At 40.0% G+C, this 144,179-nt stretch overlaps 2 protein-coding genes across 3 annotated transcripts in view; both read left to right on the top strand.

Annotated features, from left to right (window-relative positions):
• The window catches only part of ROR1 (receptor tyrosine kinase like orphan receptor 1), a 422,204-nt gene extending 383,718 nt beyond the window's left edge, over window positions 1-38,486 (top strand). The window contains exons 7-8 of one of the 2 annotated variants that reach the window (XM_032136853.2): window positions 16,031-16,242; window positions 34,435-38,486. In XM_032136853.2, the coding sequence (XP_031992744.2) occupies window positions 16,031-16,242; window positions 34,435-35,862 (1,640 nt within the window). In that variant the 3' untranslated portion in view covers window positions 35,863-38,486. Of the gene's footprint in view, window positions 403-16,030; window positions 16,243-34,434 lie in introns of those variants that run through there. The other variant, XM_058430733.1, reaches the window with a different exon arrangement.
• A 19,698-nt stretch (window positions 38,487-58,184) lies between these two features.
• Window positions 58,185-121,650, top strand: UBE2U (ubiquitin conjugating enzyme E2 U). The gene is made up of 8 exons (XM_032136801.2): window positions 58,185-58,340; window positions 59,865-59,946; window positions 61,004-61,096; window positions 64,995-65,092; window positions 69,384-69,498; window positions 96,355-96,436; window positions 115,037-115,131; window positions 121,466-121,650. Exons 1-8 carry the CDS (start codon window positions 58,275-58,277, stop codon window positions 121,648-121,650), a joined length of 816 nt encoding a protein of 271 aa, XP_031992692.1. The 5' UTR covers window positions 58,185-58,274.
• The last annotated feature ends 22,529 nt before the right edge of the window (window positions 121,651-144,179 follow it).

The raw sequence follows: 144,179 nt of genomic DNA, 5'->3' as shown, positions 1-144,179 counted from the left end.
AATGGTCTGTGTCCAAGTGGACCTTTTTAGCAAAAAAAAGAATATTGGAAGCAGGAAGAAATTGTTTTCTGTATGCCTTAAGAACACCACAAAGCAGGATGAATCTACAGCCATTACTAGGTCATCCAGGGCAATCTGTGGGTAAACTGTGTCCTTCGTTATGTCTGTTAATACTGCAGAAGAAGTATATAGGTATCTAGTAAGAAAATGGAATTCCTGAGTCAGTTAACTGTTCCTTTTTCTAGAAAATGTTTGGAGAAAATAATGAAAATGGGCCAAGCATGGTGGCTTATACCTGTAATCCCAACACTTTGGGAAGGCCGAGGCAGGAGGATCATTTGAGCCCAGGGGTTCAAGACCAGCCCAGGCAACATAGTGAGACTCCATCTCTACCAAAAAAAAAAAAAAAGAAAGAAAATATTGCTGAAACCTGGAATTAGGAACTATTTTGGAAATGATTCATCTTCCTGATCCTAGTTCTCATAGATATCATAGATAATGCCAAGTTTCCCAGGCATAGTGGGAGAGTCAGGATGTCACTGTTGGAAAAGCAAAAGCTACAGGGTAGGGGGGTGGGCAAACAAAAGCAATAGTCATGGGACCCACAATACAAAGTGAGCTCGGTGTTTAACCAGATGATTATTCAAGCCATTCATTCAGAATATTTGTTGAGTACCTACTACGTGCCAAGTACTTACTCATCCCAGCATGGGGAGATGCCAGGGACCCTAAGGAGGGAGTAGGCATAGCACATCCACAAAGAAGCGAGGAGTCATGGAGGCGAAATAAGCAAGAGGGAGAGTAGCAGATTAGGTCGGGAAAGTAACAGGACCTGATCATGTAAAGCTCTGTAGGCCGTTGGAGGACTTAAGCTTTGACCCGGAATGAGTTGGGAAAGCATGAGAGGGTTTTGAGCAGATGGGTGACATGACCTGACTTACGTGTTTGAAGGCTCACCTCGGCTGCTGGGTTGAGACTAGCCTGTGGGAAGGATGCAAGAGCAAAAGCAAGGAGATCAGTTGAGAAGCTACTGCAGGAATGCAGGGGAGAGATAAAGTGGCCTTGACAGGAGGAGGAGTGGAAGACGGAGGGACACGTGGGCAGATTCTGGGTATGTGTTGAAACTGGAGAAAAGAGGAGTCACTGATGGATCAGATGTGGGATATAAATGATGGAAGGAATCAAGAGTGACTCCGGAGCTTCTCCATGGAATTGCCTTTTGCTGAGATGGAGAAAACTATAGGAGGAGTAAATTTAGTGGGAGCTGGAATCAAGAGTTTTTGTTCATGCTGTTTGAGATGCCGTTTAGAAATCCAAAAAGAGATACTGAGTAGGTAGTTGGATATCACAGACTGAAGTTCAAGTCAGGGTCTGGGATGAGATGGATACGAAGGAAATGTTGGCATACAGATGGCATGTAAGGCCATGACACCTGAAGGAAAGAAGAGCATAACTGAGTGGCTACCATGTGCCAGATCCTATGTGAGACACCTTACCTCTGTCACCTCATTCAATCTTCATATCCAGCTTCTATCATCCTCATGTTATGGATACGAAAACTAACAGTAAGAATTAAGAGGTTTGCTCAAAGACCCTCAGCTATCGGTGACTGAGTCATGATTTTAACTCAGGTCAGCCTGATTCCCAAACCTGTTGGCTCTTTCCACTAAGCATACTCTCTCTAGAGAAAGCAAAATGAATCTGCTTAATGGCAACAATAACAGGTCAACAATAAATATATAGTTTGTAGTAAAAGCAGTTTATTGTAATAGGTAAGGACATGGGTTCTCATGTTTAAGTCCCTGGGTTTGAATCCCAGATCTTCAATGAAATAGCTGTGTGCTCTTAGCCCCTCCTAATCTCATTTTTCTTATCAGTAAAATGAGAAAATAATGATATACACTTAGGATTTATTGTGAGGATAAATTAGTGGTTAACTGAAAAACTCTATGATGTCCAAACATAGTAAGTGTTCAATACATATTATCTATTATTATATAGTCAATATATAAAGATAAATCTATTCGAATTATCACATAGTCAACATATGTAAATAAATGCTTGCTCTCAGCTCAGCAAATATTGTTTGAGAGCCCACCATGGAGTAGGGAGGTTATAAGAGGAATAAAATGATTCATGCATTTGAGGTATGTCAGTTACAATGCAGTATGTATGATACAATAGAAGTTAGCACAAATGTTATGGAACAAAGAAGAGGAAGGGCTTAAAAAAATACTAAAGAAATCCATAAGAAAAAGTATTAAAAATATTGAAAAGAACCCTAATGATGAAAATTTGAGAAACTCTTATTCTATAATTTTTTTCCTACCTGTTACTTGTTATTATAGTGACTTTACTTGCAAAATGGTTTTACGGATAGTTGAACACACCAAATTTTAGAAAGATCACCACACCCCCTTTGTGTTGCTGGGCTTTCATGCACCTTCATATGGGCTTTAATATACTTTCATACGTATTACAAAGTAACCTCTTGCAGAGCCGTTGTTGATCATTTCAAGGAAAATTATTCTGTATTTTGTGATGGTTTGCACTTCATTTATGACATTTTCCACGTTATTTTCAACAGTGATAAGAAAGGAATAAAAACAAAACATAGATTTACTTAGGTACCCATTCCTTCTCCTAAACCAGGTAAGGTATGAGAGTCTGCAAGAGAGTCCAGGATAAAAGCAGTACTTGCTAAGCACCTTCCATGCACCAGGCACAGTGCTAGGGTTTTCATATGCTTTCTTTATCCTCATCTTCATACTCTGACAGGTATTATTAACCCTATTTTTGCTGATATAGAAGCTGAGGCTGAGAAAGCTCCAGGGTCATCCAGCTAGTAAATGGAAGGTCTGTCTGATTCCAAGCTCATCTTCTTGCTACTCTACTGTGCTACTTCGGGTTATTGGTTGATGTACAGAGGAAACCAAATGAATTGATTTGTTTTGTTTCTTTGTGTTTTGAGACGGGATCTTGCTATGTTGCCCAGGCTGGTCTCTAACTCCTGGGCCCAATAAATCTTTCTGCCTCAGCCTCCTGAGTAGCTGGGACTACAGGCATGCACCACCATGCCCGGCTTTAAATGAATTGTTTTAAGAAAGAAATGGGCTGGGCTTGGTGGCTCACGCCTGTAATCTCAGCACTTTGGGAGGCCAAGGCAGGCAGATCACTTGAGGTCAGGAGTTCAAGACCAGCCTGGCCAACATGATGAAACCCCGTCTCTACCAAAAATACAAAAATTAGCCAGGTGTGGTGGCATGCACCTGTAATCCCAGCTACTCAGGAGGCTGAGGCATGAGAATCGGTTGAACTGGGGAGGCAGGGGTTGCAGTGAGCCGAGCTCGCACCACTGCACTCCAGCCTGGGTGATAGAGCGAGACTCAGTCTCAAGAAAAAAAAAAAGGAAGAAAGAAAAGAAAAGAAAAGCATTATTCGTTCCACCCTAGGTAAACACTATTGTTCTTTGGGTGACTTCTGACCCTTTATTTCCAACTAATGCCCATCAGAAGTAGGGAAGTAATTTGCCCAGAAGCTGGAAGACGTATTGATACTCTGATTCAAGGACTCAAGCTCTATTACAATTAGTTTAAGCAAAGACTACAAATTATACCTGGAAAGTACCTGTTTTCATTTCAATGCCCTTCCTGCAGCATCCAGATCAAACACATGCTAGGAGGGATGAAAGAAACCTTCGAAAGGTCTTTCAAACTGAGTAGAAAGAGGGAGATCACTTACATCTACAGAATACCTACTATGTGCCTGCATGGTGCCTGGTGCTTTACATATTCATCTCCATTTAAAACTCACAACCATGCTGTGGGGTAGGTGTGATTAACATATTTCACTGAGGTTCAAAGGGGCTACAGGACTTGTCTAAATCACACAGCCAACCACTGTCTGCATAGAGCTCTGACCAAACTCAAAGCTCATGCTCTTTTACCAGACACTCTGCTATCTCTCATTTAAAGATTTTTCTGAAATAAATACATGCATGATGATAGGTTCCACCTCTGGATTACATCATGCTGATTTGCATCATATGATATGACATCAAAAATCTTCCCATGCTGATGAAGAAATCTATCATAGTATTACCCAGTGTGTTATTATCTTAGTATTAATCAGTATAGCGATGTTGAAAACCCTTGGAATATTTATTTCCTGAATATATGTGCAGAGGACACAGTGAAAATTCTGAGGACTGGTTAATACTAGTCACATGAGAGATGAATTTAGATGAAAGTTAAATGTAGAGATGACAAGGCAGTTTTAAGAACATTTTCATTTTATTTTAAAACAAAGCAGTTCCTCTTGAATTCTTCAAGCCAAGCCACAAATATATCCATTAAAGGAACAGGGAAGCCTTGACATATGATCAATAAGCTGCTGGAGGGCCAGTAGCTCCCAGGTGAGATTCCTGAGAAGACAGCAGGTGAGCATCAGCTGTGCTCAGGGCTGTGCCTGTCTTCTCCCAGTCGCCCTCAGCCCACCTCTAACAAACTGATCATCATGGAATCCTACTTTTATAACTCCTTTGGAGCATTTGGTTTTTTTTTTTTCTCATTTCATTGTCACAAAACCATGAAAGATCAAGTAGGAATTTCCAGCCCTGTTTTACCATATGAGAAAATCAAGGCCCAGAGAAGTGAGAAGACTTACGTAAGATCACAGATGAATTCATGGAAACCAGGTCTCCTGTCTCTAGGACCACTGCTCTTTGTTCTACACCAGTGATTCTCAACCAGGGGTAGTTCTGTCTTCCAGGGAACATTTGGCAATTTCTGGAGAGATTTTGGTTATCACAAGTGGGTGGGGCTGGGGGATGCCACTGACATCTGTTGTGTAGAGGTCAGGGATGTTGCTAAACATCCTGCAATCCCCAGAACAGCCCACACAATGAATCATCTAGCCCAAAATGTCGAATGTTGGGGTTGAGAAACTCTTTTCTACACTGGACAATTGTAAACTATAGAATAACAATAATATTCAATAGTAATTACCATTTATTGTATGCTTACAATGAGCTGAAAACTATGCTGATACTTTTAGGCATTATCTCATGTTTAAATAGTTCTATCCCCCTAGGAGTAGGGTTTTATTATACCCAAGAAAGAAAGCTGAAACTTGGAGAGGTTAAGTAACATGTGTCCGAGGTCACATGGTTAATAAGAAGTGGACCCAGGACTCACATCTGTAGTCAGCCTTTTAAACTGTGGTTTATGCATGTATGTTGTTGTGTGTGTGTTTGTATGAGTGTAAACAGATAAAACTTGAGAATAACTTCATTTTACAGTGAGTTATAAGCTAGTGGGGCAGATTGAAGTGAGCCCTTTTTCTCCTCCATCCTGAATGAGACAGAGTCTCATAGGAAAATTCCTGCATTCTTTAGCTAACTCAGAGTTAAGGAGATTTCAGAATCTCCATGGGGTTTCTCATTTTCCTACTGATAACTTTTGTTTTAGTTTCAACTAAGTAAAGCTAAAAGAAGCATAGGCCTAATTAAATAGAAAATGTGAACGTTTGTTGTACTTTGTCTAATAAAGGCGCTTGAGAACAGTCTGCCGCAGATTGTTTTATCTGTGAACTTTCACTCCAGAGCAGAATATAAAATTAAGTACAACCAAACATGGCTGTTGTAAATTCTGGGAATTGGCTTGGCTAGGATTATATGCATATGCCCAGACAGTGCTTAGAGAAAGTGAAAAAAAAAAAAAAAAAAAAAAAGACGAAAGATGGTTTGGGCAAGACCTGGCTTCTCATCCTCCATGTCTTTTCTTTCGTGTTCCAAGCATCTAACAATTAGAATTACTAATTATTCATTCACTCACAGAAACCAATATATGTTGAGCTTCTACTGTGTCTCAGACCCCGTGAACAAGCTAAATCAGGCCATGCCCTTGTGTAGCCTACAATCTAATGAAGGAATCAGATGGAAAAGAAATACATGAATCACATTAAGTGTTGTCATATAGTTCCCAATTTAATGTCTGCTCTTGTGTGCGTGGCATTTTAATGATGACTACTGCTTGTTGAATACTGTGCTAAGATATCTGTGCCGGCATCTAACCTAGGACTTAGTTGGTGCTCAGTAAAATGTGTTGAGTTAATTGGTTTAATCCACACAGTAAACACAAGATAAAGGTGTCATCTCCATTTTCCTAAAGGAAAAACAGGCAATATTGTTTTTACTGAAGCCAAGATTCAAACCAGTTCCATAGAATTTCATATCCATTCCTCCATCTACCATGCCATAACTGCTTAAACAATAGAGTCCTGATTATTTCAGAGGAACACACATTGCTTTATTATTTTTCCTTTCCCTTTGATCATTATGATCTCTCTGGGTCTTTGGGATGCTGCCCATTGATATTCTTATTTGCAGCTCCAGGGATATAGGAATGGAGCCTACTCTGAGAGACCTTACTGTGCTCCTCTTAGACGCAGCCCTGATATAGATTAGCTCCCCAGCAGCTCCACCCACATCTCACAGGGTGTGCCCTTCTCCCATTAAGTCCCATCTCCTCTCTTTCTGGAAGCCCCATGTCTCCTCCAGTCCTCAAAGTTGGCCATCTTCTCTGCCTGCAAAGCTTCATTCACTGTGCTTTCACCTTTTGTTGCGGTCACCTTCCAAGTCAAATATCTTGGGTTGGGTGTAAACTAAATTGAGAAAGAAGCATTTTGCCTAAGTTCTTTCTAACTGGCATCTAGGCACACTGCCTAGGTTCACCATTTCACAGTAGCCCTTTATCATTGCTTTTCTATGCAGCTCTGGGGGCACAGCTGTGGAAACTGTCAATACCTCTGAGAGCTCCTTTTGCAACCATCTGTCCATTTTACTTTGGTTGTATTTTATTAATACCACAAGACTTATGTTCTCATTCTCTCTCTCTCTCATTTAAATCCCCTATTTGTTTCTTTCTTGATTTGTATGGGAAGGCAGAATCCCAATCGTATTGGTGTTTTTATATTTAAACCATGGCCCTTTATTTTACCCTTGATCAAATCTTGAGGCCACATTTCTTCCCCTAGCCATGGCAACATGTCTGTTTCTCCTCTAAGTAAAGGTTTCTCCCTCTACCAAATAAAAGTTCCAAGCAGCAGTATTGTTTTTACTCCTCAACCAGCTTCACCAAAGAGTACCCATGATAAGAAAAGTGGTGAACCATTTGGCTCCATTTGGAGTTTTCATACCTGGCCTATTGCTTTTGTATTTCCTTTTAAGTCATTGGCTTGCAACAATTTGCCAAAGGGCGCATTGCCCAGTTTTGTGCCTGAATAGCCTTGACTTGTCCCATAACTTACAAACACCCACCCTGGGCTCCACTTTGTCACAAACCATATTCTGCAACGTGGTGGTTTACAGTTCGGGGCAAGGCAGATGTTTTCCAGATTGTGAACACTGCCATTTTTAACGTGCTCTGTCAGCAGCCTTCTCCCGTATTTCATAGGAGACCTGTTGTAAGGCAATTTGTCTTTCAGCCATTTCTTCAAAATAAAATTGAATGTTACAGTGAATTGGATGGTGGAGAGGGGTAAAGGAGGAAGAAGTACAGCACTGTTTTATATAGTTTGAAGCTTTCTGGAAGAGTTGTTTTTCTACTACAGAGATTTTCAAGATGTGCTTTCATTTCCAGTCTCTATACATTTTCAACAACAAAGAACAATAGTGACCCAAAACTTATAGCTAAGTCATGTTCCATGAACATTTTTAACCATAAAATAATTTCTCTCGAAGGTTTTTTTGTTGTTGTTCCTAGTATATATTGAGTCATTTACCCAGTACGTAAGCTGCTCTAGCAATAAGCTTCTGAAACCTCTGAACTCTTTGGGCTCACCACCATGCCAGTAAGAAGTGCTTGTTGGTATCTTAACCTTTGGTGAGAGAAATCTGATATAACACCACAATGATTGTTGCCACCGGCTTTGTAACAAAGTGTTTTTTGGTTAAGCTTCTGGCAGGAAACACATGGCACAAGCCAATAGACTAAGGGAAATGTTATAATGTAATTATTTAGGGAGGTATTGGCAGAATTAGGAGAAACCAACAAGGAAAGTTGTGAGACCTGGGGCTAACAGGAATGGGAGGTATTACCATCCTAGATCAGTTACCTTACCTTGCAGAATATAGCTAAGACTGAAGAGAGGGCTGTCCGTGAGCACATGCTATGGCCTTCAACCCAGCAAGGAGGAAGCCAGAAGAACAAGGGTTTCAACCCATACTCTTCTCCTGCCTTTCGTCTCCGGCAAATGACTCCTATAGGTTAACCTAACTGGAAGCCACAGGTCAAAGGTATCCATTGATACTATCAGTAGAGGTTGGCCTCAGCAAGGAGCTGGTCAGAAAGGACTGAGACTGGATCTGGTGGGCTGAGGATACTCAGGGGAAATGTCATCACTGACTTTAAATCTCTTCATAAGAGTCAGCTTTAAATAAATTGTTTTAAGAAAGAAATGGGCTGGGCTCGGTGGCTTATGCCTGTAATCCTAGCACTTTGGGAGGCTGAGGCGGGCAGATCATTTAAGGTCAGGAGTTCAAAACCAGCCTGGCCAACATGGTGAAACCCCCATCTCTACTAAAAATACAAAAAAAAAAAAAAATTAGCCAGGTGTGGTGGGGGGTGCCTGTAATCCCAGCTACTCAGGAGGCTGAGGCAGGAGAATTGCTTGAACCCCAGAGGGGAGGTTACAGTGAGCTGAGATCACACCACTGCACTCCAGCCTCGGCGACAGAGTGACACTCCGTCTCAAAAAAAAAAAAAAAAAAAAAAAAAAGGTTCAGTAAGGGCCTAAATAAGTTATTTCAACTCAATTTATAAAATCAGAGAACCTTGGGAGCAACCACAGAAATCATCCAGCCTCTACTTGAACATTGCCAGACATCTCCAGAGACAGAGAAATCCTTCCACTTCAAAGTGATTATGGAATGATTCCAACTGCTCAAAAGTTCTGCCTTTGTAAGCTAGAAACCAAAACTCGTATGCAAAATCTGATTTGTTTAAAATGTTGGCCACTGATTCATATTTTTTAAAAAACCTAATAAAGAACAAGTCTATGGACTAGATCCAAATTTTTACTTTTGGATAATTTCTTACACAAATTTGAAGACATATATCACATCCTTCATTTGATTTTCTCTTTGGCCTAGAGATCACATGAGTCCTCCTACATTTCCTTGCCCATTCTTCTCCTCTAGGTGTTTCCTGCTCCTTTAGAGCCCTCCTTAAAAATGTGGCTCTTAGTTGTGAGACCTGGGGCTAACAGGAATGGGAGGTATTACCATCCTAGATCAGTTACCTTACCTTGCAGAATATAGCTGAGACTGAAGAGAGGGCTGTCCGTGAGCACATGCTATGGGCTTCAACCCAGCAAGGAGGAAGCCAGAAGAACAAGGGTTTCAACCCATACTCTTCTCCTGCCTTTCATCTCCAGCAAATGACTCCTATAGGTGCTTTTAACTGGAGCAGGTAGAAGAGGACCACGATGTTCTTGATTATTACCCAGTATTGCCAATGAATACTATTATGTTGCTATAAGTGCCATATATGAAAATTTTTGAGCAATTGCATCATGCTGTTGCTGGGTTCATCTGAGCCTTTAAATCTTCAGTAAAACTTATTAGTAATCTTTTGTTTGTTTTGGGGGTTTGGTTACATCAACAATTATTTAGTAGGTTTGTCTAATCATGGACTTTATAAACAAGGTCTTTAACTTTAAAGCAACTTATAATATTTATTTTTACAATTTCAGCTTCTGGTTTGGATTCATTGTATTAGCCTGTTGAGTATGATCCTCTAAAATTTTATTCCATAATTAAACAGTTAGGTATCTTTCCTGGATTCTGGCCATTTCAAGTTTGATAAACATACCATCAATGACAACGTTGGGCAGGCAGGATTCCTCAAGCATACCCCTCTACAATTTGATGTTGATTAACTGATTAACACTATTAAATAAAGGCAGATGATGAATTACAAATACATCTGATGATATTATTATTCAACCCTTTATCTTGTCCATAAGAATGTCATAAGTCACTCGAGTCATTTGATCAAATGTTTTGCTAAAGTTTAAATGTGCTTGGTCTATCACTAATAATCTCATCAAAATGAAAGAGATTTAATTTTATGCAATCTATAGAATTTTGTCACTGAAAGATTGGCCCGATTAAAAAGTGGGCAAAGGACTTGAATAGACATTCCTCCAAAGAAGATATACAAATGGCCAAAAGCATATGAAAAGATGTTCAATATCACTAATAATTAGAGAAATGCAAATCAAAACCCCAGTGAGATACCATTTCACACCCATTAGAATGCCACTATTAAAAAAATAGCAAGTGTGAAGAAATTGGAACTGTTGTGATCTGTTCGTAGGAATGTAAAATGGTGCAACTGCTATGGAAAACAGAATGGAAGTTCCCAAAAAAAATTAGAAATAGAATTACCATCTGATCCAGCAATCCCATTTCTGAGTATTTAATCCGAAAGAATTGAAGTCAGGATCTCAAAATATTTGTACACCCATGTTCACTGTGCATTATTCATGATAGCCACAAGGCAGAAGCAACCCAAATGTCCATCAGTGGATGAATGGATAAAGAAAACATGGTATATGCAAACAATGGAATATTATTCAGTCATAAAAAGAAGGAAATCCTGTCACATGGTACAGCATCATGAACCTAGAGGACATTAGACTAAGTGAAATACACCAGTCACAGAAAGATAGATACTGAATGATCCACTTATATGTGGTACCTAAAATAGTCAAAATCGTAGAAACAGAAAGTACCATGGTGGTTGTCAGGGCTGAGGGAAGAGGGGAAATGGGAAGTTATTCAATGGGCATAGAGTTTTAGTTTTGCAGCATGAAAAAGTTCTGGAGATTGGTTGCACAACAAGAATAAATATATGTAACATTATTGAAATGTAAAATTAAAAATGGTTAAGATGGTAAATTTTATGGTATTTTTTTACAATTAAACATTTTTTAATTATTAAAAAAGATTAGCCCAATTCTTTTATAGAGGAGTAAACTGAGGCCCTGAGAGTTTATAGAAACTTTTGGTGAACTTGTGTGGATTCCAGTTACTAAGATTTTTCCCAAATGCTCACAAATGAGTTGCTCTCCCTAACTTATTATAGTTAAAACCTTTTCTGCAGGGAAAAATTTTGATCAATGTATATGGCCTATTCAGCATTTTTTAAAATAATTCATTTGAGAATACATAAGGCAATAGACCATCTACTTAGTATTTCCATCAAGTCAAGAGAGTGAATGCCTGGGCCCAGCCTGCCAACTGAAGGCCTAATTACCTCTCTCTCTCGTCTTCCAGGCATATGCCTAAATCACTGGTGCAGGCCCCTATCTGCTACCAACCTGCTTATTTTATAGTTTTCAGATAATAAATTGGTAGTGATTCCTGTTTGTTTTCTATGGTTTTTAAATTTTTTTCAGTCAAGGTTATAATTTAAACTTGTTTAATTTCCCTTGAATTCTAAGGTTCTGTAAGATTTCTTCCCCCCTTTGCCATATTTAAAACCAGAGCCTTTTCTTGTTTTAACTCAAAGTAATATCCCAGATGATGTTTCACTTTATTAAAAGTACCTCTTTAATAAGAAATCATGATTACTTTGCTTTAAATGTCAGGATAAGAAAGGAGTATTTTCTCTATTATATTTAATTACTAATCAAAGTATTGAATATCATTGTAAAAATAAAATAGGAATGTCAGATGTGAACTGTGATACCAAATTGTTGATTTTTAAAAGGAAATTAATCATGTGATCTGGACTAAGTCGTTGGTTTCAAAAATCTCAAGTATTTAACTTGATGTAACTAATATGTGCATTTCACTTTTAAACAGTTATTCCAAAGTATTAAAAATCTTCAACATTCTAATTTTCAGCCGATTTTCTCTGTAATGCATTGGAGGTGTCCATTACCCTTTAAAATGACTAGTAAGAATAATGTCCATTGTTCCAAAATGATTTTCTTAAAATAGTATGATTCCCACCAGGTATTAGTCTTCATTGAAAGAGAACTTCGGACTCTTAAGGAGAATGATGAAAAACAGTTACATATAATGTTTTAGGGTAATTTTGATTAGTAATATAATTTACTAGAAGCACTGAAGGTAGACAGGCTTGCATTCCAACCCAGACTCTGCTACTTCGTAGCTTTGACAAGTTATTTTTCCTTTCTCGGTCTTAATTTCTCGATGTGTAAAATCAAGATAACACCAATGTGCCTGCCGGGTTAAAATGAGGAATACAAATGCTAGGACATCAAAAAGGACCTAGGCAGATATTAGTTTTCTAATTTTTCATTTGGAAGGCTCATTGTTCTATGGAATATTTTTATATAAGATTTTGAGAGCCAGCAGAGACTGAATCCCCTTATGGCCAAATGCAGAGAGCTGTGTAGGGAAGGAAGCACTTTGTATGGACGACTTACCATGGGCCTGAATGTGTTTCTGTCACTTCCAACATGACCATGTATTGTTCTCCTTGATTATTTCACTTGGCAAAAAGACATTGGGCCCCTTGTGCTTGTTAGCATATCCTCAGTGTAATCAGAAGGAGCCAAGCTTGACTGTTTAAAGGATTCAGCTTCTTGAAGTTTGTTCTCCTGCAGACCTACGGGGGGATTTGTCCCAGACCCTCGTTTACAATAGAAGACCTTCCATGAATAATCTGATAGGGCATGAATACAGAATAGACTCCTTTGTTTGCCAGACAGGTGAGGCCCTACTTTCTCTTGTTGCTAAAAATCTGGCCTGGAAAAATGACTAGCATTGCGTTAGTACTAAATTAGCCTCATTGCTTTTGTAATCATTACCCTCAAAATGATTTCACTGAAAAACCAAGAATAACAACAGAGACTTTACCCCCCTAGGGTACTGAGAAATTTGAAAATGGTTTATAATGTTAATAATAACCGTAACATCCAACAACTGTATGGCAATTTTCAATTATCCAAGGTTCTTTCATGAACATTATCTCATTTGATTCTCACGTGAACCAAATAAGATTGGTAGAGCAGGTACTATTATTCCTGCTCTACCAATCTTATTTATTCCATTGAATAAATGAGGAAATGGAGATCAGGGAGGTTGTTTCTTGCTTAGGATTATCTAGCCCAAAACTTCCAGCCCAAAACTTTTACCTGTGAATCCCCCTCTAGTCTAAGGGTAAAGGGTAAACATTGAGTGGTAACTGGTACTAGAATAGATTTGTTGCTTACAGCAATTCTGTGAAGTAGGTATTACTCCCATTTTACAGATGAGTTTGCTTGGAGTGGCTAAGGGCCTACTGAAGGTCACATAGATAATGAAAAAGGCATTATTCAGAGGTTTCTGACTCGGTGCCCTGTGGCAGATGGTCTTCTACTCAGGTGATTCCTTTCTGTCTATCTGTAGGCATGTAGACACAATCATTACTGGTGCACATTACCCAGCACTGACTACAACGGCCTCCAGTGATGCCTGGGTTATATATTTACCTGTAACAGTGTATAAAGCAGGGATTTTCTGTAATCCCAGCACTTTGGGAGGCCGAGGCAGGTGGATCACGAGGTCAAGAGATTGAGACCATCCTGGCCAACATGGTGAAACCCCGTCTCTACTAAAAATACAAAAATTAGCTGGGCGTGGTGGCACGTGCCTGTAGTCTCAGCTACTCAGGGGGCTGAGGCAGGTGAATCGCTTGAACCCGGGAGGCAGAGGTTGCAGTGAGCCGAGATCGCACCATTGCACTCCAGCCTGGCGACGGAGCGGGACTCAATCTCAAAAACAAACAAACAAACAAACAAACAAAAAACAGGGATTTCAAAAGCATCACATTTGGCAAAGCTTCAGTGTTATTCCCTTCCTTTCAGATCACCCTCATCCTTCCTACCTCCATGAAACAAGAGGAACCCTACTATGAGAAAATAGGGGCAAAATTCTCCAATTATTGGCAGTGAAGTGTAGTAGCTAGAATGGTGGGCAAAAAGCAACACCAAAGATGGAATCCCAGCTTTTGACTTACTAGCTGCATGTCCTTGGGCAAGTTACTTAACCACTCTGTCTTCCAGCATCTTCACCTATAAAAATGAGGATAAGGATGTCATCTACCTTATAGAGTTGGTTGTGACTAAAATGAGTTTATGAAAAGCACCTGGTCCATAGTAATAATAGCTAACATGATTTTGCACCAGTAGAAAATATTTGATAAATATTAAAATTGGGTTCTCTGTCACCCAGGCTGGAGTGCAGTGGCGCAATCACAGGCTCACTGCAGCCTCAACCTTCTGGGCTCAGGTAATCCTTCTGCCTCAGCCTCTTAAGTAGCCAAGACTACAGACATGCACCATCATGCCTGGCTAATTTTTTAAATTTTTTGTAGAGGTGGGGTTTCACCATGTTGCCTAGGCTGGTCTCAAATTCCTAGGCTCAAGCGATCTGCCTGCCTCGGCCTCCCAAAGTGCTGGGATTACAGGCATGACCCACTGCACCCAGCCTGAAATTCTTATTCTTTTTATTCTACTCTGTAACCAGACTCTTCTGAGGGCTAACTCACAGGGCACAGTCCCAAAACCAGGTTTTGGTATTCCTTTCGAATAACTGATATGCCATATCTCACCTGCCAAACAGTTCCCAAACAAGGTGTGTACAAGTAAAAACTACATATGGTTTATTCTCATTTACATGTACTAGGGTAACTCATTATTTAAAGGACCTTTTAGGTCTTTTCATCACTCTCTTTATACTTCCAGTTTAGCATCTACAGGACATGTCATTATCTTTCTTCTATTTTCCTTACCAGACGATGAGCCCCTTAAGGGCAGAGGACATGTCATACTTAATTTTATGTTCCCAGTACCTACAATAGTGCCTGACATGCAGTAGCTTTTGTTTATTGACTTACTGAATGAGTGGAAGGATAATTGAATGAACGCATGGTTAATTATTTTGTAAGGTAAATAATCATCTCTGAATTTTGTGTCAATTTGAGTTTTCACACTTTGAGTTTTCTTAAAGATAGCTGATCTTGGTTATCAGGGCACGTCATTATGTAACCCCTCTAATTACTATCCCATAATTCTGTGTTTGTTTTACCAGTCAAATAATTCATTAATGACAGTATATGCCTAAGTATTTGGTTTCAATGGTCAGGCTCAAACTGATAAAAAGAAAAGTATGTCTCATGTTCTACACATATTATATTCTTTTCCAAGCAATGGGATATAAGATTTCAAAAATATACTTCAAAGTGTTAGCACTCATAATTATTGGGCTCACATGAAACCATTTAAGAATTCTGGGGTTTCAATAAAGTGTCAGGTTATACAGTGCTGCCATGCTGGAAGGAAATATAGACACCATCCAAAACAGACACTTACTTTTGCAGAGGTAAAGAATGAGGCCCAGAGACGTGAATGTGTGTTCAAGGCCACACAGCTGATCAAAGACCAAAGTGACCCTGACTTCAGGCCCCCATATTCTCAGGCCAGTGGCTTTTTGGACACTGGGACCAGGATTCCTTAGTAATGTTGATTCTGGAAGATGCAGGATTGGCCCCATAAGTCCAAACCAGCCAAGACAAGGTCATGGTTTCTAGAACACCATCTTGTGGGGGCTGATCTCGGCTGGCAGCCAATGGAAGAAGAGCCCTGTGGTCCACATTAAGGCTCTTGGATGTATACAGTCCATTCACATGGCGTTTAACTTTTAAGGTGTTAGAGAAATGTGGGTCTGCCACTAAAGAGAGGCAACATCAGAGGGACCCACACACATACAAAGTTTTCATAATGTCCCTCTGCAGTTTTTAAACATTTGAACTTTAAACTTTTAAACTTCAATAAATTATGTTGAAGGTTTGATGGAAACAAATGGTAATAAGCAATGGATTCCTTTTTTCTCACAGTGGATTTGTGTGTATAGAAGAATAGAAGAGGTGGTTCATTTTAAACTATGCAATGTAATATTATACATGTTACTTTAAAGAGTATAACTTTTGCTCTTTTTCATTTCTGCACCCAGATTCAAAGGATTCCAAGGAGAAGAATAAAATGGAAATCCTGTACATACTAGTGCCAAGTGTGGCCATTCCCCTGGCCATTGCTTTACTCTTCTTCTTCATTTGCGTCTGTCGGAATAACCAGAAGTCTTCGTCACCACCAGTCCAGAGGCAACCAAAACACGTCAGAGGTCAAAATGTAGAGATGTCAATGCTGAATGCATATAAACCCAAGGTAATGTTAGCAGTACAAAGCTACATTTGTTCCATGGGCTTCAAGTTAAAGCACCATGTTATAACCCTCCCAAGCTTGGAAATCGAATGATATGGAATCAGAGTTTTATAAGTGCTAAGGTTCATTTTAACCAAATGCAAAGATGAACTACCTACCTCTGTCTAAACCAAGACGCTTTCATCAGTCTGTCTACTTCAGTGTTGGGCCACCCATATCACTGCCTTGCCATAGAGTCGCTGGGCTAGAAGTGATCCCAGGAAATCATCCTGGCCAGCCTGTCAGGACTCAGAATGTGAGCAATTTTTCAAAATTTCAAAGAGGAAATTTCATACTTTTCCATCCAAATTGCAAGAGAGAACAAGATCCATCACTGTTCACAAACTTCACTGTCGAGAACCTTCTCGTTGCATAATGTGCAAATAGTTAAAACCACTGTACTATATACTTAAAAATGATTAAGATAGTAAATTTTGTTGTGTTTTTTTTTACCACAATTTTTAAAAAATCCTTTGTGTGCCTAACTTACATCCCTTTTTCTTTGGCTTAAGTGTATTTTAAGGAAGTGTCGTCCTTCCAATAGTCTTCGAATGCTGTTTTATGATAACCAACCTTAGCCTTCCCCACTTTGAGCTAAATCAACCCCTTCCCTTTTGCTTTTCATCCACATCTTTCAACGTTTGAGTTGCTCGAGGTCCTGGCAAGGAACCCAGGGTCACTGGCCCTTACCTTAAATGGAGCCCCTGCACTGCATCTTGGAACTAAAATACAACAGAGTCTTTCTTTCAGGAAAGCCAGAATCACAATCCCAGGGCTCTCAGCAAAAAGATTTCATTTAAATAATTTAAGACTCTTGCATCTAACAGCCTTTTTTTTCTAATTATTCCAATTGCTTAAGAACATTAATTCATTCATTCAACAAATATTTATCTTCCCTGTGGACTAGTAACTGTATTATTCTTTTGACCCTCATAAAGAGGAGAAGCATCACTTTTAATAAAATTTTAGGAAAAAAAAGTCTTCACACTCAAATTAACTAATCCTCTTATCTAATAAATGGAGTAGTGTAATTGGGCTGACACAGAGTGCTCATTTTTTTTTTTTCTGCTTTACTGTTCAGATTTTTTTTATTTAAAAAGTCTTGAAAAGATTTTTGCTATTATAAAGTCATATTTATTAATAGGATTTGGAATTCCTTAAATGCTAAAAATTCAGTGTATATATTCTGTATTCAGCAAAACCACTGTTCTCTTGCTGAGTGTGAATTTTTATCATTTAAAAAAAAAAAACAAAAAAAACTACAAATCCTGAAGACCATAGAGTTCATGCAGTAGACTGGAGGATGGGCAGAGGTAGGGATTCAACTCTTTTGACATCCCAGCTTCTAGCTAGCTGATTTACATATATTATAGCATTTTATATAATATCACATTTAATCCTTACTAGTTAGTGCTACTATAAAAGTAGTGAAAGCAAATGGATGGGGGTTAATATTGCTACACATTCACCTAGTTGACCTGGCAGATACTTTTACCTAGCTCATGACTTCAAGCTTCTAGTGTAAGAGCCATTGTTCCATGAGACTCCTTCCCTTTCATTTCTGTTAGTAAAGGTTGAGAAGTCTTAGAAACACCAGAACTCTGGGTGGGGGAGAGACCTAGATCACTTTGGTTACAGCAGGCGGCAGTTTGGTGCAGTAGCCACCATCCTGGAAAGATGTACTCCTCATTGCCAGGGCAGGAACCATGGAAGAATCATTTCCATTTTTAGAAATTATCAATTTTGTGGGTTAGCCTTAATCTGCAATTTAATTCCATTTTTAGTGGAGGTTTGTTTTATATCACATGATGTCCAACAGAGATTCCAGAGAGCTTTGTGGCATAAATAGAAAAAAAGCTAATATATATATCGATGAATACAAACTGTCAAGAACAATACCAGGAGCTTTTACATCCATTATCACACTTAATCCCCACAGCTATTGTATAAGGCAGGTATTATTACTACTTTTGTACAACCAGGGTAATTGAGACACAAACAGACTAAGTAACTTGCCCAAGGTCCAAGAGCTAGTTATGAGAAGCAATGAAATGTGAATACAGGATTTTTCACCTTTTCTAAATAGAGCCGGCCCTTGCTCTTGCAGGATCCGTGATAACTTTTTCACAGAACAGATCAAGTGGGGAAGGAGGAGGGAGGGTTAGGCAAGCAACTGAATGTGATCCCATTTGGTCAGTTTGTGCTGCAGAGTAACCACAGGCATTCTCCTGGCTTCTGACAAGTCTTTAAGGGGCCTGCATGGCAGTCACTGAATGATGTAGCCCTAGCCCTGCCAGGGACATGTACAATTTGGCTAGAGCAATAATAGTCCCCCATCCTTCATGGTCAAAGAGACAAATGTAAAATATACTGGCATGAGTTTTCCCAGAGACTGGGTGAAGTAAACATTGCTTTCATAGTTTCTGGATCATTTCTGAGGTGTGCCTTGCTAAATCTCCCAGTGTCAAGATTTGTCCAATATAAGGCTTAGAGCTTAGCCTTAAACTCCTGAACCAGAGAAGTAGAAATGGCTTAAATATTTGAATGGGTTGGGGAGGGGAAAGGAAACAACAAAAACAAATACTAACTTTTCTTTTTCTTACACTTCTAAGGGACTTGGCTCCGATCAAATTCGAGTTATTCAATTGTTTGTTTTGGTTCTTACCGAGTGCCTTTCCTGGAAAAAGCACAAAGGACTCCGTAGACCTTAAAGAAAATTCCTAAATGTAAACAGAAAATCTCTAAAACTGCTTTGTAAGGTCACTGACACATAAATATTACATGTACCTATAAAATCTAAAAGGAAAGGACACACATAAAAAAGAAAGAAAAAAAGTGCTGAAAACAAACACTCCACCAGAGCAAAATCAAAAGAATATTTAGAGGCGAGGATGAAAGGAATGAAGGATAGAAGCCAGTCTGCCCTAGTCTTATTCTTTTTTCCCCTTGGCCAATTCAAAAGTCAGAGACTCTAGGGTTCTTATTTATCCAAATGAATGTGCCCTTCAGGGTTTAAACTCTCTGCTTCCATCTCTCTTCGCTTGTGGAGCTGCTAAAATTCTCCTGAGTGTTTGGATTGAGAAGAGGAGGCTCCTGTGGGAGATTAGAAACCGATACCCTTGAGAGAGGACAACAGGGAGCTGCCGACAGACTGGCTGACGAGGCCCGGCTTGGGTCCCCAGAGAGGTAGGACGGTGCAGTTGGAAGTAAAAGCTTTTGATGAGCCATGAGTTTCCTTCTCATCTGTGGGCAAAGGAAGCCAGTGGACCAGAGAGGCACCTTAAAGCCGAACAGTCAGGAAGATGGAGATGCCCTGGCTCCCATGCCAACTGCTCTGTGACTCTGAGAAGCCATCTAGCCTTTTGCAGTTCAATTTTCTCAGCTGTTCAGGGGAAGAAGTAGACTGTGTTCAAGTAGAAGACTGTTAATTTTCCTGTTATTTTGTTTAGTCAAAGATTCGAAGCCATTCAATCCTCTAATGAGTACTGTAGTGATGCCTAAACTAAGCAGGATTTTTCTATATTGCATTACAAATTTTACAATCTGAGTGAGGTTGTTTTTTCTTCTTTTAGTACTGCAGAAATTGAACCTTCTCAGAGGAGCCTGGAAACCCTAAACTCCCTTCTCTGTTTCTTTTCCTTTGCTTCTCCTTCCCTTGCCCCTACATCCCCTGCCAGGTATGACTCTGGAGAACAGCATTCTGTAAGCTTGCTTGGGTAAGGGACAGAAGCTGTGGTATGTGCTACTGTGGGAGCAGGGAGGGGGCAGAGTCTCCCCTTCAAGAACAGTATGGGCCCAATTCAGCCCAGGCCTCCTGGCTCCTCACCTACCTGGAGGTTAGGCAGACAGAGAGGTTAAAAGATGGAGGAGTCTGAGGGGCATGGTTGCTCACACCTGTAATCTCAGCATTTGAGGAAACCAAGGTGGACAGATCGCTTGAGCCCAGGAGTTCAAGACCAGCCTGGGCAACATGGGGAAACCCCATCTCTACAAACACACACACACACAATTAGCCAGGCATGGTGGTGCATCCCTGTACTTGGAGCTACTCGGGAGGCTGAGGTGGGAGGATTACTTGAGCCTGGGAATTTGAGGCTGCAGTGAGCTAAGATCATGCCACTGCACTCCAGCCTAGGCAACAGAGTGAGACTCATCTCAAAACAAGAAAAAAAGATGGAGGAGTCTGAGAAGGAGGGCGAAGAAGAGTCAAGGCAGGCCGGGGGTGTGAGATGCAGCCAAAGCCTGGGCAGCCCCCATGAGTCAAACTCCTGCAGCTCCTGGCTAATGTAAGTAAGGAACATCGCAGGGGAGAGAAAGCAGGACTGGCCCAGCTTTCCAAAGCTGATGGCTGTGATTTACTTCTCAATTTACCCTCATCTCTTGCCAGCTTCTCTGCTTTTTCACTTCTAGACAATTCATCTCTCCATTTTCCCTTCCAGCCAAAGTAGTTGCTGAATATATTGAAATTTGATTACATTCTCTGGCCCTGTCCCTTTTGCCAGCAACATGCTTCCATCTAAAAGCCCTGCTGGAGTCTGGCTACCCTTTTAAATTCCCTGTTCTTACCAAATGTCACCACACTTCATGCTAAAATATCCTCAATAACTTTTCCACTCACTGCTTAAAACCATTGTCTCCCAACAGTTCTGAGCTCACCATTCTATTAACATGGGCCTCTTGGGAATCACCAGTGATGTTATTTAATCCAGTGACCTTTGCCAAGTCTTCATCCCCTTTAATTTCTCTGGAGCCTTTGATATTCTTAACCACCATCCTGAAATATTTTTTTTTCCCCTTGACTTTCCCTATCTCCTTCCCACACTTCCTTCGCTAGTTCTTTTAATTCCCCTTAATGGGAGCATCCTCTGACATTCTTTTCCTCTCTCATTCTCTTGTGCTGATTTCATCCTCCGGCGTTGCTCTAGCTCCCCCTTGAGTGTAATGATTTCCCAACCTGGAAGGCCCAGTTTCAAGTTACAAAATTCTTGCCACCAAAATCCTGCCACCCAAAAGTCCATACTATCGGGGCCTAACTTACCTTTCCAGCCATGCTTTTCTCTTAGTTTATTTCTGGAAAGTAGTCTGATACACTTCAAAGAGCAAGAGTGTAGAGACAAAGAGATATCTTTACAAATCTTGGCTCCGCTGTCAACTGGCCACAAGATCTTAAGCAAATAACTAACTTCTCTGAACCTTTTATTTTCTCATCCATAAAGCAAGGATAAGAATAGTACTTAAAAGGGATATTTTTTACACTTTGAGATAGCGTGTCTGGCACCTCACAGGTACTTAATAGCTAGAAATTACTATTACTGTTGTTATAACTGATGAGTACAGATCTTTTTTTTAACTTTTAAGTTCAGGGGTACAAGTGCAGGTTTGTTACATAGGTAAACTTGTGTCATGGGGGTTTGTTGTACAAATTATTTCATCACCCAGGTATTAAGCCCAGTACTCATTAGTTATTTTTTCTGATCCTCTCCCTCCTCCCAAGCTCCACCCTCTGAAAGGCCCCAGGGTGTGTTCCCCTCTGTGTGTCTATGAGAACAACATTTAGCTCTCACTTAAAAGTGAGAACATGCGGTACTTGGTTTTCTGTTCCTGTGTTACTTTGCTAAGGATAATGGTCTCCAGCTCCATCCATGTCCCTGCAAAGGACGTGATCTTATTCTTTTTTATGTCCACATAGTATTCCATGGAGTATATTGTATGTACCATATTTTCTTTATCCAGTCTGTCATTGATGGGCGTTTAGGTTGATTCCATGTCTTTGCTGTTGTGAATAGTGCTGCAGTGAACATACATATGCATGTGTCCTTATAATAGAATGAGTTATATTCCTTTGGGTATATACCTAGGATTTAAATTGCTAGGTCAAATGGTATTTCTGTCTTTAGGTCTTTTAGGTCTTCCACAATGGCTGAACTAATTTACACTCCCATCAACAGTGTATAAGCATTCCTTTTTCTCTGCAACCTCGCCAGCATCTGTTGTTTTTTGACCTTTTAATAATGGCCATTCTGACTGGTGTGAGATGGTATCTCGTTGTGGTTTTGATTTACATTTCTCTAATAATCAGTGATGTTGAGCTTTTTTTCATATGTTTGTTGGCCACACGTATGTCTTCTTTTGAAAAGTGTCTGTTCGTGTCCTTTTTATGGAGTTGTTTTTCTTTAAGTTCCTTAGAAATGCTGGATATAAGACTTTTGCCAGATGCATAGTTTGCAAAATTTTTCTCTCATTCTGTAGATTGTGTTACTCTGTTGATAGTTTCTTTTGCTGTGCAGAAACTCTTTAGTTTAATTAGATCCCATTTGTCAATTTTTGCTCTTGTTTTGATTGCTTTTCGTGTCTTCGTCATGAAATCTTTGCCTGTGCCTATATCCTGAATGGTATTGCCTATGTTGTCTTTCAGGATTTTTATAATTTGGGGTTTACTTTTTTGTTTTTGTTTTTGTTTTTGTTTTGTTTTGTTTTTGAGATGGAGTCTCGCTTTGTCACCCAGGCTAAAGTGCAGTGGTATGATCTCAGCTCACTGCAACCTCCGCCTCCTGGGTTTAAGCAATTCTCATGCCTCAGCCTCCTGAGTAGCTGGGACTACAGGCATGCACCACCACAGGTGGCTAATTTTTGTCTTTCTTCATAGAGACAAGGTTTCGCCATATTGCCCAGGCTGGTCTCAAACTCCTGGCCTCAAGTGATTCACTTGCCTTGGCCTCCCAAAGTGCTGGAATTACAGGCATGAGCCACTAGAGTTTTACATTTAAGTCTTTAATCCATCTTGAATTAATTTTTGTACATGGTGTAAGGAAAGGGTCCAGTTTCAATCTTCTGCATATAGCTAGCCAGTTATCCCAGCACCATTTATTTTACTAGGGAATCCTTTTCCTATTGCTTGCTTTTGTCAGGTTTGTCAAAGATCAGGTAGTTGTAGGTGTGCAGTCTAATTTCTGAGTTCTCTATTCTGTTCCATTGGCCTATGTGTCTGTTTCTGCACCAGTACCATGCTCTTTTGGTTACTGTAGCCCTGTAGTATAGTTTGAAGTCAGCTAGTATGATGCCTCCAGCTTTGTTCTTTTTTCTTGGCTATTTGGGCTCTTTTTTAGTTCCATATGAATTTTTAAATAGCTTTCTCTAGTTCTGTGAAGAATATCAATGGTAGTTGAATAGCAATAGCATTTAATCTGTAAATTGCTTTGGGCAGTATGGCCATTTTAATGGTATTGATTCTTCCTATCTATGAGCATGGAATGTTTTTTCATTTGTTTGTGTCATCTCTTATTTCTTTGAGCAGTGTTTTGACTACAGATCTTTTAATGAAGCAAATGCTGTGCAAACATAGGATACTGTGGGCTGGGGAGGAAGCTATAGGATCCAGAAATGCACAGCATTAACTGGGGTGAGGACACAGGCAAGAGAATCCCAGCAAAGATTATAGAGGTACTCTTTGGACAGCTCTTGTATTCCTTGTGTCCATCCTGTTAGCATACATTCTCCTGCCCCACACCCTGCTCACATCCTGGATAAAATCCATCAGGGTGGAGAAGGTCTGATAGTGAGGGCTGGGAGGCTGCCCAGTACATAACCTCAGCTTAAACCAATGTCTGAAGAAACTCTACTTCTGGGAAAAACAAGTCCTATAAATGACTGTGTTATAAATTGGCATCATAAACGGACTAAAGTACTTCAATATCTCAATAGAATCTTTGTAATAACCCTATGAAGTAGGTACTAATTTAAGTCTGATTTTTAAGATGAGAAAACTGAGGCTTCAGATTCAGAGTTGGCCCAAAGTCACAAATTGTTAAGTGACAGAGCCAAACTTGAACCCAGGTCTGCTCAGGTGCAGAGCCCAGTGCTTTTCTATTTGCCTCTACTGCCTTTATTTTCAGGCTGACTGAAATATGTGAGCCCAAGTTATGAGCACGTGATGGCTCAAGCTGACATTAAAATTACTGGCATCTGTTCTGTCTATTTCCAGGCAGAATAGAAACTCTCCTGTTGGCATTATAAAGTAACTCCACCACAGAATCAACCCTGCTCACCACCAAACATTCAAGCTATCAGAAAGTTACGTTATAGAGAAAAGAAAGGCTTCTGAAGTTAAATCACTTCCAGAGAAATGCAGCTGAGCTCCAAGCAAATGTGGCAAAATATTGGTTGAAACTCCCTCTAGAACTTGATTGCATAAGCCAGAAAGCACTTAATTCAGCTGTAGTCTTTGAAAATGTCCATAACCTCCCAAAACAAAATGGCTGTGGCCTCTAAGCTTTTAAAATGTAATCATTTCCATTTATGAGTAGAGTCAGTTGTTTCATAATTCTAACACTGTTTACCTAAGAACCAGTAAAATGCACAAGAAAGGAAAATAGGTTTTGGAGTCAAGCAGATCCATGTCAACAGCCAAGTCCAGATACTAAGAAATCTTACATTTATATACTCTCCAGGGCCCTCATGCTCAATTCAGGTGAAGGTTGCCATGGACAGGTTTTGTTCATCTATCCCAGTCAACTAGCAGAGACAACTGAGCATAACAGAGTGAGGTCTGACTCAAAAACCAGAGAGCTCTTATACCTTGAGCATTTCACTTTTGCATCAATGGTCCTCATGCTTTTAAAATGTAGAGTCCTTTGAGGATCAGATGGAAAGTCTGCCTCCTCTTCCCAGAAAGCTCTGCAACTTTGGTGTCAGACATACTTGGATTTGAATCTTGGCATCACCACTTAATAGTTGTGCTTCTTTAGGCAAGCTACTTAACCACTGAATGCCTTATGTCCTTATCCATAAAATGGAGGCAGTCATAATATGAATCTGACAGAATTGTGATGAGGATTAAATGGGTTGATGCATTAAGCACTTTATGTCAGGGAGCAGACAAGGGAGTGTAGTGTGGTCATAGCAAGGCAGGCTCTGGTGTCTGAATTGATCACCTACCAGCTGGGAGACCACTTAACTGACCTGTTCTTTGGTTTTTCCATCTGTGAAGTAGGTATGAGTCATAGTTACCAATCTCATGGGGTTGGTGTGAGGATGAAAGGAGCTAATATGTGTAAAGTACTTACAGCCTAACATATAAGCATTCAAAAAATCATAGCCATTATTAGGATCTCAGTGTCTGGCACATGGCAGATATTTAGTAAATGGTAGGTATTGTTAAATTCAGATTACAGATATCTAGGATAGGAGCCATGTCTTCTCTCTTCATAGTTCTTTCATGGTCCCTCATATAGTAGTCTGTATGTATATTCTTCAGTATATTGTATATACAGTATCAGTTGACCGACTGATGCAACTAGCTATTAAAATATATCCTAAATGATTGGCTCTAATTGAAACTAAAGGAAACTGGTGATATGGCCCAAGCTATAGAGAGACTTATATTTCAAAGTTTTGAAATATAAGTCTCACTAAGACAGTAGTCATGTAGTATGTAAACCTAATAAATGCTGGTTAATGGTTCTTATATTTTTCTCTACCTGATATTTCTAAAGCATCTTTTCAAGCAAGAGTATTGTTTTTTCTCAGTTGGATAAGTTTGAATTGCCCAACCAGGTTCATCAGACACATTGTGGTCATTCATCACGTGGAGAGAAGGGACCCAGATCACTAAGGAATTGACTGATCCAGAAAACTACATCCATTTATTCCAGGGGCTCTCAAAGTGAGGCCTCTAAGCCAGCAGGAGTCTCATCAACTGAGAACCATCAGAAATGGACAATCTCAGACCCACATAGAAACTCTTGAGGTGGAGCCCAGCAATCTGTGCTTTAACAAGTCCTACAGGTGGCACTGATGCCTGCTCTGATGTAGACTATGCTGGTCAGTACTTGAAATTCAGGAAGCAAGTCAGCCCATAGGGAATACTGATCTCAGAGAAAACTGTGCTTCCAAAGAGAAAAAGGACCTGGGATAGCCGTCCTATTACCAAAAATACTTCTGTAATTTCAGTAGGGCCAGAGTCTGCTCATCATTCCTCTGATGGGGTGTATTAGTCTGTTTTCACACTGCTGCTAAAGACATATCTGAGAATGGAAAGAAAAAGAGGTTTAATGGACTTTACAGTTCCACATGGCTGGGGAGGCCTCACAATCATGGTGGAAGGCAAGGAGGACCAAGTCACATCTTATGTGGATGGCAGCAGGCAAAGAGAGAGCTTGTGCAGGGAAACTCCCCCTTATAGAACCACCAGATCTCATGAGACTTATTCACTATCACGAGAACAGCATGGGAAAGACCTGCCCCCATGATTCAATAACTTCCCACTGGGTCCCTCCCACAACATATGTGAATTCAAGATGAGATTTGGGTGGGGACACTGCCAAACCATATCATTCGACCCCTGGTCTCTTTCAAATCTCATTTCCTTACATTTCAAAACCAATCATGCCCTCCCAAAAGTCCCCCAAAGTCTCAACTCATTTCAGCATTAACTCAAAAGTCCACAGTCCAAAGTCTCATCCAAGACAAGGCAAGTCTCTTCTGCCTGTGAGCCTGCAAAATCAAAAGCAAGTTAGTTACTTCCCAGATACAATGGGAATACAGGCATTGGGCAAATACAGCCATTCCAAATGGGAGAAATTGGCCAAAACAAAGAGGCTACAGACCCCATGCAAGTCCAAAATCCAGCAGGGCAGTCAAATCTTAAAGCTCCAAAATGATCTCCTTTGACTCCATGTCTCATATCCAGGTGACTCTGATGCAAGCAGTGCATCAGACACCTCTGCCCCTGTGGCTTTGCAGGGTACATTTCCCCTCCTGGCTGCTTTCATGGGCTGGCGTTGAGTGTCTGGGACTTTTCCAGACTCACAGTGCAAGCTGTTGGTGGGTCTACCATTCTGGGGTCTGGAGGACAGTGGCTGTCTTCTCACAGGTCCACTAGGCAGTGCCCCATTAGGGTCTTGGTATGGGGGCTCCGACCCCACATTTCCCTTCTACACTGCCCTAGCAGAGGTTCTCTATGAGGGCCTCACCCTTGCAGCAAACTTCTGCCTGGGCATCCAGGCATTTCCATACATCCTCTGAAATCTAGGTGGAGATTCCCAAACCTCAATTCTTGACTTCTGTGCACCTGCAGGCTCAACACCACGTGGAAGCTGCCAAGCCTTGGGACTTCCAACCTCTGAAGCCACAGCATGAGCTGTACCTTGACCCCTTTTAGTCACAGTTGGAGTGGCTGGGACACAGGGCACTAAGTACCTAGACTGCACACAGCAGAGGGACCCTGGGCCCAGCCCACAAAACCATTTTCTCCTCCTAAACCTCTGGATGATGGGAGGGGCTGCCGGTGAAGACCTCTGACATGCCTTGGAGACATTTTCCCCATTATCTTGGTGATTAACATTTGGCTCCTCATTACTTATGCAAATTTCTGCAGCCAGCTTGAATTTCTCCTCAGAGAATGGGATTTTATTTTCCATTGCATTGTCAGGCTGCAAATATTCCAAGGTTTTGTGCTGTTTTCCTTTTAAAACTGAATGTCTTTAACAACACCCAAATCACCTCTTGAATGCTTTGCTGCTTAGAAATTTCTTCCACCAGATACCCTAAATCATCTCTCTCAAGTTCAAAGTTCTACAAATCTCTAGGGCAGGGGAAAAATGCCACCAGTCTCTTTGCTAAAACATAACAAGAGTCACCTTTGCTTCAGTTCCCAACAAGTTCCTCATCTCCATCTGAGACCACCTCAGCCTTGATTTCATTGTCCTTATCATTATCAGCATTTTGATCAAAGCCATTCAACAAGTCTCCAGGGAGTTCCAAACTTTCCCACATTTTCCTGTCTTCTTCTAAGCCCTCCAAACTGTTCCAACCTCTGCCTGTTACCCAGTTCCAAAGTCACTTCCACATTTTCGGATATCTTTTCAGCAGCACCCCACTCTACTGGCACCAATTTACAATATTAGTCCATTTTCACACTGCTGATAAAGACACACCTGAGACTGGGAAGAAAAAGAGGCTTAATGGACTTACAGTTCCACATGGCTGGGGGCGCCTCACAATCATGGCGGAAGGCAAGGAGGAGCAAGTCACATCTTACGTGGATGGCAGCAGGCACAGAGAGAGCTTGTGCAGGGAAACTCCCCCTTATAGAACCACCAGATCTCATGAGACTTATTCACTATCACAAGAACAGCATGGGAAAGATCTGCCCCCTGACTCAATTACCTCCCATCAGGTCCCTCCCACAACGTGGGAATTCAAGATGAGATGTGAGTGGGGACACAGCCAAACCATATCATGAGTCAAGCACAAATGCCATGTGAAACCTGCTATTCTTCTGTAGACACTTGTGTCCAGCTAGAATCAGCTTCAAAAGAATAGCATAGATTTGAAAAAGGGCAGCAGTCAGTCTTGGGACATTAGAACATGAGGAATTAACTGGCCTTGAGTGAAAGGGACCACAGAGGGAGGTTTGGAGCTGACTTATGAATACGGGTCCTGTTTCAGCACCTACTGTTGTTAAAGCCCCATTTCTGTCCCAGAGAACCACCCTGGGCTCGATTCCCTGCACCCTAATGTAGCTCTGTTTTTTATCTGTGTGTCTACTTCAAGTTAGACTCAAAAGTAGAGCAATTATGTGACGTTATGTTCAAGGCAAAAAGTGACAGAGCAGGCTTCATGTTGCATACAAATGTTGGCCGCCATCACAAAATCCTCACCTCATATCCTATGGTAATCACTTCCTTAAAGTAAGCAGGAAATAGGTTAGTAGTAGGCTGCTTCACCAGGAGTCATTTCAAATGTATTGTCACCTAAGGTATAACTTCCCAAAGATGGAAAGAGATAAAGCCACCGAGTCTGCTGTCTTTATCCATCTACAGCCACCAAGGTAATTACAGTTTTTAAAAATGCTACTCGTAGTTCATTGCTTTCATATCTAAAGTTAAGAGATCTAAAAGTTCCCCCACATCCCCACTTAGCAGTCATCACTAAGGTGAAAAAAGCCACCAGTATCAGCCTGGTCTCTCTTATCAGCAGTTTAGAAAGTACTACAATTTTCCCATCTGACTCACATCTAAATGACTCGCATCTAAAATGTTTTTCCTTCATTTTCCTTCTGTAAAGAGCTCATTTAAACTCTAGTACTGTTGCTTTTCAAAAATTTCTAAAGAAAGAAGCATCTTGGAACAATGTATTAACTTCTGCATCAACTTTTATTTTATATAATAATTTTATATAATTTTTTAAAGGCAGATGTGTGTTTACTTTGAGAAGTAAAAATGTTAACATTGAAACTGAAAGCCTGTTTCAGTTTTAAGGTACTTAATTGCCTTACAGCATATAATAAACCGAGGCCATCTTGTCCTTCAACTAATGGAGGGAGTGATAAAGAGATAGGAGCCCGGGACCCTATTCATTCCAGTTTTCCTTTGTACTTGGTTTACTTTGGCACCATGCCTCATGTGTATTTTACACTTCTTTACATTTTGTACATCCCTGTATGACAAATACTTGTCAAACAAAAACTAAACAGATTTATAACCCCTTAACTTGAAATGAGCCAAAATTGAACTGCCAAAACTTTATGACTTCATTTTCTTTCATAGTTTTCCACTACATTGGTTCAAACAGACAAACCCCACTTGAGGTCAAGCAGAGGTCATTTCACTTTCATTACTAAAATATAATTTACAATATGCCAGACCTAAACAAGTTTAGCCTAAAGGGTTTGTATAATGTAAACCATCTGTTCCTCAACAATACAGCTAATTTCCTGCCATCACCGTACAGTCTACTGACTGCTTCTTTAAGGGTTTTTATGATTTTTTAACTAGTTCAGGATTTATGTAAAATTTGAAAATGAGTCTATAGTTAGGACTTATTTGTACCAAGTAACTTGAGCACCTTAAAAATGCAAATCACTGTGCAAATTGTTCCCCTGAAACCAAGCTAGGAGCATTTTTTTTCTGGGCACTTCTTTCCTGGCAGCTGCACAGGTGTTCGAAGGGAAGATTTTGTGGACTCTGCCATTTTAGATGCTTTCCATGCCTCTTTGCAAAGCAAATCCCCCAAATTTAGTTTTCAGTAGCTCTAGTAAATGACTCCTTGGAGAAGACTTGGGATTATATGCTATATGGCCCACTGGATATTGGTGAGATAGGACAAGATATACTTTGGGGTAAAATCTACTTTGTTTCATGTGTCTGAACAGGGAGGAAGAACAATTGTCATTCCATAGAGTGACCACATACTGAAGGCCAACCTCCTAGCTCTGTGAGGTGGCAGGCCTCAGGCTGAGCCTCCAGAGACATTTGGCTTCAATCTGGGATCGCTGGCCAGCAGGCTTCTCTGGTTTCAAACAGAATGCTGTGGCCGAAAAACAGAGAGCCTTGGAGTTGCAAGTGTGGCTCTTTCAGCTCTCCTGAAAATTCTTGATACTTTCTTTAGCCCCTTTCTCCATCTGTAAAATAGCAAAATTAAGCGTTCTTTTTCCAAAGGCAAATATATGAGAATAAATTTGCTTACCTCAGTGGAGGGGAATGCAGCTGGCCTTCTTAGCCACGAAGCCCCAAGGCCATGTGTAGGGCTGGTGCCAAGGTCCTGTCCACCTCTTCCTCTTTTCCCACCTCCAGAAGTTTGGCTGGCTTTCTTCCTTTTCCCATCTGCTACCATCCACTCTTCTGCATGAGTTCTTGTTGCCTTCACCTTCATTCACATCTCAGAGGAGCCAGCCACAGGCCACTCAACTTTTTACCCACCCTCAAGCTCCAAAACAAATTCCCTGTCATTTTTAAAGCATTTTTTTTTTAAACTAACAACTACAGGAGAACAGAGAAAGATTAACAGGAAGAAATTTAAACACTCTGGAACTACTTAAGGCTTAAATGGATCTAAATCATTTGCATTACTTTACTTCCTGGATGACTTTCCTAATAAGGATAATAAGAATGATTTAAAGAGCACTTATTAGGTGGGAATTACGTTCATACATCGTATTTAATTCCTACTGCAACAGCGCAAGCTAGATAGTACATTATTTCATAGATATGGAAACGGAGGTTCAGAAAAGTTAAGAAATTCAGCCAAGGTCAGTGATTAATATTATAAGACCTATGCCACAAGATCATGGTGTTAAATAAGTTAACATTTGCTAAGTGCTTAGAACATTATCTGGCACAAAGTAAGTGCTATGTAAGTATTAACTATTACTAATAGAAAGCAGCAGATTCAAGATGCAAACCCAGATTTATAGGAGTCAAAGCTCACGTAGTTTGACTTATACTATACTGCCTATGGATACGTTTCAAACAGTGAAGGAGGAGAGGGTATTGGGTTTCTAACTCCTCATTATACCCGTCTAATATACCATGAGTTTACTTCCTAATTCCCATTTTCCACAAAGAAGTTTTAGTACTCAGTCCCTTAAACTTCTCTGTCTCCAAAAGCCTAGAGATGTTATTTTTGCCAAAAAGTAAGTGATATCTACTTTGCCATTCAAGGGACCTTCACCTAAACTGGATTTATTTACATCATTGGGAAAAGTTCTGATGGAAATTCCCAATCATAACATCAAGCAGGAAAAATTCACCTTGAGTTACTCTTGCCAGCAAAAGTAAAATCATCTGAGCGCTACAAGACAAAAAAGTAGGGTTGGCTCAACTGGTTACCTTTCTCATCACCCACACCTTGCTCTCTCAAAGGAATTCTACAAGCTCCCACAAGAATACAGACCCTAAAGGCAAAAGGAAAAATGGTGGATAGACTTGTAATTGCAAAAGATATTTCCTAGTTCAGTAAGATGGGAAGATTGGCCTGTTTTTTTTTTTAAAATTAATTATTTAATTTTGAGCATTGTTAATATATTCACCTGGTTGAAAAATTTTAAAGCATAAAAAAGCATGAAGTGAAAAATCTCTTCCCTCTGCCCCCCTTTTTCTAGTTTCTACTTCCATACCCCTCATAATCACTGTTAACTATATCCCAAGTATCCTTTCATAGTTTCTTTATGTTTATACAAAGAAATATATTTCATGTGTTCTTTTTCTCCTTCTCTCTTACACAAAAGCAGCACCCAGCATTAACTGTTCTATTGCTTTTTATTTTTAGCTGAGCAAAGGATTTTGCAGACCTTTCCATACCAGTACATACGAAATGTCCTCATTCTTTTTTTACAAATGTGGAATATTCTATTTACTAGCTCCACTGTAATTGATTTAATATGTTCTCTATAGGGACATGGAGGTCATTTGTAATATTTTGCTATTACAAACAATACTATATTGAATAGAACTAGATCAATAAGATTTAATTTACTGAAAGTTTAAAGCAACACATTACCATTACTTTCAGCACAAGTAAACTTTCTAAAAGTCATTTTCAAATATAAACCTCACAAAATCTGCTTTGATAAACAAATAAGACCAATTTATAATGAGACAGATTATTTGCATAGAATAATTAATGTTCCAAAATCCCCAATCCCAATTTGTCCTTTTAAGTGGGTATTTTGCTGCAAGTTTATTTACACTTACAATTAGGTTAGTGGGCATTTTGCCCTGGAAAATATCAGCCTGGAACAAATCTAATCATCATGAATTCTAAATTAGTAGAGTTTGGATAAGAGAACTTTTTTACCAAATAATCTAAACTGTTGTTTTAAACTCTGTACAGAGAGCTCTGGATTTCATATGTATTTCAACATTGTCAGTTTCAGTTAGAATTTTCAGGGTAGTATTCTTTTTTTAAAAAATAAGGATTTGAAGGATGGGGATTATTTGAAAAATCAGTTGTATGTAAAATGCATTGTTTTTATTACTTTCTTTTCTAACAAATTAAATGAAACATCAGACTAAATTTGAGGTACATTTTAAAATAGTAAAACCATAGGACATTACAGACATTTACTTGCCAAGATCAAATGTCATGATTCAATACTTATTTTCATTGTGAGCTAGATGCCTTCACCTGTCTGTCTTAAGGTCAATTAATAAACAACCCACTTGCGAAGCCCTAGGGATATATGTTGGTATGAAGGGCAGTGCTTCCAATAAGCTTTCCCTTGAAATCTGGTTGTGAGGACAAAATACATGCATAAAAAGAACAGAAACATCAAGTTGATAACAATAACAAAAAGTTAAATAGTGCTTACCATGGGCCAGACATAGGTCTGAGTACTTTACAAACATTAACTCATAGGCCTGAGTGCTTTACAAACATTAACTCATTAAAAGTTTGCAATAACATGGTAAGTACAATTATTATCATCCCATTTTATAGATGAAGGAATTGAGGCACAAAGTTAAATGTTGTATCTGGGGTCACACAGCTGGTAAGTGGAGAAGGCAGGATTCCAACTCAGTCTGGCTATGGAGGCCACGTGTGTAACCAGCCACCACACTGCTTTGTGTATGTGGTGGCATTCACAGTAAAGGCAAAAGAGTCTAGCAAAGAAATGACCATCGTGGTCAGGGAAGGTTTTGCGGGAAGTGGGGCCTGAAACAACCTTTTTAGGAAAGAAAGGATTTAATCAATGGAGAAGACCGCATTTGAGACCTTCCCATCTTTATTGTAAGTACTTCAGAAGGACAATCTTTTGGTTTCTCTTTTAGCACAATAAATATTCTAAGAATGGCAGAACATTGGAGGAACAAAAGTATTAGGCAAGAATGTAAATGGTTTCAGGAGTGGACATTGAGAAAACCATTTAACTAAAGTGATGCCATCACATAGAGAAGTAGCAAGGGATCGTGTCAGGAAAGTGAGTTAGGACCAGATTACAAATGCTCTGAGTACCAGGCTGTAGCCTCTGTGGTAGTGATTGACACCCTAATCTTCACAGAAACCACTGGGGTCTTGTTAAATACACATGCTGATTCAGTAGGTCTGAGGTGGGCCCGAGAGTCTGCATTTGCAGTAATTTTGGGTGATGCTGATGTTGCTGGTCCCCAGACCACCGTTTGAGTACCAAGACTCTAGACAACAGCAAAAAACCATTTTGTGGCTCGGTTGAGGGAAAGGGATAGGGTAGTGATGGAAAGTTGCCTATGGCACCTCCCCTGAGTTGCAGCCAACGATTTGAAAGATATATAGACCTACAATATTGTATTTAATTTGTTTATAGAACCTTTTTCTATATGCCCCATCCCTCCTTTCAGATGCAAAGCTGTCTTGCCTGAAGATAAGTTTTAAACCACCTTTGTCCTCTCTTTCATACAGAGCAAGGCTAAAGAACTGCCTCTTTCTGCTGTACGCTTTATGGAAGAATTGGGTGAGTGTGCCTTTGGAAAAATCTATAAAGGCCATCTCTATCTCCCAGGCATGGACCATGCTCAGCTGGTTGCTATCAAGACCTTGAAAGACTATAACAACCCCCAGCAATGGACAGAATTTCAACAAGAAGCCTCCCTAATGGCAGAACTGCACCACCCCAATATTGTCTGCCTTCTAGGTGCCGTCACTCAGGAACAACCTGTGTGCATGCTTTTTGAGTATATGAATCAGGGGGATCTCCATGAGTTCCTCATCATGCGATCCCCACACTCTGATGTTGGCTGCAGCAGTGATGAAGATGGGACTGTGAAATCCAGCCTGGACCACGGAGATTTTCTGCACATTGCAATTCAGATTGCAGCTGGCATGGAATACCTGTCTAGTCACTTCTTTGTCCACAAGGACCTTGCAGCTCGCAATATTTTAATCGGAGAGCAACTTCATGTAAAGATTTCAGACTTGGGGCTTTCCAGAGAAATTTACTCCGCTGATTACTACAGGGTCCAGAGTAAGTCCTTGCTGCCCATTCGCTGGATGCCCCCTGAAGCCATCGTGTATGGCAAATTCTCTTCTGATTCAGATATCTGGTCCTTTGGGGTTGTCTTGTGGGAGATTTTCAGTTTTGGACTCCAGCCATATTATGGATTCAGTAACCAGGAAGTGATTGAGATGGTGAGAAAACGGCAGCTCTTACCGTGCTCTGAAGACTGCCCACCCAGAATGTACAGCCTCATGACAGAGTGCTGGAATGAGATTCCTTCCAGGAGACCAAGATTTAAAGATATTCACGTCCGGCTTCGGTCCTGGGAGGGACTCTCAAGTCACACGAGCTCTACTACTCCTTCAGGGGGAAATGCCACCACACAGACAACCTCCCTCAGTGCCAGCCCAGTGAGTAATCTCAGTAACCCCAGATATCCTAATTACATGTTCCCAAGCCAGGGTATTACACCACAGGGCCAGATTGCTGGTTTCATTGGCCCGCCAATACCTCAGAACCAGCGATTCATTCCCATCAATGGATACCCAATACCTCCTGGATATGCAGCGTTTCCAGCTGCCCACTACCAGCCAACAGGTCCTCCCAGAGTGATTCAGCACTGCCCGCCTCCCAAGAGTCGGTCCCCAAGCAGTGCCAGTGGGTCAACTAGCACTGGCCATGTGACTAGCTTGCCCTCATCAGGATCCAATCAGGAAGCAAATATTCCTTTACTACCACACATGTCAATTCCAAATCATCCTGGTGGAATGGGTATCACCGTTTTTGGCAACAAATCTCAAAAACCCTACAAAATTGACTCAAAGCAAGCATCTTTACTAGGAGACACCAATATTCATGGACACACCGAATCTATGATTTCTGCAGAACTGTAAAATGCACAGCTTTTGTAAATGTGGTATACAGGACAAACTAGGCGGCCGTGGAAAAGATTTATATTCAAATGTTTTTATTAAAGTAAGGTTCTCATTTAGCAGACATCACAACAAGTATCTTCTGTGAAGTTTGACTGTGTCTTACCAAGCAGGACAGACACTAGGCCATAAAAACAAACAAACAAACAAAAACATTGTGGGATGTGCACTCCGTTGGAGTGCATGACATGGCATTGGGATTGGAACATATGGTTTCAAGCACTGAAAGCTGCAAACCAGTGAAGAGGAAAAGAACCTTGTGATTAAATATAAAACCAAAAGTCAAACGGTGCTTTGTGTTTTAGCCTTCAGTCACCATGACTGGTCTCTCCCCTAGATGTATATATACCATAGCATTTGTCTACCTGCTGTCTTTTCTTCAGGACAGATGTTCAGGAATTATATTGATTGAATTTAGACTCTGTGCATGTTCTTATGGAAATGATGTTCAGAATCAATGAAGAAACTTCAGGCCAAATTTGAAACCCTGGAGGGAAATGAGCCATAAGACGAGTGTAACAAGCCCTGAAGCCTTCTATGTCATTGTGCTTCTTTGGGAAGGTGTAGAGTGTGCCTTTTTGTGAATCCTCCTCTGATCATGAGGGTCTTTCCCACAGTTTCTCACAGTGTGTTTACACTGCCCTTGGAATAACGCAGCGCATCAGACCATAAGAAGGCTAGATGTGGATGCTAGAATTGATTGTTGGTTGATAGTTCTCTTTGCTGGATTAGGAATGAGGCACCAAAAGAAGCATAGCCAGGAAAATGGCCCCACAGCCTAGATCAGCATCTGTGGGAAAGGAAAAAGGGTTCCCATGGGGACAGCCCCCATAGGAGTTTTCTGGAACCAGTAACACTGAAAAATAAGTGTGTGGCTACAGATGAGCACACTCACCCATTACAACTCCCTGTTTACAAGTTGTCCGAGGCATTGGAGTGCTTATGGTCAATGGACTCTAGGGAAGTAGGAAACTCCATCATGATACCAATGTCTAGTAATTTTAAAGTTTCTCTCCCTTTTTTTCTGTGCTGGAAATGTCCACAGATTTGATTCCCGCCCCAAGAATTACAACAATTTATTCATACAGTTAGTTGGAATCCAAAGGCAATTAATTCTGTTTTGCAAAATATGATGGTCTTCCTAAAAAACAAGTACTGAGTTCTTATTTCAAAAGTTACCAAGAACTGAATTCTTTAAACTAGCAAACAGAAGCAACATGACCATTTTTGCCTTAGTGGGAGGTTTCAAATGTGCAGCTCATGGCATTTACCTGCCAACCATCTTTTGCCAAGTTTAGAATTCTTATGCGTTTCAAGTTCTATATAGAACGTAATTTTACTTTTGATTTTTCTCTTGTTAAAAAAAACTCCTTTATTCTAAGAACAATGTCTCAAAGTCTCATTTTTAAAGGTATAAGAGACTTGTAAAGAGACTTACAGGATATAAAAGTAATTCCTGGAAATGATATTTGATGAGGAGAATATAAGAGAATTAAAAACACATTGATGTTTTCATTTTTAAAAAATACAACTAGCATGAGAAATCAAGAAAATATGTTTGCCAAAATGCATTGCAATTTTCCCAAACCTGAGTCTTCAAATAACAAACATGAACTTAACAGGTACTGTGAACTCGAAGAATTGGTTATATCCAGATTTCTGGGAGATAAATTAAGACATATTTTTGTGGCATAAATAAGCTGATTCAGAAGTTACATTTCTTAACTTTAGGTGGAGGAGAATATTTGTATCCTTTTGTTGCTATGCAACTGTTTAATGATGAAGCTTCAAACCACAGTTTTGTATATCCTATGACAATCAGTTGTTTTCCAAGAATATTTATTATTTTAAGTACACAATTTCAGTGAATCTGAGTTTTTCTAGGAGTCCCTTAAAGGGAAATTAGCATTCCATGAGCCAGTAAAATACCTACTCTGGTAAAACATTATTATGGTTAAAAAGTAAATTCAAGTTAGTTTTTTATAAAGAACTATAACATTTATTTTAAACATTTTATAATAACTGAAAACATTAAAGTGAGCAAATGAAATTTCAAAACCACTTGTAATAATGTATTTTATAATCGCACTGTGATACTATATAACACAGTCTCTTTTGTATTAAAATAGTATTTTTTTCACAAACTGAAAAATATCTTTTCCTTTGTTGACAATGTTTTGTAAGATGACTTTATTTTCAGATCTTTTTCTCCTTTTTTGCACAAAACTATGCTTATGGTTTGTGTCACAGAAGTGAAAATATATCTTTGCATTTTTATATCTGGTCTGTTTTTCTTGTTTCCTTTGTTTTTAACTTGATATAGATTTTCTTCAAATATATAATGGCAATTTTCAGATATCTCACCCTACCATATCTTTCCTTATTTTCACTGCATGCATTTAATCACTGTATTACTTAATGTTTGATTTGTTATTATGGGCATTTCAAATAGACAAGCATTGAATTGTAATGACAAAAAGGCTATTTTATATTAAGGATATATGCATCTGTATTTCACACACCAGAGATGATATTAAACACTGATTATTTTATGCTGCTGTTTATTAAAAATGTTTACTATAAAATATTATTTCCTGAATATTGCTGTCATAGAGGTATTTGGGGATTTTAATATTTACATTTTGTAGAAAGAGGAATCACAATTCCTATTTGCTGTTATTTCATTAAAAATTTTTTTTTCAGTAGGCTTTTAAAACAGACTTGGGCATTATTTTGCTAACAACCATAGGTGGAGAGGGGAATCCTAGCGATTTCATAACTGAATACTATCCACCTATATATGTCAAGCTTTGAATTTTTAAAATCAAAATAATATATTGAATAGTTACAACCAATGGAATACAAAAAATATTTGATTTTAAGAATACAGTTGCATCATTTTCTGCCTTGATGTTTCCATATAACCTTAGATATCAAAAGTCACCTCTTTGGACTCTAAAGAAGAAGAGGCTGTGTACATCTTATCATGTCCAACTTAGCTTCCAACCATATTGATAAAATAAATGTGGCCATTTAATTGTCACAACTTATCTTTATGACCTTATTTGCCCAAAACAAAGAGTTCCTCATGTGGCAATTAATACACACGATCAAGGAAAATGAGTACCATTATGAAAGTTCAAAGAAGTTGTCCAGGCCGGGTGCGGTGGCTCACGCTCGTAATCCCAGCACTTTGGGAGGCCGAGGCGGGCGGATCACGAGGTCAGGAGATCCAGACCACGGTGAAACCCCGTCTCTCCTAAAAATACAAAAAAATTAGCCGGGCGTGGTGGCGGGCACCTGTAGTCCCAGCTACTCGGAGAGGCTGAGGCAGGAGAATGGCGTGAACCCGGGAGGCGGAGCTTGCAGTGAGCCGAGATTGCGCCACCGCACTCCAGCCTGGGCGACAGAGGCAGACTCCGTCTCAAAAAAAAAAAAAAAAAAAAAAGTTGTCCGTATTTGCTATTTAACACAGAAAGGAATACAATAAAACCTTCAGGGCCTTATCCATCTGTCTTAGGTACAGCTCTTGTCACCAACTCAACAATCAAACTCGATAAAGCAATCCCTTCACATGGCAGTGAGATCCGTGTCAGGCTGGGTTTCTCCCTCTCACTTGAATTCCTCAGCCTGCCTTTTACTTCCGCTTCCTTCTTTTATCTCCCAGCTCTTGACCCTCCCACCATCCCCCATCCCTTCAACTCTGAAATTCCCTTAATTCCCTAATCACCAACATCTGCAAACTCCTAGCATCACCTTCCCATAATGCCTACTACAATACTGAATAAAGAGGAGCTCTTTTATCCACACATCTTCAAAGATGATTACCTTTCCCAGTAGTTCTCAAAGTGTGGTTCCCAGAGCAAAGAAACAGCGGCACCCTGGAACTGGTTAGAAATGCAAATTATCAACTCCCACTTTGAATTACTAAATCAAGGGATCCAAGGGAGATACTAAGGGTGAAGTTCATCCTCTTATTTTAGACAGCATTTTTTTTTTTTTTTCAGCTAATAGCTCAAATGCTAAAGAGGAAATTCTGGGGATGAGACCCAGAAATTTGTGTTTTAGCAAGCCTCACATGATTCTGATATACTCTAAAGATCAAGAACTGACCTAATTTAAAGGCATGGGGGTGGGTGATCATTACATTCTTTTGTTTGTTTGTTTGTTTGTTTGAGACGGAGTCTCGCTCTGTCGCCCAGGCTGGAGTGCAGGAGCGCCATCTCGGCTCACTGCAAGCTCTGCCTCCCGGGTTCACGCCATTCTCCTGCCTCAGCCTCCCGAGTAGCCGGGACTACAGGTGCCCGCCACCATGCCCGGCTAATTTTTTATATTTTTAGTAGAGACGGGGTGTCACCGTGTTAGCCATGATGGTCTCAATCTCCTGACCTTGTGATCTGCCCACCTCAGCCTCCCAAAGTGCTGGGATTACAGGCGTGAGACACCGCGCCCAGCCGATCATTACATTTTTAGTAATGTGCACATAAGCATTTAATAACATTTTAGCCCCTTTATTCCCCTTAAAGAAAATCAAGTTTTACTGTAAAATTCAGCACTAAAAGCTGTTTGTGTTAGCGATTTGACAATTAGCTATATTTCTTGAAGTTGTTCCCTTGGATAGAAAACTGACAATATGTAGTCTTTGTCAAGAAGATATTCCTCGTCCAGTTCACCTGAGACCTAAATTCTTGGATAGTGGCCAAATGCTTTTTCCTTCATATGGACAACCTCAAAGAAGTTGGTCTCTTAGTACGCGTTTTTTGACCCTTGAACTGATGATTGACAAAACAAAACAAAACAAAAATCCCTTCTATGTTGCAACTTAACAAAGTTAAGATCAAGGATAGGCTGGTCTTTGGGAGGAGGGACAGGCTCAGCCCTAGTAAGCATCAAGCAGGAAGCTGCTGCAGGGGCTCCCCTCCCTCCCTTGCACTTCCTGTGATGCCCTGACCCAGCTAGCTGGATACAGACACCTGTGGCTTGTTCTGCTGTTTTCCTTGGCCAGCTGGAATCCATCATCGGTCCCTGGCTGGCCATGAGTGCTCTTCTGCCTGGACTTTGCTCTCCTCTGCCTTTAAAGGACTGAAAGCTCTGAGGAAGGACAGAAAGAGGGATCCATGGGAGGTTCTGGGGTGCAGTTCATACTCTTCTTAATTTATACGCACTTTTTTTCAGCCAGTAGCTCTAATGCTAAAGAGGAAGTGCCAGATTAGAGGAGAAGGAACAAGGGAGCACACACAAGAAAGGGTTTCTGCAGCCAAAATATGATGGCACTGAAGTTTGTTACCATAAATGCCAATGGTAATAGGACACTGTTAGCTCAAGAAAAGGAGAGTCTTACGAACCATCAACGCACTCAAGGTCAATGTAATCCTCTGGGAAATTAGGCTGGGAAGGCTTAAAAATATAGACATATAGAGGGGGAAGGTCTGCTGACATATTTATGACTAGTTGAATCTTAAGCACGTGTGCATTGCTTACTCACAAATGAGTACCATAACATTTGCTGACCGGGATTGGCAAGATGCCTTACCAAATGACTATGTTAGTAAACACAGTCATGCATTACTTAACGAAGGGGATACATTCTGAGAAATGTCCTTAGGTGATTTTGTCACTGTGCAAACACGGTGTACAATTACACACACTTAGATGGTACAGCCTACTACAAACCTACGCTATATAGAGTATGGCCTACTGCTCCCAAGCTACAAACCTGTACAGCATGTTACAGTACTGAATACTGTAGGCAATTGTAATACAATGGCAAGTATTTGTGAATCTAAGCACTTATCGTGAATGGAGCTTGTAAAACTGGAAGTTGCTCTGGGTGAGTTGGTGAGTGAGTGGTGGGTGAAGTGGTGGGTATTGTACACTATTGTAGACTTTATAAACACTGTACACTTAAACTACACTAAATTTATCTAAAAATTCTTCAATCATAAATTAACCTTTTGATTTATGAACTTTGTATTTTAACTTTTTGACTCTTGTAATAACACTTAGCTTCAAACACGTACAGCTGCACAAAAATATTTTCTTTATAAGCTTTTTTCTATTTTTAATTTTTTAAATTTACTTTTTAAACTTTTTTGTTAAAAACTGAGATACAAACAGACACTAGCCTAGGCCTACACAGGATTAGGATCATCAGTATCACTGTCTTCCACCCCCACATCTTGTCCCACTGGAAGGTCTTCAAGGACAATAGCACACATGGAGCTGTCATCTCCGATAACAGTGACTTCTTCTGGAATACCTCCTGAGGGATCTGCCTGAGGCTGTTTACAGTTAGCCTTTTTTTTAATAAGTAGAAGGAGTACAATCTAAAATAACAATCAAAAGTATAGTACAGCAGGTACATAAGCCACTAACATAGTTCTTTATTATTATCAAGTATTATGTACTATACATTATTGTATGTGCTATACTTTTATGCCACTGGCAGCACAGTACATTTGTTTACACCAGCATCACCACAAACGTGAGTAATGCATTGCACTCACAATGTTGTGATGGCTATGACATCACTAGGTGATAGGAATTTTTCAGCTCCATTAGTATCTTTTGGGACTACCGTTTTAAATGTGGCCTGTTGTTGACTGGAATGTCATTATTCTGTGTGTTACTGAACTGAATTCTTATCTAATAATGCTTAAGAGAAGGGCTCCTCTTTAAAATTAGATGGGACGTTACTTACACTTTGAAAAAGGACAATATCTTGACATCCTGAAATAAAGATAATTCAGAGAATATTCAATTTGAAGGAAAGCAGTTTTACATGTCAGTCTTCATGGACTTGTGCTCCCAATTGTAAATCCAAACACACACAAAACAACAGAACTAGCTACACAAAGCCATAGATTAATGCTTAAGCTTTGCCCAACCGTACAGGCATATGGACCTTGCATCAGAAACAGGTCCATGACAGACCCCATCCCATGGCAGGTGCTCCTTACCTACTGCAATCCTTGGGCATTAGAAAAAAATTAGTCCAGTTATCATTTGGGCCCATTTTAACACAATTCCCTGAGCCACTATTGTCTGTAAAATGTATAATTACCCTGCTAATGCCGTACATACAGCTCACTCATGCCCAGAGAGAGAGTAAAGCCATGTCGAAACTGTCTAAAATTCCTCGAGTGTTTTTCCAGCTACCTGCCACTCACCCACCAACTCCCCTCAGACTTCAGTTAGAACCTGGTAGTTGGCGTCACAAACAGGATCCTGAGGTGAGTGAGCCTTTTGTCCCCCCTGATTCTGGGTCGGCCATGTGGCCGCAACATGGGTTGTGGTACCCGGTGGCAGCTGTGCTGCTCAGACAGGCTCCGGTGGAAACCTGGGTGGCAGTAGATGGGTCAGCATGGAGAAGGTGCTGAAGAGTGGAAGCGCAGAACACCAAGAAAAAGCAAGCTTTTGCCCGCAGAGTTGGATGGGCATTTTTGACTGTGCTACGAGAAGTACACGCCCAGTCCCTGAGGGATGCAGCACAGGTAAGGGCCCTCCAGGCACAGGAGGGGCACCTAACACCCAGCTACACAGCTCAGAAACAGAGTTAGAAGCTGCCATGAATGGGGACTTCTAGGTGCAGGCGGGGCACTTGGAGGCCGGCTACAGAGCTTGGAAAAGTAATTAAAGGCTGCTGTGAATCCAGGCCTGGGTCTGTTGTCTCGGCTGGAGACCCCCCACTTAGTCTGATACCCAGGAGGAAGAACCTCCGTTGTGGGCTTGCCCAGTGGTTCATCAGAAGGTAGATCATGAAGAGCCATTGCGGCCCCAAGGGCAGGCTCAGAGACTCCCCACCGTAAAGCAACATACTTCATATACTGCCTGTACCCCAACTGAGTTGTGGGAATTAGGCAAGCAGTGCCACAGCATCCAGGGCAAACTCTGCCTACATAGATGCTTTGTTTGTGGAACAAGGGAGCAGGTAGTATCTCCTATTCCACGTCTGAGATGGAAAAGCTGGTCTCTATCACGACTCACCCCTCCCTCTATCAGCAGCTGCAAGTAAGTAGGGGGTTGGCACAAGGGCAAGGTGACCACACCCTGACTGAGTGGCTAAGGGCAGCCATATGGACGGTATGGAATGATGCCGGTGAAATACCGAAAACCATGAGTAAATGGCAGTCGTATACCGATTTGGTGCAAGTCATCTGGGAGATGGGTATGCAGCAGGCTATGTTTGGCCTGAATACCTAGGGGCCAGATGATGAATGTTTCAGCTCCCACATGAGGGATCTCATATTGGGTTCTGCCCCGCTGAGTGCCTTTGGCTTCCTAGCTGCTGTCCTCACCTGGTACATAGGGTGCAGCATACATGAAGTGACCACTGCTATGGCAGCTCTCAGGCAAGCTGAAGGCCCTCTACAGGACTGAGGAGTCTGTGCCATAAAGAAGGGGAAGATGCTCCGCCTGAAGGGCGCCCCGCCATGGGAGAAAAGGGGGCCCCAATGAGTGACACACTCACAGATGTGGATAGATTTGATTCTGGCCAGGGTTGACTGAGGGAAGATCCATAAGCAGCCCAATGAAGGACTCTTAACTTTGTGGAGACAGTTGTCTCCAGAGCAGCAATTCCAGAAAATGTCCAAGGGGGAGAAGGACATTGCCCGTGACCCAGTCCTACCCAGGCGCTTCAGCTTAAAGACTAGTTGCTGCAGCCAGGCAGAAATGAAGAGCCTTTTCTCTTCGATTAGGGAACCGGCCAAGGTGCCCAGCCTGGGGGGACACCAAATAACCAGAGGCCACATGTGGAATTAGCGATCCAATGTACAGTGGGTGCCAGCACTGGTGGATACTGGCGCAGATGGCAGCCTTGTTTATGGGAACCCGAATAAGTCTCTGGGCAAACCTGCTTACACTGATGGTTATGGAGGCCGGTCAGTGAAAGTGAAACCTGTATCTCTGCACCTTGGCATTGGCCGTTTGGCTCTCTGTTTACATACTGTGTATATCTCTCCCGCATCTGAATACATTCTGGGGATGGACGTTTTACATTGCCTGGGGTTACAAAGTATGGCCGTGGAATTCAGGCTCCGAGTGCATGTGGTGAAGCCGGTGCTGCGTGGACATATGCATCATCAGCCTCAGGTCCTACCACAACCCCGATGGGTTACTTCCACCCGTCAATACCGTTTGCTGAGTGGGCATACAGAGAGAACTGAGACAATTAAAATGCGGGAGGAGGTGCAGATAGTGCGTGGCACCCATAGCCCCTACAATTCTCCAGTGTGGCCAGTTAAAAAGCCTGATGGAACTTGGCAGATGGCGGTGGACTATCAGGAACTGAATAAATTAACACCCCCTTTGCATGCAGCTGTACCGCCAATCATGGATTTGATGGACCATTTGATGATGGAACTGGGACAGTACCACTATGTAGTGGACTTGGCCAATGCATTTTTCTCTATAGAAATCGCTCCAGAGAACCAGGAACAGTTTCACCTTCACATGGAAAGGGCAACAGTGGACTTTTACAGTGTTGCCATAGGGCTATGTGCATAGACTCACCATACGTCATGGTCTAGTTGCCACGGATTTAGCCACCTGACAGTGTCAGAAGGGGCCTGCCTATTGCATTACATTACTGATATTAGGTTAACCTCTGATTCTCTTGCAGATTTAGAAGTGGTGATGCCCCTCTTGCGGCAACATTTGGCAGCATGCGGTTGGGCTGTCAATGAATCCAAGGCCCAAGGGCCTGGATCATCTGCCAAATTCTTGGGAGTTATCTGGTTGGGTAAGACAAAGGCCATCACAGAGGCTATTATTGGTAAGATTCAGGCATATCCCTGGCCCACCATGGTGAAGCAGCTGTAAACTTTTGTAGGACATTGTTGTGGGATATTGTTGGACATCTGTGCCCCATTTAGCTCAAATGATAAAACTGTTGCATGGTTAACAAAAAACGGACCTACTTGGGATTGGGATGATGCAGCTGAGACCACCTTCCTGGCAGCCAAATGGGCTATTCAGCAGGCACGAGCCCTACGGGTAGTTGACCAGGGGTGCCTGTTTGAGCTGGGTGTGCATGTGACCACAGATGGCTTCAGCTGGGACCTCTGGCAGTGCACGGAGTGCTTGAGAACGCCAGTAGGCTTTTAGTCCCAACTATGGAAGGGAGCTGAGCTCTGGTATTCCTTGATAAAGAAACAGTTAGCAGCTGTGTATGCCGCCCTTCAGGCTTGTGAGAGTGTGACAGGACTGGCTGCAGTCATCATGCAGATAACTTACCCAATAGCAGGATGGGTATGTTCATGGGTAATGACCTCCCGGACTGGGATGGCACAGACGTCCACTTTGCCAAAGTAGGGCGCCTACTTGGAGCAGTGGAGTACACTGAGTACAAGTCCTTTAGTAGCAGAATTGCAAGAGGTCTTGGAACCTGAACCTGTAGTCCTAATGTAAGATAAGGCCATGGGGCCTGAGGCGCCCCTTGACCCTGAGCCTTCACTGTTTAAGGAAGGGTGTCCCCCATTCCCAATGGGGCATGGTACACAGATGGGTCTAGCCGAGGTGCTACTGCTGCCTGGACTGCTGTTACAGTCCAACCTGGTACTGACACCTTATGGTTTGAAATCAGGTATGGACAAAGTAGCCAATGGGGTGAACTTAGAGTAGTATGGATGGTGATCACCAAGGAGGTGACACCTGTAGTAATCTGTATCAGTAGCTGGGCAGTCTATCGAGGCTTAACCTTATGGTTAACTACCTGGAAAATACAGAAGGGGTTAGTCAGCCACTGACCCATTTGGGGCCAAGTCATGTGGCAAGACCTTTGGGAAATGGGTCATCAGAAAGAGGTAACTATTTATCATGTATCAGGCCATAGGCCTTTCGCTACCCCCGGCAATGATGAGGCAGATGCCTTGGTTAAAGTCCAATGGTTAGTCGGCACCTACACGAGATGTGGCCTTGTGGCTACACTGGAAACTGGGACATGCTGGGGGTAAACTGATGCAATGGGTCAATAAGCATTGGGGTCTATTCCTGCCCAAGCAAGACATTTGGGAGGCTTGTCAGAAATGCCCGGCATGTGCTCAGGCATACCCTAAATGGAGGCAGGGGCCCAATGTTACACAACAAACGACAATAGGGTGAGTGCCCTTGACCAGGTGGCAAGTAGATTACATTAGGCCGCTACTGAAGTTACAAGGGTATATGCATGTGTTAACAGCTGTGGACACAGTCACAAGCCTGTTGTTCACCTACGCTTGCAGAGTGGCCAACCAACAGAACACCATCCAGGCCCTGCAACACTTATGTGCCCTGTATGATCGCCCTCTGGCTGTTGAGAGTGATAAGGGAACACACATCACTGGACAATAGGCACAAAAATGGGCATAACAAAGGGACATAAAGTGGGGATTCCATGTACTATATAACCCGCAAGCTGCACATATAATTGAGTGGTATAAGAGGCTCTTAAAGAATGGGTTATGCTTGCATGTCACACACCTGTCTTTGTGGGGCTGGAGTTCCAGGCTGGACCTGGTACTTCAAACCTTGAGTGAACAGCCACAGAAAGTTGGCCCAGCCCTAGTGGAGGCTTTGTGACACTGGGCCGCCCTCCCCATCCGGTTGCAGATACATACCAAGGATGACCTCCTCCAACCAGGTATGGGGATGAACGGTAACCTGTTTTTACCAGCCCCAATGCCCTTGAAGGCAGGGGAACAGAAAACCTGGCTATGGCCATGGACCCTCCAAGCCCCCCACTGCCAGTGGTTGTCCATCGTAGCTCCCTGGGGGTAGGGCATACACTATGAATTGCATATCACTCCTTGGGTATTCAATACATGGCCTCCACAGTTGACTGTTTGTAGGGAAATGGCCAGGGAAGGGACCCTCCTCCAGGGAATATATGTATTGCTTGTGTGATCTATTATGAGTTCCCCCATGACTTTGGCACAGATAGAGGACTCAAAAGAACCATGGGGAGCTGAGAAGGTGTGGTACCATTGCCCAGGGCAAAATCCCTTGGTGACCGCATTGTTATCCAGGGATGAAAGGTTAGCCTGTATTTTGCTTGAGAGACGTGATTTACCTCTGTTAGTACCTGTGCCTGCTCTGTCATTTCAACCATAGGTTAACATGCTCCAACTGCATTGTGAACTGGGCCCACATGTAGGCTGAGGTGACCAATATTTCCAACTGTTGGCTCTGCACCACTCTTCCAGCAGCAGTTGCGGACAGCTTGCCTTGGCACATGCATTCTGCATCTGCAGAGAACTGGACATGGCTGGAGACTTGGGGTCCCATGGCTGACACCTGGAGCACAATGCAGCAAGCTTTGGACAAAAGACACTGCGAGACCCATGGCACACCTACCCCTGGCTGGCCCATAGCGTTTATGATGGGTGGGGTTGGCTAGTGGGGGAACATGTAGTACCGCTAGCCCAGGCACTGCAGTGCATACAGCAACATTGGGGTAACACCACTGTGGGATGAGTACCTATCATGGCCTGTGTAAACATAATACATGTCACTCCACTGAAGTTATGGTGGGCATTCCTGGGCTCTGGCCTATGCTTGGCCCTAACAGTCATAAGTAGCATAACTGGGATCCTAGTGGTTAGCTGTTGCTCTCTGTATTGTTGTTGTGAGCTATGGATTCAGGGCTCTGCCCAATGGGCATGTGTCCCTGCCCAGAGGATGCCCTCAGCCTAGGGGATGGAGTGCAAGGGAAATAAATGGCTGTGCTTTATTCAGAAGTAGACCGAGGTGGCCTTCTAGTGCAGCATGACTCAGTGGCTTTGGAGCGCAGGCGTACAACCCTGCACATTATGTAACCACACCACATAAGGCATATTAGGTGATCACCCATGTGAGCTTGTGCTTGGCTTGGAGGGACTATTGTCTGTAAAACATGTAATTACCCTACTAATGCTGTATATATGGCTCATTTGTGCCCAGAGAGAGAGTAAAGCCATGTCGAAACTGTCTACAATTCCTCAAGTGTTTTTCCAGCTACCCACCACTCACCCACTGACTCCCCTTGGACCTCAGTTAGAACCTGACACTAGGGCACCCATGTCCTTCTCTTTCCTCAAATTCATGGCGGACATCACCAATTGGTGTTCTTCCCAACTGAACTCAGATTTAGCCTTAAAATTTTCAACATATTTGCCTGTACAACCTACCACTCAGAAATGGCACTAGAAATAAAACTTGTTAGCCATCCCTGTGCTGGGGCAATAGTTGTCAAACCAGGTTATTATCACAATTGTCTGGGGGAGAACCTAAAAATTATAACTTCTCAGGACCATTCCAGAGTGTACCAGAAAAGCTACCTTAAAAATCTCCTATAAATCCCTGACACAGAGCATATAGCACTGTAATCTCTAGTTCCTCCTCCTTCCTGGGACTTGGACAAAGAGAACGCAAGCATACAGCATGTATTTTTCAACTGCACTGGCAGATGAGCTAGCTGACCTTGAGCAAGTAAGGCAATCTCTACTTTCTTATGCATCAAATGGTGTAAATACAGCATTTACACTGTTCTGAACACCAAGGGTTCTGATGTCAGATTTTCTGGCTTAAATCTCCCCTTCACCCCTTGGTAACCATGTGAACGCAGACAAGTTACTGAACTGCTGTTTCTTCACCTGAAAAAGTATCTGTTTTACAGAATTATTATGAGATTTAAACAAGAAAATTCATGTAATCTGAATAGAAGAGCACCTGACATAAAGTCCTCAAAAAACACAGTCTGTCTAATTTTATCATTTTTTCTATAATACTTATCTGTCAGAATTGGTATGAACATTTAATGAGAATATAAGTGAGTATATGACAGGTATCTGGGCACATAGTACGTGCTCAAAGAGTGGTAAGATTGTTATTATTCAATGTGTTTTAAACAACTTTTACCAAGGGATATATTATTTTCTAGTATGGTAAACAGAGCACAAAATATTCCATTTAATTATTAATGTATATGCCATCACACAGAACACCCAGAGGACTGGTGCTAAGGAGGTGGGGGGTGGGGTTAGCCAGCTCCTCATTCAGTTCTATCATCTCCTCTCAGACCACCCCTAATAAACATAAACTAAGTAAAAACAGTTTCAAGACACATCCCTAAGCCATCCTAAACCATATGTCATCCCTTAAACCCCCTCTTCCAAGCTGATTGCCACCTCAAAGTCTCTCCATCATCCAATTCCATAATTACCCTTGGGGACAACTGAGAGCGCTATAAAAGGGTATATTAAACTGATACATATGAAAGGAGCCTAGAATAATTACATCTTTTAAACACCTGTTTACACACACTGAATAGTCGCAAATAGATGTTATTGAATGCAGTATCGCTCAACAATTGAAATTTTCATGTGGGGAAATGAATGGAGCGCTGATTTTTCTAAAACACTTCAATGCATGTAAAGTACGCAAGCAGGCACTGCTTTCCTTCATCACAGACACCTCTAGAATCATCTCCTAATACAATTCTGAGCAAGGTTTTTTATAACTTTGATCACAGGCTTTGTGCACCAGGCTGCCATGGAAACCAAATTGGGTGCCTTTAAACACCAAGCTCCCAAAACTAGGAAACAGCTCTTGCCGAGTTGTTTACACAATTCCCACTCTAAAAAGGTCCTTGATGCCCAAGTTGGTCCCTGCCAGTTTGCCAGGGACTGTCCCAGTTTTAGCACTGAAAAGTTCTTTGTCTCAGGCAAACCAAGACTGTTGGTCACCCTAGCTAAAGCAGAGACAGCAAACTCAAAGCCAGTAAGTATTGATTCTGAATTCCTCCCTGTAAACACAAATACGGACACAAATAATGATTAAGTGGCCCCTGCAAGTCAGGTGCCCTACAGAGAGAGGCCTAATTATTTTGTAATTAACACACTTCTGAAATGTGGGGGAGTGTACAACTCCAACTTTAAAAAGAGGAACCAAGCATTTCTAGAGCCAAGGCTTTTATAAGCTAAAATAAAATGTTTAAATGAGAAATTTCAGGAATTCAAGTCACTGAACTATGCTGCCCACCTCTTTCTTCCTGTTTGATCTTTGAAGATTAGCATTCAGTATTTTCATGACATTTATATTGAGGAAGGAATATAAGATTATTAAAAGCAGAGAAACTCAATATTGGGAACTCACATCAAAAGGTCTTCAAGACAAAGAAGAGATCATAGGATTTGAAACCAGAGTTACTAGAAGCATGTGTGCTGCACTTCATTTTCTAGTTAACAGCATAACCTATGTCAAAATATGATTTAAAACACTTCTCACAGCTGAGTTGACATTTGGCAATCCCCAGCCTTCTTCTGCTGTCAAGGATGGGGGTTCAAATCCACACGACGTTAGCACTTTGTACTGCTACATATTCCTGGTGGAGGAGGAAAACAGTCTTTTAGTTTAAGTAAAATGAAAACATCTGTTTGAGTCCTGAGGGAAAGAATTATTTTTACATAGAGGCGAGATGATGCCTGGTTGTTAAAGCTGGAGTCAGCCTCAGTAACATTACAAAAGAGAAATAGTTACACTGTCAGTTGCCTTGCCTTGCTCACTCGCCTTGCTCACTCTGTCAGTCTGATCTGGGCATGGCTTGACTGGATTCTCTGTGCAGGGTCTTACAAGGTATTGGCTGGGTTCTGCTGTGATCTGGAATTCAAGTCCTTTTCCTAGCTCATGTGGTTGTGGCAAAATTCAGTTCCTTGGAATTCTAGGACTAGGGCCCCAATTCTCTTGCTGGCTGTCAGCCAGTGGTCACTCTCAGCGCTTGGAGGCTACCGACATTCCTTGCCATGTGGCCCCTTCCATTTCCAAAGTTAGCAACAGAGAGTCTCCCTTACATAGAATCCCTCTCATGCTTTGAGTCACTGACTTCAGGAAGGGCCTAGTCCCGTTTAAGGGCTCACCTTATTAGGTCAGGCTTACCCAGAATAATCTCCCTCTTCAAGTCGAATGTGCCATATAACTTAATCACAGCAGTAAAATCCATCATCTTCACAGTCCTGAGGATTGTACAGCGAGTAGGGATCCTGGAGGTCATCTTAGAATCCTGCCTACCATAAAAATACAATGCAAGATTTTTCTTTTCAAACTTGTAGTTCTATTTTTAGGGGGAAGGACTGGGAGAGAAAGTCCAAGAAAGCATACAGTAGGACTTAATTAAATCTGCTTTCCCTTAAAGGTACAAATTTACTAAAAGTTAACATTTTAAAATTATTTTTATAAATAATAATAGTTGGTATTTTCTGAGCTACATACAGAGTATGATAAGTGTATTCATAAGTTGCAGAGGTCAAACTCAGTTCTCAAGGGGTTTACAATCTAAAAGAGATGATAGGATACACATTTGGTTAACAGATACGTATTTGGGCACTGTTTTAATTTTTTTAAGTTTTCAGACTTTATTTCATAGGGATCAACACGGAAAAGTACTGGAGTTAGCAACGTGGTGCCCAGCCTCCCCGCCGCCTGCTTTATCTGATCCTGCTCCTAAGAGGACTGGGCTGGGGCTGGAGATGGGGAGGGGCGTTGCCATTTAAGGCATTTCTGGCTTCAGAGCCATCCCTGCCACCCCTGCACCTGCCCCTTGACCTCAGTCAGACACTGGCTGGCCCCTGGTTATTCTGAGACAAGGACAACCATCACTGACACTGGAGGGAGTGTTTGCAGTGAGGCAGCCCTCTGCCACTCTCTGCCAAGACGGGAAGGATGAGACCCACCACTCCAGGGGTCAAATAAAATCAACACATGAAGAACACGGCTGGTGGCCAGGCCCAGATACCCAGGCAGGGAGCAGAGGTTAACCCCATGGTACAGTGGGCTCCTCTTGGGGACTCCTCACAGGGCCTGGGGTGGGGGTGTGGCAGAGGGACAGAGCCATGTTCAGGGTGGCTGGGTGGCTGGGCAGGGCCAGCTGAGGGTCAGGGTAACCAGACTGGCCCTGGTCTGGCCTCTGTTCCCCAGAAGCCTGGGGCTGGTGCAGGCAGCACAGGGAGGGACGCAGAGCTGCCCAGAGTAACATTATTTCCAAGTCACAGTGTTGGCACAGGAGGCTCAGGCAGGGCCAGGCCCTGGGGTCCAGCCAGCCCGTGAGAAGGCCAGCCACAGATGGGCACTATTTTATACAGCAGTGGTCTGGCTTTCTTGGGTTTACATTTTAACGGCAGGTAGAAATGCAGTCACAATAGTTAACAAAAACAAAAATAACAGCTGGACAAAAATATTCTCACAACTACTGAGCATAGCAATAATTTACTGCAGAAGGCCAGAGAGCTCACTCAGTAGAACATGAGATACTTGTGAGGCAGAGTAGCTTAGTGGCAAAAAGTGTGGACTCAGATTTGCATCCTGGCTCTGTTGCATTCCAGCTGTGTAACCTTGGGCAAATCATCTAGTGTCTCTGTGCCTTGGTTTTCCTCATCTGTAAATTAGAATCCTAAGAGTACCTACTGTACAGAGTTATTAGTGAGGATGAAATTAATTCCCATAGAGCACTTAGAACAGCATGTTCAGCACATGGAAAGTGCAGGTGTTGGCTATTACTTACTCTATGCCAGGTGTGACTGAGTCATTGGCAGGGATTATATCTTTTAATCCTCATAATGATCCTGCAAAGTAAGTATTACTATTGGCCGCAAATTACAGATGAGAACATTGTAGGTACCGGGAAGTTAAGTAACTTCTTCAAGACGATCTTTACGGGTTAATAAGACACAGAACAGAACCCAGGTCTGCCTTGAAGGCACATTCTATTTATCAACAGACTTATTAATAAGTTAAAGCAGTGGAAGGACTGAAGATGGGGATTTATTTTCCCGATTGAGTTGGTTTGTCTAACCCACCACCAAACACAACAAAGCTGATGAACAAGGCAGAGAAAGACAGGGCTCAGGAGTGAGAAGTGACAAGAAGATTATGACAGCAATAATATCATGTATGTGAAAAGTTTACTAAAACTAACATTTGTTGTAATAAATGGAAGGTGATAGTATGCAGAGAAAATATTTTCAGATGGGCCTTTCCTTATAAATTTCCAATTTTGAGTGACTCAGATGGCTGAACAGCTGATGCTATTAGTTTTCAGCTCCTGCTGCTATAATATTAATTGTAGGAGGCAAACCTAGCCAGCTGCTACACAGATGCTAGATGCTAGGTACACACACACACGCACACACACATGCACACACACACACACGCACACACGCATGCACAGGATAAGATATGCTATGATTGTGCCAAGGCACTCCAGCCTGAGCAACAGAGGAAAACTCTCTAAAAAACAAAAAGAGAGACAGAAAAAATACAAGATGCTGGCCAGCCAGTGAGTACATCTGTGATCTTGTTTAGTTAGCATCTCCAAACACAACAGTGCCAAACCCTAACATTGGCAGGAAGCTTTTTATTTCTCAAAAAATTCATTCCCAAATTATTTTTGGAAAGCTTAACCTGTTTGTCCCCTCAGCCCCTCCAGGTGTGGGACTTTCGTAAGTGTCTTTCCCTTCCTTTTTGGTGTCCTGGGGATTTTGCTTATAAAATGTGCCTTGGCTGCAGCTCTGCAGCCTCTTCTGCTCTGGTGGCTCTTGCTCTCAGGGGTGCTTCTGATTCATTGTCTACTCTGTCCCTGTCCTCCAGACGTTAACCTCCTATGTGTCATGGAGCTGGCTGAGCTTCTCTACATCACCCAGCTCTTCACATCTCTGCAACCCTCTTCCTTTGCTTACGCCTAGTTCTTTCATGGAAGGTCATTTTCCTGGCCCCAAAACTTTCTATTCTGCTGAGTTCAATTCAATCAGAATATACTGATACCTCCTCTGAGCCAGGTGCTTGGTGCTGGGAATGCAGTGATGAATAAACAGGTCTCCATGGCCTTAAGAAATTATATTCTAGTGAGGGACAAAACCCCATAAACAAGTAGTTTCAAAATAATGTGGTGATAATATACAAAGATGAACCCAGGTCAGATGAGAACACAACCCATTCTGGCAGTTCAGGATGGCTCCAAGGAGGCATCTATGTCTTTCAGGATGTGTTAACAGTTTTTAATTAGATTTAAAAAGAGGAAGAAAGGTCAGGGAGAAAAGATGATGAGCCTAGGCAAGATGGGTACGTACAGGAAAAAGATACACAGTTTAATGGAGTGAGTACCTCAAGTATGAAGCAGAGTGAGTGTCAATAAAAGTAGGGATAAATAGGAAAATATTATGGAATGCTCTGTTTGCCATGTTAAAAAATTTAGATTTAATTCTGTAGTGTGTGGTTTATCAAGCAAAAAAAGTCCACTTGCATACACATACAAATGTAGAGACAGACACATATAAAGTTGCCCATGATTTCAGCCATCCCACTTGCACCCCTGGAAGTAAATCCACATGTTGAAGAAGGGATAAGTTGGGATGAAGGGGAATCCCTTGAAGTATTTTAAGTAGAGAATTTCATGATCACATGTTAGTTTAAATACATTACTATCAAGTTTCATGACAGGCAAGTCTGGAGTCAGGGAGTACAATATAAAGAAGTTCTGTATCTAGGCAAGAGATGACAAGGTTATGAAATTGAGCATTAGTGGTAAGTCTTGAGAAGAAGCTATGATAACAGCATGTCTTGTGAGTCATGAGGAAGAGGAGGAGTCAGAGATGACTTTAAAGTTCCAACTGGGACAGAAGCTTCGTTGGGAGAAACAGTAATGAGTTGATTTTTGGATGTTTGAGTTTGAAATGTCTTTGGGACAAGACAGCTGGGTGATAACCACGCATTTGGATATAAATTAGTAGGTATACTAGTCAGAAGTCCCAAGAAGAGGTCAAAGCTAGTAATACAGGTTTGTTGTGGGGGGAGTCATATGAATATCTTCCAACTTGATTTTCATTGTGCTAAAGTATCATATAAATGCCATCTTCTAAAAATTCACAACAAAAAATGTTTTTCTTTACCTTAATTTTCTTTTACTTTACTTACTTTTATCTTTCTTTTACTTTAACATAATTTTCCCTAGAACGAAATTCTAAACAAAAGATGGAGGATTCTTATTGTATGACATGATGACTGTAGTTAATAAAAATGTGTTGTATCCTTGAAAATAGATGAGAATGGATTTTAGGTTTCCTCAGCATATGAGGTAATGCTTATATTAATTAGCTCAATTTAGCCATTCCATAATGTATACATATTTCAAGATATCATGTTTTCCATGATAAATAAATATATATATATTTTTTAATACATAAGATTCTGAATTCATTATCACAATAATCCATTAGGGTGGGAGAAAGGATTGTGGGACCACAATGATATGGACAAACCTAGTTAGGATCTCCAAACTAGGCCTATTCCCTTCTCACTGAAGTAGCCCTTTACTCACTTTCACCTGCCATTTGCAGTCTACACAAGCCCATGTTAAAATCTGATGGGATGGAAAGAAGGGCCAAAAAATTCAATCCCAGATCCCGTTGATGTTTTCATGGGAAAAAAATCCTTTATATTTAGTTTTATGAAACATAGAATAATAGCATTTTATTGTGTACATTTTAGTACTGTTAATATGTTGTTGGTGATTTCTAAGCTACCATACCTGGAGATGAAATTTACTGTGGGATCCTTCCAAGTGGTCTCCCCTACAACATTCTTCATAGAGCAGCCAGAGTAATCATGTAAATATAAATCAGAGCATGACACTCTCCTGTTTAAACCCATCCAATGGATTCCCATAGCTATTTAAATAAAGCCCAAACTTCCTACTGTGTTGTGTCTCATCTTTATCACAGTCCTCCCAGGCTCCTCCACGACCTCCCTGACCTTCCCTTGTTCCCTTTTCAAGACAAGCTCTTTCCTGACTCAAAAATATCCTGTTTTCGTCTTCCTAGAACTCTCTGCCCTCAATATTTCATGTAGCAGGCTCCTTCTCATCTTTCATGTATGAGTTCAAAACTCCATTCCTTACAGAGGCATTTCCTGACCACCATTTCTAGTCCTTAATGACCTACCCCAATCTCTATCATGTTACTGTTTTATTATTGTCCACACAACGTTTATCACGATCTGAAATCATGATTTTTGTTTTGTATACTTGTTTATTGTATATTGGAGCCATAAAGACAGTTACTTCATTTGAATCTTTCACGTAAAAAAAAAGTATTTAATAAATATTTGTAAAATGAATGGACTAAATGAACATCCGGATTCCATAAAATTAGTAAGTAAAAAGTAAAAAAGAAAGCACTCTGAACAAAGATGCTGGTTTCTGTAGTTGGCGCTGGCAATGGAACTGTGTCTTTCAGTAGTTCCCACTCTGGTGAAGACAATAGACAATCGTGAGGCCGTATGGCAAATGTTAACTAGGAGGCAAATAGAAGGTCCTGTGGGATCACAAAAGAAAGGATCCCTTAAAGAGTCGTTAAAATCTGAAGGATGAGTGAGTGAAGGGGAAATGAGGGCTGAAGGGGTGGAAGGAATGTGGTAAACGACTAGGTAGAAGGAACAGCAAGTGCGAAACTGTGTGGGAAGAGACGGGAGTCAGAGAAATTTTAAGCAGTTCCCTGTTCCTGGAGCACTTCCCCAGGGTGATTGTAGGATTTGATGACATAACAGCATTGCACACTACTGTGAATGATAACTCGCCATGTAAGTTAAGATATTGTTATGCAGACCTGTACCTACCAGTCACTTATTATATCTTTTGATATTCAAAGAAAAAGGAAGGATAATTTCAAAGAGGGACTTCGTGTGACGGCTTCTGTGACTTACACGCTGGGTCCTGGGACCTCACCCCATCCTCTACACTAGTTGTGTAGAGTCCATGTTGATGGGCTGAGAAGGCATGGTGTTGCCTTGACCACGAATCTCATTGGCCTTTCAAAGGGGAAACTGTTGTAGGATTGGCTGTGGAGATATCAAGAGGCCTGCCCCCTGTCGCTGATTGGGTGAGAGCGGCCAACCTCCTGCCTCCGTCTCTCCGCGGCCCCACAGGGGGCCTGTTGCTTGGCAACCGATTTGCTTCCTCTGGTGCGTGGCTGCGGGGTTGCACCTGTGAAACGGAGACAACCTGCTAGGACCTTGATAGGCGTACACTGCTCACTCCCACTCACGCGCCGACGACACAGGCTTGTCTCCATTGCTCATCCAAGTTTGTCTTGAGACTGGGCTGTGAGCTGGCACTGCAGTGATATGCCGCAAATGAGGAAGTGCCCAAGTTTTCCTTCGGGAAGTTCTCGTTTAGAGGAGTCAGGAGAAAAAGTCATTGTTATATCCCAAATTTAGAAGCCACTTATCTTGGTAGCGTTCTGAGGTTCTAGAAAGCAAGTAAACTTATGTCAGTTTACTAAGTGTGGGAAAGTGACCCATAACTTCAAACATCTGCCTCAGAGTAAACCTGAGGCATTTGGGGACAAGTGCCAGACCCTCCGCTGCCTATCATGCAAAGCAGAGCTTACCGCTTGCTGCAAAGAGACTTTTGTGATACCAAGGAGAACAATTATAAGGTAAGTACTGGGCACGTGGAGGGATGTGTTTCATTGTGCAATAATTTTTAAAAGGCAGTTTAACCCATGTTTATTCTATAAGTAGTAATTTAGTTAAACCTGATTTGCCACTACGGTATTGTTATTTAATAAATCTATTTCACTAAAGTAATGCATTTCATATTAATAACAATTATTATTACTTCAAAATAATAATGCTTAACAATATTGAACATATTATGCAGAGTAATTTATGTGGATCTAGGCACTGAATATCAGGGTCTGTCCTGTAGTTAGTAACTAGTAGGTGCAGGTTTATGCTCATTAATTATAATACTATACAATAAGTAGTATTTCATTTTACCTACCAAAAACCTAAGCCTCAGAAATATTCTGTAAAGATTTTGCCCCATGATTCCATTACAGGGTTTTCAGACTTCAAAGCCCTAGTTCTTAATTCTTGTGTTCCACTACTTACTGTCTAGTGCACTTTTACCAGCATAACACATAAATGCCTTCCGTTTATAGTTTTAACACAAAAGAAGCAATGTCCTTGGCCTTGAACGCCACCAATGAGGTTATCAATGTCCATGGGTGCCACAGGCTGATTTATGGAAAATGAAAAATGGAAGAGGGGGCGAAGAGGGAGTGCTTAAGGGAAAGAATAGAAAGAAAGCTGTCCATGGAAGGTATAGAGTGTTTCCCACAGTTGCTTCAGGTGTAGTTCAGTGGCATTGTTCAGTTTTTACCTCTACTATAGAAGTACTGCCTTCACTGGAGATGTTAGGAACAATTATGGAGTCCAACAGCAAACATTCCAGGGGCATGGACCTAACATTTGATATTGTTTCTGCTCATCCTGAGCTTTGTAGTTCTCTGTTGAAAGAGAATCCAATGATGAAATATTTAAATATAGATAATAGAGAGACAGTGCTCACCCGGACAAGCACTAACATACTTAATAACTATGTGGGTGCTCAGAAGTGTTTTTGTGTGTATGTAAGTGTGTTACTGAATGTAATTCATAAGGTTTTCTATGAAATACATTCTTGTCCCTCCATTGGAACAACTCCTCAAGTATAGGAAAACTTTTCTTTTATATACAAGTGTAATTTTGGATTTTTTCTTAATGAAAATGTTCCCACTTCCTGCCTTTCATATAGCAATTCATATAGCTCTAAAATGTTTTGAAGAAACATAGGCTTTCCAATTATTTCTTTCTTTTAAGGTTTGAATCTTAAATTGGTTATTGATTTACACAAACGGTATATAAGCCACACCTCCTAATCTTGACTTTCTAGTCCCACTTGTGATTTCCACACTTATGATTTATTTTTATTTACTATTGCATATGTTTTCTGGGATCTATATTAACTTCTGTGTAATAAGACATATAACACTTTCCCAGAGCATCAAACAAGTAAACTTATCAAGGAAAGAAAATTTAGAGTTTTTAAAATTCAGTGTGACCTGGTATATGATTTTCAAAACTTCAATAAATACTTAATAAGTTTCATCTGATTTAATTTTGTTTTTAACTTCAAGAGTATCACTGCTAGGCCTGTAAGTGAAGATATGATGGAATGGGAAGTCGAAATTGAAGGTCTACAGAATTCAGTTTGGCAGGGTTTGTATTTTCAAAATCAATCTATTTTTTTAAAAAGTCTTTATACCATTATTAGCCCATCCTCTTTTTATGTAGGATAAGGTCACATTATATAAATTTCCTGAAATTCTTCTTTGTATGCATAAGTTTGCATTATACCAGTTGTCTAAAATTCTAAAAATATTCCCATTATTTTTTCATTTATGACTTTTTGGCCATGTGTCAACATAGATGGAAATTTGGGGTATTTTTCTTTATGCCAAATCTTAATTTTATCACATTTTTTAAGAAGCAGACACAATAAAGCATATCAATTGAGAATGTCTTCTGTCTTCCGTGAGATCAGGGAATAACTATCAAAATTCCTATTGGCTTCAAAACCCCACAGTTACTTCTCATTTTTTCCTTTATGATTTTCCCCTAAATTTTCATAAATCAAAAAATCTCAAGAACACTAAGCCACTATAAACTTTAATGATCATGTTTTCTTTCAATTGTGGATTAATAAGATAGATTCCTTGAGTGAGGTAGGGGAGACAAACACATCAGCTGATAATTACAATAAAATATACGTTATTATGGATTTTGAACAGAATGCTAAAGAGGAAGAGGATTAGTTAATTAATTATGCCTGAGGGAGTCAGGAATGTCTGCCCAAGGAGATCACATTTGAGTTGAGTCCTGAAGAATGTGTAAGAGTCTGCCAGGTTCAGAAGGAGAAGGAAATTCGGGCAGAGTAAACAGCACAGCAAAGACTTGTAGACAAGAAAGAGTGTAGCAGATTCTGGGAATGTGAGTTCAGTCAGTACGAGATACAACAGAGCGGGTGGATGTTAGGGGGACAAAGGTAGTAGATGGAAAGGACTAGTGGGAAAGAGACTGAAAATGTATGATTATAATAGATTGTGAAGTGTCTGTTATACTAATCCAGAGGAGTCTGTGCACTCTATGAATCAATTTACTTAAAAATAAAACTGTGGAAAGACTAAACCGTAGGGAGAAACTCCAGTGTTAATCAGGTTACAGTTAATCAATACAACATGACACTTTAGTAAAAATGTTTATTTCTGTATTACAGGTTTAGTCTTCCAACTGACAATACATTTTACATCGGAGTACAACTATGCTCCTCCAGTTGTGAAATTTGTAACAATTCCTTTTCATCCAAATGGTAAGAACTAAATGACATTTTTATCATTAGAGGCTTTGTCCCTATTATCCTTGTTTCTTATAATAATCATGTTTCTTTTTAAAAACTTCATTATGATTCTAAAAGCAAGAACTCTCATTGGGGAAAATACGAAAAGGCTGGAAAAATTAACAATCACCTTAAATCCTAATGCAAAGAGAAAATACTGTCAACATTTTGCCAAATTTATTTTCCTTTTTTCTATGTATGAATTTTTTCTATACAGTTGAGGTATTACACATGAAGTTTTGCCTCTAGGTTTTTAATTTTATTTATTTTATTGTGTTTTTTTGAGACAGAGTCTCGCTCTGTCGCCCAGGCTGGAATGCAGTGGTGTGATCTTGGCTCACTGCAAGCTCCACCTCCCAGGTTCAATGGATTCTCCTGCCTCAGCCTCCCCAGTAGCTGGGACTACAGGCATGCGCCGCCACACCTGGCTAGTTTTTGTATTTTTAGTAGAGATGGGGTTTCACCATTTGGACCAAGCTGGTCTTGAACTCCTGACCATCCTCCCGCTTTGGCCTTCCAAAATGCTGGGATTACAGCCATGAGCCACTGCGCCTGGACTAGGTTTTTAATTTTAAAACTATGTCTTTTTTCTGCATTATTAAACATTCTTCAAAAGATCATCTTAAATGGTTCAACAATACACTTAACCATTCCTGTATTGTTCAATATTTTAGTTGGATCTAATTTTTCATTATTATAAAAAAAGATGCACTAGACAGATTAACTTTTTTTAAAAAAAAAAGGAAGTTAGATTGCTACTTAAAGTTATACACAAAACGAATTCCTGAAGGATCAAAAATCTAAAAATTTTAAATGCTGGAAAAGAAGGAAATCTAATAGAATTTTTATGGGCTTGGTAAGGAAGACCTTTCTCAGCATGATAAAACCCAGTAACTGTTTGGAAAATATGACACATTAAACTGCAAAACCTGTTAAAACTTCTCTACAGCCGACGACATTATACTCAGAAGTCAAAGACACTGACTTTTGCAAACTGAGGGAAAGTATTTGCAATGCATGTAACAGAATATGTATATCATATGAAGAACACTTGTCAATCAATAAAAAAAAGAACATAAAGCAATTAAAAAATGGACAAAGGCTATAAACAAACACTGGATAGAATAAACAACAAAAATAAACATTAAAAGATTATCAATCTCACCAGTAAGAAAATAAAAGCAAATTAAAACAAAAAATATTGTTATTTATCACATATTCATAAAATGTCAAAATATAACATACATATTTAGTTGGCATGGGTAGACATTGTTCCTCTGATATAATCATGACCTTTTGAGGAAGTAGTGTGACAGTTTCTAATCAGGTATAAAATGCATATATCCCTAAATTCCCATAATGCCATGTTTATAAACTATTCTGTAGAAATATTAGCACAAGTGTGCAAGAGTATATTTAAAGATGTTTATTCCCACCAGGCTCAGTGGATGATGCCTGTTATCCCAGTACTTTGGGTGGCCGGTGGGGAGTATTGCTTGGGTCCAGGAGTTTGACACCAGCCTGGGCAACATAGTGAGACCTGTCTCTACAGAAAATAAAAAAATTGGCTTGGCATAGTAGCATGTGCCTGTAGTCCTGGCTACTTCCGGTCTGAGGTAGGAGGATTGCTTGAGCCCAGGAGGTCGAGGCTGCAGTGAGCCATGATTGTGCCATTGCACTCCAGCCTGGGCAATACAGCAAGATGCTGCCACACACACACACACCAAAAAAAAAAAAAAAAAAAAAAAAAGATGTTTATTCCCAACAGCAATGTTAGAAATAGGAAAAATGGAAATAACTTCAATCTCCATTAACATAGGAATTTTAAGTGAAATATCCTACAGTTATGTGTATTGCTCCTAAACAGAATGAGGACGGTCTACGAACCTTTTAGGTCTAAATCATTGCTATATCCTTAGAATCTTCACTGCCTGGCATATAGCAGGTATTCAGATATTTTTTGAATAAATATTTATGTCCAGAAGTATGTTGAAAATACATTGTTAAGTGAAAAAATACTTTGAACAATAAAATGTAAAATATATTCCCATTTAATAAACACACACATATGGGTGTGTATACCTATATGTGTTTGTGTGTATATTTGTATAGACCAACTGGTAATATTGGTCTCGAATAGTAGAAATAGTAGGCAGGGGAACATTCATATTTTACATTAGATTTTTTATGTTATTTTTTCCCAAGTACATTATTTTATTATAATTAAAACCTATTTTTGGTCTCTATAACACAAAATTAATGACATACATGTGCCTTTATTTGTTTAAAATAGTTAGAATTATTGGATTAAATTCAATGGGGGGGTATTCTTATCCCCTAGTCCTCATCCCTCCCACTTTCATAAAGCAGAGGGAACTTCAGTCTCTAGGAGGGAAGGTATAGGAAAACTTGTGACTGCTCTTTTGTATCCCCCATCACTCCTCCCAGAAGTCACTTACCTGATTAGGGAGATGAAGGAAAGAATTGAGCATGCGTGGCACAGAACTTTCTCAACACTCTCTCTTTCTAACCATACGGGGTATAGTCTCTTTTGCTCCAGGCAGGAAACTTACGCAGGCCTTCAGTTTGGGTTTGGGAGTTAAGTTCAAATTAGGGGGACTTTTGTGGAGCCTGATTAAAGCCATTCATCAAGTGTGTTCTCCATTTCAGTCTTATGTACAATGAAGCTGATGTTTTTACTTCCACCTTTTAACACTTTGATCTATTTCATAATTACATATGAACTTCAGGAGAGAGAAGGGTTATTTACCAGCTTTCAACCACCCCCACTCCCCCGCTCGCCCCGTAAAAGATGGCTATGTACAGTTTTAAGTCTTTATATAAAAAGCCAAATTGCCTTTCGGTGGTATTTATACTCCTACCAAAAAGTATATATAAAGTTCTTATTTTAGCACCTTCCAATTCTGGCCATTGAAACTTGGAAGAAATTTTTTTGCCAATTTGGTAAGAGTCTTGCTATTATTTTAATAAGCACGTCTTTGAATACTTGAGAAGTAAACATTTCCCACATTGTTGATTCTTATTTTGTGACTTGTATGACATGTTATCACATTGTCCTAGATGTTGCAAATATTTCCTCTAATTTATCATTAATTTTCAACTTTGTTTATGCTGTTTTATCACATCTGAGATTTAAAGATTTTTATATTTAAAATAAATTTATATTTAAGATCTATTAATCTTGTCCTTTGAGGTTTTTGCAGTTGTCTTTCATCTTAGATGATCCTCTCCCAAAAGAAAATAAAATAGTCATTTTAAGTTTCTTCTAGTCATTCTAGAGTTTTATTTTTCTTATTTAACTCTATTCTTTTATTTTTTCAAACACTAGATTACTTAACTGTGTTAGGGCATAGGCCAAGCTCCTGTACATCTTTCCAACTTAATATAACAGGCCAAAGCTGGAGGGAAGTCGTGTTCATCCTCAACGTGAGGATTCCATTTCTGGGACTAAGGCATTTACTGTTTGTCACCATTTCCAGTCAGGGGGAAGGGGAAAAAAAAGAAGGAAAACCAGCTTCCTTTAAAAAATGACTCAGAAATTTCACACTTATCTTTATATCCCACAACCAAAACTTAGTCACAAGGCCACATCTTGCTAAAGGAGAGGATAGGAAAACAGTAGGGGCATCTGTGTATTCAGCTAAAACAACATGGTAATGGGTGGGAACCAGGGGTGGGTATAGTGCTTCTCATTTCAGACGGAAGAACCAGGAAAAAGGAAGAGTAAATGCAGATAATTTTTCTGACTTATCATTTTGATGTTTGTAAGTTTTAAATAATAATTTATTATAAATGCAAATATCAATTTGCATTTATATATTAAATATATTAAAATATTATTTTAATACAGTAGACCCACATACTGGTCAGCCCTGTATAGACTTTTTGGACAACCCTAAGAAGTGGAATACAAACTATACATTGAGCAGCATCTTACTTGCCCTACAGGTAAGAATGGGTTTCATATAATCCTCTCTTTAATACTTTTAATTACCCTAATTATTCAAACTATAAGGATTAAAATATACAATGCATATTTAAGTATTTAAAGAATTTGAGAAGTTTATTTAAATCCATACTTCTATATGAAGGCTACAAAGTGGAACTTACTTAAATCATAAAGACTATTACTTAAAGTGAAATTGATAGTTAAGGCCCCTCAAGACCAAAGAATACGTACCTCATAAAAGAAAAAAATAATTATTTAGATGGTTTCAATTCTGAAAATACAACCTTAGGTTTTCTTTTGGCTCCTAACTTCACTTCCTGATGTTGAACAAGCCTTTTAGATCTTTCTTCATTTATAGACCTTGCCTTCCTGAGAGAGGTGGATAAAGTGACTACAACTTAAAATGTTCACTTTTGTTTTTTGTTTCTGACAGTGCTAGTTAGCTGCTTTCTGTCTCATTAGTGTTCACATCAAACCCAGTGAACAAATATCCCAAGGATTTTCTCCTCTCCTCAGATGCCTGTTTCTCAAATGCCACCTTTACCCACTGGACCCATGGCCCTTAGAAGCATACCTCAGTGTTGTGCTATTTCTTTTCTTTTCTTTTTTTTTCTTTTTTTATTTTGAGACAGGATCTTGTTCTGTCACCCAGGCTAGAGTGCAATGGCACAATCCTGGCTCACTGCAGCCTCAACCTCCTGGGCTCAAGTGATCCTCCCACCTCAGCCTCTCAAGTAGCTGGGACAACAGGCATGCCCTACCATGGAAGGCTAATTTTTTAACTTTTCTCTAGAGACGGGGTCTCACTCACTATGTTGCTCAGGCTGGCCTCAAACTCCTGGGCTCAAGCGATGCTCCCACCTGAGCCTCCCGAAATGCTGGAATTACAGGTAAGAGCCACCACATCCACCCAGTGTTGTGTTATTTCTGGTCCTTAAAACTGCCTCCTTTCTCATCTGATGCTAAAATGAATTATTTCAGTGAACTTGCTTTGACCTCTTAGATCTAGCTTAGGAATAATCTATCCATGACCTACTTATCACTAATAATATCTGAAGATAAATAATTACATTTTGATTATCTAGAATACTTGCAATATAAAATATTCTCGCATAACTGAGCTTTTAAATATAGAATTATAATATAAATTGCATTTCTTCTATTTCTTATATTTGAAAATAAATAAAATAATACTTTGCTGGCTAGTCATCTTAGCATACTAAGTAAAATATAATCTTTAGGAAAGAGTCAATGTTCAGTTCATTCATTCTACAAATATGTATTGAGGATGTACTTATGTGAGGCTATATTCTAGGAAAGAGACATTTGAGCAAAAATTTTAAGCGAGTGAGTGAGTGTGATATGCAGAAATCTGGGGTTAATCCTTTGGATTCCTTTAAACTGAGACATATTCTGATCTCATCCACCTAAACTAGAGTCTGCCCTAAGAATAGCAAAATGATCCCAAAATGTAATGAGTAAGGGCAAACCAGAATGAACTGGTGAAAATTTTGAATTGCAGAATAATTTGATAAAAGGAAAATGTGGGGCTCTGAGTTAGATTGCTTGGCTTCACATCCTGGTTCTGCCACTTGATACCTTTGTATCATTGGACAAATTTTTCCACTTCTCAATGTTTCAATTTCTTCATCAGTAAAATGGGGCTGTTGTTACCTCATGTAACCTGTGAGGAGGAAATTAATTAGTGCATGTAAAGAATTCGGAACTGTGCCTGGTCCAAGAAAATAACTCAATAGTTAACACAGGTCGAGTATTTCTTATCTGGAATGCTTAGGAATTGGGAATTTTTCCAATTTTTGAATATTTGCATTATATATACTTACCATTTGAGCATCCCAAATTTGAAAATTTGAAATCTGACATGCTCCAGTGAGCATTTCCTTTGCACATCATGTCGGTGCTCAAAAAGTTTTGAATTTGGGGGTATTTAGGATTTCAGGTTTTCAGATTTAGGATGCTGAACCTCTAGTTAGTTAATATCATGACTGTTCTTACTATTAAACAGTAATGCAAAGTGACACCAAAGTGTTGCCAAATATATCATGGAAAGCCCGTAGATAACACAGTTTTGTCTTTTTATTTTTCAAAAACATTAATAAAACAAATACGCCCACATTACAAAAGATTTTTAAGATAATGGGAAGGAAAAGAAAATCACTGATAATTATAAAGAAAACCTTTAACTCTACTGTTACTAGGAAAGAGCTTTCTGCTCTTTACTCCTGTGTTTCTGTTTAGAATCTTTCAGTGGATCCCACCTTCTCCACAGGTGTAAGCTCTAGTTCTGTTGCACATATAATCCTCACACCTAGACTCTCCCTAACACACCAGGCAATCCTGCTCATACTTATATCTTCATGCTTTTCTGCACTCACATTACTTGGTTCAATTCATATCAAAAAACATTCACAGAGTTCTAAAGTTACCTTAGAAATGGTCAGTCTCCAGTTCCCCTCTGCCTGGCAACTCATTTTCTCCTCACCTCTTCCTCAGTCTGTCCAGCAAGCAGCTGTTCATGTTGTTGTGAGAGTTAGAACAAATGAGTCTTCCTCTAGGATACCTTTTCTGATTTATTTTCCTAGGGAAAATTAATAGCTTTGGTTTTGGGGAGCTTCCTTTGCTACACACCCAACAGTACCCTGAGCAGATTCCCGTTAGAACACTAATACTATAATGCACACACTGCTTACTTATCTGTCTTCCCCTATTGGACTGCAAGCTCCCCAAAATCAGGAAACAAGTCTAATTCATCCTTTATTTCCTGGAGCATACCAAAGACAATGCTGACATTTGGTAGATATTAAATAAAATGAATGAATGAACGAACCTGAATTTTTACATTGTTGCAATTATGGTATGTATATTGCCGTGTGCTTCACAACAAGGATACATTCTGAGAAATGAGTTGTTAAACATTTCGTCGCTGTTTGAAAATCATGGAGTGGGCCGGGCGCGGTGGCTCACGCTTGTAATCCCAGTACTTTGGGAGGCCGAGGCGGGCGGATCACGAGGTCAGGAGGTCAAGACCATCCTGGCGAACATGGTGAAACCCTGTCTCTACTAAAAATACAAAAAATTAGCCAGGCGAGGTGGCGGGCGCCTGTAGTCCCAGCTACTCGGGAGGCTGAGGCAGGAGAATGGCGTGAACCCCGGGAGGCAGAGCTTGCAGTGAGCTGAGATCTCACCACTGCACTCTAGCCTGGGCGACAGAGCCAGACTCCATCTCAAAAAAAAAAAAAACAGAAAATCATGGAGTGTACTTAGACAAACCAAGATGGTATAGCTTAATACATACCTAGGCTATGTTATAGCCTGTTGCTCCTAGGCTGCAAACCTATACAACATGTTACTGTACTAAACACTATAGGCCATTGGTAACACAATGGTAAATATTTGTGTATCTACATATAGAAAAAGTACAGTAAAAATTTGGTATTATTATCTTATGGGACCACCATGATATATGCTGTCTGTTGTTGACTGAAACATTGTTATGTGGCACATGAGTATGTAAACTACATAGCCTGTTTCTTTTTCACTTCACATTGTCTCTCAAGTAACTTCCATATGGTTATAATCAATATTTTCATAGCTGTTCAATATTCCTTTGAAGGTCAGTGCTGCACAATAGAACTTTCTGCACTGATGGAGATGTCCAATATATCTGAACTGTTCAATACAGTAGCCGCTAGTCATATGTGGCAACTGAGCACTTGAAATGTTGCCACTGTGACTAGGGAGCTGAATTTTTCATTTCTTTAATTTTAATTATTTTAAATGTAAATAACCACCTGTGACTGTGCCTACAGTGATGGGCAATACAAGTTGAGACCATAATTACTAACTACTTCTTTCTTAATAACAAATGAGATACATTTTCAATTATCACACTGTTATTCAAGGGAAGTGTACTTGAAATGTTGTTTAAAATATTTTGAATTTTAAATACAGTAACCACCATCAACTAAAATTTTTATAATCTTAATTTAAATTCAACTTAAATGTATATGCTAGGAAGGAATAAGTTACAGAAAGGAACTTGTAACTTGTTTTTTGATCTATCATAGTTTTATACCGTACATTCATGAGCCTAAGGTTAGGTTTCTTTAGAGTACAGACTATGTCTCATGTTATTTTTTAATCCATTTCCAGATCCATACATAGTAAGCATTTAATAAATGCTTACTGAAAGTTGTATATATTGGTTTGTCTTTTTGCTCTAAAAAAAGTTTACAATTGAAATTATATGTTGTCTGTGTTTTCCTATAGGTTATGCTTTCTAATCCAGTGCCAGAGAATCCAGTGAATTTGGAAGCAGCCAGAATACTGGTTAAAGATGAATCTCTGTACAGATCAATTCTAAAACTTAACAGGCCATTACAAAGTAAGAAGTGTCTACTTCTGTCAGGTGTAGTGGCTCATGCCTGTAATCCCAACACTTTGGGAGGCCAAGGTGGGTGGATCATCTGAGGTCCGGAGTTCGAGACCAGCCTGACCAACGTGGAGAAACCCTGTCTCTACTAAAATACAGAATTAGCTGGGTGTAGTGGCACATGCCAGTAATCCCAGCTACTCTGGAGGCTGAGGCAGGAGAATCGCTTGAACCTGGGAGGCGGAGGTTGCGGTGAGCCGAGATCATGCCATTGCACTCTAGCCCAGGCAACGACAGTGAAACTCCGTCTCAAAAAAAAAAAAAAAAAATAGAAGTACCTACTTTTTCTTATTTGGCAATTATCAATTATACTTTAAACATTTATAGCATAGTGATCTAGGAAATAATTGTTATATAAGGGAATATTTGAAATATTTTCTGTATCCATTTTCAGTAATGAAATGGTATTAAGATCTCTCCTACTGTAACTCTTTGTTAAACCAATCAGTGTGATCCTTTTTTAAAGGTCATCAAAGATCTTAAGCTCTGTATCTTTAAATATTATGGTCATATGCATGGATGGTGCCAAATGAAACTAGTCTACCCATCATAAAGATATGACATCTAATTTTAACTCTTCAGTCTGTAATGGGCATTTCCCAGACTTCACCTGCAGTACTCCAGATCTTACTGATTTGTACCACTTTTCTTCTTGATTAGCAAGATGTCAATGTTTTTTTTTTCCAGAGAGTTCCCTCCCCAGGAATTCCTTGTAAGAGTCTATATGGAAATAGAGCCTGAAGCTCTTCAGTCTTTCTGCTCCACTGAGCAGTGTTCTCCTGATACCCTTGGTATCCTGCCAGCAGCCTCATTGTGACTCTTAACTCCATTGCCTCCATTGCCCCTGTGTGCACTCTCTCTCTCTCTCTCTCCAGGTAGTAGGGCACTGCTTCTGGATTCTTGTGCACAGAAAGATTTCACACAGCTGAGAGCTGGGCCCCTACTGACATAGTTATTTCCTTTATATCCTGCCCACCTTCTTCCGGTAGCACACAGCAACCTTGCATAGTAGCTGGTATCATTACCTTCCCAATCAACAGGCTTTGGTTTCTTATAGTACTTTTTCTCTCAGATTTCCACTGTTTCTTCTTCTATTTCCCTTCCAGGACTCCCAATCCATTAGCTAGGTCTGTATAATTGTGACCAAGTTCAATTGTTCCTCCTCCGCAGGGTTTTGGGGTCTGATACAAATCAAATGGTGTTGATGAAGCATCTTTTCCAGTACCATAGAACTTTATTCTACGACAAAGTTCTTGGGGGAGCTATTTGATCACAAGCTTAAGGTGAAGCAGTTATAGAAAATTCCCTTCTTCTAAGTATGTGTTATATACTGATTTTATGCTTCTCTGGCTTGGTGGGCTTTCATCTGGAATACCAGTAGGCTCCACTCGGAGCCTCACATTTCTAAAGGTTGAAGAAACTGTATATATTTAGCCAATGGAAGAAAAGATAAAGGGCAGTTGTAAAAGCTGTTTTCAAATATTCGAAGAGATATTCTATGGAAAAAGATTTCTTCTGGGTTGCTTCAGAAAACTAACATAGGACAAACACTAAAGCTACAGGTCAGTCATACTTTCCCAGGGCTGCTGGGTTGTAGCAGAACTGAAGTTCGCATACGCAGGCTTGGCCCTGCCTTGTGTCAGAACATACCTTAAATGTATCAGGGACTTTACTCCATGATCCGTTGTCTGGAATTAATTTTATTGGCCAAAGTCTAAGCCTGGTATGTGATATGCAGACATGTAAATGTCGCTCATTACCCAAACTTTTCCCAACATTCGTTTTTTTGCCTACCCTGAATAGCTAGGTCTTTGCCTCGGTGTATTGACAAGAAGACCAAGCTTTAAGCTCAAACCCAGTGTGGAGGTCCGACGACCTTTCTGTTTCCTGACAGCCTCCTTTCCTTGTGGCCTGGCCCCTTTTCCTTTCTTAGAGGGCTCACATACCCCAGACTGCCTGAGAAAGTCCTGGTATAATTATTTCCAGTACCTCCTTTCACTTGCAATGTACCAGTTTGAACAAACAATTATATAGCCAGTTGGGTGCCCAGCTGATCTTTCCTAAAAGCAAATGACTCTATAGTTGCGCCATTCTTAATGGTAAAGTCCATCCAGGTCCCAGTTGGCCAAATATGAGGAAGAATTGTTTTAAATAATTCAAGTTACTTAAAAGAATGGACAAGACCAGGCTGGCAGTTATTAAACTCTCTATTACTAAAGGTATTCTTTGTAACTAGTGTTTATTTGATAGAGCTAAATGACCATTTTTCAGAGATGTTATCAAAGAGCTTCTTTGATAAAAAGCTCTGGTGCCAAGAATTGGATAAGGGGGCCTTTTAAATACCTTCCAACCTATTTTTCAACTAGTTTATGAAAACTCAGAGGAGGAAGGTCTGGAGACAATGTATAACAACTGTTTGCCTCATAGATTCTGAGTCTTGCTACTTACTTTCTAATTTGTTATGAGCTTTCTTAGGTTTCATATGAGCAATTATCTGCCCCTTTTTTCAGTTCATCCTTGTGAATTTTGATTTCTATGTAGTTATATTATCAAGTAATATTTATCTTCTGTTTGTCATAGTTGCTTTGATTTTTTAAAATATAAGTTTCATATCATTTTTAAAACCTTTTGTTGAAGAAAAATACAAGAATATAAAAAGAGTAAAGCTGAGTGGTGGTAGCTAAGCCTGAGGTAATTATTTTTTCTTAGCCAAGTATATTCCTATAGTTTTTGATAAAAAAGGAGGATCATCTAATACATTTCAGATGCTTATCTAAATAAGCTATAATTGACATGTCATAATACTAGAATAAAGGAGAATATAGAAGTATTAGGGAGTTTATAATACTGATTTGTGTGATATGCTTTTTAAAAACCTGATATTTCTACAAATACATGAGATTCTGCTTGTGATTAGGAAAATGTTGTGACAGACATTTGATTCTTCTCCAATTCAAGTTCCCAATTCGTTCACTGGGTTTTTAAAAATCCTTTTAATAATAGAGCAGTTTGAAAGCAAATTGTCTCTACAATTGAAGCAGGTGGTGTCTCATAGGATTCCAGGTTGCCATTTCTTTTTAAAGTGAGTATACTTCTTTGGTTAGGTGTAGGAATACCCCTTCCCCTGAGAAATATACTTTCTGGGTGTCAGGGGAAAACAAAATTTAGTCCAGTAGCATTGCTTACTTGTTAAAGAACATGAGCTTTAGCACCATCATTCAGAACCAGTTTTGTTGTTGATGATTACAGTTTTGTTACAGATATTCTGTTACTTACAAATGTCATAAGATACTAAAAAACTGAGTTTAACAGCATGGCAGAGTGTGGATCTATTTGCTCAGGTTACATACCTCTTTTTTCCTGTTTGTATCTCATTATACCAGAGAGTCCAGTAACTTTTCAGCAAAGTTTCTAAGTTGCTAGTTTTAATGAGAAAGTTAAGTATTTATTTTCTATCAAAGAAATATACGTTTACAGTTTTAGAAGACAAATAATAGGAATCAGTTTTGAATGAAATATGTTCTCTATCCCTGAGTGCTGCCTGCCAGAGGCAACAATGGCTTTCAACACATTTAGCTGTTTCATCTGGCATTCACCACCACATTTCTAAGTTGATTCTATACTAATATTTCTAAGCTTTTCGGTTTTAGATATTATTTATAGACTTCATCTTATAAAATACAAAGATTTTGCTTTTATACTACCATTCCTACCCACATTTCCTCTCTCCCATCCTCCTAGTATGATTTGGTTACATTAATATGACTTTATAAATACTTGTCACAGATAAACCATAAATGATTATCTTTCTTTTCTTGTACAAAAGGTCTGATTTTACATTCTTTTGTTTTTTATGTGTATACTATCTTTTCTTCTTCTAAACTTTCTGACAAAGCTATAAAATAGGTACTAGGTATTCAGCATAGAGTCTGTTTTGTTTTTGGAGCCCTCTTTCCTGTGGCACTCTATCCTTGCTCTTCATTTCTGAACTGTCAGTTCTCTTGCAGGTGTGCTGGGATGGCCTTTTTGGTGCCTGCCGGGTTGGAGCTCCTGCTTGCTGCTCAATCCCCATTTTCCTTGTGGTTGGTTTTGCTGCTTTGTTTTGTTGGAGCACATCTTCTAGGAGCTTCCTAGTACCTGGGAGCTAAACCTTTTATAACTTGCATGCCTAAAAATGTAAGTACGTTACTGTCATATGCTCATAGTTTGGTTAAATTTTAGTTTGGAAATAGTCTTCTTTCCAAATTGTAAATAGTTTACTACATTTTAGTTTCTAGTGTTGCTCTTGAGAAGTTTAATTTCATTCCGATGTCTAATTTTTCACGTGATTTATTCTTTTTTTTTTTCCTGGAAGCTTTTTAAACCTTCTTTTTATTCCCATTGATTTGAAATTTTTGATAGTATTTCTTTGTGTATCCTCCCCTTCTCTGCCTCCACATTACACAGGACATTTGATAAGCTTTTGAAATCTCAATCTCTAATCATTCAGTTCTGGAAAACTTTCTTATGTGATTTCTTTTATAATTTCTTCTCTCTTCATTTTCCCTATTATCTCTTCTAGATCTGCTCTGACTTGAATGTTGGGTCTATTAATCTGATCCTCTAATTTTTTTTTTTTTTTTTTTTTTTTAGATGGAGTCTCACTCTGTCGCCCAGGCTGGAGGGCAGTGGCGCGATCTCGGCTCACTGCAAGCTCCGCCTCCCGGGTTCACGCCATTCTCCTGCCTCAGCCTCCCGAGTAGCTGGGACTACAGGCGCCCGCCACCAGGCCCAGCTAATTTTTCTGTGTTTTTTTAGTAGAGATGGGGTTTCACTGTGTTAGCCAGGATGGTCTCGATCTCCTGACCTCATGATCTGCCTGCCTTGGCCTCCCAAAGTGCTGGGATTACAGGCATGAGCCGCTGTGCCCCGCCGATCCTCTAATTTTTTAAAACCAAATTTCTCCTATTATCCATCTCTTTGTTCGTTGTATATTCTGGAATATTTTGAGAAAAATGTTTCTGTTTCCTATTTTTCTCTTTTTTTGTGGTTAGGATTGTTCTCTTTTATGGTATTGACCTTGCTCAAATGTCTAGTGATCTTTGACTATCCATTCTTACGATGGACATACGATGAATGGACTATTAAAAAGACTGGAAGTTCTGAATACAGGCTGGGCTTGTTGACAGTTTTATTTCATTGTAGAATTATTCAGTGAAAACCTGGCCATTTCATTAGACTTAACTATTTCTCCTGAGAGGAATCTGCTAGTCTTGTGGAGAGAGAGAGAGAGGAGGGAGAGAGAGAGCAAGTGCAAGCAAGAGAGAGAGAGAGAGCACTGCTAGTACTCTGACAGCTGGACGAGGGGAGAGAATCAGGAATCTTGCCTGTTCGATATGATTTATTCTATTTTCAGTTTCTTACTCCGTCCTGTTTTGTTTCTACTGTCCTCCAGTCCTGAGTCTCTCCGGCCCAGTTTTTCCAGAGGTTAAATATCTTCCTTCTTGCGTGAGCAGTGGTCATCATCTGATCGCACAGGATGAGGGTATAAGTCTTTGGTGTCTGTGCTCTCCCTCTTACCCCTCCTTCCAGAGGTATCTGGCACCTTCAATTCCTGAACTGTTTCACAGGTTCTGAAGTGCGAATCCATTTGCTTTTCATTGGTCTCTCATCATGCAGTTTTTTTTTTCAAATTTCTATGGCCTGCTAAGACAGTTACCAATTGACATCTGCTTTCTATCTTGAAAAATTTTCTCGTCATCTTTCTTTTGCTCTCCTTGAGATTTTATATCTTATTTTTATTCCTTTATTACCATTTTATTGAGGCTTTGGAAATAGTGCACATAAAGCTGTATATTCAATCTCCAAGTAAACCAGAATCCTTTCATATTTTTTCCTTACAGTGAAAGATGACAGCTAGGAGTTACCTAAAGACCCACATAAATGTATCAGGTAAGTTTTCCTTTATACAATTTTATGTCGATTTATTTACCAAAAGGACTATTTATTTAAACCCTTTTATGTTTTTCATCATAATTAAATATTTGTTTTTGACTTAGAAATATCTTATAATATCTTTTTAAAATATTGTTTTCAGAAAGAATGTGGAAAATTTTGAATTCTTTCTAGTTGAATTAAAATTAAATGTAACTATCTGATCTTGCTTTTTTTTGAGATGGAGTTTTGCTCTTGTCGCCCAGGCTGGAATGCAATGGTGCAATCTCAGCTCACTGCAACCTCAGCCTCCAGGGTTCAAGCGATTCTCCTGCCTCAGCCTCCCAAGTAGCTTGGATTATAGGCACCTGCCACCACACCTGGCTAATTTTTTGTATTTTTAGTAGAGATGGGGTTTCACCATGTTGGTCAGGCTAGTCTTGAACTCCTGAACTCCTGACCTCAGGTGATCCACCCGCCTCAGCCTCCCAAAGTGCTGGGATTACAGACATGAGCCACTGTGCCTGGCCGATCTTGCCTTTTTTTAATTTTTGAAAAGAGAAGAATGTATTGTCAAGAAAATCAGCACAGACCATTATAGATCACAAAAATTCAAGCAATTTAGGAGAAGATAAGGTTTAGATAAAAATGGTAAGAGTTAGGGCTGAAGCCATTGTACCTTTTGGGAGACAGCCTATAAACGTGGCGTCAGTTCACCTTGAACACCTGAACAAGGTGTAGGCCTAGAAACACACATATGGTTCAGCAGCATTTAATTTCTTGAGCATTTCCATCAGCTTTATCTTGATAGTCAATCAGATTTAGAAAACAGCCAATTAACTAGTGTTGTAACAGTGTCTACTTTAGCTCATATTTCCTTGACTAGCTCTGTACAAAAGTTGAGTAAAATTAGATAACTTATGGCCAAGAGTGGTGGCTCACGCCTGTAATCCTAGCACTTTGGGAGGCCGAGGTGGGTGGATCAGGAGGTCAGAAGATCGAGACCATCCTGGCTAACATGGTGAAACCCTGTCTCTACTAAAAATTACAAAAACATTAGCTGAGCGTGGTGGCAGGCCCCTGTAGTCCCAGCTACTCAGGAGGCTGAGGCAGGAGAATGGTGTGAACCTGGGAGGCAGAGCTTGCAGTGAGCCGAGATCGTTCCACTGCACTCCAGCCTGGGTGACAGAGTGAGACACCATCTCAAACACACAAACAAACAAACAAAAAACTTAAGTGCTTTATCTTCGTGAAAAAAGATGTTGAAAAATTGCAGAAAGGTAAGCATAATCTAGTTAATGGTACACTAAGTTGGTATTCAATAGAGGGCATTGCCACCCCTTAAATGTGTCAATGTGGTTGACCATCCTGGCACAAAATAGGCCTATGATAAATAGTCATTCAATGCATAAAGGCGGTTTTATCACCTAAAACATGAATGTCCCTAGATATCAAAAGTTATTACTTCTTATGGTATAGTTATTTGCAGTTCATAATGATACAGTGCCCGCGTTTACTAATAAGGCAGTAAGAACAGAGCAGAAGACCTTCTGTGGTCTCAGCTTCAGCAGGTCCTCTGAGCCAAACCAAGGACAAATGGTGCTAGAATCAGGTCTGATTTGTGGTATTCACCTTGTGCCAGCCTGAACTTCCTAGAGAAGCCTTTAGGTAGTACTTATTTGAGGCGATGCAGTCTAGATTTCAATGATACTCTAGACTCGTGCTGTGTATCAGGCTGCACTCTGTTGTGTGTCTGTGAATTCTAATGTTTGCCCCAGTACAGTTGCTCTGAAACAGAGCTCAGTTATGTCTAGTTCTTAGTTTTTAAATAATGCATTCACAATAAGATCTTGCAGAAATTATTCAAAGAAAGATGCCGCTGTTAATATTGTGTGTCTAGTGCCATATGCTTAGAACTTTGCATTACTTCATGAGCTGGAAGAACTGGCCTGGCTGTAGAAATGTATTCCAAAGACATATCCAGGCAGTTGGACCCCCTGTTTCTAAAAGACATAGCAAAACTTAGGCAAGGTCTATTCAACTGGTACAGTATAGTTGGGGAAATCTAGCTGATGTTCAGGAATTGAAGGTGACTTGAAATTGTGCTAGTCATCTGGGATGTTTGCAGTGGTCTATAGGATACCACTTACAGACAGGTTTTCAGCCCTTGGGAGAACAGCTAGTACTTAGAATGTACTGCAGTCATCCATGTACTTAGAATGAATTCACTGAGCATGTGTTGTATACCAGGCATTGTGTCCCAGTGTGAGGATACACACCTGCTTAATATGTCATCCCTAACCTCACGAGATTTATATTCTAGCATTGGAAGCCCTCTTCTTTTTTCCCCATTCCATAAATATAAATTATTTGTTTTATTTTGTATTAATTATTGCACAGTATCAGAAGACATTCCTCTTCTGAAAGGGAGACAGTGCAAGAAGTAGGCCTGTCGATCCATTAGGTCAATGTAGACAGTATTTGCCACCAGAGAAGGTAGTTGGAAGACCACAGGGAAGGTATCAAGATCGTGGCTAAGGGAAGAATGCTGAGGGCAGATTGAATCGTATCTAAAATGAGTCATATTTAGCAGAAACCTTTCCCCTGTGGTTTTTATTTTTTCTAGGCTTCCTTCAGAGGCCTTCAGTTTTTCACTAAGTCATCCATCTCTGGGGCCTCTTTTAAATGGAACTGCCTCTTTTAAATGCAATCAACATTTTATTGGGCCATGACTGTTTATTGTTGTAGTACATAAATACAATATAGTAAGTGCTATGATAGAGGTAAGATCAAGATGCTGGGGGAGCACAGAGGGAGAAACATCTTACTCAGGCTTGGCAGGGATTGGGAGATGAACACATAAAGACAAGTTTTCAGAGGAGGTGATGCCAAGGTGACTTGTAAAGGCAGAAAAGGGATTCATCTATAGACTATGGGGCCGGGGAGTCCTAGGCAGAGGGAACAGCACATTCAACAGGAATGGAGCTACAACAGGACATCTTTCCAACAGCCTGACCCAGGGGAATGCATTTTGACAACCTAAATAAAAAGTTAAAATGAATCATGAATGCCAGGGGCAACCAAAATAAGATTATCAGGAGCTGAGATAAAAGCTAGAAGAGGAAAGAGAGGGGAGGATTGGTTGCTAGATAATCAAGAAAGGAGATGAAAATGAAACATAGATGGTGAACATGCTAAATATACATCTGTATGCGAGTGGCTAAATCATTTAAAGGGGAAGGCACAAGACAAAACTTGAGGGATACAGACAGAAGAGTGTAACTTTTGCATTTCATATTAAAAATCCTAAGACAAATCCATGCCTTCAACACAGCATTTCCACTTCTAGAAATTTATCTTTAAAGATATATTTAAACAAATATATAGAGATTCCAAAAATGTTCCTCATAGAATTATACATCATGAGAAATTAAAAACAGAATGTCCAACAACACTGATTGATTAAATAAATATTGATTTAGGCAATAATGTCCAAAAAGCAGCCTTTGGATATGATTCTGGAGACATATTTGCTAACATTAAAAGTAAGCGGGCCGGGTGCAGTGGCTCATGCCTGTAATCCCAGCACTTTGGGAGGCCAAGGTGGGCAGATCACCTGAGGTCAGCAGTTTAAAACCAGCCTGGTCAACATGATGAAACCCCGTCTCTACTAAAAATACAAAAATTAGCTGGGCAGGATGGCATGTGCCTGTAATCCCAGCTACTCGGGAGGCTGAGTCAGGAGAATCGCTTGAACCCAGAAGGTGGAGGTTGCAGTGAGCCGAGATTGTGTCATTGCACTCCAGCCTGGGCAACAGAGCGAGACTCTGTGTCAAAAAAAAAAAAAGTAAGTGAAAAGTTGGACACAGAAATTCAGTGTTGCAAGATGAAAAAGTTCTAGAGATCTCTTGCACAACAATGTAACTACACTTAACACTACTGAACTGTACACTTAGAAATGGTTAAGATGATAAAGTTATGTGTTTTTGCCACAATAAAAAAGTAAATGAAAAGAGTGCATTATAAAATACTGTGTATGATATCACACACACGCACACACACAACTGAAAGGCATTTCTAGAACAGTAAATGAGAGAATCCCAATTCCTCCATTTACTATGTGACTAAGAAAAGTTAATTTCTCTGTGTCTCAGTTTCTTTATATATTAAATGCTAGTAATAGTACTGATTTCATAGAATTGCTATGAAGATTAAATGAGTTAAGTACATCGAAAGTAATTATAATAATTTAGTCAAAGATAACTCAAGAACCATTATGAAGTAAACTTGTAAATGGTATTATCTTAGAAAATCAAGATTTGTGAAATTGAAAGGAAAAAGGAGTAAAAAATTGGGAGAGTAATGTGAAGACCCTAAATTGAGTACTTGTATGATGTGAGAGAATCAGTAAGAAGGCTGCTGTTGCTAGAACACAGCAAGGGGGAAAAGAGAAGAGAGGTAGATGGAGGTAAGAGAAGTAGGCTGGGCCAAATCACTTAGGACTTTATAGACTGTGTAAGGAATTTAGATTAATTTTATTATACCAGGTAAGGAAATTGGGACACTGTTGAACAGCTTTTAGGAAAGGGAGAGACAGAATCAGATTTAACTTTTAAAAGGAGTACTTTTAACTGCTATGAGGGCAATAGTTTGTGAAGGATCTAAGGTGGAAGCAAAGAGAAGAGTTATTAGGTTATTTTGGTTGATCAGGGGCAAGACAATGGTGGTTCGGTCAAGGGTTTGGGCATAGGTATGGAGGAGGAGAAATGAGTGGATTCAAGGCTTGCGCTGAAGGAGAATTACTGATTCAATGTGGGTTGTGAGAAAAAGTGGGACCAAGGATAATTACTAGATTTGGGGTTGAACTAGGTGGGTTCTGCTGTCATTTACTGAGATGGAGAAGATTGAAAGAAGACACCATTGACTCAAATTAAGATGAATAATTCCATTTGTTGGTAAAGACATGGAGTCATTGGAGCTTTCGTCCATTGCTGCATATCTTGTTTTATCACTTTACATGGCCACAACCAGCTTGAAACACAGTTTAAGTATCTTATAATGTCAAACATTACCTTTCCTATAATCCAGTAATTCTACTCCGAAGTATATACCTAAAAGAAATGAAAAATATATGTTCACAAGAGTTGTCACAAATGTTCATAGCAGCTTTATTTATAATATCTCAAACTAGAAACAACCAAAATGTCCATCAACAGTTGAATGCATAAATAAATTGTGCTTTATTAATATATAGAATACTATCAGCAAATAAAAATGAATTAATTATTGATACATGTAACAATAGGGAATAAGTATGCAGGCATTATGTTGAGTGAAAAAAGCACAATAACAAAAGAGTACATACTATGTGATTCAATTTATATGAAGTTCTAAGACAGGCAAAACTAATCTGTCAGATTAATCAGATCACTGATTGCCCAGAATGTCAAGGGAGATTGACTGGGAAGGGGCAGTAGGAAATTTTCTGGAATAATGAAAATACATCTTGTATGAGGTAATGGTTATGCAGATGTATACTTTTGTATCAAAACTCATCAGTCTGTACACTTAAAACGTGTGCATTTTATTGAGTGTAAAGTATGCTGCAATAAAATTTATTTTAAAAAGCTATTCAAGCCAGGTGAGATGGCTTGGGCCTGTAATCCCAGCTATTTGGCCAAGGTGGAAGGATTGCTTGAGCCCAGGATTTCAAGACCAGCCTGGGCAATATAGTGAGACCCATCTCTTAAAAGTAGAAAAAGATATTCAATTATCTTTACAACTCTCTTATATTTCTAAAGTTGTTTCAAAATGAAACTTTAAAAAAAAAAAAAAAAAAAAGGTATTCAAACATTTTCAGTGAGTAGAGAAAATGACTACATTTCCAAACCTCCAAAGTCAGATTCTAAAATCTGCGATTACTACAAGAAAGGAAATTATAGGTCAATACCTTTTATTAGCATAGATGCATAAATTCTAATCAAAATATTACCGAATTGAATCCACTGATAAAATGGGATAACAATGACCAAATGGGTCTGATTATAAGAAAGCAAGGTTGGTTTAATATTCAAAAATCAATTTGTGTAACACATTTACTAGCCAAATAAAGGGAAAAGCCATAAAATTATCTCAGTGAATCCAGTAAAAGTATTTGTTAAAATTTAACACCCATTCATGATAAAATTCTTAGCAAACTGAAACAGAAATTCCCTTATTTCAGTAATAGGAATCTACAAAAGTCCAACAGCCAACCTCATACTAAAATGCGAAATGTTGAATGCTTTTCTCCTGAGTTTAGGAATAAGGTAAGTATGTCTACTACCAACACTTCTATTCAACACTGTACTGGAGGTTCTAGCCAGTGCAATGAGGCAAGAAAAATAAATAAAAATTTTAAAGTTTGGAAAGGATGAAGTAAATTGTCTTTATTCCTAGATAACATGATTACATGCATAGTGAAATCCAAATGAATATAAAAAAAACTTGAAAATTAATTAGTGAATTTAGCAAAGACTCATGGTATAAGATTAAAGTTAAGATTAAAAATTAACTATGTTTCTATATACTCATAATCAACAGATAGAAACTGAAATTTTAAAAATACCATTTACGGCCAGGCACTGTGGCTCACGCCTGTAATCCCACCACTTTGGGAGGCCAAGGTGGGCAGATCATCTGAGGTCGGGAGTTTGAGACCAGCCTGACCAACATGCAGAAACTCTATCTCTACTAAAAATACAAAATTAGCCAGGCGTGGGTGGCACATGCCTGTGGTCCCAGCTACTCAGGAGGCTGAGGCAGGAGAATTGCTTGAACCTGGGAGGCCGAGGTTGCTGCAGTGAGCCGAGATCGCACCATTGCACCCCAGCCTGGGCAACAAGAGCAAAACTTCATCACAAAAAAAAAAAGATAGTAAAGTACCATTTACAACAGCATCAAAACATAACAAAACATGTACAAGACATCTATACTGAAACCCACAAATATTTCTGAGAGAAAACTTAAAAGACTTAAAGAAGTAGAAATATCCAATGTTTGTGGCTTGGGAAAAACTGAATATTATTATATTGTCAATTCTTCCCAAATTAAACTGTAGATTAAATTCAATCTCAATAAAAATCTCAGCAGTTTTTTTTTTTCTGGAAATTTGTAAGCAAGCTCTAAATATATATCTAAAAGTACAAAGGACATAGAATGAGAAGGCAATTTTGAAGAACAAAGTTAGAGCATAGATACCCCTAGATATTAAGATGTACTAGAAAACGACTATAACTTTGCTCTAATTGAATCTTTTTAGGTCAAATTCGTGTTCCTGAATTAGGCACCATGGTCAGACAGCTCTGAACCCATCAGGCTCTAATTTAGAGCCAGAGGTGGGGTCAGTCCCATCAAAGTGTATGGTATCTACACAATGGGCGAAGAATGCAAGAGCTGGTGAGGAAGCAACCACAATGTCCACTGTGACAACCTTCATATGCAAAATATTTTTACTGGACCTAAACTTTGATGAGTAAGAGTTTGACAGGCACAGAGGAGACAGGAGTCTCTAGAACAGCTTTCACAGAAAGAGGAGTGTAATACCATGGCGTGCTTGGATTAGTAGGAAATTCTGTGTGATGGAGCCTCTGGATGTGGGGATGGATAACAGAAGAAAAGGATGGAAATGGCCAGATGGTGCAGAGCTTCAAGTTCTATTTGAAAGTATTTAGATGTTTTCGTATAGAATTACATAACCAAATATGGTTTTCTTTTTCTTTTCTTTTTCTTCCTCTCTTTTTTTTTTTTTAAGACAGAGTCTTGGCCGGGTGCAGGGGCTCACGCCTGTAATCCCAGCACTTTGGGAGGCCAAGGCGGGCGGATCACGAGGTCAGGAGATCGAGACCATCCTGGCTAACACGGTGAAACCCCGTCTCTACTAAAAATACAAAAAATTAGCCGGGCGAGGTGGCGGGCGGGAGGCTGGAGGCAGGAGAAGGCGGAACCGGGGTAGACCTCATGACCAAAACCCCATCTACCCACTGGCAAACGAGACTTCTCAAAAGAGTCTTGCTCTGTCGCCCAGGCTGGAGTGCAGTGGCATAATCTGAGCTCACTGCAACCTCTGCCTCCGGGTTCAAGCGATTCTCCTGCCTCAGCCTCCCGAGTAGCTGGGATTACAGGCACCTTGCCCAGCTAATTACTTGCCACCTTGCCCAGCTAATTTTTCTTTTTTTTTTTTTTTTTTGAGTACGGAATCTCGCTCTGTCTCCAGGCTGGATTGCAGTGGTGCGATCTCAGCTCACTGCAACCTCTGACTCCTTGGTTCAAGCAATTCTCCTGTCTCAGCCTCCCGAGTAGCTGGGATTACAGGCACAGGCCACCACGCGCAGCTTATTTTTGTATTTTTAATAGAGACAGGGTTTCGCCATGTTGGCCAGGCTAGTCTCCAACTCCTGACCTCAGGTGATCCTCCCGCCTCAGTACCAAATGTGGTTTTCAAGCAGAGGTATGATAACCTAGAATAGGGAGAGTTAGGGGTAGAAAAACTACAAGGAAGCTGTTTAGAGTTAATAGGAGAGAAATGATGAGGTACTTACCAAGGCAATGGAGACCAGCTGACACTTAAGTGCTGAAGAGGCGCTAAACTTGGCTCTTTTCATGCATGATTTCACTGAGTGCTCACAACAACCACTTAAGAAAGTTTTATCTCCTGATTTTACAGATGGGGAAACAGACCTGGAGAGGTTAGGTAACTTGCTGCAGAGCCACACACCTAACGAGTAGAAGCGCTAAAGGGTTTTAACCCAGGCCAGCTGACTCCAGACCCTGAGTATCCATGATACTAAACAACTAGGTCACGATGGACAGGAAGGTTCCAGCCAGAGATATTTGGGGGTTTCATTGTTAGGCTTTGGTTGTGGCTGGGATGTTGTTCCCATGAAATAGCACTGCCATGACTTTCTTCTTCCTCTAATGAACCTTTCTCTTTCCTTCATTAGCTCCTCTTAATTATAAGTTGGTTTCTGCTCTTTCTTTTCAAAATACTTACTTTTTTGGAGGTGGTTTTCTCTAGTAGCTTCCTCTATCAATGATTTTGTTGATTTGACCCAAATCTCTTATTTCTAATCTCAGTGTCTTAATCACACTCCTGAATATCATTTTGACTTGTCTGTACTAACATCACCTGAAATCTACATCTAAAATTAAACTCGTATTTTACTTCAGTTTCTCTTGATGCTTTCTATTAACAGCAAAACTAACCAGATTTCTGGGCTTTAGAAGAATATTTGACTGTAATATTCCTTCACTTTTCACACCCTGTCAGGCAACCAACCAGTCCAGTCAATTTTTTAGCATTGCCTTCAATTCATCTCCTCCCTTTCGTACCATTTGCTGCCACTCTGCTATTAGCTCTCAGTAGTTCATCCCTGAATTACTGCGTTTGTTTCCTATCTGGTCGCCTGGCATTTAATCTCCTTTCTATACTCCACCCTGCTTATTACTTTCAAGGAAAAGTCTTGCTCCAACATGGATTTCATAATTTACTTGCCTCATTCGAGAACTACTGATGGCTATTACCCAACAAATCAAGATCAAGATTACTGAATCAACTCTAACCCGTTCTCTGCCTAAATTTGAGGACCCTGCACTGCCCAGTTTCACTTATCAATTCCAACTCCTGTGAATATGAAGTCTCCATTCTAGTCAATTGTTCTCTAATTTCTTCCCCCAACATCCTCTGTATGTACATATGTGCATGCCGTGCTCTCTCCCATCTGAGCAATTACTAATACTCTTCCCTTGGCCTACAGTGCCCCCTTGTTTTTTTTCCAGACCTGTATCCCAAATACTCTTTCCCTGACGACTTAAAAAAAATTACATCTCCCTCCTCCGACTTCTTTGCTTATTGCCACTGCCAAAGGAGAGAAGTATCTGTTCTTATATTCTCCAAATGTCTCCGTTAAGTCATATAACACTTTATCGTGTTAATATATAAAGTTGTTCAATTCACTAGTCCAGGTATATATCTTATTTTTTCCAACAGGATAACAAATTCTAACGTTCAGTTTAAAATTATGTCTTCTACTTTTTTGTATTCATAACGTCAATGATAATACTCAGTAAATTCCCATCATTGGTTGAAACTATAAACACATGTATTTTTATGCTGCATATATCCCTGTAAGCTTACTTTATCTGAATAATAGTAAAATATAGTTACTGTTCTCTTTTTTTAAGGGGTTGTTTCCTTTATAGAAAGTATATTTGAAAATTCAAATACTCCCAAATGTGTAAGACATTTTGCTTTGTATATTCAAACCACACTAAAGTTATACCTTTTAGGGTAATATTTTTAATTATTATGGAGGGAAAAAACAGAAAGCCCCTGAAGGCTAACAGTTTGAGATTGAACAGGACACCCTGGGAAGGGAAAAGGTCATGGGTCGTGGTCAAACAGACAAAAAACAATGGAGACGATTGTGCCTGAAGATGGTGTATTTTTTTTCACGAGACAGTGTGTTGACAGTTTCCTTCCTCTTGAGTCATTGTTGTCTGCTAAATGATCTGTGACAGCAAATTGATCACAAGCTTTTTCATGCAGGAGATATAATGCAGCCTTTCATTTTGTTACCTCTGTTGCCAAATGCTGAGACATTTCATTGGCATATTCATGTTAGTTTAGTATATCATTTAGTCGTCTACAGCACAGCATGCAGCTCTGGAAGCAATAATAGTAATGATTAATTTGTCTTCCTCAAGTTTCAAATTTCTACTTAAGTGTGATTATAAAAGCAATAACACATTCGACAAATGTTAGTCTTAAAATTAAGTGTGCATAATTGTTATTTAAATAAATGAATTAACACATTTAGATAATGCCTCATTAATTTAAAAGTTGAGTCAAATACTTAATTTAAGGTACCTATGATTTACCTATAAAAACTAATGCTAATATACTTGTTCTGACTGAAAACTTGCTTCTTCTTCCAAAGAGCTAAGAACTTACATTGGAAAACAGGCATAAGGCATATTGCACTGGATATTTAAGCATCTGTTTAAGCCAGTTAATTAGTGATTTCACATGTCTGAAAAAATATGCTTAAGTATGTTTTATTTATAGAGTGTTGAGAATCTCTGCATTTTAAAAGTTTGTGGAAAAATGCTTGGAAATGCAGTTATTTAAGGGACTGCTTTATAGTTTTCATTTAACACCTTATAATAATCTTTGCTCTCCATTAGGACATAGTAATATTAGCATAGGGAGGGGAAAGTAGCAGCCAGGAGTATTAGAAAAGAGCTGTTTTTCCCCTCTTTGAAAATAGTCAGATTCTCTGTAAAAACAAAACTAATCTCAATTCTAATATTTGTATTCTGTCCTCCTTATAAGAAATAAGGGTTTTTTACTAGAATTTGGCATTGAAGTTCAAGAAAAATGTTTATTGTTTTTTATAGAATGAGAAATTGACAGGTATAATGCTTTGCTTAAAGTTCTTTTTTAATGGTAGTCATGAAAGGCAGATGTCTTAAACCTGTATTTTTCTTTTTATAATATACACGTGGGTCCATATTTACATTTATCATTGAAAAATGATTTGGACATTTTCTTTTTCATTATTTGTACTCATTATTGGTGGAATCAATATATTGGATACAATTGTTAAAAATACATGTTACAATTTGCAAGTCAGTTTAATATCTTGTGACAGGATATTATGTGAACAGTCTGTACAGCAGTACAATAATTTTAAAAAGAAAATTTACAAAATGCCCATTGTCTGATTTTTATTTATATTTTCAGACCAATTAAAACCTCATTTAGTGATTACTACCAGACATGGTCCAGAATAGCTACATCAAAAGCCACAGAATACTACAGAACTCCATGTAAGGTGAACTATCCTTATCCTATGTCCTTTTGGTATATGTTAATCTGTTAACATTTATCTTGCTTTCGAAGACTAATTGACACACATCTGCTATGTAAGAGTGATAAACTTCTCTGTAGGCTCTATATACTATTCATTCAACAACTATTACTTTAGTTCTTTTTTTCTTTTCTTTTTTTTTTTTTTAGTAGAGACGGGGTTTCACTGTGTTAGCCAGGATGGTCTCGATCTCCTGACCTTGTGATCCGCCTGCCTCGGCCTCCCAAAGTGCTGGGATTACAGGCTTGAGCCACTGCACCCCGCCTAGTTCTTTTTTCCAAAAAAAATTAATTTTAAATTTTTGCCTTAGAGACAGGGTCTAACTCTGTCATCCAGGCTGGAGTGCAGTGGCGCAATACTAGCTAACTGCAGCCTCAAACTCCTGAACTCAAGCGATCTTCCTGCTTCAGCCTCCTGAGTAGCTAGGATTATAGGCAAAAGCCACCATGCATGGCTAATTTTTTTATTTTTACTTTTTTTTTTTTTTTTTTGAGATGGAGTCTGGCTCTGTCGCCCAGGCTGGAGTGCAGTGACACAATCTCGGCTCACTGCAAGCTCCGCCTCTCAGGTTCATGCCATTCTCCTGCCTCAGCCTCCCAAGTAGCTGGGACTACAGGCACCTGCCACCACGCCCGGCTAATTTTTGTATTTTTAGTAGAGACAGGGTTTCACCGTGTTAGCCAGGATGGTCTTGATCTCCTGACCTCGTGATCCGCCCCCCTCGGCCTCCCAAAGTGCTGGGATTACAGGCGTGAGCCACCGCGCCCAGCCTTATTTTTACTTTTTAAGAGATAGGGGTCTCACTGTGTTGTCCAGGCTGGTTTGGAACTCCTGGCCTCAAGCAATCCTCCTGCCTCGGCCTCTCAAAGAAGGATACAAAGTTTTTTGTATTGAGCCCTATACTGAAGTCTGATTAAACCCAGAAAGAAAGATAGTCAATTGGAGGAATAACAAAAAAGTTTCCAATCTTATGAGGTTTACTTTACTTCCTTTACCCCAGAGAAAAGCTTTCACACCAGAGAGAACCTTTTCATTTCTCCTCTACGCCACAGGAAATATTAGGTAGAAATTCAACAAGAAAACATAAGAACATAGGGCTGTTCAATTATATCAATCTAAAAGGAAAAATCATCTGTTACCATCATACATCAGGAATTAAAAAGAATGAGAGAGCTGGACAACTTTCTGGATCCATTTAATTGGATCTTTAGAGGACTATTTCATTATCTGGATGAAAGTAGGTTGTCCAGTCTGCATACACTTACTGAAATACGACTTTGCTTCAGCCATCCTTCTAAAATGGTGCATTCTGCAGCAGCAGAGACTTCTGAATTCCCAGATGCAGTGATTACGTTTTAGTCCTCTTCTTACTTGCACTCTCATTAGCTGTGCTCTCCTTGATTTACATGATACCATACATCCATGGCTTTTCATCTCCCTTCTAAGCACTCTGCTGCCTCTTCCCTTGGCAATATCTTCTTCATTCAGTCCTCTCTACTTACTCTCTCTGAAAGACCTCTTCCACTACCAAGGTTTTCATTTGCCTACAGGCCAGTGATTCCTAAAGCCGCATCTCCAGCCAGACCCCTCTTCTGAATTTTACGTGCGTATTTATAACTGTGCAGGGGACATCTCACCTGTATGTATTACAGGCATCTCATATTCAAGATATCTCAAAGTGAATTCATCATCTTGCCCCCGAATCTATCTGTCTCCCTTTATTCCCTCTCTTGGTTAGTAGTAGATCGCTACTTTTACATTTTCTTACCGAAGCCAGAATCTCACATGTTTCCTACATCTCTTTATCTCTCTCATTAAGCCTTGTTGATTTTATCTCCTGCAGCATTATAAATGCTTCCACTCTACTACACCCCCATGACCATTGCCTTAATTTGAGGTCTCATTATATTTCATCTCATTATTATGATAGTTTCCTATAGTGAAAAATAGTATCAAGTTTTAAGGTACAAATGAGGGCAAAAAATGGTACTAAGCTTAATAAATATCCTTAAAAGGTAAATTAGATCAATAACTTTTAAGAAATCACATGTTCTTTCAGGAGGTTGACTATTAATTATTTTGTGATTATATATTACCATCCTCACTCATAGGTCAAAACAATTTAAGGTACATCAAGATATACAATCTTTAGCAGCTCTATCAGTATAAAATATTAATTATTTTTGATACCCGAGTACTTGAATGGTTAATTCATGTCAAAGATTTGTTGTTGAATGCTGCCTAGTCAATTCAGCAAACACATCTGCTGTGTGTACCTACTATGTATGAGGCACTGAGCAGCTCATATAGGCTGCAGGGGTAATAACCCTTAATTACACAAACACTGTGTTGAGAGACATTAATTGGCACACTCTAGGGAACCACTCAGAGTCAAACTCCTTCCACCAAAAAAACAGATTGTTACAGCTTGGTGCTTTCTAGAATAACATGTAAATATATACGGCCACTTGGAAACTCCAAACTGCTAGAGGAAAAAAAAATAGAAGCATGTGCCAAAACTTAAGAGATTTGGGAATAATTGTCTTGCAATAAAGAATAATTAAAAAATGGAAGGAAATAATAAGGCACCACTGACCACAGTTTCTTCCTCAAAAAGAGTTTGGCCCCAAACTGTTTAATTTTGTTGTTTCTACGTCTTTCAGTAACCTAGTATGTAATTCATCCCTGTTTGTAAAGGCAATAACTGGCCATCGTTATCTGTAGCCCAAATGAATTTCTGAGACTTTGAATCTAGCACTTGGTGCACGATTTCACAATCACCCTGCCTCTTCTTCCTCTAGGGAACTGTTATAAGAATGTTTCAAGACCTTTCCTTGAATAATAACCAGCACTTAATTTAAAAAAATTAAATGTAAACTTTACATGTGCTGCTGGCCATTTTATCTTTGGATAGTTCAGCTGGATGAGATCCAACGCTATCTTTTTTAATGGCCTAATTTCCTGGCAATAATAAAGATGAAGCTTTTAGATTATAGAATGCTTCTTCAACAACTCAGAAATAAAAGAGAAACTTCTAATAACTTCATTTTCTGCAGTTACATTCTTAGCATTGGAAAGATTATTAAACTCTTGTGCATATTTTTAAGAGCTTTATCTTTTATGAGTAGTGGTAAGTAGTTAAATTTTGATTTGGGGTATTAACTCTTTTCCCTATCTTGTGCCACAAATCTATACATAGTCGTTGGCATCATCATAATAGTAAGTTTATTCTTGTATAATGCAGTTTATGAAGTATGTTCCTATATATTTTTAGCCATCCCAATCTATCATTCTTTTATTCATTTATTCAACCAACATTATTAAGCACCTAATATATGTCATGCACGGTGGTATATCAACCCTACGTGCCAGGCATTATTATTATTATTTTTACTTTGTTTTAAGATGAGAAAACTAAGACTGAAAAGCTAAGTAATTTACCTAAGGTTACACATGTGAGGGAGAATATCATATGTTGGTAAAGAATGTACATCCTGGAGTCAGATTTACCAAAGTTTCATCCTGGGTCTGCCATTTACTGGCTGTGTGACTTTGGTTAAGTTTCTTAACCTCGCTGTGTCCCAGTTTTCTCATCCATAAAATAAGAATAATCACAGCACATACTTTATAGGGTTGAAGCACTTAAAACAGTGCCCAGCATATAGTGAGTTCTCAATAAGTGAAAAATAAGTTCTCAATAAGTTAACAATAAGTTCTCAATAAGTGTGTTCTCAATTAATTCGGTAGGCTGTGGTCCAGAGACTGGAACCACATCTTCTCACTCCACGTTTGTTGCTCTTTCTCTGATACTCTACTGCCTCCGTAATATGACATCAAATTGTTATCTCTGTATGTATGAGATTTAAATTCAAACTCGGAAGTACATGCAGCATATTTGTAAATAATTATAATTTTCTGTGCATAAGCATAGGCAATCGTATGGAAAATGTGCCAAGGATCCACTGTTCTCTCTCCACTGCTATAGAATGGCAAGTAAAAGGTTTGGCAGAGAACAAACCAATACATATGGTTGTGGGCAACAAAACCTTAATGACAGAATATGATCCCCATAAGGAAATGTTTATGTTAGAGGAAAAGAATTCCTCCAGACCAGTGTACTCTGTAATACGGAGCCTAGGCTTCCTGATGTTTGTTTGCTGTCATCGAGACAGACCAAACAGCCCGAAGCATGATGGGGATGTTTGCTTCACCCTAGGAGACTTTTATTCTTTGAGTCGTTAAGCCAGCAATAAGGGCAAGTGTCTCCAAAACACATTTAGATGCAAGAAGCAGTATCCTCTGACTCTAATGCAGTGGTTCTCGGTCTTGACTGCTCATGAGAACAACATGAGGAGCTTGTAAAAATTTCAATATAGAGGGCACACCCAAGACCAATCACATCAGGATCTCTGGGAGTAGGACCAGGCAGGAGTTGTTTTTAAAGCTCCCCAGGTGACTACAATGTGCAACCAAGGCTGGGAAGGTCCTAGTGGGAAAAGCATGATGTCAGAAGTTAGAAACTCCTTAGCCCTGTATCAGTTTTGCCACGTGCAGGTAAGTGAATTTAAGGTAGTCACTTAACTCTTTGTACTTTGGTTTTCATTTCTATTGATTGACAAAAATATTCCATCCTAGTTATGTTGCTGTATGGTTAGCATGAGATGGCATGTGTGAAAATAGAACATGCTGAGGCAAGTTGGTGCTATTGGTTTTTTTGGATGTGACCATCCTAGCAGTGGAAAAAGAAATTCAGGGCAACCTCTACAGATGATGGACAAGAGATGTATCATAGAAAAAAAAAAGGCAGAGTAGAAGCAATGCCCCGGAATCTGCAGAAGGCACAACAGAAAAGCAAGAACTATATTGTGGATGCAATAGAGGATGCTTTCCTACCACAGATTACAAAACTGCCACAAATGCAAGATATTGTAGTGATGAAGGAATTTCAACATGCAAAACTTCTGCTAAAATGACATGGTTCCTTTCTTCTCTCTGTCTCTCTCCCGTCCTCATTCTTTCATTGTTTCTCTCTGATCAGTGCCATTCGTTGAGCACCTTCTCTATCTAGACAATTGGCTGTGTGTGGGAGACAAGAAGAGACATTGTGGTAAGCTCTTCAAGGAGTTTACAGACAAGTGGTAAGAGACAGATGAGTGAAAAAAACCATAGGGATAAAATATGAGAAGTGTTAAAATTTGTACAAAGTACTGTGGCATTTTCATCTCTCAGATGATGGAGAAAGCAATGAAGAAAATGAGTCAATGATATAAAACTAATGGGACTATTCAGGAAAGATGACCGTGTCATTTGGGGTTTCATAATATATAAGGAAAAGACAGCCATACATATTCAAATATAAAATGAGGAAAGGCAATCTCAAAAAGTTTAAGAAAAGATGTGAATTATCCTTAAATAGAAACCTCAAAAGGAAATAGCATTCGTGAGAGATTAAATTTTAAATTTTGGCTAAGAGTAATGAACAGTCCCAGCGAGAAGACATTACTCAACCTCTCTCTGTCTGTTTGACCATCTGTACAGTGGGTATTCTAACAGTAACCATATCTATTTTACATGTGCCCAGCATATAATAAAAATTCTGGCTGGACACAGCAGGCTCACACTTGTAATCCCAGCACTTCGGGAGGCCAAGGCAGGTGGATCAGTTGAGGCCAGGAGTTCGAGACCAGCCTGGCCAACATGGCGAAACCCCATCTCTACTAAAAATACAAAAATTAGCCCGGCATGGTGGTGCATGCCTATAATTCCAGCTGCTCACTGGCTGAGGCATGAGAATCGCTTGAACCTGGAAGGTGGAGGTTGTAGTGAGCCAAGATTGCACCACTGCAATCCAGCCTGGGTGACAAGAGTGAGAATACCTAAAAAAAAAAAAAACCTGCTAATGTTAATTATTATAATCATCTAAAGGAAATAATGAGACCTCACAAGAACTCTGGGGAGCTAAGATTTACTTCTTTAATGGAAGGGAGGAACATATATCCAAATACCAATAAAAAGTATTAATAATGTCTGTAAGAATATGTATGTATGTGTGCTTACATGTGTTTCAAGCAAGAAAATTAAGGAACAAAAATATTGCTGGTGAAAATCATGTAAAAAAGGAAACTATTCAGTTAAAATTTTTTTTTCTATCAATGGCAAATGTCATCAAGCTAAAAGGGGTAAATTAATCATTATTAAGAAGAAAGCTCCAGGCTGGGCACAGTGGTTCACGTCTGTAATCCCAACACTTTGGGAGGTCAAAGCAGGAGGATTTCTTGAGCCCAGGAGTTTGAGATCATCCTAAGCAAAATAGGGAGACCCCATCTCTACAAAAAATTTTAAAATTAGCCAGGCATGGTGGCATGTGCCTATAGTCCTAGCTACTTGGGAGACTGGAGTGGGAAGATCCCTTGAGCTCAGGAACTGGAGGTGGCAGTGAGCGATGATCATGCCACTGCACTCCAGCCTGGGTGACAAAGTGAGACTGCCATCTCAAAAAAAAAAAACAAGAAGAAGAAGAAGAAGAAAAAGAAGAAAGCCCCAGACAAGGGCAAGACTGGTGGAGAGCATCTAGCTGGTTAAATAGTTCAAGACTGTAAGCTAAGCTCAGAACAATAATAAGAAATAGGAAAATAGATAAAGCATATATGGGCATGTGATCTGGCTTAATAAGATTTCATGTAAAAATTACCAGTGCCTTAAACATAGTAGGGTTTTTTTATTATTATACTTTAAGTTCTAGGGTAGATGTGTACAACGTGCAGGTTTGTTACATATGTATACATGTGCCTGTTAGTGTGCTGCACCCATTAACTCGTCATTTACATTAGGTATGTCTCCTAATGCTATCCCTCCCCACTGCCCCCACGCCATGACAGGCCCTGGTGTGTGATGTTCCCCATCCTGTGTCCAAGTGTTCTCATTGTTCAGTTCCCACCTATGAGTGAGAACATGCGGTGTTTGGTTTTCTGTCCTTGCGATAGCTTGCTCAGAATGATGGTTTCCAGCTTCATCCATGTCCCTACAAAGGACATGAACTCATCCTTTTTTGTGGCTGCATAATACTCCATGGTATACATGTGCCACATTTTCTTAATCCAGTCTGTCATTGATGGACATTTGGGTTGGTTCCAAGTCTTTGCTATTGTGAATAGTGACACAATAAACATACGTGTGCATGTGTCTTTATAGCAGCATGATTTATAATCCTTTGGGTATATACCCAGTAATGGGATGGCTGGGTCAAATGGTATTTCTAGTTTTAGACCCTTGAGGAGTCACCACACTGTCTTCCACAATGGTTGAACTAGTTTACAGTCCCACCAACAGTGTAAAAGTGTTCCTATTTCTCCACATCCTCTCCAGCACCTGTTGTTAAACATAGTAGGTTTTTAATAAATCTTAAGCGAATTTGATTGAAGGTGTAAGCTTGTAATTAACCACAAACTTAAAAGCCAGTGGTGATGTAATCTGAGTTCCAGAAAATACTAATGCAGGCCTGAGCTGAATCGATAGTGCACAGAGCAAGGGAGGTAGGAAGCCCATTTGCGTCTTTGCTTCAAACCAATTCAAGGTCCTGATCCAGTTCTGGACACAAACTTTAATAGAACATCAAAAGAGTTTATCACCAGAGCATTAAGGATGGTTAAGTTTCTAGAAAATCACATCCTAAGAAAAAGTTAAAAGAACTAGGCTTCCCTGTGAGCGATTAGAGGGCTCTCTCTTGTGGGAGAGGGATGAACTTAGTATTGCTCCAGAGGTTAGAACTAAGACCAGTGGAAACTCACAGCAATCAGATTAAGGAAGGACATTGTGACCCTTATCTGCCAATGGAATGGGCAGTCTCCCATCTACAAAGTGGTGCATTTTCTGTAGTTCGCAAGTAATTCATTCAGAACCTGGATGATCATCTGTTGGAGATTCTTGCTTTATGAAGGATCAAGCAAGGTCTTTAATGTCATTTCCAACTTCAAAATTCTAATTTCCTTCTTGAAGTGCTGAATTAGAATTTCGTTAAACTATGATGTCTGGGTTTTATATGAGTTATTTTAATACTTTCTTCATTGTTGCTCAAAACAAAATTTCTCTTTTTAAATTTTTATTTATTTTTGAGACAGGGTCTCACTCTGTCACACAGGCTGGAGTGCAGTGGCGCAATCTCAGCTCACTGCAACCTCTGACTACTGAGTAGCTGGGATTACAGGCATGTGCCACCACACCTGGCTGATTTTTGTATTTTAGTGGAGATGGGGTTTCACCACATTGGCCAGGCTATACTTCAATAAATTTAAAGATCTAATTGGGTTGCAGTAGAGATTCATGAATCAGGCAGCATCTCATCTTAAAAATAGATAAGTGGTCTACTGAGCACGGCAGAACAGTTAGTTTTTATAAGATAGCTAGAGCAGGAATAAGAAAACAGAATAATATGCAAAGTTTTATTGGTTAACATAAGGCACTTCAGTTACTTTCCTTGTAAGGGTTAAAGCACAGGGACTTCCTTATCGTGCCACTTCAAGTTGACTGGGCCCTGTCTGACTGGTGGCTGTGAATCTCTTCTTTTGAAGAAACTGATCTGTTTAAGATTGTCCTGCTTCCTTAAAGTTTCAGTTTTATTGCATGACACATAGCATGAGTGACTCCATTTTGGTTTGGTCTGTTAATGCTTAGGGTATGTGCTCAGTCCAAAACAATGGTCTCCTATAAATTTTATTTAACATGATAAAGGATATATAATGTTTTTCATTATAATGAAAATAACTTCCAAGTCACAATCTACCTCTTTCAAACAATACCTAATATTATGATGTTCCCATAAAAGCAAGTAATTTGGAAAGTTTCTAAGCATTGTAATATGACTGAATTATATAGTGTATGTTATTGCCACATATCAACATAATGAGAAGTGAACGATTTTTAACTTTTAACTATTAACTATTATTAAAGAATGTATGTATAGCTTCTTTTTTTAATATTCTAATTTCAGTGCTCAAAGATCCAGATTTCATTGGACAGTATTACAAATGGAAGAAAATGGATCTACAGCATCATAAAGAATGGAATTTAAAGTAAGAAATATGAAGTGCCTTGAATGTGTACATTAACTTGAATTGTCTATTATTCCACTTTCTACTATCCAACTTGGAAATAACAGAAGAAACCCTTGGAAATAACAACTTATACCCTTTTCTCAGTATAAGAACAAGAATAAAAGAAACGATCATTTCTTGCTTTCATATGAACCCAGGTAGGAAATATCTTTACTACATATTTGCTGCCAAAGATGGAGATAGGACATGATCCACAGTGGAGAAATCTCATAATATCCTCCCCATTATTTCTCTTACTCTCATTTCCATCACCCTTATCAACATGTGACTTAAAAGCAAAAAACTATATATCATCAATTAGCTTTTCATCCTTTTTGTAGCTTCAAACATTGTTTCTTCTCCCACAGATTTCTCATTAAAGAACCAAATATATTAAATCTAATGAGGAAGGATATAGTAAAATACAAACATAAATTATTATATCTTTAGAAATAATTGACTCTTAGGCCATATTAAGGAAGGAACCTTAATCTCATCTTTGGTCTCTTGACCCCTGAAGGCAGTTTTTCTGCTTCATCATGTTAGAGCAAAGATGCCATTTCAGTTCTGTGGTATTGGCTGTGTTGTGCTGGTCATTTGTTCTGGTGTGCTTATTCCAAGGTACTCAGTGAGTGAGCTACCATAAAGGTAGGGGAATTAAAGATCCTATTTTTTGCATTTATCTCATTTATCTCAATTTTTAGCTCTTCAATTTACTGTTAACCATGTGCCCTCTTTTCTAGATGGAAATACATGATGAATAAAGATAACGTGCTGTATTTTGAATTTGTGAAGCAATTGAGGAATTGAATATATTTTTTTAAATTGAATATATTAAAATATACTTCCCTATCCTTTAACATCGTATAGTTCAGACTGAGTTTTTCAGTTGGATTTTCTTTCTTCTGTTGATTCTGTAACAACTTTCTTTCAAGCTAAAGTAGAGAAAAGCTTTTGCATTTGATATACTTTCCTGCCTTCAGGATAAATTACAGGGAGTAGAAAGTTTTTATCAAGCAATATTTGAAGCAGTATAAGCATGTTTTTTCCTGAAGGCATGTTTTAAGTTTCTTTTAGAGTTGAAGAAACCTACTTAGAATATAAGGTTAATTTTTCTTTGACGTGACTTCCTTTTTTATTTCCTTTAACAGAACTGTTTTATTTGTTTGATCATTGATTCATTATGCAATGCCAACATCCCGCAGAACCCAAAAATTTAGAAAAAGTAGAACCATGTCATTTTCAATTTATCCATCCACTTCTACATATGGCTAAAATAATTGTGAGCTGTTTGAGTGCTGGAACATTTTTCCAAATACATTATTTCAAAGTTACAGGTCAAATTATCATGTGCATAGTGACCCCGTCAGAATAAAACCCTCACACCTTATGCCATGTGGTGGTTGATTAGAATATATTTAGATCAAATGATATTTGCTGCTTCGAAACGCTGGTGTTGATCAGTCAAAAACTCCACTATTTAAATACAGGTTTAAAAAGAGTGGCAAAATTCAACTTCTCTTCAAATAATTATCAAAGTCTTGTGTTCATCAAAATACATGGGGTATGATAAAGAGGACAATTCATAGAGAATCAAGTAGAAAATGTTTGGGGATCTATGCACATGAGTAATTGGTCTGTATTGTGCATGCCATATTATTATGCATCTCTCAGTTTTTAATATTCGAAAATGCTTTCCTTACGCTGAAATTTCCTGTTTCAAAAAAACAGGAAATGTAAATTGAGAACCCTTTATTTGCATAACATTGAAGAAAAAGAGAAACCTGTCTCTCCTGCTACTTCCTTCCCTCCCCTCATCAATCAATACCTTATTCTTAAGCCACACTGAATTCTTTTTTCTCACTATTATTTGGGGACCTAAGACCTCTTTACCACTTTGTACCTTCTGTCTTGGATCAGCAAGGTCTTTGTTGCTGGTCTAGAGCTAGGATTTGGTTAGTTAAAAGGTGGAATGTGGAGCTCTTAAGCGCAGGGGCACTGGAGCCAGACTGTCTGGATTTGAATTCTGGCTCTGCCAATTACCAGCTCTGTGACCTTGAGCAAGGTCACTGATTTTCTCTGTGCCTCAGATTTATCTGTTAAGTGGCAGTAATAAGTGTACCTACCTCCCAGGGAAGGTGTGAGGGTTAAATAAATTAACATATGTAAAATGCTTCAAACGGTATCTGGTGCATGGTAAGCACTCATAAAGTTCGCTATTATTCATGCTTTTAAAACTTTACTGTGGCCCTCATTCAATTTGCAGATGAAAAATCTTTCTTTGGAAGCAGCATGGGGGAAGAGCATGAGCTTCAGAGTCAAACAGATGCTGGAGAAATTCTTAACCATTCTGAACTTGTTTTTTTATCTGTTAAACAGAGATAACCTTACCTATCTTGCTAAGTTGTTTTGCATTTGACGCTTATTATTTTATATATATGATTTCATTCAAGAGATATAAATATATGATTTCATTCACGAGATATAAATAAAATTATATATAAAGTGTATATTATGTATATGTTATATATATATAAAATAAAAATTAATATAGCGTCACACATAGGCATTCAATAAATTTTAGTTCCTGGGGAGAGGAGGAGGTGAAAGTTCATGCCACCCTACTTTTCAGAGAATAAAAACAATCTGTTGGAAACATGTAAAATTTGTCTTTTCTCAGGTTAGAAAACAACACCTATCGTAACCACATTTATTGTAGTTCCTATATGCCTCTGGTTCTTTTTCCTTCTCTACTCCACCTCCATCATTTCTTTTGCCTGGTGAAATGCTTCACAAAGATGGTGTGAAGAGCTGGCCCGAATGTCTTTTTGTGGAGACAGTCACTGACAAGCTCAGGCATTCACAGTTACCCCATCCTCTCTCTCCATATTCTCTGTTCCCATGTCTTTCAGCATGTGTGATGTGGAAATTCATCTGTTCATGAAGAGGGACCAGGACAAGGATGTTTGTGTCCCTTTGCATTCTCTGTACCTAGCATGGTGCCTGGCAAATAGTAGGCACTCAATTAATGTTAGTTGAAAAACGCGTCCTCACCCTGTTTTTTCAATTCGTATTAGGATTAAATGTGAAGGCAGTTCATTTTAGAAAAATAAAATTTAGTTGCAGACTTTTAAGGTTCATTCTAATGTAAAGATTTAGGGTTCTATTTTGGGAGTTCTAAGGTGTAGTTGGAAACAGTGATTGAAAACTGGAAATGTAAATGGCTGTCATGAATATTTTATGCAAAATCTCTAATTTGGCAAGTCTTTGTTACTATTAATAGAAAATTGTCATTATAAGCAGCTCATAAATATTCATTAATCAATTATTTGGTTTGGTGTTCCTTTCTGAAGCCTTTTTTCTTTCCTATTGGCTTGAGTGTCTTTTGTATTCATGAAAGTGCTTTCTTTCCGCTAAAGGATATGAATCTGTAATCTAATCAGTAGTTTGTATTTAAGTTCTCCAGAGAGATAGTAAAAGATAAAAAATCAGAAAGCAATGAAAGCTGTTCTTTCGAGTGTTCTTGGTTATGCACATATAAAACTATGTTTGTGCCATACTCTAGCTAATGACTGCTTCTGCGACAACAGAAAAATCTTTATCGGTATTCTAAGCTTTGGCAGCTAGCAAGTTGTCTAAATAAAACTTATCAGTTCTGGTGGTGGTTTACATTCGGTGTCGCTTTAGAAAAGAATATTGCTTCTTGTTTATACCAAGGAGGTATGGAGGGAACCGGAACTAACATGGCTGAGTACTTCCTGTATGCCCAGCATTCTCCCTTCATTTCTTAATTCATGTTGGCCAGCCTGTGGAGTTGACAGTCACACATGTAAGTGTAACCCACATTAATACCCATCAGCCTCCTTCAAAGCCACAACAAATCAACCTGTACTCCAAGTCAGACCACTTTGCTTGCCTTGTTGACAGCCCAAGACCTGATTGCTAACCTCCTTTTCAATGGATGACCGCTCTTAAGACCCATCCCCCAACCCCTGACGCCCCAGACATTCCGTAAAGGTGGAGATGGATATTATCTCTAGTTTACCAGTGAGAGAAATGGAGGCACAGAGATTAGCGAGTTTTCCTGAGGTTACTGATAAACATAAATTTTATTTGCAAATTAAAACTAAACTGTTTCTTACTTGCCTACTAATATGTACTTATTAAAAGTTAAATTGTTCAGGTAAGTGTAAAAATATTGCCTACCCAATTGCAAGCCCAATCAAGTCTACCTTTTGTGAAAAAGTTGCGTTGTTTCTCAATATTAAATTCTATTATTAAACAATGTTAGTTCTTTTTTTCTTATATGTAAAAAAAGAACATCTGTGCAATATCAAATACCAATAAAAATCTTTCTTATATTTGTAAATCATACTCTGGACTTAGTTGTCCTGTCTTTTAAATTAAGGGACTAATACATATTTTTTCTACATTTCTTTGGTGTCTGATTTTGTGAGCATGTTTTAACTCACAAAAGGTAAGTAATCTTTTTTTTGGTATACCTATGTTTGATCCCCTTTATATGGAAAACATTCATGCCGAGTAGATTCTTTTAATATATGTTTGTGCTGTCCTTTCAGGGTTATTGAATTTAAACATGTTTTTTATAAGTTTACTTAATTATATATTTAATACATTTTTTTTAAGGAGTGCTAGCTTGTTTTATTCCCCAAAATTAAACCTTGACTGCCATCTTGTGGTTAACAAGTGAATTAGCATTAGAATGGACACTGCTTGTATTTTTAAATACAGACGTGGGAAAAATTATAAACAAAGGGAGGAAAATCCTTTAGGAAAAAATGACTTTTGCCAAGCAACTATTTAGTCTCTACTTGGATGTTTTTAGAGATAGGAAGCTTGGGAATTCAAGAAGCATTAAATAGCTCTAATCCTCTTCAGTTCTAGCTTGTATCTAACACCTTTTGATAGTCAACCATTCCAGAACTGGGAAATTATCTCCATTTCATAAAGAAGATGTGCATAAAAGGTTAAAGAAAATTCCCTAAGGTTATATACTTAGTAACAAAGCTGAAATTTAAATGCAGGCCTGCCAGATACCACAAGCCACGCTTTTTTGCTTAGATCAAGCAGGCATCATGTCAGACACTGAGGACCTGGGGATGGCCTTGGGGATTGGTGGAAGGCAGGATTCAAAGGAGGCTATTAGGGCAGAAAAGAAAATATTGCCACTTGTCCTTGGAAACAGCACAAATAAGGCCATTTCTGCTTTGTGAAATTGCCCTTGAAGTCTCGATAGTTATCATGTCTTTCTCCTACCTCCTCTTACATCTCTTTTTTAGAATAAACACACTCTGTTCTTTCAGCTGATTTTTATGAATTCAGTATTCTTTATTGGTCCCCTCTTATGGATATAATTCATTCCATCAATTTCTCTCTCCAATGTAGCCTCAAAATGTTACCATGGATTTCCGGTTGTAGCACAAAATCCAGTGGAACCACCCCTACTATAAACACCATGGCTTAGGGCTTCTCCCTTCCTCTCTCCTGAAAAAGAGGAATTTTAATATGAGTCACAAACGTATATGGTGCTAGTTTAGATGTTCCCCAAATCTTATGTTGATATTTGATCCCAGTGTTGGAAAATAGGAGGTGTTTGGGACATGGGGGCAGATCCCTTATGAAGAGACTAAAGCCTTCCCTTGAGCAGGGAAGAGGATGGAGGAGTAAGGCGGGTAAGTAAGTTCTCCATTAGTTCCCGGGAGCACTAGTTGTTACAAAGAGCTTGGCAGCTGGGAATGGAGGCTCAAGCCTGTAATCCCAGCACTTTGGGAGGCCAAGGCAAGAAGAATGCTTGAAGCCAGTATTTGAGACCAGCCTGTGCAATATAGTGAGATCTCATCTCTACAAAAAATTAAAAAATTAGCCAGGCATAGTGGCACATGCCTGTGGTCCTAGCTAAGTGGGAGGCTGAGGTGAGAGGAACATTTGAGCCCAGTAGGTCGAGGCTGCAGTGAGCCGTGGTTGTGCCACTGCACTCCAGCCTGGGTGACAGAGCAAGACCTGTCTCACAAAAAAATAAAAATAAAAATAAAATGAGCTTGGCATTTCTCCTCCCTCTCTTGCCTTCTCTCTCACCTGTGACCTCTGCACACAGCGGCTCCCCTTCACCTCTGCTGTCAGTGGAAGCAGCTTTCACCAGATGCCCAGTCTTCCAGCCAGCAGAATTGTGAGCTAAATAAACCTGTTTTCCGTATAAATTACCCACTCCCAGGTATTTGTAGCAACACTAAATGAACTAAGACAGTTTTAATACGAGTCACAAATACATATGATTTTTTTTCTTAAGAGAACTTCTTTGGTGTTCTGTTCCCACATTTTAAGGGGTTCGCTCTCCCTCTACGGCCTTCCTGCCTCTCCTGTCCCTCTTTCTCTCCCCTCAGTCCCCCTCCCTGTGACCAGAGAAATACGATACATGGGTTGGCTTAGGTCCTGCTCAGGTTGTCTGTCTGAGCAGGGTTGAGGCGGAAGGGCTATATTCCCCAGAGTCATATGAGATTGCATTTTATCAGAAGAAGGCAGGAATGAGAAGGAAGCAAAAGGTTCCTTTAGAAAATGTTACCAACAGTCAACTTACTAATGGAAGGATACAATAAGTTTTATTCTTCTTCTTAGACATGTAAAGCTCCTTTTCAAGAACACGTTACAATTTGTGGTGCCCCAATTTATGTGAGAAATTTAAAAATGAACAAGCATTGGGGTTTTTCATTTTACTTTTTTTTTTTTTTACTTATTATGACATTTTACTTCACAGTCATTTGATTTGCACTTTTTAGTGACATTAAAAATTTTTGTTTTTATAGTTTGTGGTTTTAATTATATAAAGGCAAATGGTTGAATAAAGAAGGAAATACTGCTTATATAATTTATTGAAGACAAAGATTTGTCAATAGGGAAGAAAAGGTATAAATCAACTTATGTTGTTTTCTAAAGTCATATTTTCCCTGAGGAAAATAAAATCCTAACTTTTTTTTAAACTTACACAAGCCTCACAAAGAGCTAGAAATCTTGCCAGCTAGAGTGGAGAGACATTATAATTTAACAGACATTGACTAAAATTTAGAAGAGCTATGCTTTATAGTGGGGCCATATTAGGTATCAAACTGATTTTCACAAAAAACTGAACTGTGAGCCAGAATGAAGAACCATCAGATTTAAAGAAACATAACAAAATTTAGCACCTAATAACCTAAAATTTACAATGTCCAGCAACCCATTGAAAAATCACCACTCAGCCAGGTGCAGTGGCTCACGCCTGTTAGTTATCCCAGCACTTTGGGAAGACAGGGTGGGCAGATCACCTGAGGTCAGGAGTTTGAAACCAGCCTGGCCAACATGGCAAAACCCTGTCTCTACTAAAAATACAAAAAATTAGCCAGGCTCAGTGGTGGGCACCTGTAATCCCAGCTACTCGGGAGGCTGAAGCAGGGGAATTGCTTGAACCCGGGAGGCGGAGGTTGCAGTGAGCCGAGCTCATGCCATTGCACTCCAGCCTGGAAGACAGAGTGAGACTCTGTCTCAAAAAAAAAAAAAAAAAAATCACCAGTCATACAAATAAACAGAAAAATATGACCCATAACCAAAAGAAATTAAATCAATACGAATACATCCATAAGTGATAGGATAGAATTAACAGATACAGACTTTAAAGCAGCTACTATACACCTTATAAAATATACTCAAGTATCTAAAGAAAAACATGAATATGATGAAAGAAATGGAAGATACACCAGTGGACTATCTAGAGATAAAAATAAATCAAATATTTAAAAATATATATACTCAATGGGAAGAACAGCAAATTAGACACTGCAGAAGAAATGACTCATGAACTTGAAAGTATAGCAATGTAATCTCTTTTAAAAAAGATAGAAAAAGGAACTGAAAAGAAACAAAAGAGCCTCAGTGAGCTGTGGGACAATATCAAATGGTAGAAGATACATATAAATGGTGTTCCAGAGGAGGGGAGAGAAAAAATATTTGAAGAAATAATTATGACTGAAAATTTTCCAAATTTGATGAAGTCTGCAAATTCACAGACTAAGAAGTTCAATGAATCCCAAGAAACAGAAATATAAAGAAGCCATACCAAAGCACATCATAATCAAATTGTTGAAACTCACAAATGAAGAGAAAAATCTTAAAAGTGGCAAAGGATAAAAAGAAACCCCACATGTTACACATAGAGGAGCAAAGATGAGAATAGCCAAAAACTTCATGTCAGAAGCCTTGCAAGTCAAAATATAATAAACGACAACTTCAAAGTGCTTGAAAGAAATTATAGAATTTTATAATCAGTGAAAAGATCTCTCTAAAATGAAGGTAAAATAAAAACATTTTTGACCAATAAATCCAACCACATAGTTGAAATGAACAAATTTCTTGAAAGGCAACATCTACCAAGGCTCACTTAAAAAGAGATGGATAACCTGAGTAATCCTTTATCTAATAAAGGAATTTATAGTTAAAAGCCTTCACACGAAGACAACTTTAAACCCAGATGGCTTCACTGGAGAATTTTCCCACACATTTAAGGAAAACATGAATATACACAAACTCGGAGACACTTCCCAGCACATGTTACAGGGTCAGCATTACCTCAATTACAAAACCAAAGACAGTATATGAAAACTACAGATAATACGCCTCACAGACATACATGCAAAAATTTTAGTATATTTAATCTAAATATATATATATAACGTACATAATATAGTTTTAAAATTTGTTAGATTTTTTTGAATGTTAAATCAAGGTTACATTCCTGATATAAACTATACTTAGTCAGGATTAATTATGATAAATAATTATAACTAATTATGATAATTCATCATGACTATATGGAGTTTATACTAGAAATGTAACCTTGGCTTAACATTTGAAAATTTCAAACAATGTAAATTAGTATAAGAAAGAAGATCCTTCCTTCCTTCCTTCCCTCCTTCCCTCCCTCCCGCCCTCCCTCCTTTCTTTTCTTTCTTTCTTTCTTTCTTTTCTTTTCTTTTCTTTCTTTCTTTCTTTCTTTCTTTCTTTCTTTCTTTCTTTCTTTCTTTCTTTCTTTTCTTTCTTTCTCTTTCTTTCTTTCTTCTTTTTCTTTTCTTTCTTCCTTTCCTTTCTTTCTCTCTCTCTCTTTCTCTCTTTCTCCCTTTCTCTCTTTCTTTCTTTCTTTTCTTTCCCTCTGTGGCCCAGGCTGCAATCTACTCGGCTCGCTGCTGCGCCGCCACACACGCTGCCTGGGATTGCCGGCGCGCGCCACCACCGCTGCCTGCTTTTTCTCTTTGGCTGCAGGCGCGGTTTCGCCATGTTGGCCACGCTGCTCTCCAGCTCCTGACCCCGAGTGCTCTGCCCGCCTCAGCCTCCCGAGGTGCTGGGACTGCAGACGGAGTCTCGCTCACTCGGTGCTCAGTGTGGCCCGGGCTGGAGTGCGGTGGCGTGGTCTTGGCTCGCTGCAGCCTCCGCCTCCCAGCCGCCTGCCTTGGCCTCCCAGGGTGCTGGGATTGCCGCCCCGTCTGGGAGGTGGGGAGCGTCTCTGCTCGGCCGCCCCTCTGCCCGGCCGCCCCATCTGGGAAGTGGGGAGCGCCTCTGCCCCGCCACCCATCGTCTGGGAAGTGAGGAGCGCCTCTGCCCGGCCGCCCCGTCTGGGAAGAAGTGAGGAGCGCCTCTGCCCGGCCGCGCCGTCTGGGAAGAAGTGAGGAGTGCCTCTGCCCGGCCGCCCCGTCTGGGAAGTGAGGAGCACCTCTGCCCGGCCGCCCCGTCCGGGAAGAAGTGAGGAGCGCCTCTGCCTGGCCGCCCTGTCCGGGAAGAAGTGAGGAGCGCCTCTGCGCGGCCGCCCTGTCCGGGAAGAAGTGAGGAGCACCTCTGCCCGGCCACCCATCATCTGGGAAGTGAGGAGTGCCTCTGCCCGGCCACCCATCGTCTGGGAAGTGAGGAGCACCTCTGCCCGGCCACCCATCGTCTGGGAAGTGAGGAGCGCCTCTGCATGGCCACCCATCGTCTGGGAAGTGAGGAGTGCCTCTGCCCGGCCGCCCTGCCTGGGAAGAAGTGAGGAGCATCTCTGCCCGGCCGCCCCATCTGGGAAGAAATGAGCAGCGCATCTGCCCGGCTGCCCCGTCTGGGAAGAAATGAGGAGCACCTCTGCCCAGCCGCCCCGTCTGGGTAGAAGTGAGGAGCGTCTCTGCCCGGCCACCCATCGTCTGGGAAGTGAGGAGCGCCTCTGCCCGGCCGCCCCGTCTGGGATGTGGGGAGCGCCTCTGCTCGACCTCCCCGTCTGGGAGGTCTACCACGGAGGCCAGAAGCAATGTGGGGGCTGGACGTGGTGGCTCACGCCTGTGGTCCCGGCACTCTGGGGGGCCGAGGTGATCAACCGATCACTTCAGGCTAGGAGTTCGAGACCAGTCTGGCCAACGTGGCGAAACATATGAAAAATACAACAGACAAACAAACCAACCAACCCAGTGACAACAAAACAGGTCTACCCTGGAGTCATACTCTATTTTTTTCTATTTTCCTCCCTTTCTGATCCTTTATCCTACTTTCTTTTTCTTCCTCTTCCTTCTCCTTCTTCTTTGTCAAATAGAGAATTGAGTTATTATCACTGATCCATATAAAGTCCCTCTCTCATTTATTTTAATTCACACTCCCCATTTCTATTCCCCGTCTTGCCATGTGCAACCTTCCTAATATGTTTGATACGCATCTTTTTGTTTGTATGTATTTTTAGAAAATGTTTATTGTTTTGTGTGCAAAAAAAATTAATTAAAAAAAAAGAAAGAAGAACCATATGACCCTCTCAATAGATGAAAAGAAATTCAGTATCCATTCCTGATTTACAAAAGAAAAAAACTCAGAGCAGCGAGTGAATTTGGCACCTCCAAGTGAAGTATCCAGGTTCTCACATTGGGACTGACTAGGCAATCAGTTCAACCCATGGAGAGCAAAGAAAAGCAGGGTGAGGCAAGAGCTCACCCAGGAGCGGCATGAAGCCAACAAAATCGCCACCCCAAGACAAGGGAGGCAGTGAGTGAGTGTGTGACCCCACCCAGGAAACCATGCTTCTCCCATGGATCTTTGCAGCTTACAGATCAGGAGATCCCCTCATGAGCCCTTGCTACCAGGGCCTCGGGTCCAATATACAGAGCTGTGTGTAATCTCAGCAGAACAGCCGCGCACACACACAGAGACCCACGTATTTTACATAATCTGGTCCTAGAATCCCCCAGTGAGGCACCAGATCCATCCATACATTCCCCTAGGAAGGGAGCTGAATCCAGAGAGCCAAGCAGCACTATCCTGAGGGCCCCACTTTCACAGCACCTCATAAGTTGGGGCCCACTAGCTTGGAGCTCCATCCAACCAGCAGCAACAGGCTGAGTCTGCTTAAGACAGAAGGGAGTTCCTGGGGGAAAAGGTGGTCACCATTTCTGTAGTCCTGTTGACTCAGCGTTCCAGCCTGCCAGCTCTGGAGAGTCCAGGCGTTCCAGACGAGGAGAGGTCTCCCCACCAACACAACACATCTGCTTTGCCACACTGTGCCCCGACTGCTTCTTTAAGCGAGATCCCAGTCCATTCCTTTTCCTTACCTCCTGTAGGGGGCCTTCAGTCACTCTAGCCAGGCTTATATGGACAGAACTCTGATCTCACCCTGGGATGGAGCTTCTGAGGGGAGGGGTGGCCACCATCTCTGTGGTTCAGTTGACTCAGCTGTTCCAGCCTGCTGGCTCTGGAGAGGCCAGGTGGTCTGGACGAGGAAGGGTCCCCCCCAGTGCAGCACATCTTCTCTACTAACAAGCAGCCAGATGGCTTCTGTAAGTGGGTCCCTGATCCTGTTCCTCCTGACTGGGTGAGACCTTCCAATAGGGGTCTCCAGACACCTCCTACAGGAGTGTTTGGGCCAGCAATTGGTCAGTACCCCTCTAGGATGGAGCTTCCAGAGAAAGGAACAGGCTGCCATCTTTGCTGTTTTGCAGCCTGCACTGGTGATACTTCCAAGTACAGGAAAAGCAGAGGCAACTAGGTTCTGGAGTGGACCCCCAGCAAATCATAGCAGCCCCACATTTGCTAACAGTCAGTGGCCTACCTGTGAAAAAAAAACAAACAAGCAGAAAGCAACAACAACAACAAAGACCCCACAAAAACCTCATTCAAAGGTCAGCAACCTCAAAGATTGAAGGTAGATGAGCCCATAAAGATGAGAAAAAGTCAATACAAAAATGCTGAAAACTCAAAAAGCCAGCATGTCTCTTCTCCTCCAAATGACTGCAACACCTTTCCAGCAAGGGTACAGAACTGGGCTGAGGCTGAGATGGTTGAATTGACAGAAGTAGGCTTCAGAAGGTGGGTAATAACAAACTTCACTGAGCTAAAGGAACAGGTTGTAAACCAATGCAAAGAAGCTGAGAATCATGATAAAACAATACAGAAGCTGATAACCAGAATACCCAGTTTAGAGAGGAACATAACCAACCTGATGGAGCTGAAAAACACGACCTTAGAACTTCACAATGCAATCACAAGTATCAATAGCAGAATAGATCAAGTGGAGGGTAGAATGTCAGAGCTTGAAGACTATCTTTCTGAAATAAGATAGGCAGACAAAAATAGAGAAAAAAGAATGAACAGGAATGAAAAAAACCTCCGAGATATATGGGATTATGTAAGGACACCAAACCTACAACTGATTGGGGTAACTGAAAGAGACGGGGAGAATGGAACCAAGTTGGAAAACATACTTCAGGATATCATCCAGGGGAACATCCCCAACCTGGCAAGACAGGCAAATATTCAAATTCAGGAAATCCAGAGAAGCCCAGTAAGATACTCTGCAAGAAGATCAACCCCAAGACACATAATCATCAGATTCTCCAAGGTCGAAATGAAGGAAAAAATGTTAAGGGAAGACAGAGAGAAAGGCCAAGGCACCTGTAGGGAAGCCCATCAGACTAACAGTGGACCTCTCAGCAGAAACCCTACAAACTGGAAGAGATTGGGGACCAATAGTCAACATTTTTAAAGAAAAGAATTTCCAACCCAGAATTTCATATCTGCCTAAACTAACCTTTATAAGTGAAGGAGAAACAAGATCCTTTTCAGACAAGCAAATGCTGAGGGAATTCATCACCACCAGGCCTGCCTTGCAAGAACTCCTGAAGGAAGCACTAAATATGGAAAGGAAAAATCATTACCAGCCACTACAAAAACATACTGAAGTACACAGACCAGTGACACTATGAAGCAACCACATAAACAAGTCTGCAAAATAACCAGCTAGCATCATGATGACAGGGTCAAAATCACACATAACAATACTAATCTTAAATGCAAATATGCTAAATGCCCCAAATAGAAGACAGAGTGGCAAGCTGAATAAAGAGCCAAGACCAATCGGTATGCTCTCTTCAAGAGACTCATCTCACATGCAAAGATACACATAGGCTCAAAATAAAGGGATGGAGGAAAACTTACCAAGCAAATGGAAAACAGAAAAAGGCAAGGGTTGCAATCCTAGTTTCTGAAAACAGACTTTAAACCAACAAAGATCAAAGGACAAAGAAGGGCATTACACAATGGTAAAGGGTTCAATTTGACAACAAGAGCTAACTATCCTAAATATATATGCACCCAATACAGGAGCACCCAGATTCATAAAGCAAGCTCTTAGAGGCCTACAAAGAGACTTAGACTCTCACACAGTAATAGTGGGAGACTTTAACACCCCACTGGGAATATTAGACATATCATCAAGACAGAAAAAAACAAAGATATTCGATACCCGAATTCAGCTCTGGGTCAGGTGGACCTAATAGATATCTACACAACTCTCCACCCAAAAACAAAAAAATATACATTGTTCTCATTGCCATACAGCACTTACTCTAAAATTCATCGCATAATCAGAAGTAAAACACTCAGCAAATGCAAAAGAACTGAAGTCATAACAGACTCTCAGACCACAGCACAATCAAATTAGAACTCAGGATTAAGAAGTTCACTCAAAACCACACAACTAAATGGAAATTGAACAACCTGCTCCTGAAATTGAACAACGTGCTCTTGAATGACTCCTGGGTAAATAATGAAATTAAGGGAGAAATCAAGAAATTACTTGAAAGAAATAAGAACCAAGAGATGATGTACGAGAGTCTCTGGGATATAGCTAAAGTGGTGTTGAGAGGGAAATTTATAGTACTAAATGCCCACATCAAAAAGCTAGAAAGATCTCAAGTTAACAATCTAAACACAACTAAAAGAACTAGAGAACCAAGAGCAAACAAACCCCAAAGCTAACAGAAGACAAGAAATAACCAAGATCAGAGTGGAACTGAATGAGATAGAGACACAAAAAACCCTTAATAAAATCAACAAATTCAGGAGCTGTGTTTTTGAAAAAAAATTAATAAAATAGACCACTAGCTAGACTAATAAAGAAGAAAAGAGACAAGAATCAAATAAACACAGTCAGAAATGATAAGGGAGGTATCACCACTGACCCCACAGAAATACAAACAACCACCAGAGAATACTATAAACACCTCTATGCACATAAACTGGAAAATCTAGAAGAAATGGATAAATTTCTGGACACACACACCTTCCCAAGACTGAACCGGGAAGAAATCGAATCCCTGAATTGACCAATAATGAGTTCTGAAATTGAGGCAATAATAGCCTACCAACCAAAAATAAAAGCTCAGAACCAGACAGGTTCACAGCTGAATTCTACCAGAGGTACAGAGAAGAGCTGGTACCATTTCTACTGAAACTATTCCAAAAGAAATGGAAAAGAAGAGACTCCTCCTTAACTCATTTTATGAGGTCAGCATCATCCTGATACCAAAACCTGGCAGAGATACAACAAGAAACAAGAAAACTTCAGGCCAATATCCCTGATGAACATTGACGCAAAAATCCTCAATAAAATACTGGCCAACTGAATCTAGCAGCACATCAAAAAACTTATCCACCATGATCCAGTTGGCTTCATCCTTAGGATGCAAGGTTGGCTCAACATACACAGATCAATAAATGTGATTTATCACATAAACAGAACTACTGAATAAGCAAAAGCTGGAAGCATTCCCCTTGAAAACCGTCACAAGACAAGGATGCCCTCTCTCACCACTCCTTTTCAACATAGTATTGGACGTTCTGGCCAGGGCAATTAGGCAAGAGAAAGAAATAAAGGGTATTCAAATAGGAAGAAAGGAAGTTATCTTCAAATCATCTTTGTTTGCCGATGACATGATCCTATGTCTAGAAAACCCCATTGTCTCAGCCCAAAAGCTTCTTAAGCTGATGAGCAACTTCAGCAAAGTCTCAGGATACAAAATCAATGTGCAAAAATTGCTATTATTCCTATACACCAATCAACAGGCAAGCAGAGTGCCAAATCATGAATGAACTCCCATTCACAATTGCTACAAAAAGAATAAAATACCTAGGAATACAGCTAACGAGGGAAGTGAAGGACCTCTTCACAGAGAACCACAAACTACTGCTCAAAAAAATCAGAGGACACAAACAAATGGAAAAACATTCCATGTTCATGGATAGACAGAATCAATACTGTGAAAAATGGCCATACTGCCCAAAGTGATTTATAGATTCAATGCTATTCCCATTAAACTACCATTGACATTCTTCACAGAATTAGAAGAAACTATTTTAAAATTTGTATGGACCAAAAAAGAACCCAAGTAGCCAAGACAATCCTAAGCAAAAAGAACAAAGCTGGAGGCATCATGCTATCCAACTTCAAACTACACTGCAAGGCTACTGTAACCAAAACAGCATGATACTACTAAAAGAACAGAGACATAGACCAATGGAACAGAATAGAGAACTCAGAAATAAGACCACACACCTACAACTGTCTGATCTTCAACAAACCTGACAAAAACAAGCAATGGGGAAAGGATTCCCTATTTAATAAATGGTGCTGGGAAAACTGGCTAGCCATATGCAGAAAATTGAAAGTGGACCCCTTCCTTCCACCTTACACAAAAATTAACTCAAGATGGATTAGAGACTTAAATGTAAAACTCAAAACTATAAAAACCCTAGATGAAAATCTAGGCAATACCATTCAGGACATAGGCACAGGCAAAAATTTCATGATGAAAATGCCAAAAGCAATTGCAGCAAAAACAAAAATTGACAAAAGAGATCTAATTAAAGAGCTTCTGCATAGCAAAAGAAACTATCATCAGAGTGAACAGACAACCTAAAGAAAGGGAGAAAAATTTTGCCATCTATCCATCTGACATCTATCCAGCATCTACAAGGAACTTAAACAAATTTACAAGAAAAAAAAAACATTAAAAAATGGGCAAACGACATGAACAGAAGCTTCTCAAAAGAAGATATATATGCGGCCAAGAAACATATGAAAAAAGCTCAACTTGATTGATCATTGGAGAAATGTAAATCATCTCTTAATGCTATCCCTCCCCTTTCCCCCACCCCCTGACAGGCCCCAGTGTGTGATGTTCCCCTTCCTGTGTCCATGTGTTCTCATTGTTCAACTCCCACTTATGAGTGAAAACGTGGTGTTTGGTTTTCTGTCCTTGTGATAGTTTACTCAGAATGATGGTTTCCAGCTTCATCCATGTCCCTGCAAAGGACATGAACTCATCCTTTTTTATGGTTGCATAGTATTCCATGGTATATATGTGCCACATTTTCTTAATCCAGTCTATCATAGATGGACATTTGGGTTGGTTCCAAGTCTTTGCTATTGTGAATAGTGCCACAATAAACATACGTGTGCATGTGTCTTTATAGTAGCATGATTTATAATCCTTTGGGTATATACCCAGTAATGGGATGGCTGGGTCAAATGGTATTTCTAGTTCTAGATCCTTGAGGAATTGCCACACTGTCTTCCACAATGGTTGAACTAGTTTACACTCCCACCAACAGTGTAAAAGCATTTCTATTTCCCCACATCCTCTCCAACATCTGTTGTTTCCTGACTTTTTAATGATTGCCATTCTAACTGGTGTGAGATGGTATCTCAATGTGGTTTTGATTTGCATTTCTCTGATGGCCAGTGATGATGAGCATTTTTTCATGTGTCTGTTGGCTGCATAAATGTCTTCTTTGGAGAAGTGTCTGTTCATATCCTTTGCCCACTTTTTGATGGGGTTGTTTGTTTTTTCTTGTAAATTTGTGTAAGTTCTTTGTAGATTCTGGATATTAGCCCTTTGTCAGATGAGTAGATTGCAAAAATTTTCTCCCATTCTGTAGGTTGCCTGTTCACTCTGATGATAGTTTCTTTTGCTCTGCAGAAGCTCTTTAGTTTAATTAGATCCCATTTGTCAATTTTGGCTTTTGTTGCCATTGCTTTTGGTGTTTTAGTCATGAAGTCCTTGCCCATGCCTATGTCCAGAATGGTATTGCCTAGGTTTTCTTCTAGGGTTTTTATGGTTTTAGGTCTAACATTTAAGTCTTTAATTCATCTTGAATTAATTTTTGTATAAGATGTAAGGAAGGGATCCAGTTTCAGCTTTCTACATATGGCTAGCCAGTTTTCCCAGCACCATTTATTAAATAGGGAATCCTTTCCCCATTTCTTGTTTTTGACAAAAACATTTCTATGCCACTTACTTTTCTTCAAGAAAACTTTGTTGCCAAAAGTTTTCTTTTCATCATGTATCCCAAAAAGTAGTCGTCCCCCCAAAAAATTTTATAAAACTTTTCATTTCCATATGTAAACTCTTTCTCCAAGGAAATGCTCTAATAGCTTGACTTGGGCTCATTGATGTCTCCCATAAGCCTGTTGTTTTATCCAGGATGAGTCATTAATTTTTCTGATACAATTTCTCCCTTATGTAGTGGGTTGAATCATGTCTCCAGAAAACAAATACCTGTCCCCCCAGAACCTCAGCATATGACTTTATTTCAAAATAGGGTCTTTGCAGATATAAATAGTAATTAGTTAAGATGAGGCTATACTAGATTTAGGTGGACCCTGAGTCCAATGACTGTTGTCCTTATAAGAGGAGCAGAACTACAGAGACCCACATGGAAAAGGTCATGTGACATTGGAGGCAGAGACTGGAGTGATGCAGCTATAAGCCATACAACGTAAAGGATTGCTAACAGCCAGCCGAAGCTAGGAAGAGGCAATAGAAGATTCTTCCCTAGGGCTTTCTGAGGGAGGGAGGCCCTGCTGCCACCTTGATCCCCAACATCTAGCCTCCAGAACTATGAGAGAATACATTTCTGTTATTTTAAGTCACCAAGTTTGTGGTCATTTGTTAAGGTGGCCCAAGGAAACTAATATACCTTGCTATACCACATGAGGTTTTTATTACTTTTACAATAGTAAACTTATGTCATATTCATTTGCTTTTCCAACTTCTATTCTGTTGTAAAGCACATATTGAAATAATTTTACTTTACCATTAAATTAGTCAACACTCAGAATGGTTCCATATTCAAAGCCTATTGTTCTACTTTTATGTTTCATTTCATTTGTTTCACTTATTTTTCTTAGAAGTAAATATACCTTTACCAAAATTCATTTGGGAATTTAGTTAATTTTTCTTTCTCTCTTTCTATGTATTCTGTTATCAAGTGTTGGCTTGCTGGAAAAAATAGAATGCCTCATAAAGTCAATCACTCAATGGAAGAAATTAAGCTCTGCCCAACTCTAAGTAAATCGATTCACTCTGTTTGTTTTGCTTTTATAACTAACATATTATGCATAATATGCATAACTTTAAACTTTTTTCCATTTAAATAAGTTGGAATATATGAGGGCTAATCCTTGTGTTCTCCTTTTAAGGTTGCTTTAACCTTTTCTGACTTTCCAAATTAATTTGGTAAATTACTCACATAGGAATTGGAACTTTGATAGAATTCAGTTACTTATATTTTCAAGCTTACTACCCTTTAATAGGTGGATATACAATTTGAAATTTTAAGGCTAAGTTTCAAAATATGAAAAAGCAGCCAAAACACACAGAGCACGAATAAACTGATCCCTGAAACTCATTGTATATTCAAAGATATATGCAATATGGCTGAAAAGAAAGACAATGCTGAGTTGTTTTTCATGCTCTTTTAATAATTACCGTTTACTTGTTGGGATAGGTTGAGAGTGAGTCTTCAGCAGGGAGAGCTGGTAACTTACCATGGAAGTCAGCTGGTATAGAGGGGAAAGCATGACATTTGGGGATAGAGAACTTAGGTTCAGATTCCAGTTCTGTGCTATTATGGAAAGGTCACTCAACCTCTGAACTTAGTTTTTTTCATCCTCAGCTAGTACTGTGTATGTGGAAGATGTTCAACAAATCCTAGTTGCTAAAATTCTGCCCTTACTCACAGGATTTTTATGACTAAGTGACTCCATGTATAGACAATTTCTTTGTGAACGGAAAAGTACAAAAAAAAAATAGTTGCTGTTTTTTCCTGTCACCTGGCCACTAAACATAACAGCATATAAATGCCAGGCACAGGCAATCACCTTTATTCAGTGATTCTCCAAGGGCCCTGCCCCCATATCTCCAAGTTTCTTTTCTCTGCTCAGTATCCACCTCTCTCCCTCCTAATTGTTTGGTGTGCCACGCAGATTTCCTCCTCTGTAGTATCAGCCTCAGCCTTCTCCATTCAACTCTGCCTTCTTCCAGATTTCAGGGTACCTGTGAGGTAGGAAATGTTGCCGTCTCCAGCCTTGCTCTTTGCTTTCTCCATGATTTCCCTACTCCTCTCTGCAATCTCTGTCTTTCAACATCCCCACCATCTTCACCAGTGGAAGAGATCGCTTGGTTAAGTTGATGTGATTACAGTAATTCTGTCTGTGCTTTGTCAGACTGGTGACAAAGCTGTGTCTCTATAGCTCAGCTCTGCTTATGTTTTTACCAGGTCTAAAATACTTTGTTTCCCATTTTCCTTCAGGATAAAATTTAGACTGTTTGACACAGAAAATCCTTAATGCTCTAATACTTGTCTCTGTCTTTGCAGTGACATTCCCTCCCTCTCCCCTTCACAACCTAAATTCTACACTAAGCTAGTGGGTCATGACTGTTTGTTCCCTACCTCATTTCATAAAAAATTTGAGCAGTACACCGTGTTTTCTCATACCCCTACTCTAAATGCTCTTCTCTCCCCTTCTTTACTTTCTAATGCCTATGCATCCTTTGAGATTCAGTTCAGGTATTACCTTTTTTAGGAAACTTTCCTTGTGGGTTATCATAGCACTTCTACCATAGCCGTATCATGCTCTATTTGTTTTCTATTGCTGTGTCACAAATTAGCACACATTGAATGGTTGAAAACAACACACATTTATTATGTTACTGTTTCTGTGGGCCTGGAGTACAGGCACGGCTTAGCTGAATCCTCTGCTTAAGGTCTCAGAAAGCTGCAATCAAGGCTTTGGCCGGGCTGCATTCTCATCCTAGTGGGTTGAATGGGGGAGGAATCTGCTTCCCAGCCCAGCGAGGTTGTCGACAGAATTCATTTTCTTCTGTCTTTAGGAGTGAGGGCCCTGGCTTCTGGCTGGGTATATGTTGGAGGCCTCCCTCAGCTGCTGAGGGCTGCACACAGCTCCTTGCCATGTGCGCTCTCCCAGCCTGGCCTCCTACTTTATCCAGCAAGAGTCTTTAGCGCAAGTCTGATAGCAAGATGGAGTCGTATGTGATGTAGCATAATCACGCGAGTGAGACCTTATCACTTGCATCCTGTTTTATTGGTTAGAAGTCCCGGGTCCTACCCACACTCAGAAAGGAGGAGTTTACACTAAGGTGTAAATACCAGGATGCGGGGATTCTGGGGGCCATCTTGGAGTCTGTCCGGCACACATACTGTGTTATCACTCTCTCTACTGCCTGTCTCCTTTGAAAAAGAGTGAGATTCTTGAGGGAAGGGACTGCTCACCTCCCAGTCTTCCACAGCACAGTGGTTGGCACACAATAGCTATCAATGAGTAAGTCAATAGTAGGATGAAGTAAAATTGTCATGTTTTTATCTGCCTTGTGATTTGGGGGGAAAAAGGTGCAAACCCATGATAAGTGGGAAAAAGGCAAGCTGGAAAAGACAACATTTTAAGTTTAATGTCCAGAAACTGGTTAGCTCTCCAGTGCTGAGCCTTGTTCTCTTTAATCGTGGAATAGACTCTTCTTTCTGTCTACTCTGGAAGAAACTATACCTGAGAGGCTGTGGTAAATTTGATTATTGTTCAGAAATATTCATTCCTGCTCCACCTACATGAACAAAATGTATTTCCTTGTGCCTTGACTTCGAGCTTTTCCCTGTGACCTGTTTTCATCAGCGGAATATTAGTGGGTGCAGTGTGCCCCCAGGGTTTGGAAAGGGTTTGCATGATTTGGCTTGCTCTTTTTCTCTTCTGCCATCATCACAAGAGCGTGCCTGGACTGGCCCTCTGATCACAGAGAAAGATTCAAGGCATAGATCTGAGCTTGCCCACCCACGTTTCCCAGCCATTCCCCAGCCAAAGAAGCCAACCACCTATTGACCTGCTGACATGTGACCGAAACAAATACTTATGGCTGTATGTCACTAAGATTTTGTGGTTGTTTATTATGTAGCAAGAGAGTTATTATGTAGCGAGAGTGAACTTACATAGGATATCAAAGGGAAGTATGACTCAGAAAAGGAAAGAACTGTGTGTCCCTCTTTTGCAGAGAACGATGGCATGTCATAGTTTGCCAGTGGGAGAAACTCACCAGAGATTTGGCAGGTGAGAAGGAAGTCGAGGCGATTATGCTTGGGAAGTTGTTCATATCAGGCATGGCGGGTTCCTCAGATATGGCATTTTCACACATCTCTCCACAGCCTCACTTCACAGACATGGTGGCTGCACAAATATCCCCATGAACTCATCGTTTTTGTCCCACTTTGGGTGGCTAAATGTGTGCAGCTTCTTGTACTCCATGAGCTCCTGGTTTCCCACTCATGTCAGTGCATCAGGCTAAAGTGGGTCATGACAGTTTTTTCAATTCTCCAGCTGTAGCTTCCAGATCTTCACTCCCCTGAGTCCTCCCACAGCTGCATGATCCACATTCCTGTGTTAGACTCTCACTCTTGTATTACTTGTAGTGGCTCTGTTTTCCTAACTGAACCCAGGCTGAAAACAGGACTGAATAGAAATAAACCATTTGGCAATCATCAGAGCCCATCAGTCAGCACAGATTTTAATATCTTTATTAGCTAAACTATTTTCAGATTAAAAATAAATTATCAGAGGCAGAGTTTCCATGATCCAACCCAAGAAAGGCATGGAAAATATAAGGCAGTTAGAATTTGTGCTTCCATAACTTATTTTGTTAACATAGTAACAAAATCCCCACCTTTATTACTGATTCCAACCACCAAATCCAAGATGTCTCAGAGGGATTTATAATGCTTAAGATTTCCTGGAGGAGAGAAATTCAAAATAATATATTTTTTTATGTTCTAAAGAAACATTTCTATATTTATTTTGCATTATAGTCTGCTGATCTCGCCAGGTTTCTTTTTATGCTTCCTGGGAGTTTTTAACAGGGCAGGAACTAAGAGGACAAATAGTCAAGGTGGTTGATTCCCAACTTTCATTCCACGCCAGCAACTCACGTCAGCCAATCATGGTGATCCCATTTCCCTTCCCAGTAACTAGTTTAGAAATGGGGTGGGGTGCAGTGGCTCACGCCTGTAATCCCAACACTTTGGGAGGCCAAGGTGGGCGGATCACCTGAGGTCAGGAGTTTGCGACCAGCCTGGCCAACATGGTAAAACCCCATCCCTACTAAAAAAAAATTAGCTGGGCATGGTGGTGAACGCCTATAGTCCCAGTTACTTGGGAGGCTGAGGTGGGAGGATCACTTGATCCCAGGAGACAGAGGTTGCAGTGAGCTGAGAGCACGCCACCGCACTCCAGCCTGGACAACGGGAGTGAAACTCTGCCTAAAAAAAAAAAAAAAATAAATTAAATTAAAATAAAAGAAATGGCATGTGACAGGATCCTGCTTGAGGGGAAATATGCTGGGTGCTTCAGGGGATGGTTTTCCCGTCCACTCTTAAAAATGAGATCTTGGTGAGAAGACCACTTTTTCCTCTGGATGTTGCTGTGTCCAGTGTGGTTACTAGAATGGCCGTAGCTCTCGTGCTATGCACCTGAAGATGAAGACAACACCTCAGTTAGCAAAGCAAGCAGTAAGAAGAACTGTGTCCTTCGTGACATTGTGGAGTCACTGCAACATTCAATCCTGCTCTCCACTCTGGCTTTTCTCTTATGTGAGATAAAACACTCTCCTATTGTTTAAACTGGGTTGACTTGGCTTTATATTTCTTGTAATCAAAAGCATGTGGAGTCAGAAAGGCCCAAACATGGCTAGAAAGAACTGGAGTTAGTCCATCAATAATATGTTCATGGAAAATAAAGTAGACGCTTTTCTCAAGGCACAGACAGAATTTAGTTTTAAATTAATTACAACTAAATATTAGTATCGAAAGTACAAAAAATTAAAAATCACTGTGGGCCTCAGGATAACCATAGAATAATGGTGACTGTGTAAACTCAAATCTCTCTGTGTATCTTTCTCTCTTTGTTTTGTTTTGAGATGGAGTCTCACTCTGTCACCCAGGCTGGAGTGCAGTGGGTCAATCTCAGCTCACTGCAACCTCTGCCTTCCGGGTTCAAGCGAGTCTCCTGCCTCAGCCTCCAGAGCAGCTGAGATTACAGGCTCCTGCCACCACATCCGGCTAATTTTTGTATTTTAGTAGAGACAGGGTTTCACCATGTTGGGCAGGCTGGTCTCCAACCCCTGACCTCAAGTGATCTACCTGCCTTGGTTTCCCAAAATGCTGGGATTACAGGTGTAAGCCACCATGCCCGGTCTGTCTGTGTATCTTTGTATAAACCAGACAGAAGGAAAACAAGTCACTTGTAGCCCATGTCGGTAACATTAGAAGACAACAAATATTGCAGGGTTTATTTCATATGTAAGTGAGGGAAATAAACATATGAGGCAAACAAAATTTGTCCTGGAACCCATAATCGGCAGTGAATCCGGTGACAACTAGGAAAAAGGGAAGAGAATGCAGTGAGATTTTGGAGTTAACAGAACATAAATAGTACCAGCTAGAGTTCATCTCCAGAAAGCAAGGTCCCCATGCTGTGTGGAAATATAGATCTAGAAATATAGACATTATATCTATATTCTCCTTTTGAAAAGTATAATCAGTTTATTTCCCTGCTTACAAGGCCTATAAGATAAAGATGAAAGTCCTTTGCATGACATATGAGGCTTTCCTGATCTGGCTTCAGCCTCTCTTCCAGCTCCACGAAACTTTCTGTGTACTATAACATTGTGTTTTTGGATAGACAGATCTTGTTCGAGTCTTGTTATTAGCTGGATATCTTTGGTCAAGTTACTACTATAGGTCGCTCAGCCTCAGTTTCCTCATCTGTAAAATAAGAATAATAATACCTGCCCATCACAAGGGTTGTGTCTGAGTTAAATAATATTATAGCTGTCGACTGCTTCGCACTGCACCTGGCACAGTGGAAGTGCGGGAGAATCCATTCTGATCACCCCTAACCCTGTCAAGTCCTCTCATACCTTTGTGCTTATATGATATGTGCTGTTTCTTCTATCTAACGTGTTCTGACCTCCCTTCTCTGTCTAACAAACTGGTCTTCTTGTTTCAAAGTCTGAGTCTGTTTTCACTTAGACATAGTGATTCCCTCCCTGTGCTCCCAAAGCAGCTTTTCCCTTGCACATCAACTCGCCCTTAGCAGAGACCCAGTAAATATATATGCTAAATGAATGAACTAACAAAGCATCAAAAGATTGAGCAAGATGGAAAGAATGATTTTTGACAAATAAAGTTGCTGATAAAACATGAAGCTTAGAAAGTGTGAAAAAGGTTGCTCACATTCATTCATATGGTCTTTGGCATTGTCCTACAAATGCAGGAACACTTCTCTTTTCGTTGTTTTTCTTGTTATGTTTATTAAATTTCTATTTTTTATAATTCCCACCACAGATGAAATTTTTCTTGAGTCACCAACTGCAATAAATAGCATCACAGACATTTATGAAACAGAAGAGGAGGGGTGGAAGAGTGACACTTCATTATATGAAAATGACACAGATGAGCCCAGAGAAGAGGAAGTGGAAGATCTGATCTCCTGGACCAACACTCTCAATACAAATACTTTAGAAGATTAAGCAGAACATTATCAGATTCAAAAAATAGCCTCCGCCATAGCCGAGCGTTGTGGAGCAATTTTGGAAGACTCTGAGAACTTGGATTTCATTTTTTTTCAAGTTGTTCTCACCCGCTCACTGCGAGTACAAATTAGAAATATAAGTACAAATCAGTAAAGATGTTACTTTGACTTTTTTGAGTGCTACTTCTTTAGAACGAAGTTACCAAAGTTAGGGGTGTTCATTGCCATATGCCAATCAATGGTGTGACACTCCCACAGTTGTTAGGCTACTGGACACAAGTTTTTGCAGGCAGAGAATGGGTCAGAAAGAAGCTGGGATAGGAGGGGACCAATTAAGAGCTTCAGAGGCTGGACATGACCCCAAGTAGCAGGATCTATACGTGGACCTACATCTGCCTAGTTTCTTGTCTTCTTTCCTCCATATTCAAGGAATGAGATGTCGCTGTTTACTAATGTTTCTCTTCTGTTTTATCCCAGAGTACATGCCATTTTCTCTTCAACTTTGACCTTCTATCTCCTCATATTCTTATAACTTTGTTTTCTCTGTCTCTTTTTGCCATGTTGTCTCAACCTATACATATGCTTGGGTCTCTCCTATTCTAAAATATGTCTCTGCCTTTGACCCCCATTTCTGCTTACCTCACCAGTATTCACTCATTTTTCTCAGTCAGATTTATTGATCTGCCTTCCGGGTTCAATATTTAGCTAAATACTTAGCTAGCCAGGAAAGTGTCAAGAGACCAGATGCATGTAGTAGAGCTTTCTGGTGGCACATGCCCATAGTCCTAGCTACTCAGGAGGCTGTGGTGGGAGGATTGCTTGAGCCTGGGAGATCAAGGCTGCAGTGATCTGTGATCATGTCACTGCACTCCACTCTGGGCAACAGAGCAAGACTTTGTCTCAAAAAAAACAAAACAGAACAAACACACCTAGGTTTCTATGGTTGTTGAGAAAAACCAAATAAATGCATTAATACATTAATATTTATGAAGTGCTAATAATAGCGCCTGGCCTATAGTAAGCACTATATTTGTGTTTGATCAAATAAAAAACAAAATTTACTTCTATTTAGTTAATTGATCCCATGCACTATGAAAGAAATTCAGATTCAGAGGGCCTGAACTGAAGTCTATAAACCTGCAGTTTTAAAAATTACCCCAGCTGGCCAGGCGCAGTGGCTCACACCTGTAATCCCAGCACTTTGGGAGGCCGAGGCGGGCGGATCATGAGGTCAAGAGATTGAGACCATCCTGGCTAACACGGTGAAACCCCGTCTCTACTAAAGATACAAAAAATTAGCCAGGCGTGGTGGCGGGCCCCTGTAGTCCCAGCTACTCGGAGAGGCTGAGGCAGGAGAATGGCGTGAACCCGGGAGGCGGAGCTTGCAGTGAGCCGAGATCGCGCCACTGCACTCCAGCGTGGGCGACAGAGGGAGACTCCATAAAAAAAAAAAAAACAAAAAAACCCAGCTGATTCTCATGAAGATGATTAGCGGATGACACTTTGAGACACAATGTAATTCTGAGGTTAATTTCAAATATGATTAACATGGCATGCCAAATCCTGCCATTTGATAACGGAGTGTGTCATGTGGAGTAAAGCTCCACAACTGACTCACACCCGCCACTGAATACGATGTCAGATCTGAAGTTAAGGTTCTATAGGAACGCGAGGCCCCAGCCCCCTTGTGATCAGACGGGATGGATTCTGAAAAGAGAGAAGAGAGAAGCAGGGAATTTCATTTTTTAAAATGTTCTAAATTAGCCGGGCGTTGTGGCACATTCTTGTAGTCCCAGCTGTTATGGAGGCCTGGGGCACGAGATTCGCTTGAACCCGGGAGGTGGAGGTTGCAGTGAGCAGAGACGGCGCCACTGCACTCCAAACTGGGAGACAGAGCAGGACTCCGTCTTAAAATTATGAAATAAAAATAAAAATAAATAAAATAAATATTATAAAATTTTGCATGTACGTCATTGTTTTTTAAACTTGTGTTGTTGTTTAGACTCCACTTCCCCTCCAGATGGCGCCAGTTAGCTATTTCATGCACTTAAGTCTAAAGAGACACTTCACTGGAAGCTCGGCACCAAGCCTCCTTATGCTTTTAAAGGCACGTATGGCACATGACCACTTTAGAAGAGCGGAATACTTTGTTTTCTCTCCCAAGGAAGATGTTTACTCAGTACCAGGAAAAATTTACCAAAAGAAAAATAGCCCAGAGCTTACAAATCACTCACGTTCATAAAATCATAGAGCCAACCTGGAGAAATCAGTCAGTCCTCACCACTGGCTTCAGGCAGGACCACACAGAAACCACCCTCTTGTAGATGAGAATGAGCCTGAGTTTTGTTTAATGACTTCCAGACATCAGTGCATCCACTGAGAGCTGCTCCCCCTCCTACCTGAGGGAGGGAAGGACTCCCCTAGGGGCTGACAGTTAGAAGGCTCCGGGGCCCGGCCTGCCACCTAGACCTCCTTTGCCTCCCTGCTGCTCCCTTACAGGCCATGGATGCCCCTAACGAGGAGATAGCAGCGATGGTGTTGGCTGGGAGATGAAGGGGGATCCTGTGCGTCTCTGTTATTTGGCAGTTAACTAAGAATATACGGAGACCCAGAGTTAAATTTAAGCCACTCTCTCCAGAGGGTGAGATCTCAAACCTTATCTAAATATTCAACTGCAGTATTTAACCACCTCCCAGGAGAGAGTTCTTTTTGGCTAATCTGATTCCCAGATGCAAAAGTATAAGCCCACTTGATTTGGGGTTTTCATCATAAAAGATGGAGTGCAGCTGGCTCTCATTTTCTGAGCAATATCCCTTAATAGATCTGAAGGCTAATTTTAAATGTTCTATACCCTTCTGCGATCTGTACTAACCAAGCCCAGACCTTTTCATTCTTTGTTATGGCCTCTCAATGTTCAAACCCTCTCCCTGACTCTTCATTTCACTTTCAAGTTCTAAGGACCAGACTGGAATCTAAATGAAAAGTGATCACTTGAACAGCCAAGGGTAATTATATTTACAAGTTGAATTCTGTTTCAACAAATACAATTACAACACCCATCCTGATCTCCTGAGGCTTTTTGCATGTCTCAACAACTAGCTCATGTTAACAATGCTTCACTGATAGAAAAAAATGTTTTTTGTAGAGGAGAAAATTATATATACTAGATATGTTCACAAGGTGCCACCCATTTTTAAGTAAAACTTCATAACTAAGATATTGTTCTCATTAAGTAAGTGTATATATAATAATTAACTTAGAATATGTCTAAAATAAACCTCAGTGTCACCAGTCAGGACTACTCATAAGATGATATTACTTTAGTGTTCAAAATTGTTTCAATAACTCTGAGGTCTAATATTGTGTCATATGAGTCAATTTTTTCCTACATTCCGTGGCAAATAACAAAAGACCTACTAGAGGATTAAAGAGGTAGAGACTCATCTTTTTTCACAAAATAAGGAGCCCTTAGGTGGGCAGTTGCTGGCATCGGTCCAGCTAGTTGGGCAATGAAGCCATCAAAGACCAAGCTTTTTCTCTTTCCTCGCTACCATTTTTAGGATGTTGGCTTTAGTCTCCATGCCTTTTGCTTCTTGATTACAAGATGGCTGCTAGAAGGCTGGGCATAGTGGCTCACACCTGTAATCCCAGCACTTTGGAAGACCGAGGCCGAGGGATTGCTTGAGCCCAGGAGTTTGAGACCAACCTAGGCAACATAGTGAGATCCTGTTTCTACTAAAAAATTTTTTTACAGTTAGCCGGGCATGGTGGCCTGCACCTCAGGAAGGTGAGGCAGGAGGATAGCTTGAGCCCAAGAGCTCTAGGTTGCAGCGTTATGATCATACACCACTGCACTCTAGCCTGGCAACAGAGTAAGACTGTCTTAAAAAAAAAAAAAGGCTGATACAGTTTCAGACTTCATCCGTTTGTTCAAGATAGGAGGAAGGGAAGAAGAGGGAAGGGAAGCGATGCTGGCTGCTACTTCTGTTCTAGAGCAAAGGGTGACTCAGTGTCCTCAGTGCTAGAAACCAAACTGGTAGCAAAATTTTAAAAAGTCAGTTCTGTTAATAATATAGTTTATCATACTCATTTAGTCATTCATTGATGATTCAATGGGTAGTTTACAATAGCCTTTACCACATTTTAATATGCATTAATAATTGATAAGTGAGAGAAAGGATAATTTTATATATTTTAAAAAATATTTTACATTATTATATTTTCTCACTTGCAGAAATGTCTGACTCACTTTGAAGAGGATGGGAGGCAGAGAATTCTAGGCATTTATATCTTGGTTAGGTGACCAAATATTCCGGGTGGGCTAGGACAGGGGTTTCTAAGATTTTCTGTGAAATCAATCAACATAAAAGGGACCTAATCCTAGGTTTTCCTTTAAGTACTTTCTTCCCAGTCTTAAAATAGGTTAGAATAAATGAATTGTGGGATGATTAGGCCCATGCTGCATTAAAGAATTTGTAGGCTTCAATGGTGTAAACAGTCCATTAACACCTCATAAATTAGGATGTTCTTAGGTCATAACACAGTGGAACACAGGTAGCAGCAGTCAGGCTGGTCAGTCCAGGTGGCCCCAGAAAGAGATGGCCTAATGTCAGCCTTCAATGTAAGATGCAGGTCTAGAATCCAAGAGACCTAGACAGGGCCTGGGAGAACAGGTGCTCTATGATCAAGAGCAATTTGGTTAATATCTAGGGGCAGTAAACTATAGTGTTCTGGACCTGGGGGTTTGGTGGGGAATAAGATTCAACATTCAAGACTTTGCCATGTTAGAAAAGCTCTGAGTTGCACAGCTGATTTCACTCTGTCAATAAGAATATTCTGAGACTTAAGTATCCAGTTCTGCAATACACTTATAGCCAACTATTTTCAGGTCTTCTCAGGTGTTGTGTCCCCTCACCTGTGTCTGGTAGGTTGCAAGGCAAGCTGTTTCCTTGGCCCATGCACTCTTCCCCAATTCTCTTTATTGCCCAGTTAACTCCATTTATTCTTCAGAACTCAGATTAAATGCTGCTTCATGCAGGGAGCTTTTCCTGAGCTCTTAAATCTGGATTAAGTGTCCTCCTGCCCTCATGACTTCCAACCCAGCTTGAACTTCACCCATCACACCACTTCGCTTTATTCCAACTCAATAAATATTTGTTGAAAATGTACATAAACGAGTGAATAAACGAGTTGATATGTCTTCTGTTGACATATCAACTGGGGACTGATAGCCTGATTGATAAAATTTTAAGTCCTGTGCCATTGTCCCATATAAAGCATTTAATTTCCACAAAGAAAGAATCAGAAAAGTTCAATAATTCTTTTTTATCTTTAACTTGGGGTTGAATATGTTAATTTTATTAATTTGGCCAAAAGTGAGAAGAGAGCCATATCAAAGGAAATCTAAAGAATGTTCTTAGGCTCTCAAGAAAGCTTAAATGGACATGAACCCCAGGAGCACCCCAGGAGTTTGGTTTGAGCATCTAAATGATATCCTGTCTCCTTCTGGCAAAAAATAAAAAATAAAAATACACAATTAATTATGGATAAAAGATTTGGACTTTTTTTTTTTAGTCTGAATTTTATTACAAAGCTTGGGAAACTTAGATCCAAGTAGATGGAATCTTCCAAACTCAATTTGTCTTTCAGTTTAAAAAGAGATCATGTGAATTTAAAGAAAAACATTAATTTCTATGCTTTAAAAAACCAGCTCATGATTTTCCCCAAATCTGAATTTTCCCACATTCAGTTTGTTCTAAAGTTAAGTCATAAGTACAATCTTTCTGTGAACAAAGGTTCTCTGGTTTTAGATACACACAAATCCTCATTAATCCATCCTAACATCTATAAGCGCATGGCAGTGGATTTATTGATCACAAAAGCTAACTTTTGCTGTGTAACAAACCACCCTCAAACTTTGTGCCTCAAACAACAGCCATTTATTTAACTCACAATCCTTCATATCAGCAATTTGGGTCCGAGTCAGCTTCTCAGATTGTAGCAGTGGGGCTCGTCCACGTATCTGCAGTCAGCATCCAGCTTAGCTGAAGTCTGTCTGGTCCAGGGGGCTCAACTGGGACAGCTTGTCTTTGTTCGTCTTGATCTTTCATCCTTCAACAGACTAGCACAGGCTTGGTCATGGGGCAACTGGACCGGTATCCAGAGGGAGAGAGGAAATGTTCAAGGTCTCTTGAGGCCTGGGTTCAGAACTGGCACGTCGTTACTTCTGCTAAATTATTGGCCAAAACAGGTCCAGACTAGACTCGAGGGGAGGGTGAATCGAGTCTTTATAAGAAAACTCTTTATAGGAAGGACCGCAAAGCCATATTACCAAGGACATAAATGCAAGGAGGAGTTAAGAATTTTGGTTACTTTTGCAATCTAGTACAGAAAGCATAGATAAATCAATATAAACCTCTCTCTACTACTAGGGTGAAAAAAAGTCTCCAGTTGTTCATTTATGTGCCAGGTCTTGTACTAGGCAATAGGGATAGTCCAGGAGATACTTCAATAATAGATCATTACTATGCAATGTGAATTGTGAAAGGATAGGCCTGTCCTAGATAACTAGAAGCAACCTGCCCCCAAATGTTATGCTAAGACAGGTTCTTTGTCTATTTGGTAAAAAGTAAGACACTTCTAATTTTTAATGTGTATAGATCTTTTTTAAAAAAATTGATCATAATAACCATATTTGGAGATCTGCCTTCATTTCTCCTGGCTCTAGAATTTATGTTCCATACAGACTGGAATTCTGTCTGTTTTCCTCAGTGCTGTAGCCCTTGCACCTTCAACAGTGTCTGACATGTACTAGGTACTCAATAATTATTTAAATATTGCCTTAAAGTCCCTTTGTAATGCATCTACATGGACAGCAGAGAAGAGAAGGCAGTGACAACAGTGCTTTCATGGTGGAGACAGAATCATTCTATGTGTTCTCATTGGTGTACACAAGTATCTTTGTTCTTTTTTGTGGCTTAATCTTTTTTTCTGGTGTTATGATTTAATAAGAGGAAGTGTGGCAGAGTAAATATTGCTCATCTGATGCAGTGATCACCATTCCCAGCTATGGTTGGCAGTGGGGTGAGATTGAGGTAGGATAAGGGATTGGCCTCATACATTTTTGGTGTTTGAATGAATGTGTTTGTAAATTGGAGAATATGGCAGTCATAGCAGAGAACAAATAGAGGAGCAGATACTCCATTTTTATTCTTCAGGAACTTCAATTCTAGGTTTTACTTTCTCAGTCCTGACCAATGGCAGTGACTTTGGAGGGGACATGGGACCATCGGCTCATTCTTTTGTTTATTCACTCGTTTATGCACATATTCAACAAATATTTTTAATTTAATTTTTTAATTAGTTAATTAATTTTTTTTTTTTTTTTGAGACGGAGTCTCACTCTGTCGCCCAGGCTGGAGTGCAGTGGCGCAATCTCGGCTCACTGCAAGCTCCGCCTCCTGGGTTCACGCCATTCTCCTGCCTCAGCCTCTCCAAGTAGCTGGGACTACAGGCGCCCGCCACCATGCCCGGCTAATTTTTTGTATTTTTAGTAGAGACGGGGTTTCACTGTGGTCTCGATCTCCTGACCTCGTGATCCGCCCGCCTCAGCCTCCCAAAGTGCTGGGATTACAAATGTGAGCCACCATGCCCGGCCTCAACAAATATTTATTGAGTTGGAATAAAGTGAAGTGGTGTGATGGGTGAAGTTCAAGCTGGGTTGGGAGTCATGAGGGCAGGAGGACACTTAATCCAGATTTAAGAGCTCAGGAAAAGCTCCCTGCATGAAGCAGCATTTAATCTGAGTTCTGAAGAATAAATGGAGTTAACTGGGCAATAAAGAGAATTGGGGAAGAGTGCATGGGCCAAGGAAACAGCTTGCCTTGCAACCTACCAGACACAAGTGAGGGGACACAACACCCGAGAAGACCTGAAAATTGTTGGCTATAACTGTATTGCAGAATTGATGGGCAAATGAGGTAAGAGAAAGAGGCAGCAGCCAGACCATGCTTGAGACAGGAACCAGGTGAGAAATGATGGAGACCTGCCAAGGGCAGAGCAGAGAGAAGACAAGAAGCAGATGGATTCCAGGTTGTGTAGAAGGTGAAATTAACAAGACTTAGTGATGAACTGGACTCCAGGGGAGAGAGATCAGGGATTATGGTTGACAGGAGGGTTGATGGACCCATTTACTAAAATAAAGGGTTAAGAAATTTTGAATGGGATAAGATATTGCTAGTAAGTTGAGATCCCCACAGACAGGCTGACTATTTTTTCCTGCCAGGGCCAAACTTAATATCCATTTTAATCTGATCGCAAATGGAAAAAGCTGGGTTCTGGATTCAGCCAGATTCAGTTCAGACCTGTGTGCCAAGCTATGTGATGTGACCCTAGACAAATTACAGAGGCTCTCTGAGCCTTACCTCCCTCGTTGTAAAATGGAGAAAATAATAGTACTTATTTCACAGAGTCATTATTGGAGTTAAATAATAAAATGCATATAAAGTGCTTCACACAGTATCAGGTTCAATAAATGCTAGCTAGAATTATTGTGTCTGAAGATGGTGGAAAGAGGAGGCAAGAGAATTAGGCACAAAGGCTGCTCAGAAAACTTAAGAGGAGTGGAGCTAGGCGGGAAGCTTGGGAAGTGGGGAAGAGACCAGGCCTGGGGAAATGTAGTGGGCGCTGACCCAAGACTATTGCCAAGGCACTTCATCCCTAGGAAAGTCTGATCGCAAGATGTGCTTGCTCCCCACCGCAGAACAATCTGAGCTGCGTCTCCTCCCCAATCCGTTATTACTCCTGCAGTATCTGTCTTCTATCTGTTTCCCAAATTCCCAGCACTGCATTAGATGCTAATGCTCTGCAAAGTACACATTAAAAACTTCCTTCTTTCAACAAGAAAGAGTTTGGGTTCTACAGCACTGCATTCAAGTGCGCAGCTCTGGAGCCACACTGCCTGGACTCCCCTCTGAACACCACCAAACATTGGCCGTGGGTGAGCAACACCTCTCTGGGTCCTGGTTCCTAATCTGATAAGAGTAGTAACCCCTAAGAAGTTTTATGTGAGGATTAAATGAGGTAATAGTTCTAAAGCACCTAGAGCAATTGCTGGTCCAAATTCAAGTAAGCCCTGAGTAAGTGTCAGCTAGTATCACAGTGTCAGAAGAAACCCAGGAGAGCCAGGCCAGTGCCTCTTCAGGCCTTGTGCCCTGAACCAAAGCAGCGTCCAAACCAGTGGTTAAAGAGAGGCAGCCAGTTGCCTGGGATAGCCCATCCTGTGGTGGAAGGAGATAACAATAGCAATACTTACCAGTTCTCAGTTGTTATTTCACTTAAGTTCACAATTCCTGGGGTAGGTATTATTCCCCGTGTAGAGATGAGGTAACAGGCTCAAAGAAGTTAAGGATCTTTGTTGACGTTGGAACCCAAGACCCTGTAAGGGTATTAACATTTTATTCTGCTGGGAAAAATCAGAGATTTTGAAATATAGTTTGGGAGCCCATGAATGGCCAGAATCCAAATGGCACACCCCAGAAAACCTAAAAATGTCAGGGATTGGGAAAACACAATTCTGGTGTTCTTGATGGAGATTCTTTTGTTTGTATGACAGTTGTTTCTCTAGGACCCTGCAGTGCTCCCCGCCCCCCGCCTGGCTTGAGTAGGGGCTGCACGATCACATCTGCTCATCTCCTTCTCTTCCAGCCCTGCTGACCTGGCAGACTGCCAGCCTAACAGCCAGGGCATTTGGGGAGGCCTGATTTTAATAAATTTCTATTTCCTGTAGAAAACCGGTTTTTTCAGTGGCTTTGTAACCCAACCATTTTTGATCACATCAGGACTAAACCTGGCAGCCAGCTTGGCAGCTTGTGCACAAATTGCATACAAAGGCAGATTGTTTAGGCTTTATTGTAATTCAAAGCAACTTAAGGAAAAGGGAGGGACAAAAAGAAAAGAAAAAAGTGAAAGAAAAAATAAATCCAATCATATTATATAATTACATAACACAGTGAACTCCTAATTCTCTAAGGAAAATACAGAATCAATTAACCTTTCTGTCTCTCTGTTTCCTTTTTCTCTCTGTCTCAAAATTTCTCACACACGCACACACACACACACACACACACACACACACAATAGTAGAGCAGACAAATAATGAATTCCACCTTGAAATCTTTTTTCCTGTCTTTTTTTTTTTTCTTTACCAACAACATCTCACATCCAAGGAGAGTTGGAGAAGTAAAAATCAGGAAAATCCTGAGGGAAAAGAGCATGTTTAAAAGATTTTAGAGACAAGGAAAAGAAATAAGAGTGGGTCTGAGAGAGCAAATGAGAGGATGAAAAAAACTAAATGAGCAGCAATAAGAATGCGCATCTTAAAATCATCGGATTAAGAGAGTTTGTGAAGTTAGAAATTACATAAATCAAATGACTAGAAAGTGTTAGATTTCTAATTCTCAGAAAGTGTTACACGGCAAGCTAAGTTTTGGGTCTTCGTTTTTCAATTTGACCAAATATCTCTGCCCTTTTCTATGTCCTTCTTGGGTCATGAATGCTTGTATCTCAGAGTGCCTGTTAGAGTCTCTGCCTACGTGCCAGGCAGGCCATCTGACTAGAGCCATATTTTACACTTATGGCCTTCTTCTCAGCTGCCTGGATAAACTAGTGTGTTCATGAGGATGTTAATATGCTCCCATGTCATGTTCTCGTTGTTCTGGAGAGAAGACGTACAGGCATCATATTAGAAATTCTAGGCACCTGGGCAGGTCTGTTGTGGAGATGTTTTCTGCATGAGCACTCTGTGTGTTTGATCATATCAAAGGGTGATCCATGATTCATTTATAGCAGAACAGACCTTGTTGGGTATATATCATTAAGAAGGGCAATGGCCAGGTGCAGTAGCTCATGCCTGTAATCCCAGCACTTTAGGAGGCCAAGGCAGGAAGATCACTTATGCCCAGGAGCTCAAGGCCAGCCTGGGAAACATAGCAAGACTCCATCTCTACTTTTATTAAAACAAATAAATTATATTTTTAAAAAAGAAGGACAACTGCAGAGGCTTATTGGCATTGAGGGTCAATGAATGGCCTGAATTATTAGGGTGTGCAAATTGAAATAATGTAGGATTCCAATGAGGGTGGGTTTTGAAGGCACTGACTATGGATTCCAGTGTAGGGAGATAGCTAAGTGGGCAAAAGACACAAGTGAATTGAACCAAAAGATTGGACACATGGCCAGGTCAAAAGATAGTTAGGAAGAAAACGAGTAACTAAGTTATAAAATGAGTAAATCAGAAATCCAAACAAGCTAATCATAGTTTAAACTTGAACCTAGGGATGGATAAGGGAATAAAACAGAAATTTTAATTCAACTGAACAACCATTATGCCATTATGTCCTTGGCATGTGTTGGATTCAAAATTATAAGACACAGTGCTTACCATCCATATTTCTTTTTTTTTTTTTTTTTTGGTGACGGAGTCTCGCTCTGTGGCCCAGGCTGGAGTGCAGTGGCGCCATCTTGGCTCACTGCAAGCAAGCTCTGCCTCCCCGGTTCACGCCGTTCTCCTGCCTCAGCCTCCCGAGTAGCTGGGACTACAGGGTCCACCACCAAGCCCGGCTAATTTTTTGTATTTTTTAGTAGAGACAGGGTTTCACCGTGTTAGCCAGGATGGTCTCGACCTCCTGACCTCGTGATCCGCCCACCTTGGCCTCCCAAAGCATCCATATTTCAGTCTCTTTTGGGGTGGAAGTGTGAAGTTGTTGACCACAGTGTATACATTATACATGAAACAAGTAGAAATGGGTTTTTAACTGAGGCAGGGATGGGAAAGGGAAGCATAAGAATCACCTAAGAAGTTTTTTCAATACATATTCTAGACTTAATCAGAATCTCTGAAGGGAGGTGGAGATAAAAATGGGTTTGCCTGGTTTGAAAAGCTTCCTGGGAGATTCAGATGTGTTGAATTAGACTGGTACTTGCCAGCCTTACCAGATTAAAAGAATCACCTGAGGAACTTATAAAACTCTAGATTTATCTAGTTCCACCCACCTCCAGAGTTACCGATTCAGCTGGTCTCAGAGCACAGAAATGCATATTTGTATTTTTCTAAAAATGACAAAAATAAAATTATAGGTATTTATTGCATACAGAATGGCATTTTGGTATATGTATACGTTGTGGAATGGCTAAATCAAGCTAATTAACATATGCATTTCCTCACATATTTATCCTTTTCTTTGTGGTGAGAACACTTAAAATCTAATCACTTGGCAATTTTCAAGTAGACAAAATATGTCAGTAACTATAGTCACCATGATGTACGATAGATTTCTTGAACTTAGTCCCCCCTCTCTACCTGAAGTTCCGTACCTTTTGATCCACATCCCCTCAGGTGCCCCCAACCCCTAGCATCTGGTAACTGCCATTCTGCTCTCAGCTTCTGAGTTCAGCTTTTTTAGATTCCCATGAAAATGAGATCATGCAGCATTTAACTTTCCGTGCCTGGCTTATTTCACTTTTCTTTTCTTTTCTTTTTCTTTTCTTTTCTTTTTTTTTTTTTTAGACAGAGTTTCACTCTTGTTGCCCAGGCTGGAGTGCAGTGGCACGATTTCTGCTCGCTGCAACCTGTGCCTCCCAGGTTCAAGTGATTCTCCTGCCTCAGCCTCCCAAGTATCTGGAATTACAGGCATGTGCCACCACCCCTGGCTAATCTTTGTATTTTTAGTAGAGATAGGGTTTCACCATGCTGGCCAGGCTGGTCTCGAACTCCTGACGTCAGGTGATCCACCCGCCTTGGCGTCCCAAAGTGCTGGGATTACAGGCTTGAGCCACCATGCCCAGCCTTCACTTACGTTCTTTATGTTCATTTATATTGTTTCAAATGACAAGATTTCTTTCTTTTTTAAGGCTGAATGGTATTCCATTGTGTACGTATCCCACATTTTCTTCATTCATTCATCCCCTGATAAACACTTAGGTTGATTTTAAGTCTTGGCTATTGTGACTAGTGCTGTAATGAACATGGGAGTTCAGATCTCTTTGACAAACCGATTTCATATCCTTTAAACATATACCCAGAGGTGGAATTCCTGAATTACATGGTGGTTCTATTTTTAGTGTTTTGAGGAAAGTCCATACTGTTTTCCCTAATTGCTGTACTAATTTCTTTTTTTTTTTTTTTTTTTTTTTGTGACAGAGTCTCGCTCTGTTGCCCAGGCTGGAGTGCAGTGGCACAATCTCGGCTCACTGCAAGCTCCGCCTCCTGGGTTCACGCTATTCTCCTGCCTCAGCCTCTCCGAGTAGCTGGGACTACAGGCGCCCGCCACCACGCCCGGCTAATTTTTTTGTATTTTTAGTAGAGACGGGGTTTCACCATGGTCTCGATCTCCGGACCTCGTGATCCGCCCGCCTCGGCCTCCCAAAGTGCTGGGATTACAAGCATGAGCCACCGCGCCCGGCCTGCTCTACTAATTTCTATTCCCTCCAACAGTATACAAGGGTTTTCTTTTCTCCACATTGTTGCCAACATTTGTTATCTTCAGTCTTCTTAATTATAGCCATTCGGAGAGGTGAGAGGGGTGATACCTCATTGTGGTTTTAATGTGCAAGAAATGTGTATTTTTAACAAGTGCCCAGGGTGATTCTTATAAATGGGTAAGTTTGGAGAATACAGAATTAGATAATACCCACTTATTCAAGAAATGATCATTGAGCACTATCTATCCTGTTGAATGCTGGAAAACAGAGGAATTATTAATAGATCCATCTAATGAGTATGTATGCTCCAAAAGATTGAGAACAGAGAACTGACTGGCATGGGAGTCTGAATGAATGTCTCTTTGTCAGGAAGGGGCAGTCATCACGTCCAGTGGCTGTGCCACAGAGTGGTGAGAGCACGGGCTCTGGGCCACATGCCTGGGTTTGACTTCTAGCTGTGCCACTGCCTGTGTAACCAGGATGCCTTATTTAACCCAGGTGTACCTCATTTGTTTATAAAATGGAAATGGTAATAAGTCTTCTAGGTTGCTGTGAGGTTTGGATTCATACAATGATTCAATGAATGTTATTAGTATTACTGTATTTTACAGTGCCTACTGTCTAGAGTGCATTCACAAGCATGGATTCATTTGATCCTCACAATAACGTTGAGAGATAGGCATTACTATAAATCTCATTTTACAAATGAGACAATTGAAGCTAAAAGAGGTCAAGAAATCCAAACAAGCTAATCATAGTTGAAACTTGAATCCACGTCTCTTAACACCTCGTACTCTACTCTTTCTCTTATGACAAAATGAGGGAAACAGATTACAGAAGAAGCCTTGAGTACCAATTTTAAAAAGTTAAACTTTATTCTGCATCTATTAGGAAACACTTAAGCAGAAGACAGACATGTTGAAATTAGTGATGTGGAAAGTTGAATCTTCTGGGGGTACATGGAAAATTGATACCAGCGAGGACCTTGAGAGGGAGAGCTCAGCAGTTGATTCTGAGGGTAAACAGGGCTTTACAGGATGAGGTTGGTGAGTGCAAATGGAAATAGAGAGACAGAGACTGAAAAGAAAAGGAAATGTGCACAAATAGCCAATGACGGTTGATATACAAAATGCTTGCAAGGTGATTGTTGAACATTCAAAATTACAGCTGCTGTTTTTACTTCTAATTTTTAGGATCAAAAACTGAGAAAGTTGTATTATATATATTATCTTGTTTATTCTGCATGCTTGAGTATTCTTTCTACAACCTTGCCTAGAGCTTTATATTTGCCAAGTGCTGTAGTCATTATTATTTACTGTTCCTCACATCAAGGGCCCAAGGTCTCAGCACTTAACTCTAAAAAGTGATATTAGAATACTTTAGGGACCTGACTGCGGAGAAAGCTTTTCAGCATCCTAAGCATAAATATTTTCCAAGTAAAAGCATTGATTGGGAAGCTTGAATGGATAAAATTAACTGCTGCAATCTTAAAGATGTCTGGTTCACATCCTGGATAAAAAGGGAAGAAGCTTTATGGAGCCTATTAATGTCAATATTAAATGACATGAAACAGCATTATGCTAACCTCCTCTCCAAAATCTCATCTATTCAGTTATCTACTATTCCTTAGTGTGGTTCAGTGTCCAAAAAGCTTCCCCATTGTATAACCAGGTGGGAGTCATATGCTGCCTGCCTCCTTGTCAAGTAATGGATGTGATTTCGAGAGAGATTAAATTGATAGCTAAAGGTCACATAGCTAGTAAGTTACAGAGCCAATATTCAAACCAAGTCCTCATATCGATCTTTATTGCCCTTTTAGGCTTTCTGAGAAACTTGGCATTGAAAAATAATTTTTAAATAAAGTAAAAATGTTTAATTTCCATCATTTAAAATAATGATGAAAAAAATAGCTGAGAAGTGCTCAAATCAGAAAGCAAAATCACCCTCCCACGCCCTTCAGAGATAATCACCAGTCCAAGCTGATGACATCCTACCAGGTACCATCTAATGTGTGTAAGCATGTGTACATGTAAATCTATGTAATGTTCCTTTGAAAAAAAAAAAAGAAGGACCATTCTATTCACGTACTTCTACAACCTACTATTTTTTTCCTCAACACCAGATCCCAGGCAGCATTAACACAGAGATCTGCCTTGTTTGCTTTCAAAACCGTTTTCCAATACAACGAAATCTGTTTAACTAATTCCCTATTGATGGGCATTAAGGTTGTTCTTATTTATTTTATTCTTGAAAAAAATACTTCTGTAACTGTTGTTTGGCCATATTTCTTTGTGAACTAGTACTGTTATGGTGGAAACTCCTAGAAATTGAGTTGCTGGAACAAAGGGAATGTTTATGTTTTATTTTGATGGATATTTCCAAGTGTCAATTAGCTATCTAAAATAATTCATCCTCCAACGGAGTATAATGCTAGCTCTCCATATCCTCACCATTATGAAGTATTATTAATATTTTTCAATTTTTGCAGTATGATAAGTAATATGTTCATTTATTCATTCATTTATTCAATCAACACATATGTACTGAGTGCCTACCATGTGCCACGTACATTTTAGTTCCTCCAGATACTTCAGGGTAAAATACTAAGTTTCTTTCCACACAGATATTAATTTTGTTTTAGAGGTAAAAGAGGTAATAAGTGTAATAACAAATATATACTCTGTATATAACAGATCAGGTGGTAATAAGAGTTATAAAGAAAAATACAACTAGATAAGCTTTGAAATTGTTCCAAACACTTACATAGTTTGCTACATGAGTGACAAGTTTTGCTATGATAAGAATTTGAAGTGTAATCTCCTTCCCCTTGAGAATGTTATGTCACACCTTATCAGACCTCATCCATTAGTTACTGACCTTAACTCAACCATGAATCACTGACTCCAAAATACATATAAACTCAAGAGCTTGGCAGACATTGAATGCTCAGCCTGTGGCAGTATACACTCTATCAGTCGCTTCTTCAAGATTGCCAGCTCAGGCTGTAACAAGGCCGTGCTTAGTTAGCCTTTGAGCTTAAAGCCTCCTCAGCTAACGCTAGCACTGCCCTCTAGCATCGCGAGACCTTAGGTGCCTTCATGGATCTCTCCTGTGTTGGTCAAGTCACCTTTCCTGAGAACCTCTCCTTTGACAGTATGCCTCAAATTTCACTTAGACTTTACTTTCCACAGAGGCCCTGCTTCTATCCTAATTGAGCAACTAGACTAATAACTGGACTCTAACAAAATTGGAACTCACTCTGTGGTTAATGTACATCATCTATCAAGTGTATTCCCTCTAGATTTGTTCTCATTATTCTTCCCTTCTTTAGGTGATTCAAAAAGAAACAAAATATATTTGTATGGCAATACTCTTTGTGATCTGTGAAATCATACTTTGATTATCCCTTATTTTAACTATACAAAATAGAGTGATAGGAAATGCAGGGAAAGAGGGCTGGAACTTAGTAGACTGTGCACAGGACACCTCTCTCGTCTTAGACACTTGAACAGAAACCTGAAGAAAAAGAATGGTCCAAGCATATGTCTATGGGAAGAGCCTTCCTGGCCTAGAGAAGAGCAGGAAGGAAAACCATGGGGCAGGAGTCTATTCATGTGTTTTATAATAGAACAAGGAAAAGGCCCACACGGCTGAGGCAGAATAAACACAGTGAGGTCAGTGGCAGGAGGTCATGTAAAAACCCTGTACATTTTTAAATTTTAAACAAGTGAGATGAAAATCTTTGGAATGTTTTGAGCTGAGGTAGGACATGATCTGACATAGTTTAAAGGATCCCTCCAGCTGCTGGGTAGTGAATAGGCTGCAGGGGCAAAGCTGTGAGTTGAGTTAGGAGACTAGTGTAAAAATCTAAGGGAAGGATGGTAATGACTTCAACCAGGGTAGTAGCAGTGAAGATGAGGACAGTGGTCAGATATTTTGAATGCAGAGTTTACAAGATTTCGAATGGTTTGGACATAGGATATGAGAAAAATAGGCAAGTCAAGAATGACCCCAAGGTTTTTGACCTGAACAACTAAAAAGATAGAATTGTTGTTTACTGAGATAAGGATTGCAGGAGGAACAGGCTGAGAACTGGGGAGAAATCAAGTTTAGCTTGGGTCATGGTAAGTTTGGGAGAAGATGAAAAATATGGTGGGCCAGATGGCCTCAGAGTTTCTCTTTGGGTTGCCTGGTGACCCAAGCGGCACAATCGACCCCCATTCCTGAACAGGGGAGTCAGGGTTCTAGGTGCTACTATTAGTACAATACCCCTTTTCTCAATGAAGTAGGAAAAAATAAAAGGAAAAGGTACTAATTGTCCAACTAGGAGAAAGGAAGGGTAACTGCTGGAATAGAGAAATGTAGTAATAGGATTACTATGTTACTCTTATTCGCATTGTTTGCATTAGTAGTGAAATTCAGTATCGTGTATGAGTGTATGTGTGTGTATGTGTGTGTAATAATTACACCTTAGGACTGACCTAGACAATCGTTTGTGTTTTATCTACCTCTAATTATCTGCTTCTAGGAATAAAGCATATTTGATTCAAACTTTTTATAATATTACTATTCTCTTTTAATAAAAGTATAATTTGCTTATTTCAACATTTCAGACTATCTCTACTTAGTTGCCTTTTCTTTACTAGGAAGATTTTACTGTACTCTGTCTTTATTACATCTTCCAGGCCAGACTAAGGGGGATGGCAGACAGACTGATGTAACCAGTGAGCAACTTCTCTAACCTACCAATTGCAACCCTTAAAATATATAAGACCTATAAGCCTCACTTCAGGGGTGATTATGTTTTTAATGAACTTGGTCATCATTTGTACAGCCCTCAGCACTTTCTATGTGAGAGGTACCAGAGAAAAATAAAACCTAGTTCTGCCCTCATTTGACTTACAGTTTAAGAAAGGAAAGAGGCTCATAAACATGAGTATCTAAAATGAGGAAAATACAATTAGCATATTATGGAAACATAGAGGAGGAAAACCTAATTGATTCTGGTAGAGTCTGAAAAGCTTCCAATAGGAAGTAGAAGAGCCAAGTCTTAAAGATGATAGCAGGTTGTCTGGTTAAATGGGACAAAAATACATTCCAGGCAGAGAAGACAACTTGGGCAAAGGTGAGAAACTATGTGAAGTGCATGAGGAACTGCAAGTGCCAATGTACTGTGGGAGCTCAAGGATGAGAATGGGAAGCATAAAGCCAAAGTTTCTGGCAAAAACCACCAGAGATGGAAGTCCTTATCTACTAGGTCCAGGAACTTGGACTTCATCCAGGGCTTGAGAAGCCAGTAAAATGATTTGGATGTGACATAAGCAGGTCAGCCTTCCCTGACAGGACAAATGCATATGTTCTTGGACTTAACATTTGCTTTAGTGAGTTTGGGCTGCTGTAGCAAAATACCATAGATTGTATGGCTCGAATAACAGGCATTTATTCTCATAGTCCTTGATGCTGGGAAATCCAAGATCAAAGTTCTGACAGATTAGGCACCTGCTGAGGACCCTCTTCCTAGTTCATAGATGGCCACCTTCTTGCTGTATCCTCACATGGTGGAGAGAGAGGGCTCTGGTCTCTTCTTCTTTTATAAGGGCATGAATCCTATCATGGGGCTCTACCCTCATGGAGATAAACTGAATTATCTCCCAAAGGTTCCCAGTGGGTCCCAAATGTCCCACCTCGAAATACCATCACATTGGAAATTAGGGCTTCAACACATGAATTTTGGAGAAACAAAATTTCAGTCCGTAGAATTACTCAAAGAGAACTCACCAATGCCCTGTCCTTTCATGTTATCTACAAAAAGCAGAATAATACAGAGAACTGAGTGAAAGACTTGGAGGCTGACTCTCCTTCTTATTTGTTATATAATCTTAGAGTAGTCAATAACTCTGAACCACAATGTTCTGTAAAACTGAGATAACAATCTTCATATACTTCATGGATTTTTGTGGGATCTAAGTGAATAAGAATAGAACATAAAAGTCCTTTGTAAACTGTATTAGTTCGTTCTCACACTGCTATAAAGATACTACATGATGCTTGGGAATTTATGAAGAAAAGAGGTTTAATTGACTCACAGTTCTGCACAGCTATGGAGGCCTCAGGAAACTTACAATCATGGAAAAGGCGAAGGGGAAGCAGGGTACATATTACATGGCGGCAGTGGGTTGGTGGCGGAGGGGGTGGGGGGGGGGGGGGGAAATGCCAAGCACTTTTAAAGCATCAGATTGCATGAGAACAACAGTATGGGGGAAACCACCACATGATCTAATGATTTCCCACCAGGTTTCTCCTTAACACATGAGGATTACAATTCAAGATGAGATTTGGGTAGGGACACAGAGCCAAATCATGTCATGAACCATAAAAGCATAATTGAAATGAAAGTTATTATATTTTCATAGGTGCCCATATCTCAATACCATTTTTTGTATGCATTTGTCTCTATCATACTATGAGATCACAGAACCATTTATCTACCTTTGTATCCTCATGTGCTGCATCTTGTTCTGTCTTCACTGAATAGGTGCTTAAATAATGTTTATTGAATTAAATCAATGTTGGTGGTCACTTATCCTCCTTGTTGCTAAATTTTATAATGTGTGTATAAGAAAAATACTTGGCTCATTGAAGGATAAGTCTAGTTAGTCATATACAGAACAATACTCAGATGTTTTCAGGGAAAATGAGTCATATGCATTTCTTTGTTTGGCTTTCTGCTTAGAATTAATTCTCTTCCTTTTTCAAAAAACCTAGAGACATATTGCACAATTAAACAAAATACTAAAGGACAACTAAAGTCAAAACAAAATTAGTCCCATTAAGATGAACAAAGGACCCCAAAGAGCAGAGGAATATTATTAAGCACCTGAAATCGGTTAGTTACTACATTGAAAGCAATTAGTGCTGAAAACATTAATATTTTTCTTTGTTTTATTTCTTCCTTAGTGAACGGTAGTTTTCAGGGAGGGGGAACCATTGTTTCATCTCATGTGCTAGAATCTCAGATTTGTCTTTGTTCTAAGCATTCATCAATTAAATCTCTATATTCCACAGCAACTATGTATAACATGTTTGAGACTTCCCATTCCTGGCCCTGAACATATCATCTCCTTTGGTAACAAGCTATACTCATTCTTGAAGCAATAGTGCCTTAAAGTTATGGTATGATAATTGTTAAAGCACTGCAGAATTCCCTTGGAAAAGCATATTAGAGCCTTATTAAAACCACATTATTTTATCGTGATTTCCAGTAAGAGGACTAGGAAACGAATTACTGAGTAACTTCTTGTTAACACAAAAGAAGCCTGTCACACTGTATTATATACTGTAGTTTAAGACATTAATTACAGGCTTTTCAAGTAGAGTACACAATGATGCTCTCCAATACAAATGCCCCACTACCCAAGAATGGCCATAGGCTTCATGAGTGTTAGTGTCTGCAGAAAGATGTACTTCCCAGTTAGGTTCTTCACAAATTATTTATACATAAATGAGATTTACACAAAGTTGTTATAATAAACATATGAATATGTGCAGGGCCTGGTATGTTTCTATGGATGGGAACCAATGAGGTTTCAGTCTGCTTAACATTTCCAAGGATCAAGTTCATATTGGCACAAGTAAAAAACTCATGAAAAGAAAAGAAGCCAACAGCTATAGAGAATCTACCAGCACAGCATATACATCTGATTTACTCTTCAAAACTACTTAGTGTATTAATCTGTTCTTGCATTGCTATAAATAAATATCTGAGACTGGGTAATCTACAAAGAAAAGAGGTTTAATTGGCTCATGGTTCTGCAGGCTGTACAGGAAGCATGATGCTGGCATCTGCTCAGCTTCTGGGGAAGCCTCAGGAAACTTACAATCATGGCAGGGGCAGAAAGCAGAGGGGGAGCAGGCACATCAAACGGTGAAAGCAGGCACAAGAGAAAGAGAAGGCAAGGTGCCACACTTTCAAACAGCCAGATCTCGTGAGAAGTCACAGCACCAAGTAGGTGGTGCTAAACCATTCGTAAGAAGTCTACCTCCATTATCTAATCACCTCCAAGCAGGCCCCACCTCCAACACTGTGGATTGAATTTCAACATGAAATGTAGGTGGGGCAAATATCCAAACTATCTCACTCAGCAACCTATTTTTAGAGACAAAGAAACTGAAGCACAGAGGGGTTAAAAAATTGGCCTTTGGCCAGGTACGGCTGCTCACACCTGTAATCCCAGCACTTTGGGAGGCCAAGGCGGATGGATCACCTGAGGTCAGGAGTTCGAGACCAGACTGACCAACATGGTGAAACCTCATCTCTACTAAAAATACAAAATTAGCTGGGCATGGTAGCACACACCTGTAATCCAAGCTACTCGGGAGGCTGAGGCAGGAGAATCGCTTGGCAGAGGTTGCAGTGAGCCGAGATCACGCCATTGCACTCCAGCCTGGGCAACAAGAGTGAAACTCCGTCTCAAAAAAAAAAAAAAGAAAAATTGACTTAATTAGGGACAAAGTTGAGAAATTCAGCTTGATCTCTGTCTGATTCCAAAGAACGTCCTTTCTCCACTTTCCCATATAGCGTTTATACTGCAACACTTCCTTCACCCATGATGCTTGGAAGGAGAGGTGTATAAGATCAAGCTTCCCCTTTAGGCACAGAGAATTAAAAATGGAAGTATTTTTAAAAAATGTTGCTTTTCTACCTTAATAAACAGGATATATTGAGCTTAGTTTAACCTTTTTTTTTTTGTTTTAACTAGAAGACCATTTTGCTTATTCTACTGTAGATGTAGATTGACTGGAATGTCATGGTGAGTCTGGACTATGAAGACAAAAGCAACATCTTACAGAAGGTTAAGTGACAAGATAGAAAGATCCTGGGGCCCTGAGGACTTCACAAAGCAGAGCCCCTATAACTGCTCATATGTTTACACAAAAGAGAAATGGCTATACCAGGGGTTGGCAACAATTTTCTGTAAAAGATCAGATGGTAAATATTTTGGGCTTTGCAGCCCATACAATCTCTGTCACAGCTACTAACTCTACAAC

The sequence above is a fragment of the Hylobates moloch genome, unplaced genomic scaffold, assembly GCF_009828535.3.
Source record: "Hylobates moloch isolate HMO894 unplaced genomic scaffold, HMol_V3 SCAFFOLD_18, whole genome shotgun sequence".
Lineage (NCBI taxonomy): Eukaryota > Metazoa > Chordata > Mammalia > Primates > Hylobatidae > Hylobates > Hylobates moloch.
The sequence above is the reverse complement of the archived record's forward strand: the minus strand, read 5'-3'. Positions and strand labels throughout refer to the sequence as shown.

Bases quoted from the DNA above. Each gene is read 5' to 3' on its own strand.
- UBE2U (XM_032136801.2), top strand. From the start codon at position 58,275: ATGCAAAGCAGAGCTTACCGCTTGCTGCAAAGAGACTTTTGTGATACC. The intron at 69,499-96,354 runs GTAAGAAGTGTC...TTCTAATTTCAG, and splicing joins ACTTAACAGGCCATTACAAA to TGCTCAAAGATCCAGATTTC. The intron at 115,132-121,465 runs GTAAATCGATTC...TTCCCACCACAG, and splicing joins TAAGCTCTGCCCAACTCTAA to ATGAAATTTTTCTTGAGTCA.